The sequence below is a fragment of the Meleagris gallopavo genome, chromosome Z (assembly GCF_905368555.1).
Source record: "Meleagris gallopavo chromosome Z, MGAL_WU_HG_1.1, whole genome shotgun sequence".
Lineage (NCBI taxonomy): Eukaryota > Metazoa > Chordata > Aves > Galliformes > Phasianidae > Meleagris > Meleagris gallopavo.
The window spans coordinates 2,333,100-2,475,877 of NC_139435.1; the positions used below are offsets into that span (position 1 = coordinate 2,333,100).

The 142,778-nt window shown below is 41.7% G+C and overlaps 4 protein-coding genes across 7 annotated transcripts; 1 reads left to right on the forward strand and 3 right to left on the reverse strand.

The window, feature by feature from the left end:
• The first annotated feature begins 774 nt into the window (after window positions 1–774).
• Window positions 775–51,593, forward strand: EPG5 (ectopic P-granules 5 autophagy tethering factor). Of its 3 annotated transcripts, none has more exons than XM_085213205.1 (44): window positions 775–887; window positions 3,901–4,839; window positions 6,591–6,834; window positions 7,699–7,835; window positions 8,425–8,532; window positions 9,185–9,258; window positions 11,252–11,360; window positions 11,842–11,956; window positions 12,503–12,653; window positions 13,453–13,608; window positions 13,970–14,127; window positions 16,972–17,126; window positions 17,655–17,795; window positions 17,987–18,151; window positions 19,006–19,128; window positions 20,710–20,969; window positions 23,472–23,612; window positions 24,735–24,879; window positions 25,735–25,932; window positions 26,436–26,546; window positions 27,159–27,278; window positions 28,052–28,218; window positions 28,385–28,612; window positions 30,559–30,682; window positions 31,413–31,557; window positions 32,434–32,605; window positions 33,583–33,745; window positions 34,352–34,494; window positions 35,102–35,258; window positions 36,215–36,409; window positions 37,348–37,561; window positions 37,990–38,150; window positions 38,264–38,471; window positions 39,376–39,451; window positions 40,280–40,383; window positions 41,266–41,441; window positions 41,814–41,999; window positions 43,396–43,605; window positions 43,762–43,906; window positions 45,867–46,109; window positions 46,374–46,596; window positions 48,002–48,217; window positions 49,105–49,219; window positions 49,689–51,593. In XM_085213205.1, exons 1-44 carry the CDS (start codon window positions 834–836, stop codon window positions 49,869–49,871), a joined length of 7,758 nt encoding a protein of 2,585 aa, XP_085069331.1. In that variant the 5' UTR covers window positions 775–833; the 3' UTR covers window positions 49,872–51,593. The 3 variants fall into 3 exon arrangements, with proteins under 3 accessions (XP_085069331.1, XP_085069332.1, XP_085069333.1); XM_085213206.1 differs by having other exon boundaries at window positions 46,377–46,596; XM_085213207.1 differs by lacking the exon at window positions 49,105–49,219 and having other exon boundaries at window positions 49,689–49,829.
• On the reverse strand, window positions 51,099–60,064 carry SIGLEC15 (sialic acid binding Ig like lectin 15). Its single transcript, XM_019610299.3, has 5 exons — window positions 59,893–60,064; window positions 57,750–58,133; window positions 54,922–55,278; window positions 54,234–54,264; window positions 51,099–53,293 (listed from the first exon to the last, which is right to left on the reverse strand). The coding sequence occupies exons 1-5, from the start codon at window positions 59,942–59,944 to the stop codon at window positions 53,197–53,199; spliced, it is 921 nt and encodes a 306-aa protein (XP_019465844.1). The 5' UTR covers window positions 59,945–60,064; the 3' UTR covers window positions 51,099–53,196.
• A 13,375-nt stretch (window positions 60,065–73,439) lies between these two features.
• On the reverse strand, window positions 73,440–91,549 carry LOC100546531 (urea transporter 2). Of its 2 annotated transcripts, none has more exons than XM_085213560.1 (9): window positions 91,404–91,549; window positions 85,236–85,398; window positions 84,358–84,547; window positions 83,872–84,000; window positions 82,616–82,808; window positions 81,440–81,587; window positions 80,687–80,821; window positions 79,791–79,840; window positions 73,440–73,861 (listed from the first exon to the last, which is right to left on the reverse strand). In XM_085213560.1, the coding sequence occupies exons 1-9, from the start codon at window positions 91,506–91,508 to the stop codon at window positions 73,742–73,744; spliced, it is 1,233 nt and encodes a 410-aa protein (XP_085069686.1). In that variant the 5' UTR covers window positions 91,509–91,549; the 3' UTR covers window positions 73,440–73,741. The 2 variants fall into 2 exon arrangements, with proteins under 2 accessions (XP_085069686.1, XP_085069685.1); XM_085213559.1 differs by lacking the exon at window positions 73,440–73,861 and adding an exon at window positions 74,811–77,888.
• A 12,205-nt stretch (window positions 91,550–103,754) lies between these two features.
• Window positions 103,755–116,112, reverse strand: LOC146542103 (urea transporter 2-like). The gene is made up of 8 exons (XM_085213561.1): window positions 115,947–116,112; window positions 111,933–112,122; window positions 110,896–111,024; window positions 109,050–109,242; window positions 108,070–108,217; window positions 106,604–106,738; window positions 105,702–105,751; window positions 103,755–104,363 (listed from the first exon to the last, which is right to left on the reverse strand). Exons 1-8 carry the CDS (start codon window positions 116,110–116,112, stop codon window positions 104,094–104,096), a joined length of 1,281 nt encoding a protein of 426 aa, XP_085069687.1. The 3' UTR covers window positions 103,755–104,093.
• Window positions 116,113–142,778: the final 26,666 nt, after the last annotated feature.

A 142,778-nucleotide genomic window follows, 5' to 3' on the forward strand; every position in this document is an offset into this window, starting at 1 on the left:
AGAAAAGGAATGGTTTGTCCTGTGGCTTTTTTTTCTTTTTTTCCATAAAAGATCAAGTATACAAAAATGCCTGTTGTAGTTTTAGTTCTTTAAATACATATATATTTAAAATAACAATTCTGAGTTGTTAGTGGATGTGTGGTTTTTTTTTTTTTTTTCCTACAATGTTCTGTTTACTTTCTGTCAGGGCTGAGGCTGCGTTCCTGAGATCAGGCGAGCTGTTGAAAGGCAGCTTTCCCTGGCTTCCTGTTTTTCAGCTGAATTTTTCCTTTTGAGGGTTGGAGAGGATCTGTAATTCATCAGACACGTTTGCACAGATTCTGGACATGACTGTACCACTTGTAAGCAGCAAAGCTTCCTTCATAGCTCCTACGGGTTGCTGCTGCAGCAGGGTTAGCGTGGCAACTATCTATCTACTCCATAACGCATTGCATAAATTCTTTTTGAGGATTTTTCAGCTGACAAAGTATAATAGAGGCTGTTAAGCTGAATATTGTTGTCCAAGAAATTTGGACAGAGCTCTCAGACTCAGGGTTTGGCTATGAGTGGTGCTGTGTGAGGGCTCAGTGATGCATTCCTCCCATCTTGGGACGTTCTATGATTCTATGACAATTAATACTGGGGATCCTTTTTAGGGTGGCCAAGCATCCCGCCAGACCCGCATAGAAAAGCGCCCTGTTGAGCAGACCGCGCGCCTGCCCTCTATCCTTTTTGTCCCTCTGCGCCTACCGTACCCATCCTCGCAGCCGATTGGCCAAGCGCGCCGCCGAGAGGCGGGGCCAAGCAGCTCCTCTTCCGGTTGTACCCACAGCCGGCTGGGTAGTGGTGGGGACATGGCTGAGGCCGTGCGGGGTCCTCGGAGGGGCCGCCCAAAGGGCAAGGCGAAGGTAGGGTCGGTGACGGGGCTGGGGTGCCTTTCTTGGAGGGTTTCTGAGCGTTGGAGTTTCTCTGAGTCGTGGGGAAGTTGAGAGCGAAAAGCGTGATGTAACGCAGAAGGGCGTAAACAAGGTTTTTGCCTCACGCCTTGCCGGGTAGCGGGGGCTGGCGGAGTGCCTGTAGGCCAGCAGAGCTTTGGTGCGGGTTGGCTTTGGAACGCCCGGAGCTGGAGGCAGGAGGCAGCGTGTTCGGCGTCTCTTCAGTGTTTGGTGCTGCAGCTGTGGCTGTGCTTTCGTTCTAACCTGTGCTCCCTGCCCTTGCTTGCTGCAGCTTTGGTTTCTCCTGGAGCTGCCCTCAAGGGTTGAGTCGAAATGGAAATGAATTTCTCCAATCAGCTGTCTTCTGTGTCACAGAGTGTAAATTGAAGCTGTGCTTGGTCAAAACTTTCTGAGACAAATCACAGGTACAGCTGTGATTCCCGAACTCCAGGCAGCTAAGAATTCAAGGAAACGTTTTTCCTTGAATGATATTTCCCCATGCCAGCATGGTCAGCATGTCATAGTTTCTGTTTTGATTCAGCTCCACAATTTGTGTCAGGCAGTCAAGTTGAAAGATTGCTGTCTGGAGGAATCATTCTCCTAGGAAGGGAGTGAATCACAGGTGGTGGACAGCTTGTTAAAAACGTGTGCGGTGATGGCAGTGGCCACTGCCCTTTGCTATTCCTTCCAGGTGTAATTAAGTGCTAAACAATTCCTGGGTGATGTATAGTGAAGTGTTGCATGTGAGAATCCACAGTGCTTCAGCATTGCACGTGACCTATTGCTGATGTCTGTGTTGCTGTTGTTACAGTCAGCATCCTTTTGAGGACTCATCTGGAATGCTGTGCCCTGGTCTGGGATCCCCAGCCCAAGAGGAATGCAGTGATGTTGAAGTGGGGGCATAAGAGATCCATAAGATGCTCAGAGGGCTGGAGCATCTCTGCTATGAAGACAGGCTGTGAGAGCTGGAGGTTTTCACTCTGGAGAAGGGAAGGCTCTAGAGGGACTTCCAGTACTTACAAGAAGCTTATAAACAGGAAGAGACTCACTTTTTACAAGTCTGGTAGTGACAGAACGAATGAAATGATTTTAAATTAAAAGAGGGGAGATTTAGGTTGGATGTTAGTAGGAAATTCTTTACTCAGAGGGTGGTGAGGCCCTGGCACTGCTGCTTAGAGAAGTGTGGCTGCCCAATCCCTAGAGGTGCTCCAGGCCAGGCTGGGTTGGGAACTAGGTTTAAGGTTCCTTTCACTCCAAGCCATTCTGTGATTCTCACAGAATCATAGAACATATGGGGTTGTTTGAAGATGAAGCCTGAGCTGCAAATCACATCAAGGATGGTTTCATTCCTGTTCCTTAGCAATGGTCATAATCTTTTGAAAACTAGATAGCCTTTGAATTTCCTTCCAATTAAAGCCATTCTGTGATATGAGAAGCCAGAATGTGTGCAAGCTGGGAAAAAGGCTGGTTCAGCTGAGCTGCTGTTAGGGAGAGGAATGAAGCCTATGGTGGCCCCAAAGTTGAGCTTGCCCTGCACAGGTAAACAACAATCTGATAAAAAGTCAGTGAGGTGCTAAAAGCAGAGGACTTGTGGCTGACCATGCATCTGTGAGCATCCCAATGAGTAGCACTGAATTATTGCAGAAGTGATTCCTGGAAAATAGTAGGTCTCCTTATGGCATGAGGTGTCATTCACTGAAAATAGTGCACTAAAATGCTAGACAAGGAAGACAGCTAGGCACAGGGCATGTTTGTTGAGCAGGTGCCATTTTTGACTTAAAGTATAAACCTTCAGAAGCAGACTAAAACCTCAGAATGCATGATTTGCTTTTTTGTTGGTGCAGGACCTGATTTATCTCATCCTTTCTCAGATGAAAAACTTGTTAACATGATGACATTTTTTGCTTTGGAATGCAAGAACTGAAAGGCACTTCATAAATTTTACAAGTTTTTTTTTTTTTTTTTTTGGTCTAACAATAGCATTAGAGTGTCAGAAGTATTTTGTGATCAGGAGTGTTTGCAAGTTTAAACGTAATGGAAAGTGCAGTCTGAAAGCAAAGCTACTCTATTTACCATTTTGTGAAGAAGCTGTGAGCATGTGGTTAAAATCAAAGTAGGCTTGAGATTGCACTTTGAAAGGGCCTTGCCTTCTCATAAGGCAAAGTCTTGTCAGCTGCTTAGAGAAAGTTTGTGTGAAGTTGTCACTAAGTTTGCAAAGCTGTCATCTCTTCTTCAATCTTGGGGGGGTATTGAGAGTTTTCCCTGTTTTTAGCTGTGCTCTCTGTGGTGTTATCTGGGTCGCCTACAAGCAGAGTGGGCTTACCCAACTCTTCACAGTTTTACTTCTAAGTGGCTAAGTCCACACAAACCACTTGTAAGTGTACATTTAGCAAAAATCTTTTTTGAGTTACCTTGCTACATTATTTCCCATGCTGTGCTTTGAGAAGGAAACCACTGATACATCAGGCTGGATTCATGGGAATCTAAATCAGATAACTGGTTACAGTTTTAATGTCACTTCTGAGTCGTGACTTGTCTCTGATCTGTGATGCCTGTTTTCAATAGGTATTATTTCAGGGGTTGTATTTGGTGTAATTAGAAGATGCATTCTAGATCTTTCTTTGTTCTGAAATTGCCTTTTGAAAATAATTTTCTGGCCACTAAGTAATTCTATAAAACCTGAGGTGAATTTCTTTTTGTTATGTGGATTATTTATAAATTGGTGGAACACCTTGTTCTGAGATGTCTGTGGCTTTTCACGTAGAAATATTGAAATGTCTTTCAAGAGCTGACCAAAAAAACAGATGCTGATGCACAGTATTTGAAGGTCAATTAAAGACCAAGGATCTGTGTGGTGTTATTATTTTGAAAATTAACCTGTTAAGATGCTTTTAGAGTTGTGGTGTTGACTAATGGTGTATTGGTGGGGTTTGGGACGTGAGGAAGGAGGATTTGCTTGTTAATAATGCTATTAACTTATTTCTAGGAGAAGAAGAAAAGAAGTAATGAGGACTCCCAAATACAAGAGCCTGATGATGTTTTCCTCCCTCCTGTGTCAGAAATGTCTTCTCAGGCCCCTGAAGTGCAAGTGGAGCAACCAGGAGAATTCACAGAAATTAAGCTCAGTGATGAAGCAGAGCATGGAAAAGCTGCGACTGATTTGTGTGACATCTCCCTCAGTAATTTAACTTTAGCAAGCCAAGGATCTCTGACAGCAGCTGCAGAGCCTTCAGCAGGTGGAGAAGAGAGTAAAGCTGGTCCTTCACATGAGGAGTGTGGAGGGAATGTTGAGAAAAGTGAAAAAAGCAAGCTGGACAAACCTCCCAGCTTTGTGGAGGTGGTTGCTAGTGGATCAGAAAACTCTGATGTGTTGGGTGATTCCTTTCATTCCAGTGCAGCTGCTTCTCAGGCAGTAGTGGGCATTGCAAGGGGCAAAGAAACTGGGAATGTACAAGATGCTAAAAGTCCTCTTGTCAGTTTCTCAGAGAAGCCTCCTTTGAGTCCCTTGCAGCCCTGTGAGAAATCCAAAACACGTGTTCATCGTTTGGGGTTGAAATCACTTTATCCAGACTTGTCCACTGAGTTGTCCTATGAGAGACCAACCATAATGGCAGTCAAACCATTGTTGCACAATGAAAGGCTTTATCCAGAGCTGCCAACTGAACCTGAACTCATGCCTTTTACCAGAGAACAGCTGAAAATTTTTGAACCCTGTTCATGGCTTGAGAATGTTGACTCCTATACAGAGGAATTTGAAAGTGTTGCTCATCAGGACAGGCACGAATTTTATGAACTGCTCCTGAACTACATGCGCTGCCGGAAGCAGCTTTTGCTGGCGGAGGTGGAGCTGCAGGCTATGATGACAGACTGCCAAAATATTAAGGGGAGGTTATGGACTTTTAAAGAAGAACAGAAGACTGTGCAGGTGCTGTTATGAAGCTACTTTTGAGGGATAACAATTTGGATGTGATTCTGAACGCTTCTTTTGGTCACTATTCTGAAATTGATGTTTGACTTTGCTTTTTTCTTCCACCAAACCCAGCTTTGAATTTCAGAGTATCACCCTGTTGCAATTTAAGACAGTTTGTTGTTTGATATAAAATCAAGTGTAAGGTGTAGGATCTATTTTATTGATCTCTTTCGGATCCAGGCTTGTGTTTGAGCCTTGTCCGTCAAATTCTGCCTGTAATGTTGGATTAAGTTTGTGCCACAATACTTGCAGAAAATGGAAGATGTATGTAGTAAGATGGGGCTGTCTGTAGAATGTCAGAATGACCATAGTGGTGATGTCCCATCTGTCTTGCTGCCTGTGGTGATAGTTTTCATTGCCATCATTCCTGGCTGTGTCCCACTGTCAGAGGTGCAGATGTTGAGGAGTTGGAGTCATACGGTCTTGCATGTGACCCTGTTACTGGGAGCACAGGGTGTACGAGGTACTTCCACCTTCAGGAACAGCTGCTCCACGTGTGTGTCTGTGGTTACAGTCACTGCTGTGGTGCTCACGTAGTCCTGTAGCATTGCTGCTTACAATCCAGAGGGGATCTGAGGAACTTCAGAGGAACGTTCCCCCCCAGACTCATTCAGTGTAGTTCATTTTTGGAGCTTTATGGTTGTTGTGGGAGTCAGTGAAATAGTTCTGGTGCTCCTGTGCTGTTTCTAGCCAGTACATCATCCAAATGGCTACAAGGTGTTAAATACCTATGTATGTGGTGGTTCTCACTATTCCTGTGAGTACACATCTAAAGCTAGTGCCTCTCTTGTGCAGCTCTTCAGAGTTTAATGCTGAGTGATGTCTGCTGGGCAAACTGGAATCTTCTTTTTACTTGGGATGTAATGGACCTGTATCTCTGAACCTCACTGGACTCTCAGCTTTGTGCTGTTAAGTTCCTACACGGAGGGTGCTTTTGGCTTCACTCTTAATCCTTTTTGTGCATTTTATGGTTGGCTAAGCTTGCTGCCTGCTTTATTCCCTCCTGCTTCACTGTTTATTGCATATCCAGAATAGTTGTTTTCTGAATTCTAATCTAAAATTCTTATTCTTACAGTTTAAAAAATACAAGACTAAACTTCCAAAGTGCATGATCTGAAAGTGTGTTTTCTGGTTGCATAAAAGATTAATAGGGATATTATGTGTCATGGCTTTCTTTAGCTGAGGAATTGGAGATAGGAAGAATAGAAGACTGTTCTTATCTTCTAATTCTAGTTTGGGAAGATGAATGCAGTTCATTTCAGAAACCTTAAACTAATTATGGGGAAATTGCTATAAATACAGGGTTCTGGGAGTTTTTAAAAAAGATTTTACTTGTTCCAGTTTAAAATATCAGATTTAAATACTTATGGGAATCTATAAACTGCTGATCATGATCATGTACAGTCACCAAGAGTAGAAGGATCCAAGTTTGTTCACATCTGTCAGTGATACAGGCAGGTCACTTCATGTCTGTTTCTAAATTTGAGTTGTTGAGGGTTCATAAGAATAATTTTTTATGAAGTCCAGGATATGTGTCTTCATTGCATTCAGTGTAGTTCTGAAAAAAATGTAGAATGTTCCCAAATGTTTGTGTGCCTATAAACTTTGAAATCTGCTGAGGGGAGAGTTATGTCTGGGTCACTTTCTGTAAGCACATTTGACTGAGTGACAGAATCACTTATGTGAAATAACTGCTTTCTTTTCAGGGTGTCTGTGCAGATCAGTGCAAAGTGACAGGTCACCATCGCTACCAGACAGTGGAGATGAATGGAAGCGTGTTGGGAGAACTGAAAAAGCTGTTTGAAGCCAAAGCAGAGCACGTGCATCAGACACTGGCACTGCACTCCTACACGTCAGTGCTGTCTCGGTTACAGGTGGAGTCCTATGTGTACAGGTTGCTCAACAGTTCCTCCCTGCTGAGATCAGTGGCTCTTCAGGAGCAAGAACTAGGTGTGTTCTTAGTCCACTGCCATGCTATTGGGGCTGCCCAGCACCTTGTTCACATGAAGTTTTAGAGTCTTGTTGATGGGATTTGTGTACTGGCGTGTAGCTCCACTGATATAAAAACCTGTTGATTTTTATGGAGGGATCAGTGAAACGCTTTTCTCATGTAAGAACTCTAGTTCTATTACCTTATTGTCCTGGAGAGTGGAAGTTGAGGGCAGGATTCCCTTCTGTCTAGGCTATATACTGCCGTGGATTACTCTAGAGGAACAGCAGGTGGGATGTGACACATGGAGCTCAATCTGTTGTTACCAAAGGTGCCATATAATAATGCAATCCCTTTTCCAAACTGATGATGCACAATTTTAGAAATAACTTCCTGCTTTACTGCTTTTGGAAGGCTGTTTGAAATCTTGCAGCTCTAATACTTGAAAATCATTTTAGTTTTCATCCTATACATATTACTTATTTGGGTTTCTGCCTATATCATACTTGGGCTAAAGTAGGAATCTCTCTGATACTTATCCTTCTTTGACATCTTTGCTTTGTCCTCCACCTCCTGGTTGGTTTATATGCGTAGTAAATGGAGATGCTTATAAAATTTATGTTGAGGGAAGGCTTTTTATGAGAGTAAATGGAGTATTCTTGTAATTAGCCTTCAATGCTAGATTATAAGATTAAAGTTTGCTAAGTAACTGTTCTTTGTCAGTTTTAACAAGCAGGTGTGTTAAAATATTTTGGTGTCTACAGATACAGAGAGAAGGTTTTCTATAAAGCCTCAGAACAACTATGTGCTCTACTATTCTGAAAGCTGTTGGTGAATGCTCCTTACTACTTTTTTTTTTTTTTTCTTTTTTTTTTGATTTACAGTTTCAAAACAGTCTGAAAATCTTTCTTCAGACTTGAGCCACTTGAAAGAGTGTATCAGCGTTCTCTTCAGTTTCACTCGCAGAGTTATTGAAGATCCTCAGTTTAAGAGTGACCTTCTCATGTGGCTGCAGAGACTGGTGAGGGTGTAAGCAGGGATGGAGCTGTTAGATCCAACGCATGGGATGAATTACAGAATTAGTTCTGAAAATGCTATTGTTTTTCCTGCTGACCCATAAGCAACTAATTTTTTGGCCTTGTGCTCTTTTGTGAGCAGAATGTCTTACTGGATTAGAATGAGTTCCCTGGTTTGATGAAGTCAATGAAGGTCAACTGTAGTAACGAGGTCTGGGATATGAGCAGACAACACTGTGCACATTGGATTTAAATTTATTTTTTATAATGCACATGGAGTATTAATGCTTTTACTTATTTTGTAATTTGGATCAGCATTTTTGAGAAACTTCTGTTCTTGCTTATTTTTAAATGAGAAAGTTTTTAATATAGTTATGATTAATTTTCTGCACTGTAAGGAATGATTATCTTATGGCTTATAAGTCAGGCAAACAGGTCTTTAAATACTGTTCTACTGTAAGATGCTCTGGAAACTGAGACTTCTTCGAAAATGTGAGAGGAGAAAGGAAAATGCAGTATTATCCTACTTAGCAAGACTATAAAATGAATTAAACTTGAAATTATTTACAACAGTCCAATATTTTTTTCCTTTAGGTTTCAGTATTGCAACGAATTGGCTGTCCTGGTGACCATCTCTTCCTTTTCAACCACATCTTGCGTTGTCCAGCTGGGATTGGTGAATGGGCTGTTCCATTTGTTCAGGTGTGAATGTTTAGTTCTTTGGTTTTGGAAGGCTGGAATGGATGAGGTGAGATTGGAAGCACCTCTCTGTGTGAGTTACAGGGGTTGAGAAAGAACAGTTTTTACAGCATGTCCATTGAAACTGAAAAGTTTATTAGCTGGGTGATTTTGAAGGCAAGGAAGAGGTTTCACTTCGTATGGTTTAAAGAGGGCACACATGTTCACAGGCATTGGAAAGGGAAAGACATTGGAAATCTAGCCATAAGAAAAGATCCCCATTGTGCTAACAGGGAAAAGGCAAACAATGAAGTAAAAGGGTCATTGGAAGTAGCACTGTAACTTCCCCTTTGCTCAACTCCTAGCTTCCCCTTTGGTGCCAAGATGTATATGGGAGGGGCAGAGAGTTGTTGTTTTGTGGTCCTCTTGGTGTTTTTTGTCCTTATTTAAATTCCTTTCAGTAAGTACTTCACAGTAGTACCCAATACTGTGCCATAGCAGCACTACCTCCTGAATGTTGCAACTGTCTTTTATGGATAGTTTTCGGTCTGAACAAGAAGCTAGTAGAAAATGTGAAATGAATAGGAATTTTGCACTTACAACTGATTTTCCCATTGTTTTACTTGGACTGTAGCTTAGATTTACTTAGGTCTTTTATTTTTATGTTTAATTGCAGATCAAAGTCTTGGATAACCCATCCGGTGTCTTTCATTTCATGCAATCTCTTGCCTTGCTTATGTCTCCTGTTAAGTAAGTATGAAAATAAAATTTTATAAAATTCTGCTGACTTAGGAGTAGAAAACAACCGTGATAGAAAATCTTTTTTTCCACACCCCTGAAAGTGCTCAAATAGATTCACAGCTAAAGATTTTTACTCATTCACCTTGAAATACAGCCATGGCAGTACATTCTCCTTCTGCACGAGATGTGGTTAAGGCTTGCTTTTAACCGTGAAATAACTGTGACTGCTGATTTAGTGGTTATTATTTTCAACTGTGAGTTCTGAAATGGAGTTCTTGCCTTGCATGATGACCTGTTCAGAATACTGTTTCTGCAACGGATGGCCTTGAATAAAGTGGTTACTAAATTGGTGTAAATGTTGGTTGTGTTTCTTAATTTTTTTTCATGCTTTTTTAAATCTGGATGGAATATATGGTGCTTGGAGGGGCTAGCTACTGAAACCAGTCATTAGTGAAATCTCCTATTATGTGCTTTAGATAAAATGTATTACTTACCTTGACTCTCTGACTCAGATCTTAATGTCAAAGGAGCAATCTGCTGGTATTTAGGGTTTTGTGAACTTGATAGTCTGATCCGGAGTTAATAGGGACTTCTGGCTTGTTGTAGAATATAGTTTTAAAATGTTTTGTTTTCCATTTCCAGTTTAGAGCTTTTCTCAGGAAACAAGTGAGTCTTTAGGGCATGTGTGTTGCTGGTGGGTTATTAGCATGTCCTTCAACAAAAACTGATGCAAAACGTCTAGAGTGGGTCTCTTAACTGTTCATACAAGAACATGGAGACTCCACATGGCTTTAATGTTAGAGGTCTGACATTTGTCTGGTACAGCACCTGTGTATCAGGAGCCAGTTGAAATTTTAAACCCAATTTAGAATAGGCTACTAGTGTTGTGAAATTTGCAATTGTGAAACTGGTATGTTTCTATTATCAGTGTAGGTATTCAGAGGGTAATATGGTGCCAGAATTTTGTTGCTGTGTGTTCAGAGTTCTGCCTACGACATTCCTACTTAAAAGGGAGTTAGGTGTTACCATTTTAACTTCTTATATAGCCTTTCTTTATGTTTGTTTAACTTGCTGGTATATATTTGAAGAGCTAAGGATTTATGTGACAAAGAGTCTTAAAACTAGTGTTCCAGACTCACAGAAGTATAACATGGAACTGGAGCTGGCTTGATATGAAGCAATTCTTTCCTGGAAGTTCTTTGGTTGTGGATGCTCAATGTACTAATGTTGGCATGGTGTTAGCTAATGCAGCCTTAAAAGTAGTATAGTGAAGCTGACCTGCACAAGTCTTGTAGGACATCAGATTATTTAACATACTTGTTAATTTCTTGTTGTTTAATTTGATTTGATTTGTCTTCTCGGATGTGGGTTAACCCCAGAAGGCAGCTAAGCCTCACACAGCTACATATTTCCCCTGTTGTTGGAAGGGAAAAAAGTGCAAAATCTTGTGGGTTCAGATAAAGACAAATCAATAGGTGAAGCAGAAATTGTGCAGTGCATGCAAACAAAACTAAATAAGGAATTCATTTCATACTTCCCTGCTGGCAGGTAGGTGTAGAGCCATTTCCAGAAAAGCAGGACTTGTTGTATGTAGTGTTTATTGGGAAGACAAATGCCATCATTCAGAGCATCCTCCCCCCTTTCTCCTTCTTTCCTCCAGCATTTACAGCTGGGTCATGGCACTGTAAGGTGTGGGATATCCTGTTGGTTCATCTTGGTCACCAGTTCTGGCTGCCTCCCCTCACAGCATCTGGAGCACTCCAAATTGGCAGGGTAGCATGGGAAGCAGAAAAAGCACTGTGTGAGCATTGCTCTGCAACTATAACATCAGTGTTTTACCAAGACTGTTATCGTTGTTCAAAGCACAGCACCATAGAGGCTGCTGTGAAGAAAATCAACTCTGTCCCAGTCGAAACCAATACAGTCTTGTAAGGAAAAGATAATGAAATTCAGAGTTTTTAATTTTCTGATTTCCCTAAACTTGATTTTTATTTTAAATTAGAAATCGGGTGGAGTTCATGTGCCATATGAAACCAAATGAAAGGAAAAGCTCCTCTTCCTCTGGGAAAGAATCTGGAAACTGGACACTGGTAGATGAAGGAGGAGAAGAGGTACAGCAGATGACTTTTTTTTTTCCCTTTTGTGCTTTTATGCAGCTTTACTGTATTGATCTTGTGAAATGGTGTAAGAAAGACTGACTGTTGTTTAGTGGCATCATATGAAATTCAGATATTTTTTATTCTCCTTCTACCTCTGTAATGTAAAAATAGATAATCATGGTAGAAAATAGAGTTTCTAGGAATGAATAATAACGATGGAAATAAATTTAAGGGGCTGTTGCATGGAAATAGTCCATTTGAATTCTGCTTCTCTTCATAAACCACATTTCTGAAAAAAGCATTTCTAGTTCTGTTTCCTACTTGATGAATACACAAACACAGCCAGGAATTTTGGAGCTTATATATGTAGGAGGAAGAGTTTAGTTATACTTTGTTTTGCTCCCTCAAGTAAACTGGAATTAGTGCAGATTGTGAAGCCCTTTAGTGTGCTTTTTGATGGAAAGCAAGTTAAACTGACTGAGTTTATCTACAGGATGAGGATCCTGAAACAAGCTGGATTCTGCTTTTGGAAGATGACCTGATAGTTCTGTTGTCCCAGTTTCCATTTCATGAACTGTTTCAGCACTTCCTTGGATTTAAGTCTGCAGGTAAAACAGCTGTTTTTCTTATGGTAATTGTGTTAATGATTATAAAGGCCAGGAATACTGCTGCGTTATGGGAGTCTCTGATTTGAGGTTGTAATGAACACATGCAAGACTAAACAGATAAGGTAGAAATGTATGATATTTATATGGGATAACTTAAAATGTTACAGCAACACTAGCAAGCAAAACACTAGAGTCCCTTAATGTTATCTTCTAACTGTTTATCCTCATAGATGTGCTTTCAGAAATAATTTTTCCTTCTTGCCTGCGAGCTGTATTGTACTGTGACTGTTCTTCAATTATTTCTTCATTCATGTTAAATCTGTGGACTGTTACATAAAGCAACTGGTTGTTAGAGATTTTAAAAGCTGCAGACTATTTGTACTTTCATACTTAGCAGGTATTTGTTGTCTGTTTCATAAAGGAAACATAAACCTTAATCTTAATAAACAGTGGAAATGATTTTTATTGCTTTGAGTGTTTCTGAAGGAAAGAATCCAGAACTTATGCATGTTTTTTGAGACTTAACTTCTTCTATCTTGCTCTCAGGTACTTATTTTCCTGAAAAAACAACTCCTCAAGAGATGATGAAGGTTTTTGCTTTTGCAAACTCCTTGGTGGAGCTTCTGTCTGTGGGATTAGAGACATTTAACAGAGCACGATACCGACAGTTTGTGAAGCGAATTGGTCAGCTGATCAAGTAAGGGAGTATCTCCTCTGTGGTATAGTTGAATCTTTTTCATACATTTAAAATTTAGATTTCCTTAATGAATAAGCTAGCCAGGAGCTGGTTTTGGTTTATTTTTGTTTTGACACTTAGTTGGTTTAGGATTAGCTGGTCTGTTATCTGAAGTCCCTGCGTCCTTTACTTGAAAACTACCTGTGAAGTAAAGAGCTGCAAAGTCTAAATGCTGTAGCTGCAGAAGAGAGCCAGGTGGACTGTGAAACACCAGCAAAGTTTCTTTAATCTTTCTTTCCTACAGATTGTGCTACTGCTTACTTGCAGTTATAATCTAGAATTGTTCTAGGTTTAAGTTGGTGTTTTTTTTTTTTTTAAATTGCACCTTGAAAATATTCTTATTGCTACACTAAGCAAGTGGAATTGGAAACTAAAAGCTGCTCTTTATTTTTAAATGCTTAGCACTCACTTGCCTTCTATGAGTGTGCTTTTAAGGAGATGCATTTAAGTTGCTTAGTGTAATTAATCTTTTATGGTTTTGTTGCGTGCTCTGTCATTTCTTAATGTAGGATTTGTAGACCTTGAAAGATCATATGCAAATTAATGCATATACCAGAATATTATGCATTGTTTGCTTGCAAAACACTCTCTCTAAAATGGGATTGAAAGAACATGTTACTCATATGTCAGTCTCTGGAAAACAGAGGACAGTGTGTTAAATATATCTCTTGTAACTAGACCAGAGACTGGCTACATGTTTGTGTTTTGTATGGTGATGATGTGCTTAATGATATCTCTACAACTTTGTTCTGCTGTGTAGGATGACACTTTGTCATGTGAGTGACCACTGGGCCCAGTACGTTAGTGGCAATAAACTATATGGATCGATAGGGCATCTGTACTCCATGGACAAATTACAGTTGGAGTTTGATGAGCTGTTTTTCAGAGCTGTTCTGCATGTTCTGAAGGCAAAAAGGTAAGCTGTCCAGTATGGCTGATACTGGCTTCATTTTGCAGGTGTGAGATATTTGAAGCTGGGAATTGCAGTAACTTTAGATACTTCATGGTTTAAACAAGACTGTAATATGCAGGATTTTTCAGCACATTGGTAGCATTAAGATGGAAAGAATTACACCTTGAATTCTAGTATCTGGCAGAAGCTCTGGGGGACTTATTCAGTTCAGAAATAGGTTATCTTAAAATTAGAGGTACAAAACACATCTTCACATTCCTAATTCTGTCCTAAATGTATGGCAGGGGTGTGGGCATATATGGCTTTTTTGTGTTGAGGTTTATCAGGATGAAACTCTTTCTGTTTGTCTCTTCATACCTAACAGGCTGGGAGTCTGGCTCTTCATGTCTGAGATGCCTTATGGAACATTATCCAGTAACATGCTCTGGAAGCTCTTCTTTGTCATGCACTGTGCAGAGAGTGAAAACCTGGAAAAGCTCTGCTCTACTTTACAGCCTGCTGACTGCAAACAGAGACTTGAAGGTAGAATTTCTTCACTCAGAGCCAATTCTAACAGATTCAGCTGCAGTTGCATGAGCAACAGGTTTAATTCTTCGCAGGTTCCACTGTTAAATATACCCTCTGCAGCATGACTGGTCCAGTGGCCTGAGAATTGTCTTGGGTAGTTTAACAGGTATTGGTTTTCTCTCTCTCCTAGCTGCATCTGAAAGGTGCAGGAGTGCCATGCAGCAAGTACATCTTCTGTGTTCTCATGTCAAGTTCCATCTTGACCTTCAACAGCATTTGGAGAGTGATTTAGATCCTGAAATACAGCATTTTGTATAAGTTGGGTTTTTAAGAGCTGTTTTTGGTTTGTTAGAATTGGAATCATAGGGATTGGAAGAGACCTCTGGAGACTGAGTCCAGCCCCCTTGCTGAGAGCAGGTTTCCTACAGTAGGTTGAGCAGGAAAGACTTAAGTCTTCAGCTGTTGCTAGCAGTATAAGTATTCCTTCATCTTTTTCTAAACTTGGTAGTTCTGGTTTCAGCAGTTTGTGTTGTTGGATATTTGCTTTTCTTTCACAGGCATAGATACTGTGTACAGGTGCTTTTTTTGTTCTATAAAGTTCTCTCTTTTCCCTTAACTTTGATCTTCTCAGCCATCATGCAGGCTTCAGCTATAGCAGCGTTGTGTAGAAACCAGTTTAAATGCTGCCTTTCCTTTGCTTCTTTCTTCATGAGAAAACATTTCAGGATTGATTAACAGGGAGACAGATAACCAAAGCAGTGACTGCCTACTCCACAACCTCTTTCCTTTGTCAAGAAAGAGCAAGTCTCACTGCCTGTCAGTTTTACTTTTCAGCTAGCTGGTAGTCCAGATACCTTTCACCATATCAGCAAAATCTTGGAGAAAATTGTGGTCTTGAGAAGTTACTAAATGTCTTAACTCTGTTTGCAACGTAGCTATCATTTAGAGCAATTAAAACAAAGTGAAGAGGGATGTCAAGACTGTAGCTGTGTATATTTTATGAAGTACTGATCGATTTTGACTGGCCAGTGCTGATCAGTAACAGTTATTCAGTTTAAGTGACAACAGTTTGTTTTTTTTTCTTTTTGCATCTTAAGCAAAGAGAATGTAATACGATGTGGTGGGTTGCAGCTGCAACAAAAAAAAGCACTGCTTTTTTTAAATTTCTTTTTGTTCAAGCTTCGTATTGCTTCTTGCTAACTTTTGTTTTAAAGTCCCTGCTGTGCTGATGCAGGATGTTTTTATCCTCTTCTTTCTCCTCAGTTGGTTGTGTCAGCACACTGGTATTTTTCATGAATGTCTAGGCAGAGAATACCAGCAGTTTTAGTGAAATCCATCTGATCTTCTCAAATAGCTTATTTTTTCTGACACCAGTATGATACCGACTTATTTCCCTAATTCGTACCATAATGCACCATGGCTTAGACATTCTTTTGGGAGCGTCCCCATTCATTGATACTGGTGGGGATGTCATTGCTCTACTGTGAGGTGATGAGGTGGAGGCTCTTATTTCCTTGTTCCTTGTCTGCTTTCACTGGTTCATTTTTTGCTTTCATGTTCTTTCCCTTTCCCATGTGGCTTATTCTGCTGTGCCTTTTTATACAGTAATGACCAAGTCTTTTCTAGTTCTTAGATAAGGAGATGAGTGGGTGGGACATCAGCTGTGTGTCTATTGTATCTTTCAAGGCTGCAATTTGTATTACTGTATGGAAAAACTCTTCATCAAATTGCACAGTTCTTCAGCACATTGTTCATGTGTTGTGTTGGCTGTAGCAGTTTGATCTCAGGCTGAAGGACAATTGCAAGATTCTTGAAAGGACTTGATACAGAACCTAACTTAAGTGGATCTGCTTAATCACAAGCATGCAAAATGCCTGCCTGTGCCAGCTAAGTGCTAGCATAGGACAGAGTGCTTTTTCAGCATGTCCAGCTGCTGTGGTAAGATCACTGTAAACTGTTTATGGTGGTGTGTTTTGCTTCAGAGGAAAAAGGCCACTATGCAAACTGTATGACAGCTGAAGTGCAGCTTTGATTTTGAGAGAAATAAAATAAAATATACACACATGCACATATATAGTTAAAATCCTGTTCAGATTTCTTTGTATTGTTCTCTTTCTGTTTTCTTCCACTCAGAGGAACAAGCGTGTTTTTTTTTTTTCCTGTTTGCCTGCATCTCACTCTTGAATTTAAAGAACTTCAATTCTTTGCTTTCAGATGTACTTTCCAAACAAGTACATTCAGTAATTTTGTCATATTGAATTTGAGAAGCAGAAATTGATCTTTCTTAGTAACTCATCAGCATATCTGAGGCCCAGTGCTAGATGTTTTTGTTTGTAATCAGCATAGAATGATCTCTCTAGTTTAATTGCTACTTGAGATCCTGGTATGTAGAATTAGCAGAGTCTCTTGACTTGATCTAAATCTCTCTGCTCAGCTTGGGTGGGCTTAGTTTTAGTCTTTTCTTGGATGTGACACTGGTTGAAAACAGAATGTTTCCATGTAATTTAGACTTCATCTGATGGAACTTATTGCTGCAATGTATCATGGAAACTAAAACCATGAGAACATTTTTAAGAAACAAAGACTCAAGCAGTTCTTCCTGTGGGTGAGCTTTTCTTGAAGCAATTTTAGCTTTCACTTTGGATGACTGATATATTTTCTGAATCACCTGGGTTCACTACATATTACTGTGTTCCTTGCACTTTTTTTTAAAGTCAACTGGGACTGGTCATTTTTGAAGAGAGGATCATGACTTGCAGGCTTCCATTAATGATAATTCCTTTGTAACTGATTCTTTCTCTGGGATCAAACTGTAAAAGCATTGATTATGTATGTCCTAAAACACTGTGACTTTTCTAGATCCACAGCACCTTGTAAGTTTTGAAAAGTATCTCCAGTCAATGAACTGCTCAGAAGAAATTTGTCTGCTCACCACATTTGCTCAGATGGCACAAACCAAACGGGCTGATGTTGATGAGGATTTCATTAAAATCATTGTTTTGGAGATATATGAGGTAAGAAATATTACTGGTCCATTTGGCAGAGGATGGAGCTGCTCATGTTCATTGTAACTTGGGAACTATGTCTGTTTAAACATGAAACATTCATGGTTTCTGTATCTTTGCAGTTAAAAAACAACTGATATAATGCTGCCTCTGAGGTTTATAATTTAGTGCTGAATTAAAATATTCTAAATTGTTTTTTCTTTTCTTTTTGGAGCAGATTTTCAAAGACTAAGCCAGAATGAAACACATTTGTGTTTTTTTTTTTTTTAACTTGTAGCTCTAAAATTCCTAGTGTAGCATGTTGTTTTTTTTTTATTTTTGTTGTTTTTATGTGCTTAGTTTTGGTCCATTTCTGTGCTGCTGGCCTCATAATTTCATCAGCTGTTTAAACAATTGTTTTTAATGTCGGCGTTTTTCAACCTTGTTGTCCAGAATCAGGAAGAACAACTTGGTTCTGTGTTTTCACAAAGATGGTATATTGTGGTGTCAGTGAAGGTCAGCCATAGCGAGTAACCTTTTTTCCCCTCATCTTCTCAGGTGTCGTATGTTAGTCTTTCAACAAGGGAGACATTTTCAAAAGTTGGTCGAGAGCTCTTGGGAGCAATTGCCAGTGTTCATACACAGATTATTTCTGTGCTGTTGGATCGAGTTAAAGAGACAATTGAGAGAGTTGGAATGGTAAGTGATAACCTCTGTCATTTAAAGCTGGTGCCCAGATAGAGGTCATACAGCTCAGTATGAATGGGTCATGTTAAAGACCTGTCCAGGGTTTTAATTTTTGTTGTATTACTGTTTAAAGCATAAGAACATAGTACAGGTTATTATTCCATGCTCAATACTGAATTGCCTTTTATTTTCTGTCCTCAAAGGTTTCTTTGTATCTGTTTAAAGAATTGCCTTTGTACCTGTGGAAACCTTCTTCATCTGAAATAGCACTGATTCGAGACTGGTTACTGAATTATAGTCTAACTACTGTGGAGAATAAACTGGCCTGCATTATCTTGGAAGGATTAAACTGGGGATTGGGTGAGCAGGTATGTCTTAAAGCCAGGGTGCTTGAACCTGGGTAGGTTTCCGGAGGAGAAAGTATTACTCAGCCTGGAACTACAACTGAATTTGGAGACAGTTAGTTATATACTGTTGATACTATAGCTGTACATTTGAAGGCATGGGATGGGAAATTCACAGTGATTTTCTAGCCTTCTGCCTGAGGATTTGCTTGTGTTGGATTCCTGTAGACTGTAACTGAAATTGAAAGAGACTGAGGCAAGATTTTTTTTTTGTCTCCAATAAGGGAAATAGCTGACTAAACTGCTGACAGGATACTTCTTGTAAGTCACTTGATAAAGTTATCTGTGACAGCAGAAAATAGAGGGATCCCCTAAGTGGTGTTTATGAGGGTGGTGTGACTGTAGTTTGCAGAATTGTATCCAGATATGTTTTCACAATGTAAGAAAACTCATGATTGAAATAGAGGTTTCAAAGCCTTGACATTTTTTTAAATGATGGGGAAACATTACATAGAAGGTTTGCTCTAGAAGCTTAATCTGTCTAGGATTCAATCCAAGCTGAGTGTACTTTTTTTAAAGAGAAACAGGAATAGAGTTGGGAAAAATCCTGTAGTTTATGTCCAGTCATTCATTTTAGCATTGTAACAATTCTTCCCTTTGCTGTGTTGATAACATGAGTACTTGGAGACAAAAGTTGCTTTACTTTTTCTCCCTATTTTTGACTACAGTTGAAAACAAGTGAATGGGTGGGAAAATTTAACTGGGAAGTCATTGCAATAGCAGTTGTGTCAGATAAGGGAGTGAAGATACTTCAATGAAGTTGCAGAAGCCTTTTAAATGAGGCAGAATTCTGATGTGATTCTGGATTCTGTTTTTAGAAGGATGCTCTTCATCTGGATCCAGCCATCCATTCTGAAGTTGCATTGATGGTCGTTGAAGCATACCTGAAATATCTCTCCCAGAAACCATACGCAGGATTGCTTTCTGAAAGCATAAAGCAGGTATTCCTTCTTCAAATCTACAGGGATAAATATACTGCTAGCGACAGATAAGAAAAACTACACACAAAGACTATTTTGTTTCTTATCCTCCTTTTAAGAGCTACATTATCATGATATTATCATAGCAATATCCCAAATCTGAATATTTTTGCAATCACAATGCTGTCTGAAAATACTGCTATTTTTCTGTGGGACATCTATATGAGAAGATAAGTGTTTTTAATATGTTCCCTTGTAGATTTGCATTGTTGTCTAGCCTGTAGTGACATCGTTACAGTCTGTTCTTCCTAAACGTCATCTGCTCATGCAGAGTTGGGCAGCCTTTGCTTATTGAAAGAGTATTGAATGCAACTGGTAAACATAAGAGGCATCCTTCCAGTGTCTCCAGTTCTTAATTCTACTTTATTTGAAGACTGGAGTGTTAATCTCTTTTAGGAGCTTTTTAATAGTGATCAGTGCTGTGTTCCCTGAACGCCCTACAAACAGTTTTATATTGATTTTTACAGCACACTGATGACTGAGAATGGTATGGCTCCAAGTTACAGAAGGGGAGTGGAAGGTTAGAAAGACCAAAGTTAAAAATACCTTTTTTAGATATTCAATCCAAGATGCTTGCATATGTTTATTCAAAGCTCCTAGCATTGTGTTGTTGCTTTGTCTCAGTATTTCCTATACAGTGTTTTCTCCTTTCCTGCACTCCTGTGCTTTTTTTTTCCCCCCCAAGTCTCTTTTTCCCACACTTTGGCACTTCATTATTTTCTCTGCACTTTTCTGTCTTCTTTCTCTGCTGTACTTAATTGTATTTTGTTGTCTTGTGACATCTAGATGAGTTCTCTGCCCAAACCTGCTACAACCTAGGTTGCTACTTGTATTGTTGGGTCTGTACTAACTGGAGCTTGAGGAACATTTCTGCTTAGGTTTTTCTGTACCCCCACTAAAAATGGAAGAAATGTCTGCACTGGCTCATGAATCTGAAATTTACACTGATCTGTCAGAGCTTGTACACTATTTTTCCTAAAGATCAGATGAAATTTGAAATCTTTTGATCTAAGCAGACTGTTCATGATAGGAGGCACTTTTGTGTTGCACAAAGACTTTGCCTGTCCACATTAAAAACTTCTCTTTAAGAGGAAACTATAAATTTTTAGACTTTGCTGACAGGTGGTAATTTTTATGTTTATTTGTTTATTTTAAAAAATGCCAAACACCTTCAAAGATGTGTGATGCTTGGTGTTTGTTTTCGTTTTTCCTTTTTTGAGTAAAAATATTTAATCCCAGGCTGATATTTAGTAGGGGAAACTTCAGCACAACAATGTGGTTTGATAGCTTTTAACAAAAGAGATGGGTGAAGGGAGAGAGGAGATGGAAATCAAGGTCACAGAAACACAGATTTGAAGTTAAATTAATTGGTGATGGTACAGGGTGAGTCTGAAAAATAATTACAGTTGTACTGGTCCATTGTCATGGTATTTTGATGGGATAAGCTCATCCAAGCTGACTGGAGTCCTCCCAGACTGCTGCCATATGTGATGTAGTATGGATGTGCTTCCTCTCATTGCTGCTACTTCTGCTTTGTTTCAGGTCTCTTACCTAGCTAGCATTGTTCGTTATGGAGAAACACCAGAGAGTTCCTTCAACCAATGGGCATGGGGCTTGATTTTGAGGTTAAAGCTTCACAGAAATGACCGTGGCATACAGTGTGGCTGGCCTGCAGTTCCTGTATCTGACAGCGTGCTTGACATGACAGAATCAATCACACTTCACCCCCTTCTGAAGGCTGTTAAAGCAGGCATCCCTATCGGCTGTTACCTTGCGCTGGCTATGACCACACTAGGTCACAGGTAAGTGTGTTCTCTGGTTTTGCTATAAATGGATGACCCAGTAAAAGAGTACCCTGCTCACTCAGATGGTGAGCTAAGAGCTATTAACATCATATGTAAGTTGGAAGATGATAACAGACTTCTGATGTGAGGGACTGAGCAGTCTTTAAGGACAAACAGTTTTGAACAGTACAACTACCTTTATTTTCCAAAAACTTTTCCAAAAATTGCCTTTTCCAAAACATTATGATCGTATTATCTTTTAACCACACTTAGCTACAGGTCAACTCCTACAACTTTCTAGCTGAGCTGCCATAAGAGTATTCAGAAAATACTAAGGAGGAAACCACTCAAGCTGATAATAATCAATGAGTAAGGGAGAACTTTATAACCTTGATACTGAACTTCCGAGTTGTTTCCAGTACTTTCAGCTGGTTTGTAGGTAAAGCTCTTGGAAATAATTAGGTGTAGTATTTGAATAAGATGCAGAGGCAGGGATAGATTAGATTTGATTAATCAGTCTCTCCCAGGTTTTGAAAATATCTCTTGCTCCTAGTAGAAGTTCTAAATAACTTGTTTCTTTCATATAATATTGCTGTGCTTTTTCAAGACAAGTTGTCTTGTATTTTTTCCTCTAACCACTGTTTGGTGCTATGGCTATGCCATAGATTCATACATGCTTATAGTGCTAGGTTGACTTGGGACCACTCTGAAGGTATTCTGGTTTGAAGATGGATGTTTTTACATGACTGAACACAGAATGAAGAATAAGGAACCTCTTTACTTTTGATATTTTTTTCCAAACACCCTTTATGACCTTGTTAAGAACCATTTCAAATAATCTCCTATCTAAATAAAAGTGCTGGTATTTCTCAGACAAAAGTACAAGGCCCGTAATGTTAGACAGAGGAAATAAAGAGCTTTAATGTATGCTAGTAGCTTAATACTTAATTTAATAGAATCATAGAATATCCTGAATTGGAAAGTTCCCACAGGGATCAGTGAGTCCAGCCTGTGTCCCCACACAGGACCATCCAAAATCCAAGCCTGTTATCCAGATGCTTCTCAAGTTCTGGCAGCTCAAGGCCATGACCACTGCCTGGAATAGTCTGTCTGAGCCATGTCCACCACTCTCTGGTGAGGAACTCTTTCTTATCACCCAGCCTAACCTTGCCCTGATGCAGCCTCATGCTGTCCCTCTTGTCCTGTTGATGTCACTGGAGGGCAGAGCTTAATACTGTCCCTTTGCTCCCCTGCAGGCTGCCCTGAGTCTTCCCCTCAGCCTCCTCAGGGCTGAACAAACAAGGGACCTCAGCTGGTCTTCATACGTCTTGTCTTTATACCCTTCACCATCTGCATAGCTCTGGTTTGGATATTCTCCAGTACTTTTCTGTCCTTCTGACATTGTGATTCCCAAACCAAAGCATCCAGTGCTGCAGCAGCACATAGCATAATAGGATAATCCCTCCCCTCTCCTGGCTGGCAGCCCTGGGCCTGATGCACCTCATGATTGGTTCTTTGGACTGCAATGCACACTGCTGCTCTGATTCAAGTTGTCACCAACCAGGACCCCCACATTCCTTCCTTTAGGGCTGCTCTCCAGCTTCTCATCTGTAAGTCTGTACAAATAGCCAGGATTGCCCCATCCGAGGTGCAGAATCTGGCACTTGCACTTTTTAAACTTGGCATATTTGGTGATCATTCAGCCCTCTAATTCATCAAGATCTTTCTGCAAGGCCTCTCTACCCTCCCAAAATTTAGTTTCATCTGCAAACTTAGTATGCATTTGAGTCCTGTACCCAAGGACTTATTAAAACAGTAAAGATAACTGGCTCCAAAATGGAGCCATGAGGAACCCCACATTTTTGTGGCTACAGGTTAGACATAAGATTAATGTTTACCATCTTGTTTGAGCATGCAGTACTTTTTTCCCCCTATCAAAACCTGATGCAGAGCAGTGTGCCAAGAAGCTCAATAGTCTGTTTTCTGGACAACAGTGGCAGAGTTCATCAGATCTAACTGTAACTGCAACACAAACTGTAAAGTAATGCTTGAGCTACATCCATAGGGAGTGGAGAAAAAAGTCCAGAGGATCATCTATCTGAAGGCAATGTCAAGGCAGATGATATGAAGCTCCTTCTGTAGATATTGCCATTGTCTCAAGAGAGAGATTGGTTGACAAGGTTAGGCAGGAGCCATGAGCTTTAAATTATTGTTTCAAACTTGGTGAAGGTTCCCATCCTCATTGATATATGGGTGTGTGTGTATGTATGTGTGTGTATATATACACTTAAGTGCCCCAGAAGATAGGAAATACTTAAGAAATCTTTCAGCTATTCAATAACTTCTTCAGCTGAAGAAAAAAGTTCTGAATTTAAGCTCTTTGGGATGTCAAAGTTTGTGTAAAGATACGGATGTCTTTATGTCTCATTTCACAAAAAAGACCAACATTCCACGTCTGTTTTTTTTTTTTTCAGTAGTCTACATGCTTTTCCTTTTTTTGTTGTTGTTCTGTTTTTACAGCATTGAGAAGTTCTGTGCTGAAGGGATCCCTCTTTTGGGTGTACTTGTCCAGTCTAGACACTTGAGAACAGTAGTCCATGTACTGGATAAAGTTTTACCCATATTTTACTCTTGCCAATATTATCTCCTGAAGAGTGAACAGTAAGTGTGATATATTCCTAACATGTTTATTGCTTAAGACCAGTGAAAGTTAATCTTAAGTGTATTATTCATTCTGGGTTTTGTGTTTAGTGAGAATGTGACGTGACAGGGAAGAATAACTGGTTTGTTTGCCAAAATACTTTTTGGCTTGTGGTTGAGAAGGCGGTTGTGGAAATGTCTCCTTTGAACATCATGTGCAAATACCACTAAATGTTGCTTTGCCATGGAAGGGGGCTGCGAAGAGCTGTATTGACAAGAGCTCTTGGCTGGAGGTGATTGGGAAAGATAAGCAGTTGATACTAACTGTGTCGTTGCTGGTAAGTTGAGCAACAAATGGGAGTGTTCCCAAGTGCTGGGCCTCAGTTTCTTTGTCCTGGTATATTAGTAATGTGGTCTCTCATGTGCTTTTGGTTTGTACCACGTGGTAGCTTCTCAGACAAATCCCGGGCTGGATTTGTGTGCTGAAGTGGATCAAGAACTATTCCCAAAAGGCAGCCTTGCTGTGACCCACCTCCTTAGGAGGGCAGGAGAATTAACTGCAGATGCAAAGCTTGTTCTGCTGCATGGTTTTAGTACCAGACAGTGGTCTGAAATGTATTTAACTGAATAGATTGAATGAGTCTCTTTCAAAGGGTTAGAGCTCTTCTGTAGAAGTTTCTGTGACTGGAATATCTGCTGCAGCCCATCTGTTGCTTCCAGGAAGCACTGCCTTTTCTAAAAAGCTAAGTGGAAACTACAAGCTACTGCTTGCTGTCTGCACAGCTGTACACTTGCAGTTTCTAGTTTGGCCACATTTCAAGATTTATGCTGTGTCATGTACTGTTCAGTTCTCAGATTCTGGAAGCATCCCACAATTTCAGATACTTTCAGCTCTGGTAAAGCAGCCTGGAGTCTAAAACAGTCTGCTTTGAACTGCTTGTACTATGCAAATGATGTGGTTAAAATGGATCTATTAACTTTGCAGCATGGTTGTAAAGCAAAACCCTAGTATGTGGGTGTCATTAGTGCTGTTGAATTTTTGTGCTCAAGTTTTAAGTTCTCTAGAAACAGTTCTTCTGTTTGTTATGCTGTATGATTTATTTTAGGATTAATTAATGGAACTTAATTTGTTAATATTCCTAGGTTTTTATCTCATGTCCAACTGTTCCTTCAGCTGGACAGTGGAGTCCCTCAAGGCATGACCCAGCAGGTCACACATAAGGTAACGCAGCACTTGACAGGAGTGAGTTACGGAGAAAATGTTAAACTGCTCAATAGCATGATACAGGTAAGAAGATTAAAAAAGAAAAACAACAAAACAGTTGCGGGAGAAATGCTTAAAAACATATATGTGTGCATATACGTGTGTACATTTACATTTTATATAAATACTTACATGTTTAACTAAGTTAATGCTTATAGTTACGAAGGTACTGAATGTGTCAGTTCTGCATCCACAGAATGTTCGTTATCGGGCATGACGTGTTGGCTTTGGTTTCCTGAAATATTTTGGTTCAAGCTTGCCTAAATTTGGCAGTTCACTGAACACGTCAACAATATGTGCCTGAAAAACTACTTGGATAGTAGGAAGATGGATTTCCTACTATCAGAACTTCTTGTGAAAAGAGAAAGTGATACAAATCACTACTGTCTCACTTGAGATAGTTAAAGAGTGAGGCAGATACATAAATGTTTGAAAGCTTTGCTTTTAACCATCAATTTATAACCATAGCATGACAAAACGTTTCTGTGTTCAGAAACAGCAGTCAAGAACCAAAGCCCACTATCATCTGAAAGTAAGGACTAAGAGATACTTGTCAACTCTGGGAGATCCTTTTGCAGGAACAGCAGGCAGCACTTCAGACCCAGGTGCTATTTATGTCTCCAGGTTGTAGGGGATCCTGCTTATTGTGGGCTTTGTTTTTGCTAATCCCATCAGATGCATAGATCTCTGAGATGTAGAATCTCTTCTGGAGGTTGGAGATGACAAAGCTCTATTTTTTGCATAGGTATAGAGAGCATTGCTGTGTGTTAAGGACATGCCCATAGCCTCATGCAAGCTGAACAGTTGTTCAGCAAATCCTTATGCTTCAGTTCAAGCTGAAGGAGGGCTCTTGAATAATTCTACCCTTGAATTTGTCAGACTCACATTTTCCGAAGTGGCCAGCCAAACGGAGTGGGGCCAACTGCAGTACTGGAGTTCTGGGTTCAGGTCCTCATCAGCCAGCAGCTGTGGCACAGGGACCAGGCAACGCTCTACTTACTGGATCACTTATGTAAAGCTGCTTTTCAGTACAGCCAGGAAGACTGCATACAAAAGCTGCTTTACCAGCAGCACAAGGTATATGGGTGTGGTGTGTTCCTGTGGCTGTTGGATAAATCTCATTTTCATACGAATCTGTTTTCCTCAAAGGCAACAAGAACAGTTGCAATAATGAGTGACAATGTGGTTATGCTGTTTGATTTGGCTCTGAATAGGTCAAGATGAGTGGAATAACTGATAATTGATTGATAATAAAAACCTATCTGAAACTCAGATTTCATTCAGAGTTCTACCGTAGTATTTTAGTTTGTATTCTTTTGCATTTTGTATGTTAAGCAGTATCTTTAGGGCAAAGTAGAGCATCCTCTCTTGAAAAAAACAGTGTCACTGTAAAACAATCTTTTCACTGATGAGAAGTAAGGTACAAGCGTGGGATTCAGTAGTAACTGGCTGAGCTGTGGTTGGAAAGTAATTGTTTGAGTCAGAAAGGAACCTCAGGAAAAGCAGCATGATATCTCTGTAGCTTGTAAATCATCTATTAGGCCTCTTAGGGGAAAAAAATGTTTTGTGTTTCCTTGCAGAATGCTTTAGGTTATCATTGTGACAAAGGTCTGCTGTCTTCTCTTGTTAGCTGGATTGTGGCAGGCAATGTGACTCCCTCCTTTGTTGAGGGCAATGCCAACTCATCTCAGGTAAGTGTATGATGGTGTTACATAAACAGCCCTGGGAAAAGCAACACACAGGTGTTTGTTTTTTCCTGCTTTCATGGGTTTTTGTAGACTTCCTCTTGCTCTTTCTTTCTTCCTAGCTCTCCTTCTACAAGTATTCTTGTGATAAAATCCTAATTTAGCTGAACAAAGCATTGCAGATTTCTTATACCAGTGAGAGCAGGGGCATTCTTCCACAGAGGGGTTTTGTTGGATCTGTGTCCAAGAATGCATAAGCAGAATTAATTTGTTAAGACTAATACAAATCTTTAGTTGCTTTTGATATATATTTAGCGGGAGAAAGTGTGTAAAGGCTGACTCTTCTGCTAGATTCATCCTTTTCTGATTAATGTTTTCCCTTCTGCTGAAACATAAAGAAAAACAAAGCAAAGCATAGCAGTACCCCAGCTGGAGATGGAGTGCTCAAAATCAGGCGCTGTCCAAAAAGGATATGTGCCTGTAAATAAGGAGGAAAGAGTTTTTCAGTTTCCTTTTCTTGATGTGATACTACTGCAGATTTTTAATGAGAATCTGGAAAAGAAAGAAAACAGCAAGCAATTTTGTTATCAGTATTTCCATTGTTATTGTGTTGTACAGGTCTGGTTTTCGTGGATGGTGTTAAATATTGAGTCCATATTTGAAGAGGATTCACAGCTTCGCAGAGTTGTGGAGAGGGAGTTAATTATTAATGATTTGTCTCCTGATCAAGCTTTGAAGGTGAGCGAGCTGTTCATTCTCTATTTATAGGGGAACTGCTGTAGTAAAATACTCTTCTCCATTGTGCAGTTTTTATCTCTTTCACTTCTTTTTTTTTTTTTTTTCAGGACAAAAGCATAACTAATACCTTACCTGCTTGGCTTTCCAGGGGAGAAATGTATTTAATGGAAGCTTTGCTTTGTGTTTTGAGTTGAATATTTAAAGACTACCATATAAATCTGTTTTTAATATGTAATTGTTTACAGAAAACTTAATTCAGTAACTAGTGAGTTTACTTGATATCCTGGGTCATCTGAAAGCCTTTCAGGCTGTGGGGCATCGATTCTATATCACTGAGATGGGTGCTCTTATTTTACAGGTGGGAAAATGTCTGTCAGAAAGCTGCTTTAAATCTGAATTTTACAAAAAGTGAATGCCATGTTTCTCCCTGCTGCTGCTTTGTTCTCTAACACCACCAGTCTTATTAAAGCCTAAAACAAGAACGTCTGCCTCTATGAGGGAGACGTGTAATTAGCACCAAAGGCCCTTACATTGGCTTTTCATTACAGTAGTACTCCCACTCATGCTTTTATAATTTTCTCACAAGCATCAGTGGCAGCAGCATTGTTCTCTAAGAGCTGCTACCTGATGTATAGATGTATCATAAATTTACATATGAATGTATTCAGACTTCTCCTTGTAATTGCTGACTTTTCATGCTGTGCTGATCTGCTGTCACAGCCTGCTGCAGGGAACTGCACCAGGGCACTTGTCTGATAACGTTTTCTTTGCAGAAAGCCCAGACCCAGCTGAAGCTGCCTGTTGTACCTTCACTTCAGAGGCTCATGATTTATCGCTGGGCCCATCAAGCCCTTGCTACTCCTGCTGATCACCCTCTCATGCCACTAATCTGGCAGAAATTCTTCCTGCTTTACCTTCACAGACCGGGACCACAGTATGGGTGAGTCTGATCATAAAGGCTGTGGCAAAATAGCGAGCACTAAGATGCTTGCAGTGTAGTAAATGCCTCACTCATCTGAGAGCAGTGGTTACCAGTAACTACTCCAGAGTCAGTTTAGCTGCAGATGTCCTGATTTGGCACTTGACTTTTCTTTATTTATTTTCAGACTACCTGTAGATGGCTGTATTGGAAGACGATTTTTCCAGAGTGCAGCCCACGTTAACTTATTAAATGAAATGAAGCAGCGCTTAACAGAGGTGGCAGACTTCCACCACGCTGCCAGCAAAGCACTGAAAATGGAGAGTCCTGTAAAGAGCAGCGACAGATCACTGGAGAAGGCGAGCTGCTTGCCAGGTTACCTGACTTCACCAGAATTGCATAAGGAGCTTGTCAGGTAAAGAAGGCTTGCTCTGTTCAGTTTCATTCAAGACAGATGCTTGAGCTGCTAGCTGCTGTGCTACTGGAGCAGTGTTAGCAGTGGGAGATATGAAGGGTTGCAGCTCTTGGCTGACCTAGAGTCACTAGAGACCTAAGCACTTGTTACGTACCTAGTTGTGGTCATATCTCTGTTGACACAAGGTGTTTTGTTGAAGGGAGTTGATCTTACTAATTAAAGCACAACATTATTGATAGAGTTGTCACTCTCCTTAAGGGAGAGCTTTGTTGTTTAATTAATGCTATTCCCATTTTGTTAAAATACTTCTTATTTAGGCATATTTGCTACTTTTATGTACATTACTGACTATCAATGTAAGAGCTGCATTGTGTGTATTATACGTTTGACACAGGCTGGGAATTTGATACATCAGGGAATTCACTGGGAATTTCAGCATGTGATTCAGTTAGCACAATTTACCAACCTACTGTGCCAGAGCTGAGCTGCAATTGTGTTACGTGCTAGCCTGAAAGTGGTACATCTGCCTACTCAAAACCTTAGTGAAAGCATCTCCTCACTTTTGAGTAGTTAAGGAGATATTCAGTTACTGCTGAATACAACTACAACTCAGCTGATGAACACTTGTCTCTGTAAGGAATCTCTGTAAGGAATGGCAAATTGGCTGTTTCTAGGAGCCATGTATCTCAATGAAACCATAAGTAAGTACAGAAGTGCATGTTTCTGTTGCAGAGGCTTGTGATTTGAGAAGTGTACCTTAAGAAATATTTGCAGTGTTACAGTGTCTGGATTTTCCTAGAATTTACAGTTGGAAAAGATAACTGGGAAGGAGTCCCTTGATGAGGGGGGTTGGGCATACAGCATCTGAGCTGCTGATAAGTGTCTCCCCCCAGCAATCAATATGTACTGTACAAACAAATAAGGGAGCTTATAAATCCTTCTCAGTCATAGGTGAAAAATAATCTAGAGATGTTCACTGACTATAACTTGATTAATATTTTGTCAGCCTTTTGTTTCAAAGGATTTCCCCACTCCATCATAAATCTTGGCTGTTCTACAGGCAAATTAATCTTATGCTCAGAAAGTTTAATGGCCATCTAGACAAAAGAGAAAATATGGGCTGAATTAATCAGGCCTGACTTTTGAACTTACATTTTCTCATCAGTGACATTGATGCAGAAAACAGGAATTTGTTTGTGATATTTAATACTGGTACAAAGATGTGGTGATGGTCTAGTTCTCCCCTGTATTCAATCAGGAAAACTTAGGTGGTATGATTTGAAATATAGGTAGCACTCATCATAGTGAAGGATGAGATATGTATATTTTTTGAAGTACGGAGTTAGGAGAGAAAGAGAGGATAATGTTGGTGTGAATCTGAATCTGAAAAGAAAATAATAGGACAACGCAGGTATGAGCTTTCAGAGCAGGCTTCTTAGGTACATAGATATCTTCCTTGGTCTTTTGCATGGGCTTATTGATGTAATTCTCTAACTTATGACCCAGGGTTAGAATTTTTTCTTATGTACTGTTTAGTGTAAATGTCTTCCTGTTCTAAATTTGTACAGTTGCTCTTGGTTATTGCACTTCTTGAGTGGTGAGTGTGGAACAGGCTTCCAGGGCTGCTGGAGCTGAAGGAGCATTTGGACACTGCTCTGAAATGTTAGGCATTTGGGCTGTCCTGTGTGGAGTCCAGTGCTGGACCCGTGATGTTTGTGGGTCCCTTCCAACTCAGGATGCTCCATGGTTCTAGTTTCTTTGCACTGCTGCTCTTTGAGCTCAGAGTTAGAAAACTAATGAGAAAGCCTCTGAGAAGTCTAAATTTTGATCCGTATCAACTCTTATCACAGTTTGTTGCCTTAACTTTAAGCCTCCAGAATGAGACTACTGTGTAATATATGCTGTATATATTGATTTATTTTTTCATTTTTTGTTTTTCTTCTCAGGCTTTGCAATGTTTTTATTTTGTGGTTAGAAGAAGAGAGCTTTCAGAAAGGAGACACATACATTCCTTCTTTACCAAAGCAGTATGATGCACACAGACTTGCTAAAATCATGCAGAATCAACAGGTGATGTACTAATGACATTGGCAAGATGGGATCCAAAATTTGCTTCATTTGCTAACGTGGGTCCTCTAAAGAAGTGAGAGACTTAGTGTCACTGATCTTCAGTACTCCTCTATCATGTATGATAGCTTTAGGAAAAGGGTCAGAATGGTAAAAATCCCGTGCTCTCTTAAGCTGCCTTTCTTTATACTTAAGACAGCCTCATGTATAGATTTTTAGCCTGTCTTAGTGAGAATACAGTCCTTATTTTTTTTTTTTACTGTTCTACAGTTCTTTCTATGTTGTAACTTTAGAGAAATATCTGATCTGGATCTTTAAATTGGAAGTACAAATCTGCTTATATTTGTAATCCGTAAAATACCAGGTTCAGATTTAAGCTAGTGAGCAGAAATACATGCTATTAAACCTGAGTAATTATTAACCTGAGGAATTACTAGAATTTAAATGCCTGTGAGAGGAAGATTTTGGACAAGCATTTCTTTGTGCATGCCTTATTCTCATTCCTCTCGTGTTTGTCAGATTTCTTCTCTATTTTTCAGTGTTTTGTATGCATACATACAAAATTGTTAAATTTTTTTCTTCACTTCAGATACTTTTTTAATATAATTTTACTATAACTCAAAATTGCAGTCCAGTTTCATCTGTTTCAGCATCCTAGCTAATGCAATAGGTACATAACTTAGAATAATTACCAGAATTATGGTGATTTAAATTAACTATTCTGTCCCTCTAGGATCTGTGGATGGAGTATGTCAATATTGAACTGATACACCACGAGTTTCAGGAAGCTATAAACCTTTGGACACAGACTCAACTTGAATCACACACACCAGCTGCTATTCCTGCAGGGCAAACAGATTTCACCAACCCTTTGTCAGGTAAGAGATGAGAATGTTGTTGGTGAAACTGGGATAGGAAGGGTTACTATTATGCGTTAACTCACCCAAAAAAGCATCTTCCAGACAGGCTGGATCTTCAGAAAGTGTAGGTAAAAGGCAGCTGCAAGCAAAGACAAAAACCACTATGACTAATCCCGGAAAGTTTGTTTCTGGTATTTTTGTTAGCTGCATGTTTCCTTGCTGTTTGCTTGGAATATTAATGCAGCAAAAGCCTTGTTTTAGACCAAAAAGGGATAATGATCACTGTGCGTGTATTAAGGATGTGGTGAGATAGGATTTTTGGGGTGCTGATTAAAAAGGGGAGGGAGAGAGTAGGAGTCTGGAATGTCTTTATAGGTGAGTTGGCATTATTTGGGTGAACTGGGTGGGAATCAGCAGAAGAAGAGAACTGAACTGGAAAGAGAGTGTGCTGTGGGAAGGAATTGGAGCTGACAAAACTAGAGACAGGGGTGAATTGTAGGTAAAGGAAAGTAAATTTGGCTTGGAAAGAATAATGAGCCTCTGCCAGAGGAGGAGAATAAATGGAGGTGGTAAGAGGAAAACTGAACAAGTGTAAGTAGGAGTGGCTAGAGGTAAACAAGGAAAGCTGTGGCTCCTTGAATCCTCACAATGTTTGGGGCAGGTAATGGAAATCAGTTTTCTGAAATAAAAATGGTTAACAGGTAGAGGAAGATTAAAGGGGTGGAGTACTGAGAGTGGTGCTGAAAGTGTTTCATGTTATAAAAAAAAAAAAAAGACAAGAACACAACCAAACAAAAAATAAAAGATACAAAAAAACCTCAGAATGAGATAATAATTTTGCAATTTATTCTAAAGTTTTCTTATTGACCAAGTGATTTCTGATTTCTCTTCTAGCCAAAGAGAGGATAATGAATAATTTGAAGAAGTTTGATTTGCCCAAGCCTCCTCTTTCACTCCAGCCTATGAAAGCCCCTGTGCCAGTTATTTCCTCTGCCAGTCTGATAAATCAGAAAGAAGCAATTCATCTCACGCACACCGACCTTAAAGTCTTGCAGGGACATGCCAAGTAAGACTTTGGTGTTTTCCTTCTGCCTCCCAACTGTCCAACAGTATCTTCAGGTCTCTTTTACAGCAGTCTAACTGGTGGAGTTAGCACAAGCCTGATGGTATTTGGCTTCTACCTGTTTGCCCAGGTTATTTTTTTTTGCTGCTGCATCATTCTTTGTTCTACTCCTTTAACTGACTGCTCAGGTTTTATCTAATGACTGAGATTACATCAACTGGCATCTGACAGCCACATATTCTTTTCTCATTCATTATACTTCTTAATTAAATCTTCCCTTTGGCCTAGGCTTACTGAAAATTAGTTAACCATTTTGCACTAGTTTAGTGGTGATAATCTGAGGCATAGGGATGCTAGAGAAAGAGACTTCATTTCTGAGAGCTCCTAGGTCTGTGGATGAAAGAGAGGAAACTTTATTAATATTCCTACTAAGAGAATTCAGGTGAAGTATTTTTCAAGTTTCAGACACAGCTGATGGCTCATAGCCATTCCCACACAATGTCATCATTTAATAATATTATTTAGAATAAATTAAAAAAATCCTCATTAAGCCTAAGGAAGAATGTACCTCAATGATACCAGCAGCAATGTCATGTGGGTTCTTTTCTGTTGACTGAATCATTCCACAGTCCAGTTTTTTTTTTCTTTTTTGCCTGGCAGAAAATTTCTTCTCCTGCAGTGGATGATCTATTTAATTTTCCATCTGGTCATTGAGAATAATTAAAATAAATTTTCTATTCAGGCTTAAGTAGTTTTGCTCTTCTTTTGAAGCATTTTTTGTTAGAACTTTGAAGTTCTATCACTACAGAATTATTAACACAGTTTCCTAAGTTTTTGTTTTCTATTATATAAATATATATATTTCTGTTAGGAGTTTTTGTATAGCCCATTAAATTGAAGCCTCAGCTCTTCCTTTTAAATTCCTAGCATTGCTATTCTTGCTAAAGATTTCAGTAACCTCATTAATAAATACTTTTCAGAACTGCAGCTCTTTGGGAATCCCAACATGTTGCTCTGAACAGTGAAATACTGGACACCCTACCTAAGCTGTATGTCAATCGGGAGGAGCAGATCACCCTCCACCTGGAGTGCCGGGGAGCTTCAAGTAAAGGCTGCCAGGGAGCAGCTCTTGTCACAATCCAGGTTAGAGATAGGGCATCCTTTCTGTTTTGGGACTGGTGGACGTGGGTGATGGAAGTGAAATGGTTGAACGGTTACAAGAATGGACTTATTTGGTGAGGTGCTGCCATAAGCCTGTTAAAATAAGTAAATATTAAGAAAAGTCAAACAACTGAAGCTTGAAATACCTCATATGTAATTCTCTGAAGGAGATGTGGATCAACAGAAGAACAAATTACTCTGTAAAGTTTTGGATTAGTCACAGTGTCTGTGCTAAATTGCTTCCCGATGTGTGAATGTAGGAATGTACTCACAGATAAGAATGAAGGTATCAAAATGTTCACAGATTAATTCCTATATTGCTTGCTAAGCGAATGTATTGATGTTGCCTAAGTTTCCTTTCCTGTGGATTAAGTCTTTTGTCAAAGACATGGATTATATTAATGTGTCATCATGAAATGAGAATGTGACTAAGGTGTAGAATGCAGTAAATCTTATCAAAACTCCCAGGGGAAAAACTTCTATAGTCAGAGTTCTCTTACAAGGCTCTGCTTCATTTTTAGTTGCAAACATAAAAGAATTTTTGGAAAAGATACTATTCTGAAGTGTATGTCTCTTTCTGTCACTTAGTTTGAGGGGAAGCATAAAAACGAAGCAGTGAGCCAGCAGCTTCATGCTCTGCGTAAAGAAGTGAGACAGCTGCAAGCAGAAGCCACAAAGCCACCTTCTCTGGGTGTTGTGGAAGCAGCAGTGCACGTGGAAAACTTTATAACGTAAGTTGTTCAGGCAGAGTTTTACGTAGCAATGCTTTTTATAATGTATATCAGTGTAGATCAGCAGCAGAGCTGGAACCCTGAGACCTGCATGTTTACGATAGACCTCTAAAGGAATAAGCCTATGTGTTATCAGAGGAGATAACTGCTCATCATTCAAGCATAACATGGCACAATATGTTTCCTACTTCAACTTATTATTCTCTGCATTAGAATATCCTTTTTAACCATGCAAGAGCAGGAGGAGTGATGGCAGTGATGCTATGTTAAGCTTTAAAATATGGCAAAGTTTATTATTCTGAGAGTGAAAGGCACTGGTTATGGTTGCCCAGAGGAGCGAAGTTTCCCTCCTGAAGATCTTCAGAAGCCACCTGTTCATTGGCTTGGATTCTCTGCTCAGCATGACCCTGTTGGGGCAGTGGGACCAGGGGGACACAGAAGTCCCTGCACAACCCAACCATTCAGTGATCCTGTGAAACCACGCTTGATTATCATGTAAACATTTATCTTAGTGCGATGTGTTGACACAAGAAACCTTTCTTTAGTAACATAGATTACTTTCCATATGCAAATTGAATCTGCTCTTTTTTTTTTTTTTTTTTAACAGGACCTTAATAAATATCTACAAAGTGCAGCCTATGCCTGCAATTAAGAAAGTTGGAATTAGTTTGTTTTTTATCGTAGTGGAGTACGTGTGTGATGAAACTCAACGCAATCCTCCTACAAGGCAGTTCTTCACTTCCTGCATCGAGATCCTAGGCCAGGTGAGTATATTCTCTAGTATTGTATGCTTAATATTTACCCTGTTGCCTGCTGATATCGAGTATCTAAAACCTTCAGAAGCCTGAACATTAAATTCTAAGCTTCTATCCCATTCCTCACTCAGCAAGTTGTGTAATGTACATAGTATATTGGACAGTTTAGGCCTGCATGCGTGCAAAACAAAAACCTCTGAGATACTTGCTCAGCACTGAAAGATGCTCCCTATTAATTACATGCTACATTAATTAAATGCTGAAGCAAGCTGGATTTTCATAGGGATGCTTAAAGTTTGATACAGTACATAAAGGAGTGATTTGGCATGTGTTTCTCTGTTATGGATCATTTTCTAGCTGACACAGATCTGTGTTTAGTTGGTTTGACTTCTAAAGCCTTGCAGAGTTCTTTGTGCACTGAGTTGGCAAAAAGTTTGCTGCTTCTTGGTGGTCATGTTTGCGATGAGATTGCATTACTTAGATGCTCAGTGAAAAAGCATTCTCCTCTGCTGTGTGTCCAGATATTTATTTTGATCTCTTAGATACAGTGTTTTTCCTGTGTCCAACTGTACATTAGGAGTTGGGTTACTGAACAGCTTTCTATAGCCATAGTTCTATGTAAATCTTTACTAATGTCAAATAGGGCTGCTGAAATCTGGATTCACTTTCTATAATTAATTTATCAGAAAAATTAGATTTCTGAATATCTTTATGCAGTGTTTGTGGTCACAAGTGCTATTCTTCAATGTGCTAGGGAAGCAATGTTTATTTTACAATTACCTTTGGTGGAACAGCAGTATTTACTTGAAGTTGCTCTCAAACAGTCAGCCTTTACTTTTTAGAATATATGTTTTTTAAATAGTAAGTTATTATTATCTAAACAAAAAGTTGTAAGGCGCGCTTTTGTTTTTTTTTTTTTTTCCCCAGTAGATTCATAACGGACCATTTTTCTCATTATTCCTTAGGTGTTCATCAGTGGGACCAAGTCAGAGTGCAAACGCCTCCTCCAGACAATCCTGCACAACCGAAGGCTCTGTACGCTTCTTTCTCCGTACTTCACTCCTGTTGCTTCTCCTGATGAGTTTGTGGCTTTATATGAAAAAGTTGTGACCTTCCTGAGTGAGGACAACAGTGATGTTGTCTTCATGCTGTTGACAAAGGTAAAATACCTGTATGAATATTGAATCTGTTTTTTATGGGTTGCTGATGTGAGTCTTCTTAAAGCTATGGAAGAGAAGTAGAAACCTGGTGCTTCAAAATATCTTTGACGGCTTTTATGTGTTGCTCATACTAAATGCTGTTTGTTATATTTAAGCTAAAGAGAGGCTGGAAGCAAATCCAGATAGGAATGTTGAACTAGCCTTTCCTAGCCCAGATAATATCAGCGTGTGCTTCCTATGGCTTCCTCTTTGGTACACTCTTATTGTTGAGGTAAATCAAAGCAGGCACTGCATGGTATCTTCTGTTTGATATCTCTGAGGAGGTGTTCATCCAAATTGCCAGTGAATCCCATCTGTCTTTAAAACAAAACAAAACCGAAAAAAAAAACCCCAAAAAAACCAACCAAAAAAGCAGACAAACAGAAATCTTTCTTCTCATTAGATTCTACAGAGAAGGAGCTCTACAGCTGTGACTGTCAGCTGGGTCTGGTTTGGGCACGACTGAGCTTTCCTTGTTGGCATAAAGCACCACTGTCTCTGCTGAGCCAGTTGAAAACAGATTGCCTGGAGGCTACAAAAGCTTTGAATTTCTGTATTAAAACTTAGGGACTTCAAGGTCTAGCCCAGCATAATGCATTTAAGTGTTTGTTTGATAGCATTACTGAAGCGTGGAAGCTCAAGTGCATTTCTATAAATTGGAGAATTCCCTGATAAAAGTCTCTATAAATTCAGGGACATCTCTAATATGCTGAATCACAACCTTTATAGAGAGTTACCTTAGTTTTAGGAAGGGGGTTAGTAAAATGAAAATTTCTTAGGTTTTCCATAAGAACATAAAACCTGGGGAGGCTTTTCACCCTGATGGTTTCTCCCTTTTCCTGAAGGTGCTGTGGCCATGAAAGCTTCTACTTACAAATGCTTCCTGTCCTTTGTTCTAGTTTGACCTTATGCAGTGGTTAAATGTCACTAAGCCGCCTCTATCTGAACGTACCAGGCTTCTGGAATCTATTCACTTGGCTCTTAATGCATGTGGCCTTGAACCTGAAGAAGATATTTTGATGCCGTTTAATATCTTCTGCAATCATTGGACCAACCTTCTCCAATATCAGTTCCCTGATCACTATAGTGATTTTCTAAGACTGTTTGTGCAAAGTGAGTATCTGAATTGATAGTGTGCTAAGCTTTTTGTACCCTTCTGGGTTATTTACAAAGAGAGAAGAGGAGAATAACAAGAGTAGTGTGATATGCCCAGCCAATCCTCAGGGCTGGCCCTCCTGGCCAACTCCCCACTGTTTTCCTTTTTTTGTCACATGTCACATGCAGTGTAGAAGACCCCTTTGTCCAGTTTAGGTCAGTGTGTCCTGGTTCTGCCTCCTCCCAGCTTCTTGTGCCCTCCAGCCCCACAGCTGGCAGGAACTGAGATGGTCTTGGCTGCATGCAGCACTGCCCAGTGACAGCTAAAACATCCATGTGCTTTGGTTTTCTCCTAACGCCAAAACATAGCACTGTACAGGACACTATGAAGGGGGAAAAAAGCATGTGTCCCATCTGAAACCAGAATGCTTTCTGTTTTCTCCCAGGCTCTTCAGAGCAGCTTCTAAGCCCCGACTGTTGGAAGGCAGCACTTAAAGCTTTGGGATGTGGTTCACCAATGACTGAACAGGGGAGCTTCAAGAAAAGTGATTGCACTGAAAGTCCTGTATTGCAAGATGCTGGAGAAATCCTCCTGTCTGCAGAACAGGTGAGTAGCTCTCTGGTTGATTTACTGTGTTCTGCAGCTGAACAAGTGTCCCAACAGTGACAATACTACTGTGCAGTCTGTCTTCAGCTGATTAGTGTTTTTCCTTTTTACAGGTTAGAGAGACAATAGAATGGCTTTCTACCTCTTTCTGCAAGCTTCGTCTGGCTTCAGTGGACTTCAGGACCTTTGGTCTCTTTTCGAAATGGAGTCCTTATGTGCCTGAAGTAAACACATTTTTGGAGTATCTTATTAAACGGCTTATTGAAACTGAAGTCGTCAGTTTAGCCCAAGAGCCAGTTGGCAGCAACAGAGTTTTAGCAGGTAATGTGTCTTAAGAGCACATCACAGAATCACAGAAAGGCCAGGGTTGGAAGAGACCTCAAGGGTCATGAATCTCCAACCCCCCTGCCACATGCAGGACCACCAACCTCCACATTTAATACCAGCCCAGGCTGCCCAGGGCCCCATCCAACCTGGCCCTGAACACCTCCAGGGATGGATGGGTTATCCACAGCCTCTCTGGGCAGCTGTTCCAGAACCTCACCACTCTCTCTGTAAAGAACTTAAATGCTACTTACTCTCTGTAGAGAACTTCACATGACTTGAAGCTGAGTGCTTGTTCTTGATTTCTTCTGTTAAAGGCCATTTAATTTTCTCTTTATTTGTGTAACGATGACAGCCTTGAAATACAAACAAGCTCTGCAGAGAGCCAATTGGGACTTCCTTTGTTCTTATATTCCTGCTTGCTGGAGGATCCTTCTTTAAATTTCCTGATCCAGAGTTTGCTTTCAGATTATTTTATGAACTGATCCCTCTTTAAAGAAGAATACGATCTTTTGCTCTGAGCACAGGTTTGGAAACAGGGGAGAACTCGGTGTCATCACGGTATCATGGTATATGGTTTTTAATTTGGAGAAAATTGTCTCTGCATCTTCTATTTGAGTATGTGGATAAACATTTTGTGAGTTATTACGCCTGCAATCTGAAAGATATTCTAAAGTAAATAATAATAATAATAAGATCTAAACAGTACAAAATGCTTATGATTGTTGTTAAAACAGTCGTAGTATTGATTAAAGTTACAGGCCTTGGGCATCCAATTTTTGATTATAGAGAACTGATACAATGTTGTAATAAGGAGAGAACATTTTCTCCAGGTTTGGAGAAGTAATTTGTTCATGACTGCTGATTTGAGACATAATCTTCTTCACTTTGTTTTTTCTAGCATTGCAGTCCTTGTATTCAGTTATTGCTGGACTCTTTAAGCCATGGATACTCGTCTTAGACAAGGAAGATGCAAGGTATGAATTTGCATTAGCAAAAATTTATTTAATTTTTAATAGGAAGAGCATTAGTTCTGTAAGAGTGGCTTTTATTATTGTGATTTTTTAAATTGTGTTATGACTTCCTGCTTAAATAGCTGTTGTATGTGTCATATTGTTAATGGTTATGCAAGTATTTAATGAATTGCATAAGGAAATTGTACAGTACTTACACTACAGTGCTTTAGGTACAAGAAATAGGAACAGAGATGAGAAAAATAGGGATAGAATGCAGCTAGTTCTGAAAACACATTCGAATTTCATTTTTTAATTCGTTTGTTTAATAACAAAAAAAAAAACAAAAAAAGAAAAGCCTAACAAATGCAACCCCATGTGCCAGTGCTGTATTAAGGAACCCTAGGTGAGATCAGTACTATGATGATCTGCTAACTTGTTATACCTTTGTTTTCACACGGAATTATTTTTAGTGGTAGGCACCTAAAGTTGACTTTATTCTAGAGCCAAAGGCTTTTTGAGCTTTGAGCATGTCTCCTGTATTTCACCTGAACGTCGACTGTTGGTGGTATGCACTATCATCTGGAAGTTCCTACAGTTTGCTTTTTAATTACTGTAGGAAATATCAAACAAGTAATTTCCACTTATTTGATGGTGTCACGTACCTTCAGTGCAGCATTAATGTATGCAAGGAAGGAAAGAACAGTCCTGAAGTATTGAGTTTTGAATGAAAGAGCTGCTGATACCTGTACTATACTAAATGTCTATGCTGTACAATATGTTTACACACCTGTATGATTTCTAGTAACTAACTCAGCACTGATGTTTTTGTTGCTTTATTTCTGCTTTCAGTAACCAGCCCTGCTACCCTTGGTTGGAGAGTGACACTCCTGCAGCATCCAGCATGGTGTGTTTGTTTGCAGATTGCATCAAGCTTTTGCACGAGAGCTTTAAAGGTATGTGAAGGTCCATGTTGTTTTAAGGTAGGGGCATGTCTCATCAATTGAGACATGGATGTGAGGGGATTTTGTTTGTCAGGAGCTTTTGGCCATGATGATCACTGCTGCCAGTAGCATGTTTCTATTTTTCGTCCTTAAAAGGCAGCTTTTTGATTTGGGGAGGGCAAAGGATATGATTAACTTTGTCATCCAGTAGATATGTATTTATATGAAGGAAAGTGAAACAAAATGAGCTATAATGATAAGAACATGACTCCATTCCAGGTCTGAATTTTCCATACAACATAAAAAGCAGAAGTGTGTCGTGATAACAAGTGATGTGTCTCAGGAGCTGGCCTTGGGGATAATTTAATCTCCAGATCTGATCATTTTGAACTGGTATTTGTATTTGTGCATTGTTTCTAATGCAAAACAAGGCATAGGAATGAAATAAATGAGCTTCACAAATACCTTTTAATTGCTTTTAATGATGAGCTGGATTCAAACCTAGCTTGTAGAAATAAATATGTAAAAATAACATAACATTTTGTAGGACTTCAGATTCGTGAGATTACAAAGAAATGAAATAATGCAACTAACACAGAGAACACCAGCATCATAAAAACAGGGAACTTTCATTGCTGTCCAGCATTTGCTCAAAAGAACATAACATAAAGTCACAAGCTGCCTAACTTTAAGGAAAAAAAAACAGTGAGGGAAAAAAAAAAGGAAAACAAAAGTGCAACTCTTAAAGCTTAATTTTTTTTTTTAATGCATATGCTTTGGTGAATCTTGCATTTATGGTTTTTTATCCTCAAAATCCTCAAAATTCATCCTCTGTATTCATGCTTCCCTCAGTTTTTATCCTGCTGCTAATTCAATTATTTCCTTTGGATTTAGATAAGCTGCTGCCAAGCCATCATGGTGCTCTCTGGTTGCACCTGATGCATTACTGTGGATGTTGCACAGCCCCCAAAATGCCAGAGTTTATTCTCTATACTTTCCATGCTGAATTCAGGAGGCTTCCTTGGAAGGAAATGCATCCAGACCAGATGCTTATGGAAGAGTTCTTTAAAGTGAGTAGGTAGCATCAGTTGAAATAAGGCCATAATTACTGTTGCCTTTGGAAATAACTGCAGAGCTGGAGAATGTCCTGTAAGAAGGAAGCTTTTAAACTTTGTTTATTTATGAGTTACTCCAAAAGTAAATCATAGCTACTCGTTCTATGTTTCACAGATGCTTATGAAGGAGTGCTATCAAATCTTATATGAAGTTGTGGGGAGCTATACAGGTGGCATTCTTTGTAATCTACCACTGCTTTAATTGATATATTTAATACATATTTAGTTAGAGTTTATGAATTTTACTATTGCCGTGTTCTTATGAATGCACTTTTATCCTACATGGTTTTGTATGCCTTTTTTTTTGTTTTCCTTTCTCATTTACAGGTTGAAAGAGGCAGCCCCAAGAGTTGTTTCTTATTCTTGGGCTATGTTTTATGTGAAATAAACTGGGTCAGCGTCCTTTCTGATGCCTGGAATCCAAACCCTCATCCTCAGACTCACAACATGATTGTCTGTTTGCTGTATATGATGGTCCTCTTGGCAAAGGAGGAACAGCTTATAGGCAAAGAGGTACGTTTTGAAAAGGTTTGTTCCTGTCTGTCCTTTGGTGACAAGGAAGCAGGCTGTGACTTCTTCCTCACTTGCAGAATTATAAACTCTGTAGTGTTTCATAAAATGCCATAAGCAGTATGCTTGTTATAGCACTAGCAAAATCCTTCTGTGAGACGTTCTGTGTGAGCTGTGTGAAAAAGGAAGTAACTGCTGTTTGTTTTGAGAAGCTTCTGTAGGAGCTGTGATCCAGTAGTGGTGTAAGGAATAAACAAATAAACACAGACTGTTTTCTCTGGTTACAGAATGACTGTTTGAGTTTTGGAATGAACAAATACTTATGGTGGTGTCTTTTAAAAATCAGCAGCAACAATGAAAAACCCTAAACTAAATCAAACCAAAACAAAAAACCCTGTTGTTAAGTAAAACTGCTGTGCAGTTGTCTCTTGCCGTAGTTAAGCTTGGAATGCTGCATTGTTCTTCTTGTCTCTTAAGTTAATCCTTAATTCAAATGTCTTTTATCTTTCTCTTTTTCCTATTTTGGTGTATGCACATGGGAAGCAGAGGTAGCAGTAGCAAGGATATGTGCATATGCACACATGTAATACACTGCATATATGGGCAATATTATTTTTATATAATATATATAAAAGTGAAGCTTTTTATGAAAGTGAGTGAAAATGGGTGTCTGAAACATAGTAGACTGGTGCTAGCAGTCTGCTGGAGTAAGGGCAGGAAGGGCTTTGACTGTGTGGCATTCATGCTTGTAACACCTGCAGTAACACCTCACATTGCAATTTTCAGTGCAATGTCTCATGCTGACCTTACCAGTTTTTGTAAAAAACAAACAGATAGCTGTTTGTTTAACTGAGGGCCTAAAGCTGATTCCACTGATACAGACTTTCAGCTTTAATCACTCAAGACTGTAAGCCAAAAAAATGTGATATGATGGCATTGCAACTATCATGAAGATCAGATGCATCTTTAAGAACCTTGTCACTGCCTGCTTCTGGTGAAGTATTGAGCAGAGATCACTTTCTCTTTGGAATCTCGGTTTTCTTTTTCTTTTACTCTGAAAGGGTATTTCACCAGTGCTTTAATCATTTATGATTTCATTCCAGTATTTGAGTTATCAGAATAAGAAGAAAGAACTGGTATTGAGATGAACTTTCCAAACCCTGCTTTTGCTAAGCACCGTGTGTAGATAAGTCATGCATGATACAGTTTGATTCAGTGCAGGCTTTCTGGGAGACTCTTCCAGAAGGGTTGGTAAATCTTCAGGGGGTCCCATTTCATACTTGCTGGTCTTTTCCCACTTGTGTGGTATTTTCCTGTTGCCATTTGGAGGCATTGCATGCTGTTATGTGAAGATATCACCAGCAGTTGATAAAGAAACTTATGTCTTTTAAATCTTTAGGAATCGCCACTCATAAATCTTCTTGGACAGACCAGCTCCCTTCCTTGGCAGCTTGTGGGCATTTCGTCTTATCAAAGCATCATCAGCTATTGTAACAGTCACTACCCTCCCTCTGTTATCCTTGCTAAGGATGCTGCATCTGAACTGATAGTGAAGCTCCTGAAAATCTCAGCAGGCTTTGGCACATCTTCAGATAGTCATGTCCACCTTGTAAGTGGTATAGGTTTTGTGTTGTCTCTAAGCTGTTCTTCTCATTTGCAGTGCTCTCCTTTTATGTATTATATACAGAGTGTGGAATGAATTTCAGATGTGATTGTTGGTTTTGTTTTTTTTTTTTTCCTAATTATTTTAATTTTTAATTAACAGGATGCAACACTGAAGTGCCAAGCGTACATCCGCCAGGTGGTTCAATTCCTCAGCACCTTGGAACAAAGTGGAAAGATTACTCTTGCAGCTTTAGAGCAAGAAATGTCCAAATTGCTAGATGATGTAGTCATCTTTAATCCTCCAGGTTTGTATTGAAGCAGTGCAAATTACTTTAAAACTGTCAAGATCCTTCATTCTACCGCATTGGTCTCTCAGGGTGATGTACGTGTGAGATAGATGAGCACAAAACAGAAGTAGGATCATTTTCTCAATGAACTGTCAAGAGTGGCAGCACTAACAGAAGAAGTAAGAGTTTTAAGTAAAACTGACTAATATACAGGAGCTTGAGGGTTGCATTGTCTTTGCTGTCTCGTTTCTGAATTTCTTTATTTGATGCTGCCATCTGTTTTTAAAAATTATAGATGGCACTTAGAAATGCACTCCCTGAGTCCTGAGGGATGGGGTTTTAAGAACAGATTCTAAAACCCTGCATGATCAGGATGACTTGCAGTGTAGAGTTGGTGTTGCAGTTACATAGGTATATGCTGATGGCTTGATGTGTCTGTATCCATAGTATTTATATTGATCTCAGTTTTTAGTGCTAGTGCCACTTTGATCTTTCTTGGTCAAAATGAGATCACATCAGCTCAGTCTCACTGTGTTACACCAAAATACTTGTCAGGAATCATATCTTTTGCTGTCTATGACCTACACTGTAGGTCCACTGTAATAGTGGAAACTATTAGAAGATTTGTGACACTGGTAGCCATTTCTCAGTGTTCCTGTTATAAACAGGGAAGCTCTCCAGGTCAGCCCCATTGTCAGAGAACTGTTGTGACATGGCTGTAAAACTGTGACTATAGGAAAGTCAGGTAACCTGCTGACATTATTGTTTTCAGTCTGTGATAAGAGACATTTACCTTACTGAAGAGTTTTGCAGTGATAGGTGTCTTGAGGTCTTTTTTTCCTTCAAATTTTTCATATTAGGTTAATGCAGACAGAATGACTTTATTTCAAGTGAATCTCTGGAGGCCTGCAGTGCCTCCTCAAAACAGGGCTAGCCAATCAGATCCAGCCCTCCAGGCCTTTGTCCTTCCAGCTTCTGACTATCTGCAGATCTGGAGATCTCAGTCTTTTAGGGCAGTGCTTTTTCAGTGATAAATCCCTGTTTGTGCATAGGTCGAGACGAAACTTTTCCTTGCTAAAACACCTGACTCTGATTGAGAATGCTTTTATAACAGTGGTGGCTTTTTCATAAAATACAGCTTATTCTACTGTTAGACTTTTTAAGCAACGAGAGCAGGAAAGCTTTGTAGTTGGAAGGTAGTGTTACAAGCGGCCCATGATAACATGTTCAGGCAATGATGAGAGGTGGTTTCAGAAAAATTTTCTGAAGTTGAATGCAGTGATTAACAGGAAATCTAGAATCTTGGAAAATGCACTGAGGGCCTGCAATATTACAGGACTCATCATATTTTGAACAGAATAATCTAAAATCACAGTTATTTCATTCTGATCTGTGCTGTAAAGTGTGTTTTAATACGCAGATTTCTCTTGGAGATGATAAACATGCTTCACCATTCACTTTATTTTCACTGTAGGCATGATAAAAGGCTAAATGAACGATTTGCTCTGATGTACTCTTGTATCTAGACTTATCAACTGTTTCAGTTTTAATAAATTAGGAACTGCCTTATCAAGGGAAGAGACTGCAAGGAATTACAGAATCACAGAATCATAGAATAACCAGGGTTGGAAGGGACCTCAAGGATCATCAAGCTCCAACCCTTCTGCCATATACAGGGCCACCAACCTCCACATTCAATACTAGACTAGGCTGCCCAGGGCCCCATCCAACCTGGCCTTGAACACCTGCAGGGATGGGGCATCCACAACCTTTCTGGGCAGCTGTTCCAGCACCTCACCACTCTCTTGGTAATAAGTGTCTTTTTGTGGCTTCGTAGATACAAACAAGGAAATGAGGAGTTTAATGATCAAAAGTCTTTTCCCAGTATCTACGTAGAGTATTCAGTGATGATGCTAAGTTCAGGTCGTTTAGTTCCTAGTGTTTGTTTACTGCAATAATTCTTGAATTTGACTTCCAGATATGGATCTGCAGACACGTCACCTGGCCCTCAGCAGTCTCTTTACGGAAACGCTGATGATGTTGAACAATTCCAGCGTTACAACAGCTGAGTCACTACGGGGGAGCTTACGAAAGTGGATTGACAGTAAAGTGCACGGATTGCTAGCAATGCCCCTTCTGACAGCAGCATGTCAGAGCCTGGCCTCCGTGCGACACATGGCAGAGACAACCGAAGCCTGTATCACCTCTTACTTCAATAAAGGCAGGAGCGTCTACTGTTCTGCTGCTTAAGTCAAAAATGTCGATTGGTCTTTGGGTGCTCATTAAACATGAGTCACTTAGAATCCTAGTAGCTTAATGCTGCTTCCTCCTGGAACTGCATTTTCAACTGGTTTTCATCATTACGGCTCTGTTCTTTCTATTTATGACATTTTTAATATTCTGTAATTTAAAGGAACGCAGTGAGGTGGCTTCAGTTTTCAGATTTTACCAACTGCTGCTTACTTATATGTTTCTGTCTTCTTAGTAGATCTTCCTCACCATCAGGAGTTGGGCTGGGGCCCTGTACTTGCCTCCCTCCAAGTTCCTGAGCTAACCATGGGAGAATTCCTGCAGGAATGTTTGTCTTTAGGAAGCTACTTGACTCTCTACGTGTACCTGCTGCAGTGCCTGAATACTGACCAAACTCTTACCAATGAAATGAAAATCCTGATCACCATCAGCAAGTGGCTGGAGCAAGTGTATCCAAGGTATGGAGCTCAGGGCTTCTGTCTGTACTCTTTCAAATATGGCTGTGATTGTATAGTCAATAAAATCAATCAGGCTGCTACCTGAAATGGCCAGTCCTTCCATACCTGCTGTTAGTCTGCTCATCCCCTGGTGCCAACACTAGTACTATCTGGTTCTTCTGGTGGAACAGAAGAAGGAATTTTACACAAACATTTCTTGTTTCGTTTTGCTTGGCTTCCATTTGGAGAGGCTTGATTTTGCTGGCAGCCTGCATTTGTGCTTAATTCAGATTATTTCAAGCAAATTCTTAATCACTGTGAGTTCCACTTTCCTGGATGTCCACTAGGTGGGATGAATTATATGTTAAATATTCAGTTGAACACTCAAAGCTAGATGTTCAAAGCTGCTTGGTGTGGACCAAATATGAACCCTGTGAAATTACTATTGCTGTAAAACAACTTAACAGATAATTGGGTTCAGGTGAGAAAGAATAGACAGCTCGTAGTAGCTTTGAGTTTAAAGCAGTGGTACTTTGTATTTAAAGCATGCAACAACTGTCTTTACTATTGTTGCTGAAATTAACATAATTTAGCAAACATAATAATATTTTTTTTTAATATTAATGTTGATAATATTTATGTTGCCATGAAAGAGCGTTGTAGGAAAATGCACATTCCTCTGTTTCTTGAAATTAAAAGAATACTTTGGCTCTTGTAGGCACCACGTAGTTGCACTACTTTTATTGCCAAAGTGGAAAGAAGATAGCAAAGCCACTTTACATTGGAAATTAAAACTTGTTCTTAACATCAAAGCTGAGGGTATCTGGGATGGGAAGTGACTGGGTGGAGTCATTTGATGATATTCTGATGCAGAAAACTCGTGCCTGTACTATATGTGGAAAATCTGAGCTTGTTAATTTAAACTGCAGTTTCAGTCTGTGTGGGGAAGGATTAAAAATACCACAGGGGAAACTTGACTTTGTGCTTTGCTCATCTAAAGCCTTCAGTATTTCCTTTCTGAGAAGAATCTTAAATTGTTGTGTAAGCAACAGCTATTATTTCCTGAGGTAAGGAAAGAAGGACTAGAAGCTTCCCTACAAATTTTTAGACAGATTTAAATCCATTTCTGGCTGCAATATCATTATTCTGAGATTCAAAGCCTAAAAAGAAGCCTTGTTCATTGTTCTCTTACAAGCAATGAAAAACCTGCTAGCTGATATTGGCATCGAGTTTGTAGCAATAGCAGTTGTATCAGTGTAACTGGGATAATATAGCTATACTTGCTTAATGTATTAAGATTACCAGGCCTTAGTTTACCATCTGAATTCTCCATGGTCCTAATGGGGAGAGACACAAACTTCTTAACCAGTGTTCTTGCCCTTTTTAAAACCTATGTTTTGTTTTATTTTTGAAATCTTGCTTACAGCTCAGCAAAGGAAGAGGCGAAGCTGTTCCTTTGGTGGCATAAAGCTATGCAATTATCCTTAATTCAGATGGAGCAAGATGATGCCATTGTGATGGAATCTGTCGTTCGGACGCTGCTGTCCATCCAGGGCAGGCAGAGTCAGCTGGCTGAGGAGAGACTCACTTCTGGAATACTTGGAGCTATTGGGTTGGGCAGGAGGTCTCCTTTGTCACCCAGGTAGGAATTGAAGCTGCAGTGAATTAAATAATGCGTTATGATTTGTTATATATTAAAACAAACAAAAAACCCCATGAAAAGAAGCTGCAGCTTAGATCCAGATAGCACAGGGCAATCTCAAAAGATGTTCTGAATCCCAGTTGCCCCCCATATCTCTGAAGTTTAGACAGGAAAACTGTAATGAGTGTTGAATATGGCTAAGAAATGCGTATGAACTTCTTGTTCAAGTCTGTAATGCAAATATAAAGAAAGTGCAGCTGTGATTCTGGCTTAATGTTCGTTTCTAGTGAAGTTATGGTTGAATCACAGGAATTTTGTATGACCACATGCACGTTGCCTTTTCTGCCTCGGCTTTGAGCTGCTGCAAAATATTAAGAGAAAATCAAACATCTCCTTAGTTATTACTCAGTTTGTTTTCTAAAAAGCATACTGAGTTTGATTGTTATATATTAAAAAAAAGGCCAGTAAGAAATACATGAACACCAATTCAGCGCAGTACTTCAATAAATGTAAAGTTTTAAGAACTTCTGAAATATATCCCTGGGCTGAAATCTTAACCCTGTTCAACTCATCTTTTAGTTTGGATGATGAGGATGTCTCAAAGTCCACAAAATGAGAGAGTAAGTCAGATGTGACCTCAAGGCTGCAGCTCAGCTTGGGTCAGATGTTACCTTTCGTATGTATGGTAGGTTGTATGTATGATGCACTTGTAATGTATATGTTACAATGATGTTTTTTCCTTAATGCATTGCAAATGATCTTCTGAAGCTGTTAGATATGTTCCTCATGCGAGAGATCTCTCATGGGATAGAACTTGTAGTTTATCTGCTGCTGAGAATTTCACAACTGACACCACTTTCTCTCTCTGCCCTCTTTCCTTCTGCAAGGTTTCGGCTAGTGGCCCGCAGTTTGTCTGCCTTCCTCCTCGTGCAGATTCCTGCAGAGGGTCAGGTCCGCCTGAAAGCAGGCTCAGAACCAAAGCTGGCACAGAAGGCCCAGCAGGTAGTGTGTGCCAGTCTTTGGCTTCTTGAATTGTACTCTTCCTATGCTATAGAGATGAGTCAAGTTGGAAATTGTAGTGTTATTAATGGGAGCAAAATGATACCTTGATAAAAGTCAGCTGTTCCTTTCAGGCTATTCTTAATGAAATCTTTAAGTCTGTTACGTTTTGTGTTTTGGTGTGGTTTCTCTGAAAAACGTGTCTTGAGTTTGTGAAGTAAACATTGGAGCAATCATTGCAAGCCTTGGTAGAGCACTTGTTGTGCTTGTGTTGGGATGGCAACAACTTGAAAGAGGAGGTGGATTGAAGTAATACATGTGACTATGTTTAATGAATGTTTTGTTCAAAATATAGCAGGCTCTTTAGTAGATAATGATCTTCCAGTGGAATCTTTCTTATGATGTCTAATGAACTGGTTTGTTGCAGGCCAAAGAGCAGACAGCTAACGTAATTTTTTCCTTGTGTCTATAGGCACTGAGTGCTCTTGAATCAATGGCATCAAACAAACAATATATGGATTTTCAAGAGCAGATCTCCCAGGCTTCTCTGTTCATCAAGCATCCAGAACATTGTCTTCGAGATGGCAATAATCTTTTGGCTTTCCTTGTAAACACTCTGTACCCAGAAGTGCATTATTTGGACTGCATACGGTAGCAGCACTGAGCTCACAAAATGATCATGCAGTGTTGATAATTCTGGTTTACATTTAAAGTTGTTCTTGCACAAGTAATTTTTACTTTAAGAGTTCCATTTGAAGTAAGTCAGAAGCGTGAGTGGGAGCTGCACACTGGCAAATTTTATCCTCTTTGAGGTATCTTTTTTTTTTTTTTTTTTTCCCTTAAAGCTCTTAGGATATTTGGGCCTGTGGAATTGTTCAGTTTTTATCAACTGGAAACAGTTGAATATGTTCCTGTGCAAGGTGCACATCTAAGGGGATACATGTACAAATCATTAGGCAGCAAAGCCCATTCTTGTTTCTTGTAGCTTCTTACTTTTTTTTGTGTGCCTTTTTCCTGTGTGTCATGGTTTGAGCCAGTGCAAAGTGAATGAGGGGCTGTGTATTAAACAGTTTTTGACTCTCTTAGTAGGATACCTCTAAAGCTTATGTGAGCGTATGTGTGTGCAGGGAGATTTGTCCCTGCATTCCAACAGGTGGTATTTTAAATTTTGACTCTTTTGATATTCTGCAGAACTCTGTAGTTTAAAGGCATGCCTACAATCTTCTCCCATGTCTGTAAATACAAACTGAAAATTGAACTAAAGAACTTTGCTTTTTCCTATTTCCTAAATATTACTGAGTCTGCCTTCGTACTGGTTGGTTAAACAAAAGTGATTTATGGCCACATTGTTCCTATGTCAGGCGATGTCTACAGACTGATTTTTCTGCTTCCTCAGTGTCCAGGAGGGAAGTAGTTATGTTCTTGCTGGATAATAATCCTTAATTCTGAAAATCTGGTTGTTCAGGAATAGAGGTTTAGTAAGTGGACACCACTGAAGTTCATTCTTCTTAGCTGGGCATGACATGGCAGAACTTTAGATGACACTGTGAAAAGCTGTTTAGCTTGTATTAAATCACTTTGTTAAAATTGTACTATGAGCCTGTAAATCTATTGTTTCAGCTGAATGATCACTGGTTTTGTTGCTTTGTCTGATGTTGCACCTTCTGTTCATTGGAAGCAGAAAGTGAATTTCCCTGCTTGCTTGTGTAACGTTGGCCTTTCCATGGCTGATCTACTTGAGGTTGCCCTACATTCTCAATCTGTGCACCTGTACGAAGGAAGGAACAGTGAAAGCTTCTCTTTCTGCATTAATTGTGCCTTTGTGTTTAGAACATGTAACCGTGTTTAAGCATATGTTAAGGTCACATGGGGATAATAGATGTTCAATAATGGATTATTTTGCAGTGTTGCTCTTAACTGTGATTTTGGTGCTGGAGAGCAAACCACCTTTTTCTTCTCAACAAATTTGGCTAACTGTGCCAGCTGTGTCATCAGATCACCCACATCTGTGTGTGGTTTTAGCTCACAGATCGAGCAAAGAACTGTATGTATATATATGTACATCTCTCTGTATGCTAACCAGGTAAGGGTGAAGCATGATTTCTGACAGACTCCTTTGGGAAAGTGATGCCTGGAAGAATATGTTCTTCTGCTTTTTCAACCCCTGCAGAGAGTTAAAAGCACTGGTTTATTAGATTCAATGTTATTGATCAATTGCATAAAAAAAATGTGAAGAATTGAGAGATATATGTATTTGACATGCACTTTTGAAAGAAGGTATTGTTTCAGCTGTTGAGTTTTTACAAGTGTGTTTATAACATGCTATGTCTGCAAAAAAAAAAAAAAAAAGTGCAAAATAAAAGAGAAAAATGGGTAATTTGTGACAAATGCTGTGGTATTTTCAACTTACTGGAAGAGACAGTACCTGGTAATACATGCTTGTTCTCAGAGATTAAAGTATGATGGGGGAATGCCATGCAGGTGCTTAGTTGATGGAGGCTTGGAGATTCTTGTCTTTGATGTCATGAGTTTAACACGCCTGTGACACAGCTGTCTGGTTTAGTGGCCAGACCCCATGAGAAAGCTTATCTATATAATGACAGAAATAATGCTTCTCCATTTTAGCAAGAGTTCACAGAGCCCTGTGATGGCTGTAGGTTCATACACAGGTTCTGTTCTTTCAACACTCACTGCTGACCCAGATCATGCGATCCAGCTTTTGTTCCAAATGAGGATAAAGCAGGTGGTGCAGAGGGAAGTAGACAAAAGCCGTATCTTCAGTGCCTGCTCGTGAGTTTCCTCATATAAATACATGAGTTTTCCTCATATAAGTGACCGCAGCTGTTGTGATATACATTTGCTGGCAGTAGGCAATGTGTGAGATGCAGGTAACATACAACAGGGCACACTTCCTGCATAGCAGGTTGTTATGGAGCATGACGTTGGTTGCTCCTATTTGCAAGTAGGACCACAGGCTTGGTGGCAGTTGAAGCAGAAGGCTTGTGCTCCTGGCTTGGGATGCTCCTTACCAGAAGTGGAGTTGTTAGAAGAGCTTTGGAGCTGCTGCACTGGGGTGGTCACAGGAAGCATTGAATCTAATGGTAAAAACCTAAGCTCATGTCACTCCTTTTTCTCTCCTTCTTTTTTTTCTTTTGTTTTTTCCTCCTATATTTCAGTCTACTGCTCTTTGCAGCCCTCTCCTGGAACTTTGTCTACCAGACCAAACATGACTTGTGCTGTTCTGTCCCATAAGCTCAGTCTGTTGTCTTTTTGGAGTACATTCACACTGGATATGTCTGGAAACGGTCAATTTCTTTGAATAAATAGTGTGAAGTCACTAAGAGGTGGTCAGGATCTTTTCACGTAACACGGAGATGGAAACTGTTTAGAAGTAATTTTTTCTTTTTTAATGAAATGAAAGTTGTTTTCTTTGTTTGTCTTCCCTGCCTGTGGGAAAGAGGTTAATGGACAGGACAACATGGGTGCCTTGATTTCCAGTTCCCTTCAAAATGTCTCTTTCTGTAACTTCTTTAATATAAGACAGATACAGTGTGGAACTCTATCCCAAAATACCCATATTGAGAAGCCATTTTTCACCAGGAAAAACTGCAACACAAGATGGAACCAACTGCAACTCATGAATGTGTCTGTTAGAGAACTTTGTGACGCAGGTTAGAAACATGCAGGTTGATTAGAACTGGCATCTCACATAGATTTTCTGCTTTTCCAGCTCCACCACTCTTCATTTTCTTTCTCTCTTTTTTTTTTTCTTCAATCTGTCTTTGCTTTAAAGTCTTGTGTTAATTTTAAGCCTCAACAGAGATAGAAAACATGCGCCTACAAGGCTCGCTTGACCCGTTCATCAGTCAACAACAGTCTTATGTTCAGTGGCAAAAGGCACCCTAAGATGATCCAGCTTTGTATAGAGCAGACAAGGGTTCAGACCATGCAAGTGGGTGCGGGTGGGACAGCCCAGATCTTCAGCTGCATCTTACTGCAGGCTGTTCTGTTGGCAGGCTGTGGCTGCCGTCGCATCTGCGGTCAAAGTTCTCGTAGGTGGAGTCCTGTGGCTGTGGCCTGGTGGTGGAAAAAGGGAAGTTTTCAAAGGGAAGCTAAACAAATTTGTGTTTACAAATACAGTCGGCTGTGCAGTATTGTGTAAATACTAAATCAGCAACACTGTGCTTCTGCTAATAATTATTACAAATTTAACTCTAGGATTAAATTCCCTATTGCCTATTGCCTAATTCTGCACACATCTTGCTGAGATGAATGCATTTCTAGGGTAAGGTGACGGAAACATATCTAGGGCTGGAAGGGAGCAAATCCATGGATATAGTGGCCTCATATACAGTTTCTGTCTGCTTAACCTAAGGGTTGTCTTACATTTTTACCCATCTGTCACCAGTTTGGCCCCCACAGATGTCAGGAGTCTCCTTGCTTTGGGTATTGGGAGATGCTGGTGGTGCTGTGGAAAGATGGTTCAGATTCGAGCTAGGCAAGGGTTTGGATCCTGCCATATCACAGCTGGCTCTGACATGGACTATTTGGTATCTCCATACCTTCTTCCATGCTTGGCAGAACACATCAGCTCTGGGCAGCCTGGTCTGGTGATCGGCAGCCCTGCACATAGCAGGGGGGTTGAAACGATGATCACTGTGGTTCTTTTCAACCTAGGCCATTCTATGATTCTATGATACGCTCTCCTTCTGCCCCATCAGAAACTGGAATTCTTATGCTAGTTTAATGTGATATCCTAACGCTTCTGGTCATCTCCTGCTTCTGCTGCATCCATGTCTCTCCGAGTTCCTTGTCCTTGAGGTCTGTTCTCAGTTGCCCCCCCAAGCTTTGGTTCTTTACACCAGCTTGCATGATTATCAGCCCAACCCTGTCCTCATCCCAGGAGCCTGCTATGAGGCCAGAAGTTGTAGCCAAGACAGAGGACAAATTGTACTCCTCTCCTTGTCATCTCTACCCTCTTGTTGAATAGCATGAGTAGAAGGTGGGGTACTCTTACCGGGCCAGGATGGATGGAGCAGTGGAAGGACCTGTTAAATGAGAGCAGATATACAAGTTAGCAAGATGATCTGGGGAGCCAGGACTGAGTGAGAGCCATAGGCAACATGCACTAGAGGATAACTGGTGAATGGTTCACTGTTGCCAGGATAGGAATCAACTTTGTGGCCTGAGTCGTGGAGTCCTATGCACAGCAGGGATGCTGGCCTGAACAGGTGTAAAATGGGATTACATTGCTGACTGGGAAGCATGCAGGTGGAGTTACTCTGGGGAGCAAGGAGGATGCTGACTCCAGGAGATCTAGCTGCTGTGTGGGGTGCAGTGGAAGTAAATCCTGCCCATGGGCTGGGGAAGTAGTAGTAATTAGTCTGTTTAATAAAAATCTGATTGTGTAGGCAGCAGGTTCCCTACTAATTGCACACCTGTTGATTTATTAACCTTTTTCGCGGGGCACAGGGAAACTCCTGCTTGCTCTGTTTAAAGATCCCATCCTGAATGATACTTGGCACCTGCAGACTGTGACCAGCCAGCCAGGAGGTCCCTCTTATTTGTTCGTAATGTTCTATTATGCATGTCATTTTCAAGGGTGGAAATGAAGATAATATCAAAGCGACTTCCCCCTCCCTTGTCTGATTTTATCTGCTGCATTACATTGGGGGTTACCAGTTGTTGCAAATAGAGAAACGTACCTCTGGGGAACAGGGTCAAGCCCAGTATCACCAGCAAAACAAGGACCTTAATTCCCAGTGGCACAAAAATTAGGATCAGGAAAAAGGAGCTGTCGGATGCCTTGAATTTATAGAAGTAGACTGTCCCCTCCGCTCTCCCGTGGCTGTTGACAGCCGTGCAGGTGTATTTGCCATCGTGTGTGAGGTACTGGAGCTCCTTGGTGACGCGGTGGTTCGTGTTAGTGACCGAGGTGAGGTTGCTGGAGTGGGGACTGGTCCATGTCAGGGCAGGTGCTGGTTCACCCTCGGCGGTGCAGCGGGCTTTGAAGGTGTGATCCCCATTGGAACTGACCGTGATATTAATGATCCTGGGGGAAGCTGTGGAAATGGCAGGAAAAGATGGGAGATACATCAGGTTTCAGTGATGGGTTTGATGCACAGTGTAACAAGATAACATCGCCATCAAACTTCCTCTTCCTTACTTTTTCCTTGGACCCTGCCTCCAGAACACACAAGAAAGAATCTGCTCATGTGAGCCCTTTCCTTGATGTTTCAGGCTTGTCAGAGACCTCTCTGAATGGTGGTAACATCCATCTAGGGGATGCACAAAATTTAGAGGTGCTGTTGAACTTGCAGACTTTGGACTTGTTCTCTAAGCAGGGCAGACATGAAAAATCTTGTCTTACCTAGTGGTTTTCTTCTGAGTCTGTGAACTATTTCATACACTTAGTTCTCAGTGGCATTGTTAAGACTGAGAGAAACAAAATGAGCATCCTCACATGGAAAAAGCAGGTGCTCAGAGTTGATTTCTTTCATTTGTCGGGCAAGACAGCATGGGTCATTGTAATGCAAGAAGACCGATCTGTATCATAGTCAGAGAATGGTTAGAGTTGGAAGGCACCCTTAAAAACCATCAGGTCCCACTCCCTGCACAGGGACACCCACAGCTCCAGCAGTGCTCAGAGCCCATCCAGCCTGACCTTGGGGTCACCAGGGGTGGGGTGCCACCATCTCTTTGGGCAGCCTATGCCAGGCCCTCACTATGAGAACACGCTGTGTTGTGTATCTGTGTGTTTTGATGTATAAGCTGACCCCTAAAGCATTATTTAATTCCTGTCCTGTGTACTGCGGTGATCTGCTCCCAAAGCAGAGAGAGCAGTGGGGAAACTGGGCCTATGCAGCACCTGCGCTCTGCTTCTCTCATCATCAGCACAACTTGTGGTCGCCCTCCCAGGCCAGGCTCTCTGTGGGATATTTCAGATCTGCTCCACAGAGGCAGAGCCCTGACTGCTCAGCACTTCTCTGCAGTACACGAACTCCTCCTCAGGCCTCGCCTGGCTGCCTGCAGCGCACAGCGTCTGTGAGGCAGTTTCACTTCACAGACAAAACCATCCAACATGCAGTGTCTGTGCGCTGTTGGTTAAGGTATGAACCCGCTCCTGAGGCCACATTGGTGTCCTTGCTCTTGCTAAATCAGTGAGGACACCCTCTGAGAGGGGGCGAGCACTCTCCTTCATTATGAGCACAGCACGGGGGAAACCCTGAGATGGAGTGCACAGGCAGAGTGCTGGCAACGCACCTCTAATTGCTTATCTCTGTCCCTTCTCCAGGCTGAACAAGCCCAGCTCCCTCATCCTGTGTTTGCAGGAGAGGTGCTCCAGCTCTCTGAGCATCTTCATGGCCTTCTCTGGACCCGCAGACCTGGACACAGTGCTCCAGATGGGCCTCATCGGGGCAGAACAGGGGGGGACATTGTCCTTCCCTGTCTTCCCTGCCCAATGAAGCTGTGGAAGATGTGGAGCACAAGTCTTGTAAGGAATGGCTGAGAGAACTGAGATAGTTCAGTCTAGAGAAGAGGAGGCCCAGGGGAGACCTGATTACTCTCTGTAGCTCCCTGAAAAGAGGTTATGGAAATGTGGGAGTTGGCCTCTTCAATCATATAACAGCAGTAGGACAAGAGGTAATTTCCCCAGTTTGTGCCAGGTGGGATATTGGGAAAAACTTCTTCAAAGAATGGACAGGCATTGGAATGGGCTGCCCATTGGATGGAGTCCCTGCACCTTGAAATGTTCTAGGAATGTTTATACATGTGGTACTTAGGGACATGGTTTAGTGGGGCAGTTTTAGTGGTAGGTAGATGGTTGGGTGAGGCGATCTTGGAGGTCTTTTCCAGCCTTCATGGTTCTGTGATTCTATGATTCAGGATTCAAATGTCATTTCCATGCAGATGTCCACCCTTAAGAAGGGCTTCTTACCTTATGCTGTCACAAGGATGCTGTGCAATGCCTGTTCACTGATTTCTCATCCCAAGGCTGCATGGATCTCTCCAGAGGGACAGAATCATATGCACTGAGCTAAGTGTGACCGGGCTGAGATGCTGGTGCCATCAAGGCCTCCTTGTGCTAACATCTCCTAACGCCTGCTCAGCAGATGCATTCTCCAGCTTAAATCCTGATGAAGATGCCATCTGTAGCCTCACTCCAGGAGCTGCAGACCTCAGCTTCCCTCTCTGCAGCCTGCACTGATCCCATGCTGCAGGGACAATAGGCAAGACTTGCCAGGCTCTCACCTGGACAGCCACAACCCAGCTATTTCTTTATCTCCTGCAGTGTTTAGCTCCTGTTCCCTTCTTTGCAGTGTGCACATCACTTCAGACTGGAAGCCTGCAGTGAGTATTCGCTGCCCATATGTTACATGTCCTCCTCAGGGCTGACTAGACCTGTAAAAGCCAAAGTTTTGGAAGAGCAAATATCTCAGATAACCTTCTGTTACCATCTCATCACATCTCACAGCTCTCCAGTTTCCCTCTGGGGTGGCTTTACCTCCCTGGGCACTTGATGCTGTCTTACCAATCAAATGCAGCTTTATCCCATTCCTGCTTTCATACTTGTCGTGGATGTCCCCAGAGAACTCCACACGGCAGAAGTACCTCTCACTGTCACTCCAGGTCAGATTGTCGATCCTGATGGAAAGGTCTTTGTGCCGGGGGTTGCCGAAGAGTTTGTATTTGTTTTTATAGCTGACAGCGGTCTTGCAGAGCTCACTGGCACTCTGGCTGGTGCACTTAAACACTACAGTGCCATTGTATGGCTCCTTGATCCTCCAAATGGCAGTGAGGGTACGGTCAAAGGTTTTGTAAGGGTGTGTGAAGGTGCAAGGCAGAATAACCATCTTTCCAAGTTCACCAGTGACGTCAGACGGGACGTGAATGGACCAGCTATTGCACTGCACGCCTAGAAGCAACAACACATAATCAGGACTGATTTGCATAGGGTATTTAAGAGGGGAATTGATCATCCTTCCTGTACCTTCTCTCTCATTCATCAGAAAATGGATGCTCTTTGTTCCACCAAGGATGGTTCCCTGTTGCAGGCTGGTAGCAACCTGCAACAGTGCTGAGGAGGCTGCCTCGCTCATGTTGAAAGCAATTTAATTTTTAAGCAAGCCTTGCCATGTCAGCAATAGCTGACTTGTAGATGTCCACTGTGAAGTTGTATAACATGAGTGTTTGCAACTGGAAGATGTTTGTGTGCTTGCAGACACACACTTCCTAATATATGTGTGTGTACATACATATATATATATAACATACTCAGAGATCTGGTGGCTTCAAGCACAAATCCAGTCAAATGCAAGTGCTCTGTGTTTGAGTGCATGCACACAGGAGGATGCATAGCAAGCAGTTCCACGTTAACAGAGCAGGTTGACAACATGTGTACTCCAGCTGCCTGCATCTTCCCAGACAGGCCTTGTCCTGGCCTCACAGGAGGGGAAGTTCTGGGTTTTCCAGCCAGGATGTCACGAACGGTTGGAATTTGACCACTGTAAATCCTTGTCGTGGTAAATGGCCACAGTAAATCCAAGCCATTGCCACCAGACCCAGTTTCGTCAGTTCCATCTGGTGATGAAAACAATCTTCACCTGAATGAATGTACTCCAGCCTTGAAATATATCAGGAAAACTGAGTATCTCATCCATTTCCCTTCTCCAGTACTCAATAACATCAACAAATAGCACTTGTAGGCAGCTCTTGCTATATAGATACCTATATCTATCAACTGTTTTTCTGTTTGCAACAGCTGCAGCACCAGAGTGTGGTTTCAGGAATGTCTGTGGCTACATTCCTGTCTTATATAACTTACTTGGTGGCTTTGTTAAATCAGGAGGTTTATCTTCCACAACTGAGAATAATTGGAGAAAAATGTAAATAATTTGCCTAGTGTAAACAGATTTTGATATTTAAACAGCTGACTTTGCTGTGATCTATGGGCATTCATCTGTCAGGTTGATCAAGTAAAGGCTAAGCTAAGATTGGTGCTTGTGTTTATGTCTGCTGTCCATAATATTTGACAAATATCCCAGTGGCTGTGCAGGCAATATTAACATTCTTGTGTGTTGCACAGTGGATAAAGGCTGATGTAGGACTCGTTCTCCTCCATTAAGTTATTTAGCCGGAATTTGTGCCAAGCCAATATTTTAATTACTGAGGTCTCAAGTTGTGGTGCCTTTTGTCACTCACTGTAATGATGTGATTACCTTTTGCAGCCTGGATTATCTACAGTATAAGGCTATATGGCCGTAGGAACTCCAGGAAGCTCATGGGCTCTAAGCACAGTGCCCCACTGGTAAAAACAAAGAACTCTAATTATATCTACTAGTTGTCAGTGGAAAAGATTTGAGTTCATGATAACCAGATCAAGAGCTGGAGCCCACCACAGCCATTAAACTTTATCAAACAGTTTGAAGGTATATTTAACCAAATCCTTTTGCCTTTAATAGAACATAAGTATATACTTGAAGTTAACCAAAGTGCACAGTGGAGTTGGAGCAAATTGCATGAATTGCATATCAACTCTGAGGAACGTGAAACAGTATGAAACAGGGCTTCTGAATGATGAGAAAGATGAACTTCCTGCACGAGTTATAAAAGCAGAGGAAAAAGGAAAAAAAAAAGCCCTGATCAGACGGAACTGTAGCAAGCTCAGAACTCACCCTTCTTGAAGATGGAAAGGACGAACAGAAGAAACAAACTGTACTCTCTCATGCTGGTTGAGGTTCTCCACTGGGGTGTATCGGCAAACCAGAACTGTCTCTGCTACATCTGCACTGCTGATCTTGTCATCACAAAAGGCTTTTCCAGAGATGGAAGAAGCTGTGGTTTTCCTCTCCTTGGAGGGAATGAGTTGTCCAGCTGAACTGGTTCTGGTTATATTAATAGTTTTGTGGTCAGTCATGTGAAAAATACAACAGAGGGAATCAGCGTGTTGCCATTTTCCAGCTGAAGGAAAGGGTCTTAAAGATGGGGCTGCAAGCACCCACTCCATGAGGGTTATGGGATAGAAGGGATGTTTGGGGCTTTCAGGTGCTCACTGGTCTGCCCCAGAAGACAGCAATCTGCCTCAGAAGATAGCAAGCATGACCCACCTGCACTTTGTTTGAGGCAGTGGAACCTGCAAGCCAGTGGTGCTTTACCACTTGCACATGCTGTTTGTCATCATCCTTAGGTGTAAATCCCCCTGAGCAGGCACAGGGGCTGGGCTGTGTGGCCTGGCTATTGAGGTACCCTCTGTCCATGTTTCTGTGACTTCGATGAGTCTCTCATTGCCACTATTCTGTGTTGGAGATGACCTAAGGTCCCTATCTGGAGTGCTGCATCCAGGCCTAGAGGCCCCAGCACAAGGTGGATGTTGGAGGGGTCTGGAGGAGGCCACGAAGATGTTCAAGGGGCTGGAGAACCTCTGCGAGGAAGGCTGAGGGAACTGGGGCACGAACAGGGCCCTGGGCACTGTCATCTACTGGGAGGCACCCAGCCCATGGCAGCATAGGGCTGGGTGGTCTTTAAGGTCTCTTCCAACCCAATCATTCTAAACCAGGATGCTGCTGCTGAAACAGAATTTGTGGAACAGGATTAGAAGGATATCCTTCATAGGGCAGACCAAAAGTCCACTGTGCCTGATAGTGTCAGCCTGAGAGGGAGCAGGAGCAGGGAGTTATAGAAAAGCTATCAAAACAAGTAAGAATGCTATACCAGCACTTCTATGATTCTGAAGTCCCAGCCATTCTCCCTTCCCATACAGTGATCCTGCGATGCTAAATTTAACCCGGGAGCACATACTCCCCATCAGGTCTTAACCTGAGATTTGCTGCCTTCCGTTCCCGCATAGGAAGGGCTGATGTCTGACTGCCTCTTATCTCGGTAGCTGGGCCACTGTAGGGCCCTTCTTCCCTCATCTACCCAGCGCAGCACCGGCTGGGCAGCTCCTGCCGCAGGCAGCAGTGGGTTCACGGCCGCTGGAGGGCTCCCGGAGCTCAGGGAAGAGGATGCTGCTGGGCTCCCAGGGACTGCGCTTCCTCCCCTTCGGTACTAAACACCCGAACTCTTACACCGCTTTACACCCTCCCCGTGTTCCCATCTTAAACCTTTGTGCAAATATTTCCAGAGCTGGGACGCGGAAATGTGGCAATGTGTTAAAATTAACACAGAATCGTAGAACGGTTAAGGTTGGAGGAGACTTTAAAGGGAATTGAGCTCTGATCCCTGCCATGGGCTGGTTGCCCCTCACTCAACCAGAACGTCCAGCCTGGACGTGGATGCCAACAGAGATGGGGCAAATTCACTTTTCCAGGCCCTTACCCTCTGGGTAAACATTTCTTCCTAACGTCTGACCCAAATCTCCCCTCTTCAGGTTTAAAGCTGGTCCTCCTCCTGCTTGTAAACTCCCTTAGTTGCTCTCCAAATGCCTGCAAAGGAGAAGGGCTTTCTATTTTCCTAGAGTTGTTGGAGGAGGCTCTGAGTACCTCACTGTAATTGGCTGCAGCGTGGACCTTTCGCTGCCCTGCAGGGAAACCTGAGGGCATGAGACAGAAACAGTAAATGAGGAACCTGCACCCCGACATCAAAAGTTCCTTGCCTTTTCTGCCTTCTGCATTTTTCTTCGTGTGCTATTTGATTTTATCTTTTTGTGAGGTGAGCTTTTTGGTGCTGTCTCACAAGTCCTTGGCACAGAGGATCTCAGTGGATTGATGTAAAAGAGTAAGGGGGAAGTCCGTGCTCAAAACGTACTTTTCAGTGTAAGGAGTAGTTGCAGCTGACTCCTTTCCCTCCTCGATGTTATACTCTAGCATCTCTGGTAAATCAATGCATTCCTCGGCACCCTGCATGCTGTTAGAGTTGCATCTTGCCTAGGTTAAGTGGCTTGCTGAACCTTTGTTTTTAAAAAGAGACAGCAGGAATACCTTCATCTTCTCTCTCACTCTTTTCAGCAGACAAATTTCATTGAGTTCTGCCATACACATAGTCTTTGCTTATTAAAAACTCTGGCAATGCAATGTGTGCAAGCAAGAAACCATCTCTGCTATCCAACCTCTTATTTCCACTAAGCCAATGCTTGTGCTTGTAGCTGTTTATAAATATCTGAAGAGAGATGGGAGACAAATGGTGGAAGCTAGCCTCTTCTTGATGGTGTGTAGCAACAGGACAAGGAGCAATGGCCTAAAACTTGAACATAGGAATTTTCATAATAACACACAGAAAACTTATTTATGATAAGGGTTTTGGAGCACTGGCACAGGCAGCCCAGAGAGGTTGTGGAATCTCCTTCTATGGAGATATTCAAGACCAGTCTGGATGCTGACCTGTGCAATCTATTGTAGGGCACCTGCTTTAGCAGAGTGTTGGACTCAATGATCTCTTGAAGTCTCTTCCAACCCTTTTGATTCTGTGATTCTGTGCAGATTTGGTGAACAGGTAAGCAGGGGAAGGCTCTTTGTTACAAAACCTATTCTGCAAACAGTAGGTTTTCCTCTCAGGCTGTGATTTAGACTTTCTGGTAGGCACTGGATCAGAGCAAAGTAAAATGGACATCATTTTCTTGTTCTTTACTCCTGTAAAATGCTTGTTGGACCAGATTCATGGAGAGCCAGAGAGTTTGACTCAATTTTCTCCTTGTGTAGTATCAGTGGGATTGTTTACCAAGTTTCAGGAAAATTCACTGTGAGTGATTCTACTTACAAATCCATCTTTCAGAGCAGTATTTTGCCATGGCATACACAAAGCCATCTTGATTTTCAAGGATGGTTGAGGTTGGGTATGAGGAAATGATCCTAGTCTTCTTCTGTTGATGCTGTATGATTCATCTGTTATCTGCGGATTTTTCTTCCAGTTTTGTGCTTAAGTAACATCTAAGAAAGTTGCTTCTGGTCTAGCATCAAAACCAGTGTGCCTTCCATATTCATAGAATCATTGAATCATTAGGTTGGAAAAGGCCTCCAAGGTCCCCAAACCCAACCCCAACCCATCCCTACTATGCCCACTGTCCATGTCCCCAAGTGCCATATCTCCAGAGTTCTTGAACCTCCCCAGGGATGGAGACTCTACCACATCTCTGGGCAGCCTCTGCCAGTGCCCTGCCACACTTTTTGAGAAGTTCTTCCTAATATACAATATACATTTGGTCCCAGAGACTGTGGATAGTCCTCACACCACTCAAGGACCAAATTGGAGCCATTTCTTCCCCCCCTCCGTCCCTTTGAATCTTAATTCCAGTTCCAATGTTTTCTACTTTGACTACTCCAGCAGCATCTACGAGTCCTGCCCCTAATCCTTCAAGTGTGTCAGTCTGCACACATTCTTATGATTTGTCAGATCTGGCACCCTTCCCTGAAGGGATTGGGCCTATGAAGTAGCTAGGAGGTGAGACTGGGAACCCAGAGGAATTTTCCTTCCTTCTAGTTTCTACTGTCAGGGACACGTAAAAGGTAGGTCATGCTGAGCTTCTCAGAGCTGCTATGGGCTCTGCCATGCATCCCTTTGGTCCTCAAACTAACAGCAAAGTACCTAGAGTGCAAGGAAAGTGCAAGGGGAGGGAGGTATGAAGGGCATCAAGCCAGGAGCTGTTCCTGTAGGCGACACTGATCCTGAATCTTGGCACCAAGTGAACAAGTAGAACACGGTCATCACTACGTCAAGCTTCCACTGATCCAATTTGAAAGTCTTGCAGGTTCACTCACTTGCCTGTGGTATTTGCTTAGCCTATTTCAAATGCTCCTGACCTGAGAAATTCTCCTGCTTGCCATATCGTCACTGCTATGTTTTGGGCTGTTCCACTGCCAAAGCTGTGGCAGTGAATTGATGAGCAGTTATGGGCTGCTGGTGAGCCCCTGTCACCTCTGCTAAATGTCAGCTACAGAAAGTCAGGTGTGTACTAGGATACTTCTCACCTAACAGGTAATTGCTGTAGGAAAAACAGCTTCTATCTGAATATGGACAGAACGTCACGGATGGAAGAAGAAATAGCATCTCACCGTTAGTGTGTCTGTTGATTTCTACAAGTTCACATATTGAGATGGAGAACATCTCATTTCTCAGACCAATGTGTTTCTTTCCCCTTTCAAAGCTCCATGCTCTGAGCGGCAAGAACTGGGCTTGGAATGCACGTATTCAGGCAGGAACATGGTTTATTCAACCTCGCCCATACCAATAGGACAAAAATTATATAAAAGAATGAGCCTGAGGCTATGAGAGCACAGACACTCACCTTCTCTGAGCAGCACTAGAGCTCAGAATAATACAAGCTTTTATTACAGACTTGCAGATGTTAAAGTGGGATTGCCTCATCTCAGCATAGGCCATCACCGTATTACCTGCATTGTTTTCACCAATTTCTTCCTGAACTTTATTCCAAAACCTGAACCTGACATAGCATCAAGTTACCATGAATGGTAGGGAGGAGTGAGGGAGGGCAAGTGCCCACGAGCCCTCCAAGGGAAAACCTGGAAAGAAAGGTGAGGTGTGGACGTCAGTTCAAGCTGTTGAGGTAATAAATGAGGCATTCTGATGAGCTGCACCCAAAAGCAATGTTCTTTGACAGCCTTGACCTGGTTGTCCCAGGGTTGCCTTCTGGACTGGACAGGCAGAAGAAGTGGGCCCATGTGAACCTAATGAGGTTCAATAAGGCCAAGTCCAAGGAGTTGCACTTGCGCCGGGGCAATCCCAGGTGTTTATGGGGAAGATCTCCTTGAGAGCAGCCCTGTGGAGAAGGACCTGGGGGTCTTGGTGGATGAGAAACTGGACATGAGCCAGCAGTGTGTGCTTGCAGCCCGGAAGGCCAACTGTGTTCTGGGCTGCATTAAAAAAGGGGTGGCCAGCAGGGAGAGGGAGGTGATTGTCCCCCTCTACTCAGCTCTTCTGCAGCACCGTGTCCAGCCTGGGGCCCCCAGCACAGGAAGGACGTGGAGCTCTTGGAGAGGGTCCAGAGGAGGGCACTGAGATGATCAGAGGGCTGGAGCAGCTCTCCTGTGAGGAAAGGTTGAGGGAATTGGGCTTGTTCAGCTTGGAGAAGGGAAGGCTCTGGGGAGACCTCATTGTGGCCTTCCAGTACTTGAAGGGAACGTATAAACAGGAGGGGGAATGGCTGTTTATGAGGGTAGATAGTGATAGGACAAGGGGGAATGGTGTTAAACTGAGACAGGGGAGGTTTAGTTTAGATATTCGGAGGAAGTTTTTCACACAGAGAGTGGTGACACACTGGAACAGGTTGCCCAAGGAGGTTGTGGATGCTCCATCCCTGGAGGCATTCAAGGCTCTGGGCAGCCTGGTCTGCTGGTTGGTGACCCTGCACATAGCAGGGGCTTGGAACTGGATGAGCATTTTGGTCCTTTTCAATTCAGGCTATTCTATGATTCTATAATTCACTGCAGTTAAATCTGAAGGCGAGTGACAGGCAAGAGGCACATGACCAACCAAGACCAGCTCCTTCCTAGCTGATACTGGAATAAAGTGAGATGAAGGTAGCACCTTCACTTGTCCTTATGGTACAACCTGTTCCAGAAGAAAAAATCATTTTTACTATATATATCAGATGTTTCCTAGATGGCAAGATGAAGATGGGGTTGCGTTGCTGCTTTATTTGGAGTTATTGTTCTACAGTGCAGTTTGCTGAGAGGTTCTGATATTTTAACTGGTGTAGACAACATAGTTAAATAGAACATTGTAGTAAAATGTTACTGCCTGTGTGTTTATTCTTTGCCTTCACCTCAGGAAACATTTCTGGTAGCAAATAGAACATATAGCAGCAACAAATGGCAGTTTTCAGCATTTCTCCAGCATGCTTCCTGCCTTCAGACAATGACTCTTACTAATATCTATATTGGTAGGTGTCCAAGGCTGGTGGTTTCTCTTTCTGTGCTGTTCATAGTGGGATCTGCCAGGTGGGAAGGTCCCAGCAATGGAGTGCCAATAAGAGGCATGTGAGCTGTAGCGTGTATAAGAATTTGCTCTTGCTTCTTTTGATCTTGATACCAGAGAAGTGTTCCCAAAGGCCAGTGCTAACACTTTCAGGACAATGTAACCTTTAGTTAATTGCTCAATTGCCATAACCTTGCATGGTGCTTTAGACACCAAATGAGATAAGGTCCCTGCCCAGGGGAGCTTGCACTCATTTAGCATGATGCATTACAGCTCTGACTCCTGGAATGAAGATCAGAAGCTGATAACAGGGAGAAGTGCTTTGAAGAATTCATTGTTCTCATCAGTTCTCACCACAGTGGGGTTGGAGCAAACAATGGATCAATTTGCATTGCTTCATACACCCTACAAGCCAACGACATACAAGTGGCTGTTGACTCACCAGTAGGACCTTGCTGGAAGTTTGGTGTTCCTGTCAAGGCAAGATTAGAAAGCAAGGTTGCACCAGAAGAGGCAACACAGAACACAGTGGAGAGGTTGAGACACCACAGTTGGAAACAGAGATGAAAAAGAGAGGCATCTTGGGGCTGGTCCCAAGTCATCAGGTGGACCTTTTGATTAAGGCAATTCTCTCTTCTCCAATCCTGAACCCTCTTTCTGTTGCTTGATTTTAGGCCATGGTCCTTCCTTGCCTTAAAGTGATTGACTTAAAGCACAATAGGATGGAGTAAGGGCATAAGGGAATGAAATTTTGTCATGCTATAAATAAATAGAATGCTGGTATTTGGAAGCTGGAAACTGGGTATAGCTGGTGGGGAGGAGAAACTGCTGGTTAGGAGTAGTTCTGATGAATGGAAAGAGGAGTTATGGCATGTGAGGTAGGCGGGTTTAGCACAGATTTCATATGACATCCACAGAGACCTTTCTAAGTCAACTGGAGAGGCTCCACAGTCCCCAAAGACTGAAGGTAAACTCCTTAGATTTCCACAATCTACTGGAGCAGGTATGAGCTTACCAGTGTATGTTTGAAGATTACTGTGTCTCTTCCTAGCATGTCTTTAAGTGAAAAATACGTGGCCCTGTGATTCCTCATATTGTACTTTCCAACATTAAGAAGGGAAAGGAAGTTGTTCATTTTGTTAGGGATCTGGGTGATTAACACTGTCCACAGATGTGCTCTGAAGGAATAAACTGTATGTGGCCGTCATGCAGAGGTGCTTTGATCTAGCCCATGTTGGTGTAACAGTCACCTTCTTCAGGCAAAAAGCATTACCTACTCTGTAACAGATAACTGTACTGTGGAAAGGTTAGCCCGTGGCTTAGTATGGAGGGGAAGAACAGTCGCATGCCTTCTCTGAGGTGCCATTATTCATTTCCCTGTCGGGCTTCATTATGTTGAATAACGAGGTCTTTAGCCCTATTTCTGTTTGAGCGTGTAAGTGATTCTCAGTTACCATTTGAATGCTTTTGGATGTTTTCCCAGAAGAATTTACATCCTGGAAGGCTTTGTGACATGCGTGAAAGCACCTGTCTTCTCCAGCATTGGTGTAGTTACTTCCCACATCACCAGGAGACATTTGGCAAAGTGTTTTAGAAGAGCACGTGTCTGGAGGCAGAGCATTTTGGGTGGATTTTGTCCATTGCTTGCTTCATGTAAAAGCATGGGTTACAAATAGCCATCATTCTTTGAAAGGACAATGGGACAAATGAGCTTGCAGAACTTGCCAGTGTGATTATCCATTACAGGCAAATGGCTCCCTCTGACCTCCTTAGCTTTATTACGCAAATCTCCAACACACGAGTTAGCGGCCTCCTCTGGGAGCAGGAAGTTGTAAGGACAATGTGCCTCCTGCATGACATTCTTGCTGACATTCCTCTTCTGATACTGTAGACTTCAAACCCCCTTGGCGTGCTATGTGCTTCTAGCTTGAAGGACAGATTGGATTTGCATGATTGGTCGATGTGAGTCCTGTGAATTCCTGCTTGTTTGCAGAACTGCCACCCTGGGAGGCAGCAGTGCTTACAGCTGCAATTTTCAGCTGTGCTGGATGGGAGGTGATAGGTGGCATGACTTGCTGTGAAGGATCAGTTCACGTGATCCTAGCAGAGTTTGGGCTGGAGCTATGAAGACTGCAAAACTTCTCTAGCAGCTGCTGCTCTTGATCCCTTCTTGGACATGACAAAAGTTTGCTGAAGATGAGGCCATTTCAGCTTCCAGGAGGCATCAACCAAGGAAAAGGCTTTTCTTTTTGAATTTTCATATATTAAAATAAATTTAAAAGCTTACTGTAATCAGTGGAGATGGTCTGAATGTCTCAGGCTAACTCATTTCTCAAGCACACTGATGAGCTTATTTCCATGTGTCCCTGTCCCACCTTGCATCTCACTCCATATGCAAACATCTCAGGGTTAAGAAGAGTTTCCCTTTTTTGCTCCGTTCCTGTTATTCTGCTCTTAACCCTCTACACAAATTCCAGCTTCTGTTGTTTGGTATGTTGATGAGCATTTGATCTTCTGAAGCTAATTAAGTTCTTCTTTCTTTGCATTGTATCAGCTTTCATATTTGGCTTAATTAAAAAAAATATGTATATGTATATATGGCAAACTCATCCAAAAACTGTATCATTCTTGTTTGGCTAAATGCAATCCCTAAACTTTAATGTAGAATTCCCACACTGAATTGGATGGACCAGGCTGCTGCAGTGCTGCATGGATGCTCTCTTTCATAAATCCAATTTTGTCTTTTCCAATGAAACTAATGTACTCAAACAGTATCTTCCATGTCACGTGAATGAAGAGTCATCAAACAATATGTAACCTGTCTGCATGAGTATCTCTGTAATAGTTCTCTTGCCGTCCTGGCCCTCTGGTACCTGGAAGGAGCGAGTGTCTGGTCATACATCTTTCACCATTCAGAAATGAAAAGTTGTTCCTTTGGGTGTTTTGGGAGAGAAATGAATGGTATGTATATCTACCAAGCTGCAGAATGCAGCAAGGGTTGAGTGAGTGCCAGAATGAGTCCTGCTCGTGGACAGACAGGTGGACACTGCTAAGCAGGAGCACTGTACCCTGGGCTGCATCCAAAATAGCTTGAACAGCAGGCCCAACCATGGTGTGGTACAAGATGCACTCTTGCAGAAGCAGTTTCTTTCTTGTTTTGATGAGGAGCAATAATGAAGAGTTGAAGAATGAAGGGGTAAAAGATTTAGAAATGTAGAGAAGAGATCATCCAGAAGCTGATTGGAAAAAAATATGATGTGTTCAGAGGGAAGAAAAGCCAAAAGAAGTAAAACAGGGAAGGAAAACGAAAAAGGCTGTCTCTGTTTGGAAGACCAAGGTTAAAGCAGCTGTCCTCTGCAATAGGGGGAAGCAAGAGAAGAAAGTGAAACTGAATGTAAAAATGTGTGAAAACAGCAGAAGTTATGAGGAGATGGAGCTCATAGAAATGATGAATCAAAGGGAAGATGGTGTAGAACTGGGAGTGTTCAATGAAAATTGCATAGCAACTCCAGGTATAGAAAACTTCCATATTTTCTTGCCCTGCAGATGACAGAAGCTCCCAAGAAAATCTTGAAAATGTGATTACTCAAAACTCAAATGTTCAGGCTTACACTTAACAGGTATTATTTTTAATGCATACGTACTGCTCATACCAAGTAGCTTTACTACTGTATTTATACATCACTTTTTCCTTGTTTGTAAATAACCTTATTCCTCTTTGAATCCAGCTACCAGTGGCTTGCCAATACAAACCCATCCATCATACCTTTGTGTGGGCAGTAAGTTTTAGTGTCTAAAGCAGTGTTTTAGAGGTGGAGAAAATAGTAAGAAAAATATGCTTCTCTTTCCAAACTTTTGCAAAACTAACATCTGGTTGCAAGAAGATTCATGTCAGGAGAGCCAGATGTCACACAGGTTAGCTATATTTATCATCACTAAGAAAAGCTCATCAACATGTTTTATCCTTACTAAAAGATATTCTGCATTGGAACTTTTTAGGGACGTGGATAGCAGGCATTGTGGTGTTGGGTTGACTGTTGGACTTGGTAATCTTAGTGGTGTTTCCCAAGCTTAATGACTCTATGATTCTAGGACAGGTAATAAGATGATCGCATTTTCATAGAGTAGCAATGAAGAGGTCTTAGATGCCCCTTGAAAGTCCCGTTTGTGTTTTAATGTCTGTCTGCAAAGAAATCAGCACTGTATTTGTTCCCCTATGTACAATCGAACCCCAACATATTTTATGAGTATGCAATTCAATTTTTTTAAAAAGAGTAATAGAGAAGGATGCCTTTTTGCACTGCATTTTATCTAATTCTAATCTTGAATTTAGACTTTATCTGCAATTGGGCAATTCAGAGCCATGAGTTACCTCCTGAGAACTCAGACCATCCATGGATGTGCACATAAAACCCAGATCTGTCCCAGGAATTTGGTTGCCACTACTGGGCAATGGGTTGTCCTCACCCTCTTTTCTAGTCAACAGAGTTGTAAGCTGTCCCAAATTAGCTAGCTATTTCAGCACTGAAACCGTTATTGCCCTGCCTTGAGTCTCTGTCTTGCCATGAATTGTATGAAGTGTCTGTGGCTACCAGACTCCAAATTCTGGCCTTTCACTGACTGTCCCTGAACTCAAGTGGGATGTACCTTGTCCTTAGTGGGACAGCATTTAGAGAGAATAGAACATCAGGAGATGAGCATCACCTGAGCAAAGAGAAATCTAGAAGTGAGAACAGGCAAGGCAAGTTGAAAAGGAGGTTGGTATGTCTTCCACTGAGAACAGAATGTCCAGTAACTGTGTGGTCAGATATGTTGGATTTTTTTTGCAAGATATTCAAGTCATGCTCCCACCTTGATTTTTTTTTCAGGAATAAGTCCTACACCTTTGTGTGTGGATGTATGTAGATACAGTAATAGGCTGTTAAATTTGTAGCTCACAGGTGTTCTGGACCATCCTCTTAGCTTTCTGAAACCTAGGGATATGTTTGCCCTTCTCTGCTCCTTTTTCTGAATGTGTAATCATCTTGCTCTACACATTTGGCTGCAGTGTGTAGCACATTCAATAGACATCACAATGTCTGCAATACCAATGCAGAACATCACTAACAGGGTAGAAAGTCCCATGCTGTGCAGGGGAGTGAATTCCAGGATGGGTTGCAGTGACAGTGCAGGAGGGGAACAGGGAGGTTGTTTTTATTCTCATCAGTCTGCAATTTCCCTTTCTATTTCCTAGGAGCTGTATCCATTTTTGTTATATCTCTAAATATCCTGCTCTGTTTGTGTTTTATAAGCAGCTAATATGGAAATGGGAGTTAGTGTGAGACTATTAGAATGGCCACTTTAACAGGGAAGAAAGAACAAAGATTAAGAGGAGAGATTCCCATTTTTCTTCATTTAATTTATTTTAGAATGAAAAGCAACCCATTGTTAGGAGACCATCAAAAGCTTTCCTATAGATCTGAAGTCTGTGCTATTGTGCTGTCTCATGTGTTGCTGTGTCTATGCATACTTAGTGCAGTGTGAAGCAATGAACGCTGCCTTCACCAATCACAAGTGCTTAGTGCAGCAATATGGTCTGGAGTGGCTGTTTCTTCATAGAGTATCATGTGCTCTCCCACCAAAACTATATCCTATACAGTGTTTTATAGCTCCTTTGTGTGTGGCTGAAGCACTGGGACAATTTGCAACAGCTGCTGGAAAATTCCACTTGAAAAAATTCCTTCCTTTCCACTCCAGAGCACGATGCCAGGGGCACACTTTTCCTGGTATTATTTTTTTAATTATACTAACGAACAAATCTGGTCCTTAACCTCCCACTGATCTCAGACTTATCCGATTAAACTGATGAGCAATCCAAGAATGGTTAATCTAAAGTGTGAGCGTGGAGTGCTGTACTTTGACAGTGTTCCCACCCAGGTTTCCCATCTATTTCCAATCTATATATTACGGTGGTAAGCACGAGAAAGGAAAGCAGAGGTATTTATAGAATGCGTTCATATTTAAAGTCCTAGGTTTGCAATCACATGCACATGTGGTTTTATTTTACTCAAAAAATATAATCTCATTAACCTCACCGGGCCTGAAAGGGGGAAATATTTCTCCTATGCTACAAGTGCAACTGAGCTGTTTTCCTACATAGTGCTTTTGTTTGATTGCAGGGCTGATTTCGTTGCTCACTTGTATGCCTTGGAATGTGTGGTGAGAAATTCTGATGAGTGATACCAATCTCTCTGTGCTTTGAGCCAACCTTCAAGCTGCCCTGCTCCTTGCTGCACTTTGAAATGCCACTATTGTGTGCAGGATTTCATCCAGCCTCAGACTGGATCTCCTTGCCCCAATAGCTGAGGCTCTTGCTGTAGAAAATAAAGCAACATGAGCACCTCTGTCACATGTTTGCTCTTTCAGCTTTCTCTACTGAGTGAAAAGCATGCAGTGTTCTCACTGGCATCCTGCTTTGGTGATGCCTATGGGTGATGTTCACAAGCAGCAGCCGAAAGAGTTGCTCATATCCCTTTGTATTTCTGCTCCTCTTTCTACCCCCAGCTCAGTACTTCTGGAAAAGGGCAGGGATTCAAATGAAAACTGCAAATTTGTTTTACTTTGTGTTGGAATGCTACAGGAAGTTGGTCAGGAGGCTGAACCCCAGATAGACAATTTAACCTTCAGAGCTCATTTGCAAGAGAAACAAATATCTGGACACACTGGCTGGTCTGGAACTTGCTAGGAGCTGAGAGAGATCCATGCTACCAGCTGAGACGTGTTTGAGGATATTTAGGGTGTGCTGATGTGAAAGATTGGGGCTGTGCCAAGGTAATTGCTTTTTTGCCTGATTCTTTTTCATTTATCAGTGTTTTTCAACATCTGTATCATTAACACAAAAAATGAGATCCAGTGCACCCTCAGCAAGTCTGCTGATGACATCAAGATGAGTGGTGCAGGTGGCATAACAGAAAGAATGGATGGCATCCAGAGGGACTTGGAAAGTCTGGAGAAGTGGGTCCTGATGAGGCTCAACAAGGCCAAGAGAAAGGTGTTGCATTTGTTTGGGGCAATCCCATATATGTGTACAGACTGGGAGAAGAGCTCACTGAGAGCAGCCCAGTAGAGAAAGGCCTGGGGGTCCTTGTGGACAAAAAGCTCGACATGAGCCATCAGTGGGCACTTACAGCCCAAAAGGCCAACAGCATCCTGGGCTGCATCAGCTGATGGGTAGGGGAAGGCCCTGGTACTGCTGCTTGGAGCTGTGGGTGCCCATCCCTGGAGGTCCAAGGCTGTGGATGGGGACCTGGGCAGCGTGAGCCGGTGGATGGCAGCCAGCCCATGGCAGGGAGTTGAGACAGGATGGGCTTTAAGATCCCTTCCAAATCAAGCTATTCTCTGATTTTATTATTTTATTACTTCTTCTTAAGCAATTTTCCTTTGTAAGCATGTAGATCCATCTGCTGCTCCTAGAATAAGCAGAGTGAAGGTCTTGAAGACATCAGAGTCCTTTCATTTTGAGAGTTATCCCCCTCTAATTCAAAACCCCCACTAACGTGAACTGGTAACAAAAAGGGTCCTTCCCAGTTGAAGGCATTATTTCCATAACAAGACAAGGAGAAAGCAGCAGAGAGATGTTCATTTGTGTCTTACAATTCATAGCAGACATTGCGATAGTTACACTCTGAGAGGGGGGAAATATCTAAGGATGCCCTTCTTCCTTGTGGCTGGCATTGTTCTTAGCAGGTGAGTTCTTCCTAGTTGTGGCCGAACTCCGTATGAATTATATCCTCCACGCTAAATGTCAAGATTCAAAAGATTAGGTAATTATCAGTACAATCACTCTTTATACTGCTTATACTTCCTGTACAGCATGGCAGAAACCGAAACTAAGCAAAACCCACAGCAATCCCAAAGGTTTCAGGTTGCCCAGAGGAGCTGTTGGGTGCACCATCCCTGGAGGTTCCCAAGGTCAGGTTGGAGGGGGCCCTGGGCAGTTTGATCAGGTGCAGGGCCACCAGCCCACTGTACGGAGTGGGGCAGGAGGGCTGCAATATCCCTTCCAACCTAAACCGTTCTGTGATACCGTGGTTCTATGATTTGATAAAGGGAACTGCATTGTTGCACGACACCAGATTTAGACACTTAAAATGCTGGTTTTGGTCCTGACTCTGCAATCCATTCTTGGGTTTGATCTTAAGATCACCTGGACTGAATTATTCCTCCTCCCACTTTGGCGTATTCAAGGCTGTAACCTCTTCACTACTACATTTGGGAGCTCCACTGACAAGAAGCTGCTGCCCAGCATCCTATGACTGCTCGTCTGAAATTTTAATTCACCATTTCCCTCCCCAGACCTTTGATAGCAAACCATGTGCAAGACTGCTGAGTAGGATTGAGTGCCTGTAGCCAGACCAGTAGGCAGCTGAACCCCAGCAGAGAATTCTGGGGGGCAGGAGACATAGTAATGCCAAAAGGTAGAGACTGGGATGACTGTTTGATGTGGGACTGCAAGGACTGAGGAGATTTATGACCAATAGACACAGAAGTGATGAGAGTGGTGTAGGAAATGACAGTGAGGCTGTTAATTTGAGTGAGACTTTGGGGTGAAGTCTGTTTCCCAAGGAGGTGTCTTATTTTGAACTGGCTTATTTTTATAAATGTTTAATGCAATATGATTTCTTTGCTGGCACTGGGAGGGAAGTAATTGAGGAAAAGCACCAAAATTCCAGCCTAGCATACATGCTTCTTAGGATTCAGATATCTCCTTTATTGTGCATGTCAAAAACAAGAATGCAAATAGTGAACTTGAAAAATTTGTGAACTTTGAATAGCATCTATTTGATGTAGAGAAAAAAAAACAAAAACAACAGCAAACAGAACTGTTCCGATAATGACATAAATTAGATTTTTTTGGCAAGGACTGCTGTAAATGATAATGGCAGAAGCATGATATGCATATTCCGACTGTTACACATGACATATTACCAAATAACTTACTTTGCACGGGGTAATGGGGAGACTGAATTCTCTGGGTAGGGCAGAATGAAGAATTAATGCTGACTGATGTGCAAAGTCTTTCTAATGGCTGAGACGTGGCCTTCATCTTTCGTTGTTTTTCTGTTCTGTGCATATGGTTTCTTTACAGTACTGCTGAAATGGCTCTGTTGCTCAGCAACAGCAAGCTGAAATAGCACCAGTCAGAGAAAATCTGCTGATTTACACTGGTCATAAAGCGTGTCTTCTTACCAGAGTGCAGATTTTGACAGAAGAGTGAAAGCCAGCCCTTGCCTTTGACCTCTTGTATTCATGGTACCAGCTGGGGAGATGTCAGTCTAGACAAGGAAAGCTAGACTTTACCCTGAGTGTTCGACAGATGGAGTGCTGCATCCTCTGGGCAGAGCAGGACCTACTCTGACACCACTCTGGAGAGTCAGTGGCTTCTTTAGGATTGAGTTCTGACCTTCTGGGCTCAAGGAGGTTTTCAGCCCTGGCTGTAGGTCTGCAGGCACAACACTGTGCCTTTGGGCTGGTCTTAGACAGGAGCAGGCTTGGCTCTTGTGCATACTGAATGTTACTATTGCAGCCAAATGCCATAAGTGTAATGAACAGAAGTTAGAAGTTTCCTAAATATCTACACCCCTGCCCTGATTACATAATTTTACTTCTCTACTTTTCTTAGCTATTTATGTAATTTAAGAGAGAGCCTCACTTTGGAAACACAGAATCATAGGGTCTGGAAGGGACCTCTGGAGATCACTGAGTCCAACTCCTGTCACTAATGCAGGTTTCCTGGAATAGATTTCACAGGGAAGTATCCAGGTGGGGTTTTGAGTATCTCCAGGGAAGGAGATAGAAGCTCTATGGAAGACATTAGAGACAATAAATACAGATAAACTTATACCAAACTCAAATAATTGAGTGTTTGTTTTTAAAAAAATAATTCCATGTGGTATTATGTGGTTATTTACCAGTTAAAATACAGTAAATAACACATTTTACAAGCGGTCTCTGGAATGTCAAACATACAGAAAAACTGTCAAATACACGAAAATGCAAAGGTTCATCAGAAAATGCTGCCAAAAATTAATCCCAAATACTTTTCTCTTGGATCTTTTTGGTGCTCAAAAAAAGGCGTTTTTTTTTCCAACCTCAAAAGTCAGCAGTAATGTGAATTGTAAGCTACTTTTTTTTTAATCTCTGCCTCAAGAGGAACAGGAGTGACATTATGATCAGTGGTTGACAACCCTGCCTTTGGCAGGGGAGTTGGATCCAGGTGAACTTTAAGGTCCCTTCCAACCCAAACCATTCTGTGATTCTATGATTGAAGTGTGTAGGCTAATGCCAACTGAATGACCTAAGCATGGTGGAAAATATTTGTGGTGAAAATGTCAGAATCTGGCCTGTATTCTCTAATTGGTATCTTTGCTGCCAATTATTGCCACAGGTCTATGTTCGAAACTAGCTGTGCATCTCTTGGAGGTCTGATTAATCAATCTCATTATGAATGATCCGGTGTGCTGGTAGAAGTTACCATGTTGGGTAACACCTACTGCCTTTTATAAAGGCCTTCCATCAAGATAAGGTAAAACTGAATGCTCTTATTCCCCCAACTGCCTCGCATGACATCATTACTTGCAGTTGATTACATCAATTCAGAGGCTGAGAAAATCAGGTCAAGTTAGTTCTGCTTGTGGTTGGGCTGAACAGAGCCATTTCATTTTTCATAGAGAAGGGGTAACAGTGGCTTTGCTGTTGTCCCCTCCTTTGTTAACCCATGACCAAATTTGAGAATTAAGTGAAATACTGATATAAACATAAAATCATTACACTTATCGTTATAGAAAAATGTTCTTTTTACTGGCATCTACATTCTTGGCCTTCAATTTTCTGTGCAACAGGGTAGGACTGAAACATTTTTTTTCATGAACTGCTGTAATCTAGTACAAACTAGAACATCTCAAATCTGAGGCTTATAGGCAATCTCTACTTTCCCATTATTTTCACTTTCACCACAAGACTTGCAAGTATTAGCAACGCTGCTTGCAATTCTTCTGTGCCCATCATGTGTGTGATGATTATTAATTCACACCTTTCTCCACTGGCTTGAAGATTCTCCAGGAAGATTTCTTCATCACCTAATTCCTACTTAACAAATGGTACTCTTTTTTCCAGTTCTCTGCCTCTATGAAGCTTTCTAAGGTGAATCCTATTGCTGTAAGCTGGTGTTAGCCTTTAAATAGTACTCCTAATAAAGAACTGAGATATGCTCTGCTCTTTATTACTTTACATGATTGCAGTGACTCAGATTTCACAAATAGAATTTTCTTTGCCACCTCTAAGTCATTTCCCCACTGTTTAAAACTCAAATGTCTTTTCAGGCATACGTGCTTTTGAGTTGTGACAGGTTGGTCTTGGGAAAGATCCTTCCAGCACAGCACTTTTCTATCTAATTAGGATAGAACAAAAAACTGTGATGGAAAAAGTCTCTCTGTTCAAAGATGATGGGGTTTTCGGGGTTTTTGGTCTTTTTACTTTACAGCACATAAATATTTATTTGTTTGTTTGTTTGTTTGTTTGTTTCTTTTTAGGTGGGAACCTTTTGCTCCTGCCTTACAATCTGTGAAGGATCTCTCCTATTAGGTCTTTATACATCACAGCAAGACATGTGATGTTTCTTCATCCTCAGATAATATGCTCGATTGGCTTCTGGATAGGTGACTTTGGAGAGTGGAAGCTTATAGATGGCTGAGTGGTTTGTGGTCATTAACAGAAAGGTCAGCGCGGATAAGCAGAAAGACCAGGTTCCTGGTGGCACCCCGAACTGTACAGAAAAACACAAAACACATTTTACTGTCTGTTTGTCTTTCATTTGGCCTCTCTGTCAGGAATAAGTTGGAATAAGTTTTTTCAAGGAAATCTTGGCTTTGCTTTGTTTGGAAGATTTCTGTGGCGATGTAGACTTTCTGAATGAGATTTTGATGTTGTTCACTGGCCTTTAGCATCTATTAGCTTTGGTGAGAAGGATGATTTCTCTGTGCACCTGCAGAGACTATGGATGGACCTAAGATAGGACCTAAGACTTTGGCTTCATCAGGGGAAAGTCATGCTTGACCAATCCGTGGCCTTCTATGATGGAATTTGGCATTGGTGGACAAGGGAAAGGCGACCGATGTCATTTACCTGGACTTGAGCAAGGCCTTTGACATGGTCCCCCACCACATCCTTATCTCCAAATTGGAGGGATGTGGATTTGATGGGTGGCCCACTCGATGGATAAGAAACTGGTTGAAAGGCCGCAGACAGAGGGTGGTCATCAATGGCTCTGTGTCCAGGTGGAGGCCGGTAACAAGCGGCGTCCCTCAGGGGTCTGTCTTGGGACCGGTGCTCTTTGACGTCTTTATCAATGACATCGATGGCAGAATTGAGTGCACCCTCAGCAAGTTTGCTGATGGCACCAAGCTGAGGGGTGCGGTTGATACGGTGGAAGGAAGGGATGCCATTCAGAGGGACCTCAACAGACTTGAGAGGTGGGCCCGGGTGAACCTGATGAGGTTCAACACAGCAAAGTGCAAGGTTTTGCACTTGGGCCAGAGGAATCCCAGGCATCCATACAGACTGGAAGGAGCGGTCCTTCAGAGCAGCCCTGAAGAGAAGGACCTGGGGGTCTTGATAGATGAAAAGCTTAATATGAGCCAGCTGTGTGCTCCTGCAGCTCGGAAAGCAAATGGGATCCTGGGCTCCATCAGCAGAGGGGTGGCCAGCAGGGACAGGGAGGTGATTGTCCCTCTCTGCTCTGCTCTTGTGAGGCCCCATCTGCAGTGCTGTGTCCAGGTCTGGAGCCCCCAGTGCAAGAAAGACAGAGAGCTGTTGGAGAGGGTCCAGAGGAGAGCCACAAAGATGATCAGGGGACTGGAGCACCTCCCCTACAAAGACAGGCTGAGGGAGCTGGGCTTGTTCAGCCTGGAGAAAAGAAGGCTGCGGGGTGACTTCATTGCAGCCTTTCAGTACCTAAAGGGAGCCTACACACAGGAGGGGAGTCAACTCTTTGAAAGGGTAGATAACAGCAGGACAAGGGGAAATGATTTTAAGTTGAAGGAGGGAAGATTTAGGTTGGATGTCAGGAGGAAGTTCTGTACAGAGAGAGAGTGGTAAGGTGCTGGAACAGCTGCCCAGAGAGGCTGTGGATGCTCCAAACCTGGAGGTGTTCAAGACCAGGTTGGATGGGGCCCTGGGCAGCCTGGGCTGGTATTAAATGTGATGGTTGGTGGCTCTGCCTATGGCAAGGGGATTGGAGCTTCATGATCCTTGAGGTCCCTTCCAACCTGGGCCATTCTGTGATTCTGTGATTCTATGAAGATAGGAATGGACACAGAAATGTTCATTTACCTTAACCCTGTGCTGTTGTACTGACTGACTTTTTGTACTTGGCCAAAGGAACTAGACTGAATTTAAAGTTTTTTTACACATGTGGACAAATCTTTTCTCAACTACTTCAGGCAGAAAGTATGGCCTGTGGAAGATCACACAAGCTTCTAGGAAGAAAAATCGTAAATTTAAGTGGGAACACCATCCCCTGGGCAGCCCGTGATTCCTCATTCAGATCTGTTCTGCCTTCAGTTAAATTGCTTTTTGAATCTTCATGTTTCACCTCAGAAGTCAGGAAAATATAGTATGTGTTCAAACCTGTTTTTGGAAACGAGACCTTAGCTAATAAACTACTTACCACAGACAACATATTCGTCACCGTCGCTCCCAGATAGGCACTGAAGAGTGCTGTGAAAAAGAAAGATAATTTCAGATGAGTTTGGTTGCTCATAGCATGGAGGAGACCAGCAGGAAGAAACATCTCCCACGCTGCCTTGGGTAGCTCAACCATTGCTTATGAAAATGCCTGGGAAGACCTCTCTTAAAAATCTTTCCTTTGCAGGATGCCCTCCAACCTCCTGTGGAAAGGGCAAAACAAAGAAGATGTGGAGTGATAAAAAGTGTGAATATGGAAATAGAATCTTCTGAAACATGCACTGACATGGAAATAGGTTGATGGATGGAGTTAAATGGGAAAATAACCCTTCCATTTCTCCTGCCTCCAGGGCTAGAAGGTGGGTCAATGAGATACAAAGCTAAATCTTTTTTATATGCACACTGAATGAGCAATAGTTTAACTCCCAGCTCACTGTGATATTGAAATTTCATACTGAATTGCCTTATAAATAATTCTTCAATCATTTTGTGTTGCTTAGCTCATGCCTCTGGTATCCATTTCAGTAGATTGGGAAAATTATGCTGCCTAATTCCAGATGCAGACTGATCTTGAGCTCCAGTTTTCTTAGTGTACACAATTAGTCTCGAAATGAAGCATCTGATTTCAAAGATGTTAGTTAATCTACTGATTGCTTCTTTTGTTTTGAACACAGCTTTTAGCTGCAAGTCAACACACTGTTTTTATCTTGTCAGGGTGCGTTTGAGCAACAGCTCTAACATCCACCTCCACCGTGTGTCTGTCTAGCCCATGTCTGCTCAAAAGTGGCTATCTGGCTTCAGCCCACCTCCTGTACCAGTGCATCTTGTCTTGTTTCAAAAGGAAGTTATGTTAGTAATGAAAATCCATAGGAAACATACCACAGGTAATTGCCAGCAAATGTGTCTGCCAGGTGAATGCGTAGAACATGCCTCCAATGGCAATGCATGAGAGGGAGCTGTTGTAGCTCCATAAACCAGAGTAGATGGTGCTAAAAGGTGTTGCTAAGCTCAGTGCTGAAAAAAAAAGAAAAAAAAAAAGAAAAAAAAGTCAAAAATATATCATTCCTTAGCCAAAAAACTGAGAAGTAGCCCAAACTCTGTTTTTGGGGGGCTCAAGCCTGCATGTCTATGCTGAATTCCTGTTTGTTGCCATGTTGTGACAGTCCAAGACTAAAGACTCTTCAGACTAATGTAATCGCTGTGGATTTTCCCTGGTGCTGCTGAGCTGAATTTGGCCTTAGAGTTGCAGCAGAAGATATATTAGTCAGCGAGCGTACATTTAAACTCTGAATGAGTCCCTAAGGCCTGCACAGTCAGACTTGTGGCAATGACTTTTATTAAGCTGCTCCTAAAAACATCAGGATATATCCAGAAATGAAGTATTTCAGGATAGAAAGCCATTTCAGCCAAAAGAGCATTACTTTCTTCTGAAGATTTCTACCGTCGTAAAATGGGGTAAGAGAATGTGGAAGTCAATCAAAAGAATTCTTAAAACAGAAGAGCTCGTTTTTTTTTCAAGCAATCTTTCTCCAGTGGAAAACACATTTGCAACTATAAACGTTCCAGCCACTCTGCTTCCTCTTTTATTCTCTGTGCTTCTGTATATACCTGTGGATCAAATAAAGTCCTTACCTGCCAACATCCCCACTGCTGATCCGATTGCTGCATGCAGACAGATGAGTGGAGATGAGATAAATAAAGCAAGCAGGAAAATTCCCCCAGTCCAGGGATTATCACAGCCATAAACCTGGCCCACCCCAATTGGAATGGATTGCAGCAGCTGTGTGAATGAAAAAGAAAAAGAAAGACATTTTTTTTAATCCCCTTTGTTGCTTTGTTTTCCAAAAACAAACAAACAAACAACAACAAAAAAACAACAACCAACATCAAAACCAAGCCCAATCTAGTTTTAGATGGTCGCTTTCAAACTAGTTTGGCTGAGTGGTAGAAATTCTATTTGTTTCAGGAGGTCTTGTGAAAATAATGGCTTGGATGGGAAGAAAAGGATGGACCATTCCCAAAGGAGTGGATGTGCCCCTGCTTTGGACAGGAGTGAAGAACCCAGATTGGTTGCAGATATAGAGATGGTTTAGAGAAAATTTCCTTCAAAGTGCTCTGTTCCATCAACGTGGAATGGTTCATTTATAGTACCCATAAAATTATGTGTCATGGTAAAGGTTCTTTTGGAAATGCAACCTGTGTGGTTTGCTATTTAGTGCCAATTAACTTCCTTAATCACTCCCTGGGAACCCTTTAAAATAGTCCACTGAGCCTTAGGGGAAAGTGCTTACTCTTCTGTCTGCTGTTTACTGTGCTATGCAGCAGAATAAAATGCTTCTTTGGAAAGGTCCCACTTGATTATTAACTAAAAAAAGTTTGTAACAATTTTAGTAACATATGCTTTATCATTTCTTCTCAGAAAGACTGCTTTCTGATGCATTTTTAAAAGTACTCTGAGTGGAAAACTAAAAATGTCTTATGAGTTAATTGAGCCTTAGTATAACCCTTGCTATGAAGTGGTCATCAGTATATGCATAGTAATGGATCAATAAGTTGCAGACAGTCTCTGAAGATTATAGTCTAAATATTTAGATTCAACTGTAAACAAATGATACTACATCCCCAAAAATTCTCTTCTCGTTTTCAGGATATTAGAAATATCAGTTCCTGGAGTAAGCCCTTACGTATTGGATAAGAGCTATTTTGTAAGTGCAGTTTTGCGTTGCCAGGCCATATTACAGTGATGCAAAGGGGGATAATATGGTTCCATAATGCTTTTAATGGAGAAAGCTGTTTAGGGCATTCTACCATTGACATGTCAGCGTCTGTCCAGGTGATGTTTGGTGTTGTTGTTGCAGGCTGAATGACGGTTGTAGGGAAGAAGAGGTTATGGGGTCCTGATGCAGCCAGATAGAGGGTCAAGGCCAAGTTGAAAGGCAAGGTGAAAACAGGCAGATCCCACTTAGAGAAGACTGAACCTAAAGCGCTGGTGAAAACAGGGCTGAAAGAAGAACAAAATGGTCTCACTAGGAGATCAGCAAATTCTCTGCCCTCCACAGGTCACTTAGCAATGTACAGATTCCTGCTGTGCTCTGCAATATGATACGTGGTGAATTTGGTGAACCTGAGGGAACTAGGGTCCTCTGGTCCTCCACTGGTGTGTGGAGTTATTCCCCAGCTCAGTAGCTGTGTTTAATTTTTTATTTAATTTTTATTGTCTTAAATACCTGATATGGATTCTGTAGAGGGTACTAATGCCAAATCTAACTGACCTGGAAAGAAGGCTGTGTGCCTTTGTTCAACCTTATGGATTGGGTCCATCAGGAGGCAGATATCAGAGGCATACTTGTTAAGGTGAGTATAACACTACATAAACTTCTGGCAGATGGATGATATGTGGGATCTAGGAATCCAATGTGGGATGTCTGGGAACCAAAGACCAGCTTTCAATATTTTCAATATCCAAACACCTGGCAGACTATGGTGCCACAAACACCTGGCAGACTATGGTGCCATATATATCAGTAAAGTATTATTAGCTGTTTGTTTTCATAAGCATCAAATATCATGTCTTGAGACCACTGAGCAGCCTTTGTGCCTGGTGAGGTAAATTTTCATGGCACTTTTATACGGTGTGTAAAATATAAATAGATGAAATACTTATGGTTGATGATGGCAGGGAATCATAGAATCATAGAATCATAGAATCATAGAATCATAGAATCATAGAATGGCCTGGGTTGAAAGGGACCACAACGATCATCCAGTTTCACCTGAGACAAGAATGAACTGATGCATCACAGCAAGTGGCTAACATTTAGGGCACTGAATTACGTAGGACCTGCCATCAATTTTCCTTTTACTTGTTTGATTTATTTATGATTATGGGAGTACTGTATTTGTTTGAAAGTATAAATCATAATCCAAGATTTAGAAGCACGTACATGCCAGTCATGTTTCTTTTTCCTTGTAGACTGCATAGCACATAAAAACACAATGGCTCAACCATTCCTTCAGTTAGGAAACTCTGGGGTTGGAGTAAGAAGCAGAGATGTCACACTTACCATGTCACTGACACCAGTGCTACCGGCAGTAGAAGCCACCAATGGTAGTCTCCCTTAGCAGAGAAGACTGCTATGAGCAATCCCACCAAGACCCCATTATAGCCATACAAGCCTACTGCTATGGCTGATCTGAAGAGAAAAAAACAAACAAACAAACAACAAACAACTGTCCTGAAATCTTTTCCCTGCAGGTGCTTCACCTGCATTATCCCTTCCTATCCCATATAACCAAGAATCTGTGATGCTGACCTGCCAAGGCTTGTGTACTGACCTTCAGTTTCACACTGAGCACACACTTGAGTCCTTTAAGCACCCCCTACTCTTTCCATAGTTCTATTCAGTGTCCTCACAGCTGTAGCTGGTGTCGTTGAGATCAGTCTAGCCCTAGCAGTTTTAACTAAGGATAAGTGCTCTTTTCATCCACGATTCTTACTTAACACATATGTGAAAGTCTAATGCAGTTTAACACATATGTGATAGTCTTACCTGTCCTGACCCAGAATAAGTGCTGTTAAGGTTGAGACAACTGTTCCTAAGCAGCCTGTGAGTGTCCACCATGGGTTCTGCACCAGGAAACCAGCGACTACGATCAAACCACTGAGGGGATTATTGACAAACATCACCTGGGATATCCCACGCAGCACCCAGTCAACAAACTGGATCATGATGGGCTTATCTGGAAGAGATCAAATTAAGCGCACAGATGAGGCTGATTTGGGATAGGTTATTTATTTTTAAACTCATAAACAGTTTTGGCAGAGTGACTTTGACAGCATGACCGAAGCAATGAATCAACAAGACTCTAAAAGCTGACTGAGAATTAGTATGGTCTGTACTGAAGTCTTGCATCTGTAAAGCTGAGACGAACAGTGTGGTTGCCAGAGTCCTGTGCTGAAGAGTTCCCCGGACCAGCTTCATATACACTAGCTAATTTATGATGTCTGTGCCTCAGATGGCAAACTGTATGTGTAGCCAATTGCTGATTTATTATGGAGACCAAAGACACTCACCTATGTGTAATTTGGCTTCACAGACAGAAATGGATCAGCTGGTAGGGGAGGGAATGTTCTGAAGAACGGCAGGGCACAGAATAACCATCCTAGGCTGTGTTCTGTGGGACTACATTCATTTTGTCCATGGCATGCCAGGAGGTAAATGTCACCTCAGCCATCCTCAAGATTTAAGCAGCATGTGGCTCTCTGCACAAAGCTGCATTTTTCCCACAGAACAGAAATAATTCAGGACAGATATCATTTCTGTTCTGCTCCAACTTGAATCCTGTTACTGAGAAGTTAGTTATTACTCTTTTAATATAATTCTTCTTTGGAATGCCTCAATTAGTTATGGTGAAATAATAGCTTTACCTTTCAGCCAGGCACCAAATTCCTTCATGTCTCCTGTGATGTACCCAACAGCTCTGCAGACTCTCTTTCCACCTTTACTTATCTGACTTTGCTTTCTTGGCTTTCTTTCTCCCTTGGTTTCTATCTTGACATCAACACTGTTTTCCATGGTGAGGATTTGAGCCTTTGGTAGAATTCAAGGAAAAACAAACAACATGCAATTCATTGCAATGACTCTTACTGGTGTCTGCTTATTGTTTTCTCTACATGTTATTGCTCAAATAGAATCATAGAATGGCTTGGGCTGGAAGGAACCTCAAGGATCATGAAGCTCCAACCCCCCTGCCAGAGGCAGGGCCACCAACCTCCACATTTAATACCAGACCAGGCTGCCCAGGGCCCCATCCAACCTGGCCTTGAACACCTCCAGGGATGCGGCATCCACAGCCTCTCTGGTCAGCTGTTCCAGCACCTCACCACTCTCCTGGTAAAGAATTTTTTTTTTTCTGGAGCTGAAAGAGGAAAATCCTTGGTCTGACTACCTGATTCCCAGGTTTCCTTGAGCACATTCTCTCTTCATGCTCTCTTGGGGCTTTCCAGGCATTCATACCGCCATGTATTTGAACGCCCAAAGGAACCACTGGCCATTATGTCAGTGTTATTTCACCTGATCTTAACACTCTGATCAACTGTATCACATTTTTTTTTCAGAAATCAAGCAATTCTAATTGAAAGGGTGACTTCAAGCAGAGCAGGGTGGCATTAACAGACACTGGCTTCACACAAGTTGAAGTTCACCTCAAAACCCAACTTGTTAAGAGTTTCTATCACACTTAAGAAACTGCTTCAATTATTCAATTTCCCCTGTTACTCAATCAGTTTGAGTCTATGCATCAGCCATCACTAACAGGTATCTAACATTAGGTTTATGGGTTTCTATGTAGTCTTCTATTGTGGTCAGGTCAGATGTTCTCATCAGTATGGGCTTAGTTTGAAGGATCTTACATAAACAAGCAGTTTTCTGCTCCACTGAAATTAAATTGTAGCTGTTGTGTCTTCTGAACCGAGCACTGGTTTACAACGTTAAAGGCCATATTGAGAGTGCTTGCTCTTCATTTTGCCTTATCTTGGTGCTGCCCTCTCTCTGCCTCCTACCCAGTCAATGTTAGGTGTCCTGCACTGCCACTGTTCTTCAGCATAACATGAGACAGGTGACCATAATCTGTATTAAGAAAACATCTGGGAGTAACAAAATGCCTCTTATTAAATGTTGTATACACTATATCAAGTCCTAAATAATAAAGGGAGGACTTTATGCCAAAGAGGGGTGTTTAGGCCTGCAGGCATTGCTTGGAGCATGCTCAGGAGGGGGCAGATATGGGGTGCCATGTGGGAGACATGCCCTTTGGAATGGGAGATGTTGCAATATGCTTTGACACTTCACGCAGCTCTAGACAACTTCATTCAGGCACATGGCTCAGAAGCTTGCATCTAACTGTAAAAACTGCTTTTAAAAAAAATCTCATAACTAATTTGTTACTTGTTTTAAGGGCCAGTTCTCAACATGAACTCAGCAAGTTAAAAGCATCCAAACCTTGCCCTGGAGTGTGCTCAGTTATTTGAGGAGGAGTAGAACTAATTGTTGGTTGTCGTCTAGACAAAGAAGACAAAGATCATGGAATCATAGAATCACAGAATCATAGAATGGCCTGGGTTGAAAAGGACCAATCCCCTGCTTTGTGCAGTTGCCAACCACCAGTCTGTCCAAAGCCACATCCAGCCTGGCCTTGAATGCCTCCAGGGATGGGGCATCCACAGCCTCCTTGGGCAACCTGTTCCAGTGCCTCACCACCCTCCGTGTGATGAGATGAGATACACTGTTGAATAAATACAGAAACAGAGCTGTGTTGGTTCTCCTCGGTGAGTGCAAGAAGTAAAGAACTTTGGCTGTGAGTTAGTAGTTTAAGTAAGATGATACATGCACTTAAGTATTGCAGTTAGTGCTCAACTCACTTGCATCTTCAATAAAAGCCTTCTTGGCAGCTGGAGAAGAGAATCTGTATTTCAGAAATAGGGGTGAAAAACAAGTTAAAGCAGCCTCCTTTCTGGGCATTATGCTTGCAGATGGGTGGTGGATGTAGATCCTGGCCAGTTCCTTATTACTGCAGTATTACACATAACAGTGAACATTTTATTTCTTTGGGAAGTTCCCAACTAATTTAAGGATAAGACCAACATGAAACTAGCCGAAGGCAGGACCAGGATGTAGAAGAATGTGGAATCTGCCTTTGGGTAGGACACAAGGGCAAGGAGCTTAGCTTGAGGAGGGAAAAATGAAAAAGATGAGAGCACTGCTAGGGACAATGTCTCAGTGCTGGAGGGCTTTTTCCTGGCTCAGTTATAATTCATTACCTTGATTCATTAACCTTCGCTTTTACCATATTTTATTCTGAAATAATGGAATAAGTGAATTGGATGCACTTTCACTTAAATCAAAATTTCCAGCCAAGATAAATGCTCTTCATTTGGTGAAAGTGCATTTACATTTTCAATTTAAAGAGTCTTTCTCTCTAGGTAACTTAGGCTGTCTCTGACACTAATTCGTAAAACCACATGCTATTATACTTTCAAAGAGATGCTCTGTGTCCATGTTTCCCTGCACCCTGAGTGAAGATATTTTTGCTGCGCAGAAATATGGAGATGCTCTCACATGTGGGATGTAATGTGCACAAGAAGTGCTGGAGCCACTCTCAAGTCCACTTGAACAGTGGAATTCTGTAGTGAGTGCCTGAATGGAGCTTCATTCCTTTCTCATTGTTACCCTGCAATATGTAATAACTGCATACGCCAAACCCATGTGAGATGCCAAGCCTTTTATTGTAGATTGGATATTAGAAGATTTACAGTAAGGGTGGAGAAGCAGTGGCACAGATTGTCCGTAGGTGTGGTGGATGCCCCTGATCCTGGAGACGTTCAAGGTCAGGCTGAGCACCTGATGGAGCTGTGGGCTCTCTGTAGCAGGGAGTTAGACTAGATGGCCTTTAAGGATCCCTTCCAACTCAAATTATACGTTTGGTAGTGATTGTGTCTCCAAGCCTAATCTTGGAGAAATACCCAATACCCAATACCCAAGTTGCACCAGGGTAAGTCTAGGTTGGATATCAGGAAAAACTTCTTTACAGAAAGGGTTGTTAAGCACTGGAATGGGCTCCCCAGGGAGGTGGTTCAGTCACCATGCCTGGATGTGTTTAAAAACTGTTAAATGTGGTGTTCAGGGACATAATTTAGCAGAGGGTTGTTTGAGTTAGGGTAGTATGGTTGAATTGTGGTTGGACTTGATGATCTTTAAGGTCTTTTCTAACCTGAGCAATTCTATAAATTCATTTGCTCCGGATTTTAATGGGCAGAAATTAAGTCAGCTCAATAAACTGGCATGGCAAAAACGCCAGATGAGCCACTTCCATTATTCTGGTCTGAATTTCATCTCTGATGAAGGCTGTGTCAAAGCCTTGCATATCTGTTCTTCCAGAATATTTTAAATCAGAATGCTTTGGATGTGATCATAGGCATCACCTGGTCAAATTAATGTTATTTTTTCCCTGCCTGTCAAGTACGTGTCTCCTAGGGGTGAGCTACTGGAGAGACATCACATAGACATCAGTCCAACTTTTCTATTACACAATACACGCTGCAGTGGAAGGATGTAATTATGAAACACCGGAGCACTTGCAGAGCAGCCCGGTGGTTAAGCCAGACACACACTTTGGGTCTTTGTGACACAATAGAGGTCCAGACCCTGAACCACACCCCAGATGCTGCATGGTGCTTGCCTCCTGTGTAATGGTTCAGCTGCCACTGAGTGTGGTGACAGGTATTTCTGTCCCGTGGAAACTCCTTTCTACCCAGAAACCCACAGTATGGAGGACGTAGCTACTCAGTCATCTTGAGAAAGTATGAAGTACCAGTGAGCCGCTTGGAAAATGGCAGCAGCAGAGGTAGAAGAGAACCTGTGGGTCTCTTCTAACAGCTTGTGAAATTATGTGAAGCGGTGGCTGCGCTGCTTGCTCATCCGAAAGCTCTGTGAGCACATTACCCTGCCATACGGAGTAGGTAATGGCAACTCTTTAAGAAAGGATAGAGGACAAATGGCATCTCATCCCAGAGTAATGGAGATGTTCAGGGAATTTTAGGACAGAGATGTCTGAATTTTAATTTAAGGTGAAAAGTGTCCCCGCTGATGGGGATTGCAAGAAGGCTGCTCTACAGCAGGCCTTCTGAACTGCCATTCAAGTGGAGTTAATGTGTCACTTTCAGTCAAAGCACTCTTTTTCCTAGTGCACAAAGAAGGAAAATGGCAATAATTCTGAAAGGGCTATTCTATAGGTACAGAGTACTTGATTTGCCAAGGGGGGAGGATTTTTTGTTGTTGTTGTTATTCCTTTTTTTTAATTTCTTCAATCCATTTGTCTGTGGTGTGTAAAACACAGTGTTGGTGTGCAACAGCAAGTACTGATTTGTGGTCTGCTGTCAGCACAGAGTAACAATCAAAAGCTTTTTTTCCCCATAGTGTATTGTGCCAGGAGAGAGCTGTCTTTGGGGCACCGCTGCTTTCCTGCAATGATTACAGATTTTTGCTGCCTCCCCTTGCCTGGAGGTGCTGCCGGGTACAGATCTCACTGATGTCCTCACTGAGGATGTATATGTAAGCAAGAGTGAGAGTTCTGCAGCTATAAGTATCCAAATACTTTTGCATCAGCTGTTAAAGAAGCTGCTAAGAGCAGAAAAGTAAGATGTTTCTCTTGCACGAAAGTGAAATCATCACAGAGGCAGGAAGCCAACATATTGGGTTTCTTTGTCATCTTTTTGGAGTTAATAGATGTCCTGCAGCAAAACCCTGATGTTACACAACCTCATGTCTCCCTAAATCAATTTCTCTTCCACTTATGTACATTTCGACCACGCCATGCTGTACCTATGGCATCTCAGCAATGCCTCATTAAAGCTGCAGCATAGCAGACTCCATGCTGCTTGCACTCCTACAACATCTGGCCTGCAAGAAGGTATTTATTCACTTGCTGAAATTAAGGCAAGCCCTGGCATACAGTCATTATGTACATACATAGTAATAGCAGTGCTGTGCTTGCAGCTGGGAAAAGGGCTTTTATACAGCTAATTGTTCAGTACTCATAGGTGATAGTTATTCCCATCTTGGTGTCTGTGTTGCTAGGTGTTGGGTTTTATCTCTGAAAACGCAGCAAAGTTACCTAGGATTTCCTATTCTTTCTCAAATTTTCCCTTTCCCTGATAGAATTTCTCTACAAAATCAAGGGGATTGAAAGTACTGCTGGAATTTGTTTGTCCAAGGAATTGCTGCCACACAATTACAGCCATTGTATCTTGCATTCTCCACATTTTTGCTGTGAAGTGTGCGGGCAGCCAGCTCAGTGTGTGCAGCAAGTTTTTAGAGGAATTCCTGCATCCAAGCACAATAGGAGGAAAGGGCCAGATCCTCAGCAACCCAGATTCTTACATAAAGTCTGTAACATTAACAGGGTTTTAGTAAAGCTGGTAAGTGTTGTGATATATATATGTGAACACACGCATGCATGAGCATACACCCCAAAACAGAGAGATTATAATGCACTTGGCCCTGACTGAAAAAAAAAATTAGCTCAGGTTTTTCTACAGAACATAGATTGCAAAACATTAGTTCAAAAGGAAGCTCATCCCTCAGATTCAAATACTCATTAAGCCCATTCCCAATTCAATTTTCAGAGATCTGTCTCTGGGACAGAGAAATCCAGAGATGCTATCACATTGACCACGTACTATTACTATCTGGGCATTTTTCATTTTGTAGGAGAGAAAGGCAGTGAAAGGAGGTGTTAAAAGAGTCCTAGCTTTTTTTTTTTTTTTGCTTTTTTTTTTCTCTTCCTCAATGTTCAGCCAACTGTGCTAAGAAGTCCTAATAAATCCTCAGCCTGCTAGAAAATTGTCAATAATTGAAATTCCTGTGACATTCCCTAATCTCTGTGTCTCTCTTGAGTCTCAGCTGCTCTCACTGAGGACTTTTAAAAGCTCTTTGTTTCATGTTTTGGGGAGGAAGACCTGGATAAGTTGGTCACTAAGCCATTAACAGGGAGCATCTTTTTGGCTGTGCATTAAAAGGAAGGAACAACATGCTCTTACCTTTTGGATGACCTCGGGGACAGCTGTCTCTTTGCTGGCTATTAAGGAAAGCAGGGCTAAGAGTGGAGAAAAGAAAATGCCCCACCAGTTTATATAGGCTAGCATGGCTCCTGTTCTGATATTACTAATTAGTTGTTCTCTCCTCCCACTTTGTGAGCTCCAAACAAATGTCAAGAAGGTTCCTTCTTGAATTCCCCACCTTTCCTCTTGCTCTGTCCTTGGTCTCTTGCCAAAAGCCTCTCCAAATGTCCTCTTCCCTGCTGCTTTTTTTGTTGTTTTTGAACTAAGTCTCCTTTAACTCTGTCCTTTCTCCTCCAAAATTAAGAGGGACTCCAAACTTCCAAGCAGACTCTAAGTATACCTATACTGGACCTCTCCAATGTTAATCTCTGTTCCCAGGACGTCTCAGCATCCTTCCATCTTTCCCTCCTTCCTAAAATGTTGGTTCTACGGTGGTGAGGAAACTCGATTGCAGACGTGTTGATGTTCCTGCTGTGAAGGTTTTAGAGCTACCACAATAACATGCAGCCTGTTGGATTCAGCTGTTTCTGGGCAGTTTTTGGAGCCACTATTCTGTTAACATACTGGAATGGAAGACTTGGTTCCGCTGTTCTGCTGTTTAATTTTTTTTTTTTTTTTTTACCAGTTATTTGAGGAACCTTTTTTTTTTTTTTCCCCTTCTGCATTTTTAACATTGCCTCCCTAGCCTGCTGGAGGAATCCGGACTATCAGAAGTGTGGCATATTTGAGAGTTTTATAAGACTGTGAAATATCTGTGAAAGGCAGAGATGAAGCTGGAGAGGGGAGTTTTGAAAGAGTGAATAATAAGAGAAACAGCAGCAAAAAATCTTGTGAACTTAAGGAACCTGTCAGGCTAATTTAAACTGCAGCTACATTTACTTTAGGACTCTAAAAGAGTGATGGCTTAGAGAAGCAACCTTGCAACTTCATCTGACTGCCAGAGTAATGAGTTGTTGAATAAGAACCCTTCTAGCTTTATGACTTTGCTCCCAGCTCAGTGGAAATAGAGCGTATGTTCCACGAATGAAGTGATGTTGTTTGCATTGTGTAATTCCCAGGATGCATCTCTTTTGATGGAGATGTTTTTAACAGGAGACTGGATTCTCTTTTTCCCCTAGTGAGCAGGGTTTCTGACGATGGCTGTTGGTTTAATGCTGCTGCATGAGCAAGTGTTTCTCTGATCTGACAGGCACCAGTCAGATGCTGCCAGTCACTGACTTCATATCCAGCAGAAAAAGTAGCACGAGGAAAGGAGGGGTTGCAGAGGAAGATGCTCTGCTCCACTTCAGTACATTTATTCGTTTCTCCTTGGGCTGCCTTTGCTTTCTGTCTTGTAAGATGCAACTCCAAAGAAGAGAAATGCAATGGATAACTCGCATGGGACATCCCCATATGAGGTATGGTGGGCTTGAATTTTAGACTTCACGTTTTTCATGTCCTCCAAGAGACAAGATTCAGGCTGCTGTGTCCAATTCTGGAGCTTCAAAGAAGTTGATGTGGGATGCAGGTGTGGGATGGATATCTTGGAGTAAAGCTTTTTTTAATCAGTGAGTTGGTTAATAAATAACAAGATCACATTTTTGCTGATATCTGTGTAGGAATGAAGTCCCTGGCACAGCCTGCTTGGTTAACTGCAGGCAGAAGAGCCATGAGATTCATGACTTGTGATAGGGTCATTGGACTGTAGACACAACCAGCTATGGGGAAGGCTTAACTGCTGCAGCGTCTGCGTTAGGAAATCTATGTTTCCATCCATTATCTTCTGAAAAGGACTGGGCTCATTACTAGCAGGCTGAGTGCAGGAGTCACTTGCAGGAAGGCCTGCCTGCAACTCTGTGCCCAGGCACTGCCTAAGGGTGGGACTGGTGCAGAAGAATGGGAATGTTGGAAAACGTTGTACCTGTGCCAAGTTAGGTGCCAACCTGCCAACCTAAATACTTGATGAAGTATGTCTGCTCCGATCTTTTGGGATTTGGGCTTCAAGGGAAGACTGGAAGAGGCCATTCCTTGAAAAGGCTCTGAGAAGTCCTCCTGGACTGAGATCAGTGGTTGACATTGTCAGAAGAGGGTTTGGTGGCTGGATCCCAATCAGGCTTAGTACTTGAGCTGTTTGGAGAAGTGCCTGAATGATCAGGCGGGAGCTGAACTAGCTGGGTACAGTGTTTGAACTTGTCAGCTCTGCCAGGAAACACTCTTATGGCCCTAACCCAGCTTCACACGCTCTGTTTCCATGCCTCTCTCAAGGCTCTGTTCCCTTCAAGAAGGAAAACCACTTAGCAGATTGCCATTATGCTGATCTGATGCTGATTTTGGCTGTGTTCCTCGGCTCAAGTTGCACTGCATGGATCAGTTCTGCACAGGGAGATGCAGCAGCTCTTGGACTCAACAGGTATTCTAAAGTGACATAAATCCACATACGCAGCTCTGCAGATTGCTAAAACTCAGATCATGTCCTGACTCTGCTAGGCTGGGCTGTTTGTGAAGTGTAGATGGTATTTGCATGCTTGTTATCTCTCACTGGTGCGCAGGTCAGTCATGGGACACCATTAAAAAGAGTCTGACTCTGCCTTTTTTATTCTCTCATCAGATATTTGCACACAGTGATAAATATTCCCCCAAACATTCTCTTCTCCGGGAGAAACAGTCTCAGCTCTCTCAGTCCCATCTACTTTCCAGCTGGGTGCCCTGTGGACCCATTTCTCCAGCCTGCTGAGTTTCATCTGGATGGCAGCATGACCCTCTCTCTGGTGTATCTGCCATTCCTTTGAATTTTATATCTTCCATAGATTTGCTGAAGTTGCAAACTATCCTGAATCCCAGATCATTAAGATAATAAACAATTTTTCATGCAAAGGGTGGTTGCCCAAGGTGGTTGTGCATGCCCCATCCTTGAAGGCATTCAAGGCCAGGCTGGATGTGGCTCTGGGCAGCCTGGTCTGGTGGCTGGCAACCCTGCACATAGCAGGGGGGTTGAAATTAGATGAGCATTGTGGTTCTTTTCAACCCAAGTCTATGATTCTATGAATTTTTGCCTCTGGGTAACAACACTACTGACTGGCCTCTATCTGATTTTGTTCTTCTGAGTACAATACTTTGGGTTCAAGCATGCAGGCAGTTTTCAGCCCACCTCACTGCTCACTCATCTAACCAGCACTTCATTAACTTTTCTATGGAGATGTTACAGGAGACAGCCCCCAGAACAGTGCTCCAGTGACTTAGGTCCGTAGGATAACACAGGTTATAAGTCATCTCTGCAGCTCACCTGGTCTAGCCTCCTGCTGTAGTACTTACTGAACTAATCACTCAGATTGCTCCAGTCTCTTTTTTTTTTTTCTATAGATAGGTAATGCTCAGCTCGGATGCTGGCTGGGGAGGCAGACATCATAGCCAGTAAAGGCTGAGATATCCTGGAGGCCAGGTATCTGGAGAAACAACACCAGCAAGCCTGTTCCCATTAGTGTTTGTGGCCACATTACTTTTATCATCTCGTTTTTATGAGTAAAAACAGAGTGGAAATTTTTGTTTCAGCAGAGAGCGTGCAAGGAGTCTGTCATAATCTTGCACTTGTTTGCTGAGCAAAATAGTTTTGGGTTGACATAGAATGGACCAAAAGCCATGCTAATGTAGGCAGTTTCTGACCCTTCAATTTGGCCTGTAAAAATTCTCTAGAGAAAGCTGTTATTTGACATTCCTCAGCATGATGGCTGCTCAGTACTTTCTCTAGCAAATTGCTATCAGGAATACAGGCAATGAGAGCCATCCAGCACTGTTGTTCATCTCCCTCTTGTGGTATGGCTCTGATATAGCTGCATATGTAGCTATAAAAATCAGCAGATATTCTATCAAGTTCCAGAAGCCCTGTGAATACCAGTTCCCTATGGTGGCTTAGCCACAACTCCCCAGGCTCTGGGGACTCTGGACACTATTGATGATGGATGCTCCAAATATCAAGTAGTTCTCATGGCACACATATTCTGTATACTTGCTCTGGAGGCCCTCTTAGAGGTTCATACTTTTCTCGCAGGCCGATGTGCTGAGTGTTGGGTTAGCAAGAAATCTGTGACTTATATTTGCAGATTTTTCGAAGTGTGTATTTAAAATATTGCTAACAGGAGTGAAGAATGGCTTTGAGAGTGCCAGCAGCCCAAGGCCCCACCTGACAATAATTGTGCTTTTGGTTCACTGTCTAGGTAGCAATGATGAGCTGCCACCTGACACAATTCTATTTACTAGCACAGAGGTGGCCGTGGCATTGAGCACGGGAGATGTCTTTGAAGGATACCCCAAAAATTGAGTGATGTATCTCAGGAAGCCTGGTGAAATACAAGTCAAAGAAGAGCTAAATTTATTTATCTGGTTGGGTCCCATCCTTTGGATTTGTTTTACATTTTCCTAGCAGTGCCACCCCTTTTCTTATGAGCAGTGGGCACTTCTGGGCACAGGCCTGGAAGCCTGTGTGCTTGTCTGGAAGACACTGATCTCTGGTATAGCTGTTTTTACCTTCAGAGACCTTCATATCCTCTCCTCTTTCTGTGCATCTGTCCTGGAGGAGGAAAAATCAGTTCTGCTGCCACTTGGTGTGATCCTGTTTGTTCTTTGCTCTAGGATCCAGGAGCTGGTGGTGAGCAAAGCTCTCTGTCTCATGCCATGGGTCTGAATCTTGAGGCTTCTTGGTTCCAGTGTCACTTGTTCCTTTGTAGACTGCATCAGCCAGATTGAAACCTCTTGAAATGCTAGAGAGTTTGCAAGCCAAGGCTAAGTGTATCGTTGTGTTCCAGGACTGGAGAGGAAACTGAAACTCAAACAATTCTTAATTTCAGCTTCATAGAATCGTAGAATGTCTTGGGCTGGAAGGGACCTCAAGGATCATGAAGCTCCAACCCCCCTGCCACAGGCAGGGCTGCCAACCATCACATTTAATACCAGCCCAGGCTGCCCAGGGCCCCATCCAACCTGGTCTTGATCACCTCCAGGTCTGGAGCATCCACAGCCTCTCTGGGCAGCTGTTCCAGCACCTCACCACTCTCTCTGTAAAGAACTTCCCCCTGACATCCAACCTCAATCTTCCCTCCTTCAAATCCCTGCCCTGTGTTTCTGGCTCTAAGAAATAGCCCAGATCCAAAGGGGTTCATTTTCCAGATCTGTCTCAAGACAGTCTGAGCTTCATGAGAATGTTAAAACTGGCCACACTTTCCTCATTTTTATGATGCAAGACAAAGTGTTTTTCTGCTGCTTCATCCAATTTTGCAGTTTTAGGCAGTTCACTCAACACCCCTGCATCTGATCTCAGCTTACTACAGTTTGACTTCCTCTATCCTTTGTCCCTCATAACAGGGATTTCAAACCCTCCCTGCTTTCAAGGAAATAATCCAATCTCAGAATGTACATTATAGGACAGGCAGCTGTTGGGCTTTAGCAAAGAGCGGAACACTGACATAGTTCCAGAAAGAAACTCTTTTAATATATAAATCCCAGTGGCTACTATTTTCTTGCTAAGCAGGCTGTAATAGAAGTGGAAGGTGCTGTGCATGGCATGAGTTGCGGGTCTAATCAATTAAACAAAGAGGGCCAGTAGCTTCTGGAATTGGATCATCAGACAGTGGGAAGATGTAAAAAGTTAATAATCAGTGTAATGTTTAGTGGTGTAGCTGCACTGGCTGTAAATGCTTGAGGGATTTTGTAGGCAGAACTCCAGAGCAGCATTTTCATATATGCACATCAGCACACAGATATCCATTTGCTGCAAAGATTCACGTTTTATAGTAGATAGTAGGGAAAAAAAAAAAAAAAGTTATGGCTGCTGGCTAATTCAATTTCTGGGAATGAAAAATACCCTGAACAGGACTTAATTTACTCAAGTGAAATAAAGTCACTCAGCTACAGTAAGAAAGCTGGTTGATAGCTTGTCATCATCTTTGCTTTTCTGTTTTTCTCTGCAGCCAGGAAGTATCTGCCTGGCTTCTGGCTGAGTAGTTTTGCAGAGGTTTGTGGATGGCAAAAAAAGGAGCTGTCAGTGCTGAGTTAAATGAGATAAGAGCAGAGAAGCAAAACATAGCACAGGCAAGGGTGCCCTGAAATGAAGGAAAATGAGGGAAAGAATGTGCATAGCGATAGTTGTGCAACGCAAAGATCTTTTCATCTGTCTTGGCCTTGTGCATAATTTGCTCTGTGGCTGCAGAGATGTGCTAGGCAGCCTGTGCATTATGTCTGGGCCTTCTGATGGTTGAGGACCTGAGTGTTTCTGGAAGTGCTCTCACCTGTCTGTGTGCTTCACTCCTTCTGTTCTGAATAAAGTTATGTATTTTGGGAGCATGGATTTAGCTCTACCTCAACATTTTGTTCTCCCTGGAGAAGGATGTGAGAATGCAGATCCATGGCAGCTTAAGCTGTTAAATGCTCTGAGCTGCATCTGGATACGCCCAAATACAAACTCTGTTCTTGTTCCCAGGCAGAGTGTGGTAAAAGAAACCTTTGCTTTCCACAGATCTGTCCCCGGTCTTCTCATCTTGCCACTGGGACGTGTGAATTCCTGCTGTTGCAACAGCTGCAGGAGTTTGTAAGGGACCCTCTGAGAACTGAAAAATCATCTGCAACCAAGCGTTTGTTCCCTTTTTGAACTCTGCAACTTCCAAATTAAAACGTGCACTTCTGCATAAAGAGAAGTGAGGGGAGAGGATTTGGCAAACCAATCTCACTCTAAGGGTGGTGGCACTTCTGCTACCTCGCAAATGTGATCTGTTAACAAAAAAAAAACAACAACCCACAGCTCAACAAAAAAGACTAGCCTCCTGTGCTGGGGGATACAATACAGCATTGCAGACTGGGGAAATCTGGTATTGACAAAGCACAGAGCAACTTCCCAGCAGCTGGAAAATTTAGGAGCTTATCATACTTGGACATGCAGTAAAGTTCTGGTTTTTATTCAGGTCTTGGTGATGTCCTGTACTGCTTTAATGCTCCTTTGAAACATGAAGCCTTTCTCAGTATTTGCTGGTGGCTGCCAGGATACTGGTGAGGAGGTTCACCTACCCTCCCTGTCTGACCACTTGGTACTCCTGCTTGCACTGAGACACCAGTCTGTAATTGTGGCTGTTGGTAGAAGAGGTGCTGGCATTGCTGAGGGGCTTTCTAACACTGTCTGAAAGAATTACAGTATTTATTTTAAGCTTGCAGCAGTACTGAAGGGAGTTGGGAGGGTAGTGCCTTGGGCTCTACTGCAGAGCAGCTCTGGCAGTATGGCAAGAAAACCTGCTCTGGGAGAGCAGGCTAAGCCACCTTGTTCTGTCTGGCCTTCCCTTCCCATACAACCCTGCAGGCACTTCTCCCCTAATGTTTGAAAGCACAAGCATAGGTTTTCCAGCTTCACAACTTCAGGTACTCTTCCTGGGCAGAGAGCTGTCACCATCCTTTGTAATGATGTCCCTCTGTACTGCTGCTTCAATCCACACCAGACCCCACTTGAGGGGTTGCTGGATGTCCAGCTTTAACTCAGCATGAGAATAAATTCTAGCAGGTGTCAGCCTGTGGGACACCTCCCAAGCTACTTATTCTCTGCCTGTTTCCTTTAGAATTTCATCATACTTCCTGGTGTTTTCTCAGACCTATCATGGTTGTCCTTGAGGGAGCTGCATGAGACCTCCTGTCTGCCTCCTCTTCTTTGGGCCAAACGGACCTCACACATCTCTCCACAGATCCTTTGCCATCTTTGTAAGCCCACTCTAAATGCTCTCTAATTGCTTCATGTCCTTCATGTATGTGGTGATGTTCTGACAAGGGTTCAATTGGGTATGAGTCTCAGAGAGAGAGCAGAGAGTTGCTGGTTCGTGGAAACGTGTCTGTGCAATATCTGGGGGAAAAAGCAATGGCTGTTTCTTGCTGAGAATGTCCCATGGACAACACAGTCCTGAGCAGACTCTTGATGAGACAGATAGAAGACCAGGAACCATAACTCTCTTTCCTTAGATGAGCAAGGGAGATCCAGCCACTCCAGCACATAATTCCATCCGGTGCCTCTATTCTTGATTCACCATCCAAAATGTGCAGACCTCAGTATTTCTGTGGCTGAACTCAAACCCATGGCCACGTTCTGCACTGCAGGCCCAAAGCAAACACAGGTCAATGAAACACTGTTAAAATATTATAAACTGTTTTTGAGTTATAAAGCCCTGACGTGCCAGCAGTGATCGCTCACTCCATCTGTCAACTTAAATGAAGATACTAGCGCTGTGCAGCGAGTGGATATTGCTTCATGGCTGGCCAGACTTTGTCTGGAATACCTGGTTTTAACTTTGGGCTGAGATTCAACAAGATGCAAGAGGTAGTCATTTATAAAATCCATTTTTCTTTATGCATTGGCTGGGTGGATTTGAGCATGCTCTGTGCCTAAGTGTCTAGAGAAGTGTGTGGCCTCAGACCAAGACCCGACTGATCTCAAAGGTATCCACAGGTAATGATTTCTGTTAGTAAAGTTTCTATCTCACGTCCCAGCGAGGCCTTCAGTGGTTTCACGTGGCTCATGTCACGGTTTCCACTACTGACTGCTGTCAAAACCTCTGCTCCTAGAGAATTTCCTTCCACAAAGGGGTCTCAGAGAGGTCTTTGATAGCCTTTGGCTAGAAATCTCTTCTTCCTGTCAGCTCTTCTCAAACCACCAGTGCCCCTGACTTGTCAAATTCTTCCTGAGGCTAGTTAACAAATTCAATCCTAACAAACCTCTGAGACTTAGCTTCAGCTGAACTTATTGATGAAAGTAGAAAGGAAATGAATATTTCCAATCTAAGCCCCTGCAAACAACAAATGGCTTAAAAAAATCCCAAAACACAGCCACCCTGTTTTAGGTGCTCACGTTTAACTTGAATCTTGCTTCAAGTTAAAAAAGAAAATGAGTACAAGGCCAAAAATAAGTGGCTTTTGTTTTGCTTTTGCTTCAATTTAGCAACGTAAGTTTGCTGGAGGAGGGCTAAAGGGATAGGGCTTGTCTGCTTCACCTGTGATTGCAGGTCTACTGGATACCTGATTTCCTGGGTCTTGCATCGTGGCCCATGTTTAATAAATCTCCTTGGAAAAGGGCCACCAGATGAAGAGACCTGGTGGGCAATGAGATGCTCAGTATGGCTCTGGCCTATGCTATAGCTAATATCCATTGGGAAGGCAAATTCCACACCTTCATGTTTCCCTAGATCATTCTTCAACACCCAGATGAGGACATCTGAAGCATGGACCTCATGTGCTTGTGCCTATGTGAGGAGAGCCATCTCAAAGAATAAAGATATATTTCTTCTTTTTATTGAGGGTTTAGAAGCAAATAGATGACCTTTGAAGAAACAATGAAAGCATTTTTTCTTGGAGTCATGTGGAATATGTAGTGGTACTTATCCAGTTATAACAAAATAGATGGCTCCTCTGCTCATGGGGGAGACATCTTAACATTCATTCATGTTGCATTGTCTGTTCCCATTTGCACTCTTTTGTTTCTGAAGGCAAACTTTCAGGGGGTTGTTCTGTAGATAACTACTGCTAGGCTGAGTGTTTATTTGCACAGGAATATTTATTTCATTTACTGCAGAGGTAAGCTGATTGCAATGACTTCTCTGACTATAGAAAAAGTTTAGTTTTTTTGGCTATTGTTTTTTTTATAGGCACATTTAATTCATATTAGATTGCTGGCACTTTTGGGAACGACTGAAATTTAGAGTTGTGGCCGCTGAGAGCTTCAGTCAGTGATTTGATTGTCTACTGCTCCCAATTAGAAGACATTTGATATTTATCTTGCCTGTTTTCAAGAGTTGTTAGTATTGGCTATAGTTACTCAAATCTTTTGGTTAGCTAGGGACAGAACAACCCTGTTTACTCTCTATTTCTTATGGATATCTTCAACCCTAGAAATTGCTTTGCTAACTGATTTCAGGATGGATTTGCTTGTGGCTGAGAAGTTAATGTTTGTAATGGCTCTTTCATGACAAATTCTTTCCAGTAGCCATATTGTACTTGGACTCGACTCTTTTTTTTTAAGAAAATAAATAAAATGCTTGACATAATTAACCACAGTTGAGGTTTTTCTGAAACATTATTTCAGCTGAATTTATTGCAGAATTTTTCTAACTGCTGCTTCTTTTCAACTCTTCCTCTGAAGCTAGATTGTCTATGAGGTAAATTAAACTGTAGAGCAGATGAAGAGACCCTCTGACTTTGTTTTTCTACGGAATTTGAAACCTTGTGGCCATACAAGGCTGTTTTTTTTCTTTTTTTTTTTTTTTCTTTTCTGTTTTAATAGTACTGGTATTCTTTGTATGGCACAAAGGATGGACTGCCAACCTGTTCTCCTCTGGTTCTCTGCTTTCTTCACTGCCTACTGATACTTTTCTGATGATTTCTTTGTTCCCTATTGCTTTTTTTCCCCTCAGTTACCATACACGAATAAGCAGCTGCATGGGCAGCCTGCAAAAGTCTTTTAACCATATCTGAGATTGTAGAACCATCTGCAGCAGCCCTCTGTGATATTTTGAAGGCTTTATTTCTTGTGTCCAATGCCTGGATAATGTTTCTGCAAACAAACTTCCTCCTAAGTCAGTGGTTCCCCTGCACCTGCGTGAAGAGAAGTAACCTATGCCTTCATCTTGCCTGAGTTGAGCATCTTCAGAAAACTCCTGGGATTTCCATGGGAGCCTTTGGTTGCTGTAATGAATTTACTTTTCTGCCTACTGTAGTTGAACATTGGTCAGATCTTCCTTTTGCTGGTAGAGGTAGGCAAGATATCAAGCTACGATCGGTGCCACCCACCTAAACAAGGCAAAAGTCTCATGACTAATGTATTGAGTAGGCTGCTCAGATTCTTGCTCTTTTATTAATCTCTAAGAAAACTTACGGTATGCAGGAATTCTCACTCATTCCCTTAGTGCTTTCCTGAAGGACCTCTATGGCCAGATTCAGAGGTTATCCCGAGGTTAAAATGGGACAGAGATGTAACCTAGGTATTCAAGTCTGAAGGGTGGAACAGACTGAAAAATTCACTGGAACTCTACATAGTCAATGTCAGGGTTATCTTGTCTGCTAAAATTTGGTCTTATCTGCATGTCTGGGGCTTTCCTCCCAGGTAGAATGTCATATCTGTTGAAATCCAAACAGAATAATAAGAAGAAACTAAATTCCCTTTTAAGTATGTTCAGATTTTCTAATTGCACCATATTTTTGTCTCCCATTCAATCCTGGATAGTTCTCCTAAGGATTGCATAGAGTTCAGCCTCTGGTGCTGCAAATCTGGTGTTTATAAAGACAGAAATTCCCTTGGGTAGGACTGGGGAACATCTTTTTTAAGAAAAGTTCGAAAACAGCACTACAGCTTGCTTCCATCTCTTTGCTCAGACAGGCTCAAATGAACAAGCAAAACAACCCCACATCAAGATGCAAAAAGGATAGCGTCTAATCTAAACACTGACTAATATTTCTTTGAATTTTTGACCTTAAATCTTCAAGATCCTTTGTGCCTATGATTTTTAAACTGATCACAGGAAATGACTTTAGAATGTGGAAGCCTTTCTGCTAGGCTTGCTTTGTAGTGGCTTTTGGAAAGGCTCCCAGGGAAATCTCTCTTGTGGGCAATTGGACCTTCTCTGTTAAAAACACTTGGAGGAAACTTAAAATAGCAGTGTTTCGCTTGTACCTTATGCCTGTTAGAAACCACCACACTGGGTGACACAGCAACAAAGCCACCCTCTATTTCCCATGATGATGCTGATGGTGTTTCATGAGATTTCTCTTGGACAGCTCCTGAAAACACAGGAGCAGAACCCAGTCCAGCCCCCAGCAGACAAGGACAGTATTTGACTTGTTTATTGCTTGTGGCTTAATGCAAAGGAAGAGTTTCCCTAGGAAAGGGAGAGAAAGAACTGCAGTAATTGCTACCAACAGTAAATGTTTATGTCATTCTTTATGTAAAATGTTTTTGTTTCCCACTGGATGCATGCCGCGATTCAAACCTGCAATCCTGCAGTCAGCAGGATATAGATCTTCTATTTCTAAGACAGAAGATGATGCAAGGAAAAGAAAAATATTTTGATCGTGTCTAGCTAGTCACTTCTGCGGTATGATTAAAGCACGTATATTCATACTTTCATTGTCTTGACACTTAATGGGAAATCAGGAGATGACACAAAAAAATAGTATGCATTCTGTAAAAATATTTACCTGTGTGTGCTGTAGCTGTTAAGACACAAAAAGAAGTCAAGACATTGATGGGACACAGGAAAGGAAGAGATCAGTCTGTTTATTCTACTTTCAAATATATATGTTCTTAATTTAAAGTGCAGCACTTGATGTATTTCTTACATTATTTATTATTTTTAGATACCAGCTTCCTCTTGGCATATTTATTTTGTTAAATTACACATCTAAAATTAAATACAGCTCCTTGTCAGCATTTATGTTCTTCTGCCTATTCCTATAATTATTGTTGATAAGAGGTGGCTTTCAAGTTAACAACATGTGGATTGATAAGACAGCCATTATTATGTTACCTGAGTGCTTTTTGGAAAGCGTGGCTCAAGGGCAAATTGTATTTCATCCAGAAAAAGTGCAGTGCTGAATCCCTGGCTTACAGGGGATGCTGCTGAAGGTGATATTTGCTGCATCCAACCAACTGCTCAGAAACTGCTAACTCCTGGGCATTTGAAATCAGTGATTGCGACTGTTTTTGGGGGTGCACAAGGGAGTGCCTCCTGTGCTTATTTTTGAGTCGCCAGAAGGTTTCTGCTCCTTTCGCTTCTGCTCTTCTCTTCTGCTCTCTGATGCTCTTCTCTTCATTCTCAGATAGTAGATCCTGTTGGCTTCCGGATAGGTGACTTTGCAGAGGGGGATTTTGTAGATGGCTGGGTTGTCTGAGGTTAACAGCAAAAAAAGAAGCGCCGAGAAGCAAAAAGGCCAGGTACAGAGTGGTAGTCCAAGCTGGGAGGGGAAGGTGGAGAGATAGGTGTGTTTTGGAACCTCTTTTGCATATTCCCTTTGCTTACTTCCCCCCACTGCTAAACTATGGCATTTGAGAAGCCCCCTTATCCCTATAGACTTTTGTCCATTTAGATATAGAGGAGAACGCACAGGGGCAGGTATGGAGAAGTCTACGTGTGTGCTGGGTTCCTGGATGTCTGGGAAGCTTCACTGCTGCTCAATGTAGAGGAATGCAGTGGTATGTAAAATATACAGAGCTATGTAAGGCATCCCACACTGTAGACCCATGTCCTTTTGGAGGTGCAGCTGTTGGCAAGCATGACGCTCAACAGCAACACTGAAGCACCTAAATGAAGCTTCAGAGCTGTGCTGGCTGCAACAAAAACCCAGACACCCAGTTCACATGTAGACATTTCAACTGTCTAAGAAATGAAAAAAGAAAATCCTACCCTCATGGTCCTGTAGAACTTGTTCTGAAAATACTGTTCACACACCTTCAGTCCTCAGTGCCCGTGAATTACTGGCATTGCATCTACCAGATGGTCCTGCTCTGAGACCCAAACTCCTAACATTCCCTGCAGTCTGCCAAAACCAAGATTGCAGGGAGAAAAACTAGTTGTCCTCTTCCCTGATTCATATCCAAAACAAAAGGTGTGCTTAAAGAAGCCTTTTGCATGGACCTACATGGTATTAAGAGAATGCCAGATGAGTATATTTAATGCATTTAAGCTGTTATTTCTACTTTTTTTTTTTTTTTTAATCATTGTAAGTTACTAAATCAATTTTATTAAAATGCGGTTTTGCTTTATTCTCTCAGATCTTGAAGAAACAAAGCCTGGCAGTTCTAGCTTCATTTCTTTCTTGAATTGCCCAGATACAATGATTCTGTATTTAAGAGAGTAATGGCTTTTTTTTTTTTTTTTTAATCTTAAATAATTATAGTTCTCATTTCCAGACTCATTTCCAAACTTGAGTCAAAAATTTGAGGGCAGAGTGGGAAAAGCGAGGAAAATTTTAGACCACTGGGATTCATTTAAAAATGTTGGCTGCAGCTTAATATTGAACCTCAAATCATAAGCACGTGCACATTTATGTGCAAATTCCCATTCTGGATTATATGCTCCAGAGGTTTTTGAAGTCATATTGTCAACTGTAGAGTTTGCAGGTGCATGGCTCAGCTGATGCACCATCTATAAGAGATGCTGCTGGCTGCAGCACTGTCGTTTCAACACTGTGAGAAGATGGAGAATTTTGGAGCATTTCCTCAGCATTGTATCATGAGAAAATCAGAACATAGCTAAAAGAAACAAACAAAGCTCACAAAATATCTAAACTTACCACAGATAGTGCATTTGTAAGAGCTGCTCCAGAGTAGGCACAAAACAATGCTGACAAAAGAAGACCAAAGACAGCTCAGGATGGGGAAAGAATAGCTCAGCTTTCCAAGGAAATTAACAGAAATAATAAACATATCCAAATGCACAGTAAATATTTTCATCTTTTATGAGTATTAATGTTAGAATTCAACAGTTGGTTAATATGCTCCAGTGTTGTGTCTGGCCTTGTGGTCTACAATTGATCTTATCTGCTCTGTAATGGTGGACGGTGAAAGGAAATGATTTTGCCAAGAGCTGGTGATGGTGATATTTCCTTATCCATTGACACAACTTGACCTGTGTGTTATGGGGATCCCTGAGCAACTGAGAAAGGATGTTCAAATCAAACATGGCAAATGGCTGGAGGCTGGCTTAACCTTCATTAGGAATTTCTACATGGTACACTGTTCTTACACTTCCCGTATTATCTGGTTTTGGCTTTTGCTGGAGGTGAGTGTCTTTGGCTAAATGGATTTTAAACTGAACTTGTACAACAGCTCTCGTCTTGTGAGGCAAATCCTCTGAGGATAATTACAATTTTGGAATGGCTTCCATGAATCTCCTGAGCTGACAATTTGTTAAACTTCTGTTCATAGCATAGCTTGTGCTCCTTACAAATACTCCTTCCACTGTTTCTAGATGTTTCTCTGCTACCAGAAGACTTGTTATCTAGAAGCCTTTACTTCTTACTTTGTGGTTTGCACCTCCAAGCTCAAATCTGATCCATGACAGAAGTAACTCTTGCAGAGTACCTAGTTTTGCAGGAAATCAGAATTCCAGAGTTGATTCAGAGTTGTCCTGTACCGCTCATATACTGCGTGGATACAAAAATTTTTGGCTTCCCTTATCGTATAAGATACATACCACAAGCAAGGGCCAGCAAATGAGTCTGCCAGGTCAGGGCATAGAACATGCCTCCAATTGCAATGCATGCGAGAGCACAATTGTAATTGTGTAAGCCAAGGTAGATGCTGTCAAATGGTGTTGCAATACTCAGTGCTACAAGACAAAAAAAAAAACAGGGGACAGAGGTCAGCTGTGGGAAGTATCTGCAGGAAGTAAATCTTGTTGGAAATTCTGTCTCTTCGTATGATATCCAGCCAAATTTACAGTGTTCACACTTGCACAACGTTCATCTGCAGAAAAAGGGTGAGCTCCAAAAGAGTTCATTATTTTGGAGCTGTGATAGAGCAGCAGGGATGGAATTTGGTTCAGTGTCAAATGCTCTTCAGGTAAAATTTCCTACTTATGCCCCATATTTGCTCAAGTGAGTCCCTATGATATCTGGATGGGAGATTCAGCCAGAGTATGTGAAGGCTTTCTCACTTGGGTTTCTTCCTTGCAGAAAGCTGTGCTCATGTGTGTCGTTTAAATCTCACATGTTCCCGGATCTTGAATATTAGAGGCACAGATAGGAATAACAGAATTTTCCAGTTCTTCCTCATGGCCTTTGCTAATGTGCTAAATGTGTTCTGGTCCCTCCATCACTGCTATGGAAATATTCCAGTGGGATGGGAGCTGAGGTTTTGCAAGAAACCTGACATCATAGGTAGGTACTTCTGCAGGACTTCTCATATGTATTGGGACTATCACTAAAAATAGTATCATCTTATGTATTGCACAGGCCACTTTATTCTTAGGAGCAATCTTTTCCTGCTGTAATGTCCTTAGCTGTCTCCTGTCCATCATCACCTTGCTTATATTTCCACATACTTTCTCTAGATCTTTCTCTTCTAGCTAGATTAAATGTCAGACCTGTGTGAAACTTGTTGAATATTCTTAACCATATAAATTATGGATAATTTTCTTTAAAAACACAAATTCAGGGCAGGTCACATCTTGTGAAAAGCACTTCATAGCGCAAATCAGAACATAATGTTGGACATCTGAATCTTTTTCAAGGTGTTGATTCAGACAATGCTAATTCTACCATATGTTTTATTAAAGTTGCTCACATAAGTGGCACTGGTGTTGTTTGCATTCGGGGGTCACATTCATCTCTGTTAAACCAGGATTGTTTCTCTGGTTAGTGGAGTGAGGCTGTTCTGGGTTCTGTTCATCTGGTGGCAGTGGGGTTAAGCAAGACGGAACAAACTACCTACCAGAGTTACAAATTTAGTTACAAATTTAGAGCTTACAGAAAACCTGCTTCTGTTCTTCCCTTCACCATGCTGAGTGACCTTCATTAAGACCTTTAAAATTCAGAGACATCTTCAAAAACAGGAGCGCATTCCCTCAGCCCACGCAACTGTAAACCCTGGACAAAATCTCATATTGGCTTGGATCAATGTATTTTCTTAATTGAGATGATGTTGGTGAATATTTCTTACCTGCAAACATCCCAACTGTAGATCCAATTGCAGCATGTAAGCAAATAAGTGGGGAAGAGATGAGTAAAGCAGCAAGGAAGATGCCTCCAGTCCAGGGGTTTTCACAGCCGTACACTTGACCAACACCAACTGGGATGGACTGCAAGAGCTGCAATGGCCAGTAGACAGGGGACATGTTATTGTAGCTCTGAGTGGAGGACACAGAAGTTATTTTGTCCAAGGTATTGATTAGAAAGGAAAGATGGCAACCTGGCTCTGAGCAGGGCTGTTGAGTGAATATAGGTGCTTGTGTCCTTCAATCCAGAGTTAGTTTCTTGTTTGGTCTGAATTTCAACAGTCCAAGATGGGGCTTTTATTTGTTTTGGGATAATATGATCAGCATGTGTTTGTTGTGGTTTTGTTGTAAATGACTTTAGTGAAGGAGAAAAACTGTAACTCTCCTAAGCAGTAATCCCGTGTTGGGGCTGATTTGAGTTTTTTACATTAGATGAAGCATATCTGTTCCTCTTAACGTTTCTTTGGGAGTGTGGATGTAACAAGACAGTTTCCAGTGCTGGAGCTGGCCAGAGAAGAATGGTGTAAATTAATTTCTGCCCCTGTGAGATCATGACATTTCTTCCCTCTTTTCATATTTTCATTGATAGTCCTGCTGACATCCCCTTGATCACATTTGGACACTGACTGTGCATATTTGGATATACTTGTGTGATAATAGTGAGTGTGGTGTGTTTGGGGGCAATCTAACTTCGGGTGGAGTGAGAGGTTTAGGATCTCTGAGATCTGATCAGTTTCTCTGCTGGATTAGCCAGGACTGTCCCTGGAGTCTATATGGCACTCTCTTATATGAAATGAACTAAGCCATTTATTTCTGCAAATGGATGCTGCTCAGAATGGACATATGAGAAATTGCTACCCAGAGCTAAATATCTTCATGCTCAAATTTTAATGAAGCATCATAAACTTGTTGGGGTGAAGCTTACCAGAGGCACGTTGATTGCAGACCAGGTGATATTGGGCACCGATGCTACAGGCTTGATGAGGGTCGTAGGAAAAAAAGGGTTGTAGTGTCCTGTGGCTGCCAAGTACAAAGTCACCGCAATATTGAAGGGCAGAGTGAACACAGGAAGGTCCCATTTACTGAAAATAGATCCCAAAGCACTGGACAGGACTGGACTAAGGATGAAAGGAAAAGAGAAACAAGTATAGCTTGTTCATCATCCATAGTGAAGCATCCTACCATTTTGGTCATAAGCTCTGGAAAGTGCAAGCCAGTGCTATTCCTTTGGAAAAAACTAGGCAGTGAATTCCTTCACATAATATGTTGCATCTGTCCAATAGTTAGAGAATGCTGTTCGTCCTTTTACAGCAACTATCTCACTCATTTCTGGATATAAGCATGTAGTTGAGGAGCCTTCTCACCACGTAAGTTACTTTTTGGTCTTTTTTGGTTAAATGGGGCCCAGGAAATATGTGAATGAGAGTGAAGGTCATACTTGATGAAAATTGGCTGTATTTTGATGGTTTTATCTGAGCTCTGATGATGCAACTGGGCTGAGCCACCCTTACAGTTAGCTTCAGAGTTGCAGTAGGCATTGTGCAGCTTACAGAAATACAACTTAAAGACCTGAATCCTTCAAGAAGCTGGATTCGAGTCCCAGAAGAACATCAGGCTGGTTCTAATCTAAAGCAAAACAAAATAAAACAGCAAAACAAACTGGAAAACAAAAGAAACCAATTATTTGGCATTTCAAAAGCAACTTCTTGTGTCCTGTTGTGAAGATATTATCAATGGAAAAAAATGCTTTGTTCTCCTTTTGTATTCTCAGATAAAGCCTATTCTTTTATGATGAATTTGGTTTCCAGAGCAGTTTAAAGGCTTCCTTGCTCATTGCTGTAGAAAAAACCCACCACTTCAGTGAAAACAGCGTCCCAGTTTCTGTGTTGAAATACAAAGCTGCTGCCAGCTATACATCTTGTCAGGAAAAAAAAGAAACAATTAAAGAAATTCTGACTTCTAAAGCTGAGATTCAAGCTACTGGTTGAAAAAGAGAATATCTGAAAAGTCTAATTTTAAAACCTTTCAGCTCTACCCTCGAGCCCTGCGAACTAGAAAAACAGGGAAATGTTTGAATAAAAAGCCTCAGGGAGTTCTGGCAGATAAGACAGACTAAACATTCTTGCAACATGTTCTGGATTTTGAAAGAGTGTCTCAAAATGACCTTCGCCGACAAAGACTAGTGAAATAAAATATTGAAAAATCTGATTTCAAAAGCAGTGAAATGCAGTCATTATTTGTATCTTGTCACTGACAGTGATTAAAATATGGCTTTTGAATTAATTTCTGTTGAGGCTGTTAAATAGATTCTGCAGTGCTGTTAAGGTCTGTATTTAGAAATGGTAAATATAGTTGTCTAGCTTTTGGAACTAGTTGTAGGAAATAATTTCATTTGTGACTGGTCGCACATCTGTGTTGGGAAGGTGGAATTCAGCCTGAAGAAGGAGCTTCAGGTCAATTCAGCACCTGGATAAGGGAGCATCCTAGAAGTGCTGGGCACAGTGACATCCATCCCAGCGTGATCTGCTGATGAGGTCCATAAATGTGCAGTCAAGTAGAGTTGCTTTGTCCTTCAGGTACGATGGACTTTGTTGGTTCACTTGACTTCCTGCCAGTGTGTTTCATTCAATAAAGAGCTTTCTCCAATGCTACCTTGTCTGGAGCTACTGATGTAGGGGACTGTGCAGATGGGACTTGTAATGTGTACAAGATTGATATAACAGAATTCCTCATTCTTTGAGAATTGTCTCTAAGAGAGACATGACACTTACCAGGCCATGGATATAACTGTCACAGGTGTAAGAAGCCACCAGTAGTAATCTCCCTTATCTGAGTAGACAGCCATGAGCAGTCCCACCAGGATCCCATTATAGCCGTGCAGCCCTGATGCAATGGCTGATCTGTGATACAAAGAAATGTTTGCAAAGCAGCAAGCTGTGCAGAAGGTGATCTGCCACAGAGACTTGCTGAAATGCAACTTAAAAATATCCTGCTCCTAGTGAAGGAAGTGTAGGGGGAGGATGGAAAAAGCAGTGAGGTAGTTGCCAGGTTTCATTGCAGAGCTCTGTGGAAGGCAGGACTTTTGAAACTATTAGAATCATAGAATCATAGAATGGCCTGGGTTGAAAAGGACCACAGTGCTCATCCAGTTCCAACCCCCTGCTATGTGCAGGGTTGCCAACCACCAGACCAGGCTGCACAGAGCCACATCCAGCCTGGCCTTGAATGCCTTCAGGGATGGGGCATCCACAACCTCCTTGGGCAACCTGTTCCAGTGTGTCACCACTCTCTGTGTGAAAAACTTCCTCCTAATATCCAACCTAAACCTCCCCTGTCTCAGTTTAAATCCATTCCCCCTTGTCCTATCTCTATCCATCCTCGTAAACAGCCGTTCCCCCTCCTGTTTATATGCTCCCTTCAAGTACTGGAAGGCCATAATGAGGTCTCCGTGGAGCCTTCTCCAAGCTAAACAATCCCAGTTCCCTCAACCTTTACTCATAGGAGAGGTGTTCAGTCCTCTGTTAAGGAATGGTGATCCAGAAAGCTCTGTGTGACCCAAATTGTATGGGTGTGGTGATGGCAAAACATAATGGCTATCAGGGAGAGAACAGGACTCGTGGTGTTAGGTGACGTAACTCACAGTGGTGGCCAACTATCCACCTCCTGAACCACAGCTCTGTCCTCACCTACCTTCTTCCAAGCCAAGCGGGGAAAGTGGGTCTGCTGGCTCTAATACTGTTGAAAACAGGACTACAACCTATCAGCATGCTCCTGATATCATAATGATCATCTCAGAGATCCCACATACCTCTCCTGACTGAGAGCCAGAGCAGTTAGCGTTGATGTGGCAGTTCCAACGCAGCCTGTCAGCATCCACCAGGGTTTCTGGATGAAAAGCCCCACTAAAATGATGAGCCCGCTGAGAGGGTTGTTGACAAACATTACTTGAGAGGTGCCTCGCAAGATCCAGTCCACCAGCTGAACGATGAGGGGTTTATCTGAAGGAGATAAAATAAAAATGTTGGTGATAAGGCACCATTTCATTGGGTCTCCTTCAAAGCACACTCAGCTTGACAGTTGTTTTCTTGCCACAGAACAGAGGTGATGTATCAACAGGACTATAAAAACAGGCTCTGATTTATTGCTGTCTGAGCGTATTTTTGCATCTGGCACTTGAAATAACAGGGACTGGGCACTGCTATAGAGTCTGTGGAGGGATTCATTAAAAATGGTTTATTTATGATGGTTAAAAAAACAGTCTTTGCAGAAGATTGTGCTATAAATTTAACAAGGAGATAGACCCGTTTCTGTGTATAATTCAGATGCAGAGAGGGACAGAGGCAAAGACTGAAACTAGTTTGTGTTTGGATAGGAAAATATAAAAGAAACACTTCTGCTGTTTTATGGAGAAAGCTGGTGACCCAGAACATGGAAAAGTCAGGTGGTAAAATTCTCTTGGCAGGGTGGCAGGGTGTGATGCAGGTCCCCATAGCAGAGGTGGTTCAGTGCTCAGATATATGAAGTAGCAGGAATTTGCATGCTTGCTTGCATCCTGGTGTAATGTTCAGACTCAGTGACATGGCGGACAGTCCTGTGTAATATCTTTATTGATGGTCTGAATGAGGGGATTGATTGCACTCTCAGTAAGTTTGCAGATGACACCATGTTGGGAGGAAGTGCTGATCTGTCTGAGGGTAGGAAGGCTCTTTGGAGAAAATGGAATAGGCTGCATTGATGAGCTGAGACCAATTGTATGAACTTCAACAATATAAAGCACCTGGCCATGTACTTCAGTTAGAACAAGCCCATGTAACACTATGGGCTTGGGGCAGAGTGTCTGGAAAGCTGTGTAGCCGAATATGATCTGTAGATGTTCGTCGACAGATGTCTTAATATGAGCCAGCACTGTGCCCAGGTGGCCAAGAAGGTAAATGGTATCCTGGCTTGTAATAATAGCATTAGGGAAGTGATTGTCTATCTGTACTTGGCACTAGAGGGGCTGTACTTCAGCTGGTATGTTCATTTCTGGGCTCCTCACTACTGAGACGCTGAGATGATGGAGTACGTTCAAGGAAGGTCAATGAAGCTGGAGAAATGTCTGGAACACAAGTCTTACAGAGAGTGTCTGAGAGAGCTGGGTTTGTTTAATCTGGAGAAGAGAAGGCTCGAGGAAGACCTTATCACTCTCATATCCATTTTGCCATCCACCAGTACCCACAAGTTCTTTTTAGCATGGCTGACCCCAATCCTCCAGCTTGTACTGATAGTGGAGGTTGCCGCAGCCCTGGTGCAAGAACTTCTGCTTGTCTTTGCTGAACATCATGAGGTTCTCCTGTGTTCACCCTCTACTTGAGCCTGTCTAGGTCTCTGGATGGCATCCAGTCCCTCAGGCATGTCCACTGCACCACACAGCTCGGTGTCACCTGAAAACTTACATTCACTCCCACCGTCAATGTCATTGATAAAGATATTAAAGAGCACTGGGCCCAATCCTGACCGCTGGGGAACACCAGTCATCGTCTGGCATTGAACCATTGACCACTACTCTCTGGGTAATCCATCCATCAAACCCACATCTTTCCAATTTGGAGAAAATGTTATAGGGGAACATGTCAAAAGCCTTGCTGAAGTCCAGACAGATGACATCAGTGGCTCTTCCCTTGTCCACTGATGCAATTATGCCACCGCAGAAGGCCACTACGTTGCTCAGGCAGATCTTGCCCTTGGTGAAGCCATTTTGGTTATCCTGTATCACTTGCTTCCTTTCCATGTGCCTTAGCATAGCTTCCAGGAGGATTTTCTCTATGATTTTCCCAGGCACAGAAGTGAAGCTGATGGGTCAGTAGGTCCCTGGGTTCTCTTTTCTACCTTTCTTAAAAAAGGGTGCAGTATTACTTTTTTTTTTTTTTTTTTTTTTTTTTTTTTTTGGGACTTTACTGGACTGCCATGAATTTTCAAATGTCATTGAGAGTGACTTGGTGTCTGCACTGGCCAGTTCCCTCAGAACTCTGGGATACATCTTGTTGGGACCCATAGAGTTATAGTCAGGTTCCTCAAGTGGTTGTGAGCGTGAGATTTTCTTACAGTAGGAGGGACATTGCTCCCCCAGTTCCCACCTTCTAACCCACCCAGTTGAGGGCTATGAGGTTGTCTACGGGCACCTCTGTACAGGAGTCCATGTACAGAAGAGGGTTTTACAGCACTGCAGTAACTGTGTTCCTGACCCTTGTGCAAATTGACTTGAGGGCAAAGTGGAAATGGCACTGTAATGCTGTGTGTTGTTAAACACAGTGTAAGAATATGAAAAAGAAACTCTGCCTGCGCCTTTCATCTTCTTAAACATTTGAAATTAATTCAGTTACTCAGTTTACACTGTTAATTAGACACAGAGTGAAGTGCCAGGCTGCTTCTTGAATCTGGGCAATGTCTCATTCGTAACAGCTTCCTACCACCCTCTTCTTTTCCACTTCCCTTCTCTGTTTATTTACAGTTGAGTCTTAAGTTCTGCTTTGTGATAGAGATAGCTCAAAAAGAGGAACTCTCAAGGGACAGACTCCACTCTACATCTATCCAGCATCCCTGGGAGAGACCTCCCAAAAGGTTGCAGTGTCTCTTAAGGTGTGACTGCACATGCATCCCTTTAGCAGTATGTCGCTGGTGATCCAGGAGGTTACAACCAGAAGGGAGTGTCTTCTTTAGAGAAAATTGGACTAATTAGAGATAATTTTTACTAATGCTTGGTATTGAGCTATGAAGAATGTCAGCAATGCTTTTGGGTTTAGGCACTAGTTTTAACTATATTCAAATATTATGAACATGCAGGGGCAGGAAGATTTTCAGGACACCAAGTAATAAAAGCTGTCTACCAAGCTAGAGGTAGCAAGGTGTTAACAAAAAGCAAGATTTTTTGCTAAGGAACCAATCTGGGGTTCCTTCCATGGGGAACAGGTTGCCCAGTGAGGTTGCCCTGGTGGAGTCACTATCCTCAGGTTTTCAAGAAGGGTGAATGCTGCACTGAATGAAATGGTCTGGAGTGTTCATAGGCATGGGTTGATGGTTGGACTCGATGATCTCAGTGATCTTTTCAACCTCAGTGATTCTATGATTCTACGAAACTGCCATTCCCCTGAGCTCCCTGAATGGAGGTAACTCAGCTCACCTCTTCTTACATCTCTTCCTTTGTTGGAGCTGTGCTGCTAATGAACCTTGCCCTGACAGAGGAGCCACAGTCTTGCATGGCCTCTCAAAGCTCAAATCCCTAGTAATTCTGGGTAACACAGACCATCTGCTGATGTATTGTTCCTGCCTGGACAGTAAACCTTTGAGATCAGTACTCGCTTTGTACTTTATAGGAACATAACACTCATAGTGCTTATTACTCCCCAAAGGCTGGTAAATACAAAGCCTTTGCCTGTACAGAAGTCAAGTCCCCATTGCCAGCCCACACATGGACAGGGAGATGGCTACTGATCCAAAGCACTTACAAACAAGTCCAAATCCTCAGCTCTGACGTGTGATTCTGGGCATTGCTATGAGGAACATGATGCTAATAACATAACTGATTGAGTGAAAAAGACATCTTTTGCCTGTGCTGAATTATATGTGCAGCCACGGTAATGGCAGTGAAGATTCTTTCTCAAGAACAACACAATTTGGGCTAAAGCACCAGAAGTTCACAGTGAGTTCAGGCCATGCTTTCTCTGCTATGTCTTAGAAGGTGAAGTGGCCCCTTGTCTTGTAGCCCAGCACTGGATGTACAGTTGGTGATGTTTATGTTCCCAGCGTGCTCTTCCAGAGAGCCCCAGCATATCCCTGTGCTTACTTTTCATCCACTCTCCATATTCTTTCATTTCTCCTGTGAGATACTTGAAAACTTGGTGGATTTGTTTTCCACTTCTCCCCAGCACGTCCTGGCTTCTTGGCTGCTTCTCTGCATATAGGTTCCTCTCAGACGGACTTTCAGCCACAACAATTTCTCCGAGATCCATCTTTTTTGAGTAGTGAGAAGAGGAAACTGTAAATCACAAAATCCATGTGTTAGTAAACCTCTCGTTTTGTGCTCTAGCAAACTTCTGCTATAGTTTAGAGACCCACAGTGACATCATTTTTTAAAGAAGGGAGGTTTCGTGGAGAAGACACCTGCCTGAGCCACTGCTGAGAACAATAGCAAGAGCTTCCATGAGAGCAATGTAATCTTCCATCTAGAACTTGCTATAGTTGTCTTCTTTTGGGGATGATGACCATAAAATGATCTAATACTGATATGGAGCTGTGGCACTGGGCAAACTGGGCAAACTGGACATGGTTTGTGTGCCTTGAAGAATCCTGGCCAGGGCTCCTCATTCCACATCTGCTTTTGATAGGCCACCGAAAGCAAACTGAGGTAGCATCAAAGCCTTGCTGAGAAATTGGCATCCAGATGTGGCTCTGAGCAAAGATGGCTCTTTAATAAGCAGATCAATATCCAGGCAGGATTATTTGTTTATAAAACTCCAAAGTACTACAGCTGATCATTAAGAAGATCATTAAGACATAAACCCTTCAGAGAAAATACACTGCATTGCAACCCAGGGAGTTACACTGTAGATGACATCTGCAAGGATGCTGACCAGTTTGCTCTGATCATTTTGGAGCAATGTGTCTGGGTCTGTAGTTGCTGACCAAGAGCAGATGATATTGCCAAGAGCTTGCTCCATGTTTTGTGGAATATGGACCCCACCTTCTGGTGGAAGCCTGGGTTTTGGGAGGTGGCTGTCAACGTACAGCCTGCAGCAGAAGAGCAGAATGAGAAGGGATGCCTAGCTGGGAGCATGGCTGTTGTGCCTGACAGGTTGATGGCAAAAGTATCCACGGTTCTGGATGCTCTCAGAAGAGGATCCTTGACTACAAGAAGATGTTTTCCGTTCACCCCATGGAGTACAAATTTACATGCAGCTCTGGAAATGCATCCTGCAGTGCTTGCTGCCTTGTGCTTTGGCTCTCTCTGCTGGCAGCACAGCTCTTTGCAGTGGCCTTTGAACACTCAGCCTTGGGCTGTAGATTCAACATGTACATGTAAAAAACCAGCACTGTTTGCTTGATCCTATGGGTAAGGAGGATTGTAAGAAGCATATGGAGCAACTTTTAGGATCTCCAAGCCACAAGATGCATCAGTAAAGCAAGGTTAGTGGCCATAACCAGCAACAAATAACAATCTCCCTGTATTCTCCTGTAACAATCAGGGAGAATAAATACTGAGAAGTTGTGTCTGCCTTCTCAGCACCTGAGTATCTCATGTTCTATTTGAACATCACCACGAGAAAAAACAGTTGGCTTTTACAAAGGGGAAACATCACTGCAGAACATATAAAGTCCAGATTTACAAGACTGCATTGCTCAATTCCCACTGAAATTGAGATGTGGGACCTAGATGTTTTTTAAAATTCTTTCCCCCTCTCACATAATTTAACTATTAGGGGTTAAGTGCAAAGCAGTCATGTGAGAGCCTTTTGCCATCAGTGCAGAGGAAAGCTAGTACCTCAGGAGAGTGATTCATGTCACTTTTCTCATATGCCTATATTAGATGTGAATAAGGGGGTGCCTCTCTCTGGCAGGAGATTGCCAGAGGGAGACTGGCTGCTGAGCTTTGAGGGCTATTTTTAGGTGAGAGAAATTCCAGCCATGGAGATTTTTGCAAGGTCAACCATCATGTTTATGGAAGAGGGATCTGGAGTCCCAGGATAGTGCTTTAAATCACCAGGCCATCTGTAACATGCCTGCAATCTGCATTCAAAGCTCAGGAGCTAGGAAACAGTTCTGGTCATGTGATTCTCATTTCTCTATATATCAGAGGGGAATTAAATCTCTGTTTGCAAGGTAGCGTGCTCATCCACCTCATAGGGGAAGGCAGCCTGGGAGGAGATGGCTGAAATTCCCGAATTTTTGGGAAAAGGAACAGTGCTAAAAAGATAGGAGGATACTGAAATCATCCACACTGCCACAGTAGTGAGCTGTAGGGCTTTGCAGCAGTGCAGCCCAAAGGGATGGAGAAGGTCCTGGAGGGCTGTGATGGGCACAGTGATCCCTGCAGCAGCCTTACCTTGCAAAAACATACTTTGCATTGAGCGCCTGTCAAGTAGCAGGCATGTGCTTGGTGCTACAGGCTCCAGGAATAATAGAGAAATCGTGTGAACAGTTAGCTAATTAGGGCTAACGAGAGCCTGAATCACTTATGGCACACCTACTGCTGATGGGGAATTCCTTGAGAAAAGGGCCTTTTGTCAGCAAACACTGATTCATCACTGTCCTTAAAAGACATCCCTCTTCTCAGGAGCATCTGTCAGGCTGTAAGGCTGTGCCTAGCAGTTGTGATTCATCTCTGGACCTACCTGTGCCTATTCATTCCCAAAAAGACTGCTGTTCTACCATGCTTTTGTAGTGCAGGACAATGATAGCATAGAGCTTTGCATTTTTAAGCTTCCTAGAGTGTTTTTTTCTACTGGAGAAAATATTCATGGTGTTGCACCCTCACAAAGCCAGCAGATATTTAGTGGCCCCACGAGCAAGTAGTAATACAAGGTGGCTGTGAGCAATGGAAGGGTGGATGATCCAGGGGGGTGATTAACCTGTAGCATTTGAAATCTCTGTTCTGATCGAGAAGGTGTAGCTGGAGATGCAGCTGCACATCGCGTGCTCATTTCTGGTTATTGTAGGGAGATGAGCATTATGCTAAGGCAGCTGAGACCAAACCTGGGCTACTGGTCTTTTCTTCTTCACTATATGGTGAGCGCATGCTATAACCTCTCTCCTTGGAATGAAAATCCTGGCTCTAAACAAGTACTGGGTTTGTGTTTCACCGTCAGGATGCGAATCTTTCCTATCACCTGACTCCAGTGTGTGCAAAATGAAAGGAAATCAGCAGGGGAGCTGGGAGGGCTGAGTGCATGGAGGTGACTAAAGAGGTGTTGACTTCAAGGGACATGGCCTCACAAGGGTTTTTGAAAAGAAGCAGTTTGTAAAGGCGTGTTGCTCTCAGCAGAAGCCATAAAGAAATGGAAAGGAAATAGACTGTACAGCTAGAGGGCAAAACTTTGAGATGGTGACAGAATGCTTGGCTGACTTGTAATGACTTTACCAAGCAAAGCTCTACCAGGGATCAGTCTGTGACACTGAAAATAAATGGAGAAAGCAGGGCATTTCAGAGCAGCCACGAGGTTGAATGTAACACGCTTGCAGAGAGCAGGTACAGAATGCTGTGTCGGGTTTATGTGGCAAGGTTTTGGTAGCAGGTGTGTTGCAAAGCTGGCCTCTGTAAGCAGAGCACAAAAGCTGCCTTTTCTCAGCTTAGAGGAGGGAGAGTGAGAGCAGTGTGGTGGAGTTTAGCTGCCCATCAGGGTGAAATTACCAGCAAGTCAGACCAGGTAGGTAAGACAGACACAGAAATCCTATTTTCTTATCCAAGACACCTAAATAAAACAAATCAGCAGCAATAGTAATAATAATAACAAAAACAAACAGATCAACCCAAAATAGTTGGGTAATTTTTTTTCCTATCACAGGCATTAAATAAAACTATGTTCCATAGCAGTTCTGTCATATCCAAACAAACACAACCACCACGAAAAAATTAGCAATCAGGATAGTTTTATGGGGTAAAATGACTCTTACAATCTGTGGTTAGATGCTTTTATCTGAGGATGTGGTCTTGTAGACCTTCTGTATCTTTCTTTCCTGGTCTGTATGGTAGAAAATACGATACTTCTCTCCAAGGCAATCCTTTACTGCTTCCTCTTTTCCCTCTTTTGCTGTGGTATCTCCTAATCTGCCAAACAAAAAGACAAAGTTTAGTTCATGGATTGTCCTAGCATACTGGGTAGGTAGTGCCCATGGCACCATTTGTGCACGGCTTGTACGTATACACACGTGTGTATGTGTAACTATGGAGGATGGTCTGCCTTCCAGATCTCCAAAATGATGCCAGTAGAGTGGAACTCCTCCTGACTTTCTTTAATCACTTAAAACCTTACTGTTTTTGCTTTCTCTACAGTCAATATGGAGAGGTGAATTCCCTTTCAGAGACACCTATCTCATCCCTTCAGTGGTGCAGCAAGATTAAGGTGGGGCTTGTGTTGCTAACCACGGAGATTTCCAGCATAAATCTCTATCTCAGCAGCTCAATCGGTCTCCCATTAGCTAGTTAATATATGGATCTAGAGCATGATTCACCCTCTCCTATCCTGTACTGGTGAATCACATTGTAAACTCTGTAGCATTTGGGAAAGACAGACAGCTCAGATGCAAACAGCTGCACTGCATATATGGAGGGAGAGGGATGATGAATCTCAGCAAAATGACTATACCAATGTCACTTGGGAAATTTGAGGTATCAAACAAGGACATGTTAATATTTGAATCCAGTGTCTAGTGTATAAAGAATTTTCAAAACACAGCTTTTTTTTTTTTTTTTTTTTCCTTCATAATAAAAGTAGTCAGACCAGGTAGATATTTTAAGACAGAAAAATGTTGTTTTCTTGCATATGGTTTCAGTTATAAAACCAGAGGGGAAAACAAATAGAGAAAATATGAAATATAAACACCATCGCTTCTAAACAGAATGTTTTTCAAAGGTTTCCATGAGGTGTTGGCTGCTCTGCAAAGCAGACTGTAAAACAACTTTACAAGCCACATTTATTCTAAGAGCTCCACTTATTGAAGTACAATTCAAACTCTTGTTCTGCGGGCCAAGTCCCATAAATTAAACACTTGTCCAATAACACATACCTCTCCACTTGGATCCTCTGTTTCTTTTTGGCTTTGTGGGTCTGTGTCTCTCCCTCCCTCTCTTTGAAAAATCCTTTGCGAGTGGGAACAAAAAAGGGTCTGCTTGCTTTAGGAATGAATTTAAGAAACAGGCGAGGAAAATAAGCACAAAGAGAGGAAAAACAAGCAAGTCAACTTTCAAATTTAGCTGATCGAGGCTTTTGGTCCATTATTTTGCATTGTGATGACACTGATTTAAAGGTAGAGTGAAAACTGCAGTGTGAAGCTGCACAGTGTTAAATGTCTAAGTGATGAGGCCACAGTGCACAAGGAGTTGGGTTTGGAGGGACCGGCAGAGGGACCTGGAACTGGATGGCAGGTTGGATCTGTGCCCTGCCTTCAAAGGAAACTCAATTTTGCTGTGATCAGCCTTCTTTCAAAGGATGATGGCCTTAGAGATGTGATCCTAAGCAGGGCCAGATTTTTCTTAGAAGGGAAGGGACAGCCCCATTGAGCTTTAGCTGGAAAACAGGATGGGCTGAGATGTTTTCCATCCTGCCTGATCTCGAGTAGGAATGGGTCCATGCTCAGGAAAAGTCGTGCTGCTGGGCTCACTACAGCTTCCCATTCCCATCTTTTTGCCTTCTACTCTCTGTCATCACTCGAAATCTTGCAGATATTTTTTGTATGTCTTTCTAAGTCCTATTTTATTTTTCACCCAAGAAGCTAAAGATCTCATCTCATCTCCCTTTGTAGCATTTCTACTTTAGCACATCTGTCTATCTGGTGTCTTGACAGTCATTCCTGCCTTTTGTATCCTTATTTTACTAACTTTCTCTTTGATGTGGCCCACTGTATTTCTCCTTCTCATTAACTAAAAGCTGAATGCTTGGCTCTCAGAAACAGTCATTGCTCTGTCTCACCAGTGGGGAAATGTAAATTTCTGCACCCACCTGACCTATAAAGCTTACTCAGTTTTGCCATAAATATTTTTAAAGGATAATAGAAATACAGACTGATTGAGGTTGGAAGAGATCTTTGGAGGACATCTGATGAAAGTCCATTGCTCAAGCAGGGTCACCTAGTAGTCCCAGGTTATGAATAGACAAAACTTAAGTGTCCCAAGAGGAAATACTTTTTTCTGGCTGGGATACTACAGCCGATGAAAATGAAAGAAAGGGTGATGAAGGAAATGTGTTTTAAGGATATTTCAGTGTGGAAGAAACAGATTTAGCTTTGCCACTGCGCCAGGTTGTTTTAGGAAGTCTTTCTGTGCTGCAGTGAAGCTGGAGCAATTTTGTGCTCTGTCCTGACGGCTGAGCTATGAGGACATTGCTGTATATAATTGATGGTGGTTAAGAGTGAGGATGACTTCTTAAGCTGTCACAGAATCATAGAATCACAGAATGGCTTGGGCTGGAAGGGGCCTCAAGGATCGTCAATCTCCAACTCCCCTGCTGCCACATGCAAGGCTGCCAACCTCCATCTCTAATACCAGGCCAGGTTACCCATGGCCCCAATCTGGCCTTGAACACCTCCAGGGATGGAAGGGGCATCCACAGCCTCTCTGGGCAGCTGTTCCAGCACCTCACCACTCTCTCTGTAAAGAACTTCCCCCTGACATCCAACCTCAATCTTCCCTCCCTCAACTTCAAACCATTTCCCCTTGTCCTGCAGTTATCTCCCCTTGTAAAGAGTTGACTCCCCTCCTGTTCATAGGCTCCTTTTAGGTATAGAAAGGCTACAGTGAGGTCACCCTGCAGCTTTCTCTTCTCCAGGCTGATCTGCAGCAGCAGGACTGCCTGAGGTACAGATGGCTTTTGTGATATCTCTGTGGCTACTTAGGTGGCAGTGTATGGTGAACCCTGGAACATCAATGGCATGCTGGAGTTGGAGGATCTAGGTCTTCACCACTGACCTATGGGGTCAAAGTGATCTTTGTCCTGCCTGAAATTCAAAGTACTCATGTAGAAGATATCTTTAAGAGGCTGTACATAAACTGACCAGGGGTGGCTAGTCACTACACCTGTAAACATTTCTGCTGGCATCAGATCACCTGCACGAGTCAGTAGGAATGGCAAAAGAACTCCGTGAAATGTGCTGCTGGTTTTTTGGCGAGCATGAAAGGATCAGACCTCTCTCCAGCAAAACTTTGCCTGTAAACGTTTTAACTGCAGAAACAATTGCATGGTTGCTGATATTGCCAGGTCAGTCCAGCTGAACACTGGACTGTCTTTAACAATGTGTGGTAAACCACAGTTTGTAACGTGCTCGCAATGAATAAAAGTGCCAGAACATGGCCAACATTTGGTTAAAACTTGAAACAAAACACACAGCATTTTAACAGGGCAACTGTAAAGACATTTCTCCATATACTTCACATCTCTCGGTGTTTAATAGAAAGTTAGCAGGGATTTTCTTTTTTAGATAGCAAAAATTTATTGTGTGTTTCCCGGGTAACTACAACACTGCAAACCTTCCCTGAAAACTCCCCTGGGATTCCTGCAATGTTAGTGAGCATAATGAATGGTAAATGCAAAGCAAACCCATTGAATCGCTTTATTTTAAATTCTGGCAGAGACATAATTTCCCACAGTTCATAAACATTTACAAAAAAGGAGTTTACATGTAGAAAAACAGTTGTTTTTATCACTCAGATCAAAGAATACATTTATCGGGATGTATGGGTGCACTTTCAGCCAGCTTTTGAGGAGCTCAGGTGACAGTCTTTAAGAAGCTTCATAGTCTAATACTGAACCTTTGAAGTCTGCAGCTTTGCTCACCCGAAAATACAGACATCAATTCTGCTCTCTGTTTTGCATGAGTCTGAAGTTTACACTTCAAAGATTATAGATGACAGACCAAATTTCCCAGGTTGCTCACAGCACTGGAACTTATCAAATAGAATAAAATGGAAAAATAAGGTGCATTACAGGATAGAAGGCTTTGTACCCAAACCCACGCAGTCATCTTGCTGCTTTGGAGCCAGTTGGATGGCACTTGAGCCCTGGGAATGTGGACTTACACCTTTTGAAAGTTCAGCAGAGGAATTCCCTTAGTGTTAGTGATATTGCATCAGGCCCTAAAATGGAGGAAGCAGAAGAGCAAGGGCTGCAGATAACAGCAGTGCAGCTGCCAAGGCTCCTGGCAGACTGTGGCACCACTCCATGGTCTGCCTTACATTGCAGCAACTCAGGTCCAGAGTTTACTGGATGGAGTCTGGTTTTCATCTTATTCCTCGGTAGTTAATAGAATAACACTAATATAAGTGAGAGAAGGGTCATATCCATCAACCCCAGTGGAGCTGCTCTGCATTTGTGTTGTTGTATACTGAGAGCAGATGGAGGCAAGTTCGGTTTACGTGCTGCTGGATCAGTGCATGTCTGCACCTCCTTATGTTGTGACTGAATCTATACTCTGCATCTTTGTTATGAGGCATATCCACTTGGAGTCTCAATGTTTCAAGAAAGGCTGGCATTTTGGGAAGGGCTGAAGAATTTAAAAACGGGGTGTTCAAACTCTTCCTTTTTTAAAGTCCCTAACAAGAAGAATATAAGTTATGATTATTTCTTTCAAAATATTTTGTTTTGCTGTAATCTTCTAAAAAAGTGTGATGCATCTGTAGCATGTTTTGCTGTAATCTTCTAAAAAAGTGTGATGCATCTGTAGCATCACGTTACAAATAAAATTAACTGTGGTTTCAAAATGGGGAAATGGTGCACTGGAGGCTGAATAGCATTAGAGATTTTCAGGAGAAAATTTCTGTCTCCTGAGATTTCCATATTTCTGTGGAATTCTTTGCTTTGTGGCTACATTCCCCCCCCACACACCCCACCCCTCTTTGGTTCTTTGTTACTCTGCTGTGAGAACTGCAATTTCATATAATTGAGACATCAAATACCTCCCACCATCAGAAGATGTCTCTGGCATATTATGGTTGCCAAGTGCATGGTATTTGTGCTGAAGCAGGATGCTCCATTCACACACAGAGGATCTTGTAAGGCTGAAAGCACGTGAAACCTGATGAAACGATGTTTCTAATTAGAGGTGAGTATTATCTTCAGAAATGCAAGAAGTTTTAAATTAAATTTGAGGGCTGAGAGGGTTAGATGACAAATGCACAAATTAGTTTAATCTTAATTCTTCTTTGGGTGGAGCACGTGATCCAGGAACTCTGCCACAGCAAAGCTTTTAAATGGGGGATTTGTGGAAGAGGTAAAGGAAATTTTTCCCCTCCTTGCAGAAATGCCAGGAAAATTGTTCTTTGGGTGTTATTAACAGTGTCTTGGCTGTGGTGGGAGCTGGGGCCCATAGGAGTGACTCCTACTGGGAGTGGGATTAGTACCCGTGAGACAGGGGAAGAATTGAACTAAGATTTGTGCAGGGATATATTTTAGCTGAAACACTGATGCCTGTGAGGAAAGGGATGGGACAGAAAGAAGAGCATTTAGCCAAGCCTCCTCCTGTGTTTCATTTATAGATGTGAGCACTGCAAAGAGCCCTGTCAAGGTTTGGAGATATGTGTGGGTTGTGTGTCCAAAGAAGAAAGGCTGGAGAGCCAGGATTAGGATTAGGTTGATGTGTGACTCATCCAGAAGAAAGATGTATGACTATCCAGATTACTGATAGGAGTTGGGGTGTGTGAATAGGGAAGCAGAGACATAGCCATGGCCAGATTCATACACAGTTATTCGTTTGGAAATAGGTGGAAATGCAGCATTGGTGCTTGCGTGAGATGTGTTCCCAGCTTCACCCTGTGAGTGTGAATAACGCCCACTTCTCTCTCACTGTGGGTGGGTGCAACATTTTGGGGCTCATCCTTGGGGTAGGCAGTGTGCATTACCTGAGGCTGCTGCTGTAGAAGAGCTTTGGAAGAACACAGATGCAGATATTGGGAGTTTAGGAACTAAATTTATTTGCTGAAGTCTTATTTTTTTTTTCCAAATTAAAATACAATTTGAAATTTTAGAAATTGCTCAGTGCAGATTTCTTCAGAATTTGTACCTTTTTAAAACTGAAATGTTGTGTTCTCATTTTTGTGTGCTTGTAAGAAAACAAGTGGGGTCACAGTTGTGAAAAAATTTACCGTAGAATGGGAAGTAGAGTTGAATTTTGTTATCTCCGTTGATTTGGTTGCCTAATTCTGATTTTGTTCTTCATATATATTCCTAGTAGAGGCTGGTCTTAGATAAAAGATGATAATCTTTATGAAACTGGTGTTACACAGCTACAGTTATTTTCAAATTTGCTTCTTCTGAGATGGAGAATATTGGTATCACTTTATTTTATATTAAGCTCTATGTGATATTAAGCTCAGTTTTTCTGTGGTGCTTTTTTGTCTTTTTCCTTCTGTGTCTTATTGTTCAAGTTACTTTTATAGGACTTGAAAGAAACGCTGCAGATCCAAGCTTATAGCTGAACTTTGGCATGACTGTGAAGGAAAATATAAAGTTTGCATCAGCTTGTTTTATTCGCAGTGAATTTTCACATGGCGGAATATGCCTTTTCTATAGCCAAGGTTAGATGTAGTGCTAGGTTCTATTGTAATGCTTGATATGCACATTTTGTTTCAATGAAGACTTCCAGTTGTCTGGAGGAAATGTCTAACTAGTGTCAGTTTATATAATTGCCATATTGTTGGGCTTGTGTGGCCTTGAGTGCCTTGTTGACAGCCAGTGCTTAGGTAATATAGGGTTTGTGAGACTAAAGGATACATAATGAGTCTTATAATATAAATTTGCCAGTTGTACTGAGGCCAGCACAAAGGTTGGGATTAGTTTGGAGGGTCATGAAAAGTTGAATTGGAAAGCCAAGGGTTTGGCTGCAGTTTGCCAGCTGCAAAAAGAAAAGCCGAGAGCTGCTTCCCCTTGGTTTGAATCCCTTAGTCTGAATGCTTCATCCGGAGCCAAAGTCAGGGTTAGATTTGGGGTCAAGATGTACCAAGGGTCCTTGTTATGCACCAAAATACCTTTCCAAAAAGCTGCTCTGGGACTTCCTGTATTTCTAGGAAGAGCTGAAGTGCTATGGTTGACACCATCAGTGAAAGAAACACGCTATAAATAATGTTGGACTTGACATCAGCTTTGTCATCTCTGAGCCGATTATGTTTTCCACATCTATGGTATAAGCAAAACCTCATGATAGATCCTCATATCCCACCTTGAGTAAATATTGCTTTCTAGGCTGGGCAGTGTGAGTTTCATCCTCTGCTGTGTCCCTGGCAAAGCCACATAATCCACTCATCCATTTTTACCATCAGAATTCCTACCTCACAAGCCATCAGAGGGATTATAGTGAAGAATTTAGAGCATCTTGTCTGCAATGCTCATGAAAGAGCAACGTATCACTTTGTTTTGTGCTACGAGAAGAGGGGAAAAGGTAGGATTTCCTTCTCTGTCCCTTTCTTGTGATATAGAAGAGAAAAAGATGCACTTTATTGCTAAAAAAGCAGTTTCAGGTCACTCAATTTCTAGCATTAACAGCTGTATTTAGCAGAGTAATTTGTCTGAAGAAAGCAAAAAAGATCAAATGCAGGGAGGAGAAATCAAACTGTTATGGTTTGGTTGTTTTTTAAAGCCTAGTTTAGCTAAATTCAGTGATAATTTTTCAAAGGAGAAATATACTGCAATAAAACATTTATTGTGGTTTTGTGCTTGTTTTCATCCCTTTGAGAGAAACGAAACAATTTCTGACTCATCTAATGCTATTTTTTACTCATATTTTTTTTCAATTCAAGCATTAAAACATAAAATCAATTATTCACACAGTTCTCATTATAGATTATGCTAGAGGTAGAAGTTGTAAGATAGCTTTTTGGATGGCGTGACTGAATACCATTTAAGAAGGCTTGGTTTAAATGGACGTTGGCAAGATTCTTAGTAAGTATGTGAATGATTAAAGAAAACCAGACATTTGCAAGTTAGAAGAAGAAGAATCTCTGTGTGAAAAGACCTAAAAGACACATGTGAGAACTCATCTGCATGGCTTGTGCTCAGACATTTGGTAGAGAATTATTGAGACCTGAGGCACAAAAAAAAAGATGTTTGGGCAGCAGAAGCCAACTTGGAGGCTGTAGAGCAATTTGTTTCTGTTTTCTTGTGTCAGTTTGAAAAGTCAAGTCAGCTTTACAGCTCTGAAATAAACACAGTTGGGAGTTTATGTGAGTTCAGGATGGCGTAATTTGTATGTTTTGGACATGCTCGGGTAAGGAGAAAAAACATTTGCAGCCAATTTGCCAACATGTTCCTCATCTGACATATCGACAAGTTGGTTGAGGTAATGGGGGAGATAAGTGTTTTAAGTTGTAAATACTTAAGAAGCTGAGAATCTGGGAAAGGGAATTAGTTTAAAAGTACAGCAGTCATTTACAGCCAGATACAAGGGATGGTTGGAGGGGACTTGTAAATATGCCAGTGCCCACCGTACTGTTATGAGATAGATGTCCTGCTTGAAACTTGGGGCAAGAGATGTTTGACCTCTGACGAACTGACCTGCACAAGGAAGAGGGCAGGCAGGGGCCAGAAATGCTCATGCTCTGGACTATATACAGCTGCCCAGATGTTCATCCAACCTAGCAGCTGCCTCTCCCGGCTCTCCTGTCCTGGGGCACTGGCAATTGCAGCAGCTGATTGAGCTGCTCCTGGCTGCCTGGGATGAGGTCTGCTTGGAAAATAGTTCTCACTCTGTTGTTATCCAGTGAAAGATGGAAGAATTGCTTGTTTGTTAAGTGAGCTGAGACGTAGGAAAAATTGGTGTTGTTGACACTAGTGTTACCATGCTTGCATTTAATTCATGGCTTCGTGAGCACTCAAGAACCCTGGGGTTGGGTAAAACTTAGGGTCTGTCCAAAGCTCCTAAATTTGCTTGTGATTCAAAGATGCTGTGTCCTTGTCCAAACTCCAGTGAAGTCAGAGGAAGTAAGGGTTGCTCTGATGTCCTCTGACACTCACCTACTGGAACAGGCCATGTGCTGAACTGGAGCTTTTGGATTTTTATCAGTTTTAAAAACAAATTGATATGAATCACAATAATGGTGGGTTTGTACACCTTGCCTTTGGCAATTAATGATATCACGTATAGAATTGCAGCCTTTATATGCCTGTAGATTTCTCATCTGTGACACAGAAATTAGAAACTGAAGAGCAACAAAACTTTCAGGGATTTATTGACACAGAGTGTTAATTTTTTTCCCGGTTTTGGATGTCTTATCTCTGGGTTTTTTGATCATGCTTATTCTTCCTATGCCTTAGGCATCTTCTGGCTCTAGAAACAGTCCTGTCCTAGCCTTGGAAAAGCCTGATGAGGTGCTTTGTTTTCTGTTTTACAGGAGGGGAACCTGAGAGTAGGACCATTTAAGGTTGGCATGCTTACCTGTGATTATGGAAATATTTGTGATTGAGCATCTTAACAGTCAGTATGATTTTATGATGTTTTTATGTGTGGTTTAAAGTCTATCAAGGTCAGCAGAAGGCAGGGAGGCTTAGCAACAGGGAAAATCAAGCCATACACATTTGGGTAGATTTCAGCCTACTGCAAGGCTGCTCCTGTATTTACAGAATATTTCTGAAACACAGAAAAAGTAGCTGATGAAATGCACGTAGGCAAGCTTGATAAGTATCCCATAAAGCCTCGCTTTAGAAGTTTAAGTGGGATTAAAGCATCCGAGCAGTCTCATGTAAAGAATGAAATTGCGGGAATTTCAGTGTTGCTATTGGTAAAATGGATTTCAGATCTTTATTATGCAATCAAAATACTTGAATCACCATTTGAACTAAATGAAAGTTTACTGTGTGTGCACATAATTGTTTTTCCTGCTACCTATTGCTTGATTGGGGTTGGGTAAGGTTAGCAAAAGAATTAATTTAATTTTCTTCGAAAGTTATGCATTATGAAGTAAGAGGTATAAAAGTTACATTACACATGGCAAATGTCTCGAGGGTTTCGTTTATAGACTTGTTTATATATTCATTTTAATGTTTATTACTTTCTCAGTGTCATTTCCACTTTTGCATCTCGATACTCATTACACTTTTATTATCTCTTTTATAAAATCAATGGCCGCAAACCAGAGAATTTTGTTGTTGGAAGAAATAGGTGGAAATATATCTGTCCATAAATTATCATGGCTGTGAAAGGGACTTTTCTGAAGTCACTAAGCTTCAACTGAGCTTCAACTGAGGACAACTGGAAGCTGACCTTTCATTTTTATGGACCATGCCATACAGCACATCCATCTGACTTTGCACATTTGAAATTATCCAAGAAATAGTTGAGCTGCATTGAAAAATGCGTTAGTTAAATTAGTGCTCATGAAAGATGACAGAACAGCCTCAGAAACTGAATCCTCACAAGCTAGATACAAAGCCTACTGAAGTCAGTTAAAAGTCTCTTGGCTCCAATGTGTTCTTGTTGAGGGCCTTTGTCACCACAGTGCTTATGGCATTCTTAGGTGCTGTGCAGATTTCAGCCAATGGTTGTCTACTGTGGAACTGGACTGATGCATGTGAGACCTGTGGTTGGAAAGGGCTGTCATGGAACAAAAAAGATCTGAATTCACAAACCATCAAGCCAAAGTGATGGGAGGAAAAAATGGAAACACTCAGCAACCAGATGGCCATTGTGAAAATGGAAACACTGATTTAGCTCAAGTGTCCTAATGCTGTCGCATATGTCAGCATTATGGAATTTTGTGCCTGATCAAACAGCTATGGATATTTACTATTACTCCTATTACGAAAATAATCACTGGCTGTAGAGAAAGACATAATGAAGACAGAAGTATGTGTAATTACTCTGTGAACTGGTAGCTATTGTACTCTCCATCAATCATAGAGTGATAGAATCATAGGATGATATAATTACAGAATGGCTTGAGTTAGAAGCTTCTGAAAAGCTGGTCCAGTCCCAGATCCCCTCCTGTATACAGGGCTGCCAACCATTAAATCAGACACTAGATCAGGTTGCCTAGTCTTTCTCCACAAGGCTGTTCAATTACCTGGGATTTCTGCAACCCCAGTGCAACACCTTGCAGTTGGCCTTGTTGAATCTTGTTAGGTTCATGTGGGATCAGTTTTCAAACCTATCCAGGTCCCTCTGAATGGTATTTCTTCTTCTAATGTCTCAGCTCAGCTTGGTGTCATCCGCAAACTTGCTGAGGGTGTTCTCAATCCCACCGTCTATGTGACTGATAAAGATGTTAAAGAGCAACTGTCCCAAAACAGACCTCTGGGAAACAGCACTAGTCATTGGTCTCTGTCTGGACATAGAGCCACTGACCACAACTCTTTATCTGTGACCATCCAACCAATTTTTTATCTACCAAATACATTACACTTCAAATCCGTATGTCATCAATTTAGATACAGGGATGTGATGTGGGACCGTGTCAAAGGCCTCGCCAAATGTCTAGCTAGATGGCATCAATTGCCCTTCCTTTGTCCTCTGATGCTGTCATTCCATCACAGAAGACTACTGAGTAGGTCAGGAACGATCTGCCCATGGCAAAGTTGTGCTGGCTGTCTTAGCTGACTTGACTTTCTAGTTTCATCAGTGCTGGTATTGACTGAGGTTGTGGTTTGCTTTAAGTCTGTTACTTTGATTTATTTCTAGAGGCTGCTATATACTCCAGGAAGTATGAGATTTTTCACCAGAAAGGAGTCATATTTCTGGTGCGTTTAAGATGCGTTCAGGCTGCAGTTCTCCTTCAATTATACCTTCAGGGAAACACAATGTTTCTGCCTCTCTCCTCTGTCCTCATCTTGGTTCAGAAGTGGGCTCACTCTCTTGGAAATGTGGGCTTCTCTTATCTGTAAAGAGAATCTCCAAGGTAAACTGAGGTTTGTACCTCCTAAGCTAATGAAATGGAGCCCCACAGTTCACTCTGGTATTTCAGAAGTACCATTAATCCATCAGTTAGTCATCAAAATCAGTCTTACAGTTGCCACCAGGCAACCCATCCTAGGACTTCATACACCGACTCATCTTTGGGGAACTGAGAACCAGACAGGTATCTTCCCCCAGCATTTCCATGTAGAGGCTCTTCTAGAGCTTTGTCAGACTTGCTGTCAATCATTCCTTTCTATTTTCTCTTCTTCCATCTACCTGCCAGTCTTCTCCAGGCCTACTAGGAAAATGACTTGGTGGTAAGGAAACAAATTACCTGATTAGAAGTGAGTTGCACAAAAGTAGCCCAGTGAGCAGTGAAATGTAGAATTTGGTAATGATCAGGCTTCTGATATATTGAGATCTTGTGTACTCATCTGACCAGTATTGCCTTGTATTGTGCTCATGGATTCCCATCTGTTTGTCTATATCAATTTTTCTTTTGTTTCACGTTTTAATCCAAACATTATTTAGAGAAGAGCCATCTTTTTGGGTATGTGTAACATCTTTCCTAGTGGATAAAGGCTTCCATTAAGAACACAATATGAACAACAATAAGTATAAAAATAGGCAGGATAACCAAGCTTGTCATAGAACATCTAATACAAATCCTGTATCTAAAAATAGAATTCCACAAGCAAGAGAAACATTAAAATTCATTTAAAGGTTTTTTTTTTTTTTTTTCCCCCCATTGGAATTTGCAAGAGGACAGGGAAGATATATTTCAACAGATTTGTATTTCCACTTTTCTAAATTGGATTTTTAGGAATTGTTGAACTGTGTTCATCTCTGCTACTCCACAGTGAAGAGATGCCTATTAAGTAGAATGCTAGTAATGATGTGGTCATTTTGAATTGTCTCATTGGAGTTTTGCCTGAGGAAACAGAGAAGGCTTTGAGACCTAGCTTCTTGTGTGGTGGACAAAACATTTCATTACGTTTAAGCAATGAGAGCACAATGCTCCTTTTTAGAAGATGTTATTGTTGTTGGAGAGGGAGAAGGAAGATTGATATCCAGAACACTGTTTGAGGTAATGAATAGCTGTAGTAATGTGAATTTATGAAGCCTTTGGCTGTTGCTCCAATCCTAATGATGAGTATTTCACCAGGTAGTATTACTTGTGCAGTGGTAGCATTTACTACTGATCACGGAGTTAGATGCTCTGGAAAAGGCTGCACAAACGGTCATTTTTGCTCCAAAAAATTTACAGTTCAAATCCAGTAAGGCTGGAGACTATATGTGGCAATGTACAGCTAGATAGGAGACTTATAAGGCAAGTGGTCTGCAGACAGCCCAGTGTCCAAGTTAAATACATTAGGGGTTCAAGTGAGAAAAGTGGTTTATGAACCTTGTTTTGAAGTTATTAACCTTGGTTATTAACTTTGAGCTCTGTTTTGACTGTGGCAGTGCTTTGCTTCTGTATTTTTGCTTTTGCGGTAGTCTGAAATTTTTAAAAAGAGCATTATAGGGAAAACTATAAAGACCTGTTAAATCTACAAGATTTTCTACTTGTTTGAAAATACCGGTCAAGTGAAGAATAGTCTCTTTTCAGGAATAAAAGCTCTGGAGGTGTGAGGAACTAAGAGAAACATGGTCATCTGTTGGTCTTGACGGGACCTGACAGAGAGAATGAGACTACAAAAGGACGTATCTCTCCAATCACTTCAATGGTGGGAAGAAGGACAAAAAGATCATAAATGGCAGAGGTAAATAGGATCCTGGTTTGACAAAAAGACGTCAATCCAAATTTCAGGAGGCTTTGGAAGAACAGGGCACAGAAAAGCAGGGATCAAAGGGAGCCCCTCATAAGATGTGTCCACTGGTGTGTCCCTGTTACCCAGAAAGGGCTGGTATAGGAGTGAGGAGGCTGGGATGAAGACAAGAATCTCCCAGATTTTCTTTTCTCTCAGCCTGCTTACTGCATATCCAGCACAATATTCTCAGACTGTTTTTTCTTCTTCTTTGAACAGCCTTCCCTGCTAAAATGCAGAGAACAGTAAATACATGACTCCCATAGCTTTGGGGCACATATTAAGATTTGTGTATTGAATTAGTAGAGCTTAATACGTCCCCCATTAGCTTGTTGCACCATGGAGAATACAGGTACTTTTCTGCATAAAATTTTCACACAGCACAGCAGGAGTTGCACTTTAAGCCTAAATGACATGCACTCAGTTATCTAATTTTTGCACGTTAATCCTCTCAAGATGTCTGTTAACATAAACCTCATTAATTAATGTTCCTTGCATCTGCAAATGGATGATTCAGTGTTTTAAAGGAAATTGGAAGACCACAGAGTATTGTATTATGGATCATTATACCAATATCATTTGAAGGCATGTAAAATAGCTTAGCTTACTCCTTGACTCCAGTGGCACTTAGTGCAGGGATATGCCATCCTCCAATCAAAAAAAAAAAAAAAAACCATCCCACATCTTATCTCTGCTGTTTGTGTGCTTATATTCTTAAACAATCACAGCAACAGTAAGACTTGGGCAATTTTCTTCATTTGAAAATGTTTTGTAAAGGAGCAAATCACCCAGAATAAACATCTAAAAAGGCGTAAAAGTCTGAATGAGATGCACTAGGCTTCCTTTTTGCTCACTAGAGATAAGCAGGTAGCTCCAGAGAGTAATTCACCTCATCAAACCTAAGAGAATTCATGTCTAATTCTTACAAAAATATCAGTGTTGCTACAAGTTCAAGCTTAGAATTTTATTTATAAAAAAAGTGAGTACCTAAGGGACTTGTGGAATTTCTTTGCCTTTCTTATTTTGAATGGGAAACAGCAAACAGCCTATTGTCTCTGTTTTGGCATATCTGAGGCCAGAAAATGTGTCAAACATGCACTGTGGTCCTGAAATATAAGACTTTATTTCCAGACCAGAGGGTTCTGTGATTTTTAAATAAATGAACAAACTTCTGGATATTTCTTTTGCAAAGAACTTCCAATTCTGAATTGCTGTACTACTTGTAATAGTATCTTTCATCAAAAGGAGTGAATCTATTTAATAAGCTACAAACCCATGCTGATGCAAACCTTAGACAGCAGAAAGGGGAAAGATTGTTCCAAAATTATGATGATATCGTGCCATCAACGCTGTGCATTTCTACACAAAATCCTAATTGTTACAAGGATGAGATGGAGCAGAACTGATAGAGACCAGGAAGAGAGAAGAAGGCACATTATCACTGATTTTGCTCAAAAAGGTTGGAAATAAGTCTTCTGTGGACAATCATAATCATTACCAGTGCTGTCGTAAACACTGGGGCTTATTTATTGTGGGTGATGTCTTTTTTTTAACAGAAGGACGGGCTAGCTTTTGGAGCAAACTACCAGGAAAAGTAGTGGATTCCACTTCTCTTGGAAGTCTTCATCTCAACACTGGAAGTCAACACTACTACACTCAATATAACAGCTACAGGACGAAATTTACAGTCTGTATAACGTGGGTTGAACGCTGAAACGTTCCTTCTGGTCTGAATCTTTATGAATTTCAGTGTTTCTAAAGTACCTACAGATCCTTGAATAAAAGGCACAATTGGAAGTACAACGTATTTTACGGGAGAGCCCCATTTGCTTCATGCAGAGGTAGAGAAAACCTCACGCAGTCGTGTAGTGAACTCAGATACACACAAGTTTTATTGAACCTGTTACAGCTTTCAGCCAAGTGGGTGCCTAGACAATCTGGCAAGGCCAGATTGGTTTTACTAAAATACATTCATCTCGCACCTTGACAGGCACGCAAGGGGTTGCAATTGCCTGTGTCTCAAGGACAATTTTAACAGCAAGGCCATTCACCTCAGGGGACCACTCTTACTTTTTATTTAAAAAAAGGAGAAAAGAAACCCAAGCTTAAACGTATGATGGCTTTATTATGTGAAATCCAATAGGAAATGAAGTAAGAATATCAGCCTGCTTTCATTTGGGTAGTTTCCTAGCAAGGGATTTTATTTTCACTTGTAAGAAGGCAGCTGTGTCGGAGGTCAGCTTCCCTTCACCTAAACATTGGGACCTCTTCAGCTCTTTAATTGTGTGAAGGCTGTTGGGTGAGCTGGGTGGTAGAAAAGTTAGAGCAAGCTTGATAGGAAATGTCTCCCAAGGTTGGGTTTAGTTTCTGCTTTTTGGAGAGGAACATTCAGCTGTAGAAGTGGAGGGAAAAGACCCCTGTAAAAGACTGCTGCAACTCCTGCTGCTCATGTGCAGATGGTTAAGAGTGTGTTTGTGCACACTCGCTGTATAAGCAAGCCAGCTAAATTCCATCTTCATGGACAGTTCAATGGAAAGTTAGCTTGAAAATGCAGTATATCAAATTTCATGAATTTAATAGGGTTTTCATGATTTTACAAAGTGCTTCAACCAGACACTCACGGCTGGAGGCTGCACAGCAGGAGACCTAAAACACTGCATCTGTGTTTTTCAACTCTTGCCAGAATCCATTGAATTTGATCCGGAATGACTATGCATCTTTGGAATGTACATTCACTTTTCTCTTGCCTTATCCAAATAAAAAAGGGAGGGGAGAAAAAAGAGTCCTAGGAGAATTCCATATGGAAACACTAAACTAGCATTATAAAGGATTTCCTATAAACAAAATTACGGCCACAAATTTTGGACTTGGACCACATTTGAAATAAAGGACCCTTTGTCTCCCACTTTTTAATATATTATTTTATCTATGTTAACACACACATTTTTATTTTTTATAGATATAAACACAAGCACACATATACACTCATGTGAAAATGAACATATATATTAGTTTGAGGTCCGTTTGCAGTCTTTCTCCTTTATTTTTTTTTTTTTTTCAGACTGCAGAACTCCTAACAAGAGCAAACTTTAATCGTTCTGTGCACTAAATCCCCTGAAAATAAATATCCAGGGCAACTTCAAAAGCCCTTAATTAGAAGCACATGTGTGGTGTTACAAATTTCTGGCTGAGGCGGCTGAGTTGTAATTTAATGTTATGATCTGCCATAAATATTATCCATAATGAGCAGACTTCGTGTTACACTTCTGTACGTCAGATAACGGCAATATTTTTTTGTCTGCTTTTGTTCAATCACTAAACCTTAAGTGAAGTTTAAAATTAGAAAGGAAGAAAGAAAGGAAGAAAGAAAGGGCCATTTTTCCTCACCGGGAAGTCGAACATTTTTGTCCTAGCTGCAAAGAGAGATATTGATTCTATTCTGTTTTCTTTGCTATGGTTTAAATCTGTGGTAAACAGATAATAATAACTTGGAGATGTCAGAGGAAGGGGAATAATAGAGACCAGAGGTTAGTGAGGTTCTGAACATCTTTCTGATAATAGCTTCCTGGAATGAATGCTGTATTTCCTCCCCAGAAACATCTCGCAGCTTCTTTCAATGTGAAAATCCAGACAGGTTCTGTCCCTGTGCTGTACCTGACTAAGGGGCAGTTGTGTATCACGCTGCAGCTCTTGAGCATTTTGTATGCTAATTTCAAGCAATGTTTGTGATTTGGTTTTGCAACCTTGGCATGGCCTATGTATGAGTATATATGTGTGTGGAAGGAGAGGCTAACGAATCAGCGGGTGAATTTTTTTTTTTTGTGCAAATATACAGCTGTAACGATTATGCACTGGTTTCCTAAATCTGTGTGAAGCGATGCAGAAATAGTGTGGGGCCATGGATCAAGTCCACAGCCTCATGACTCATGCATAAAGAGGCAGTTTGGTTTTGGACTGCAACCAAGAGCACAGGCTGCATGGTTATTCTCCATGCAGAGCGCTCCAGGAGCCTACCGTACCTATTTAAAATGACAAGCCTTATCTGATGTTCATGACTTAAGGTATCTGAGCTGTGCCTTGGCAGGCTTTCCAGGCAGCCACATCTTTTAACAGTGTGCAGGAGAGCTGCTGTCTCCTATGCTTGCTCTCCTAGACAGACAAGGTTTCGTGTCCTCAGCCTACGCTCCCTCCAGGAGTCTGAGCATCTCCTGCATTTTCTCCTACTGTAACAGGCCTTTAGGTTGGAATCACTTTTATGCTAGATCCAAAAAAACTACTGCAAGAATGAGCAAAAATCTCCATCAAAGAGCTCAGGGTGTGGATGGGTCTCCATTATTGACTGTAGCAGCTCAACATAAACCACGGCTCCTGTGGCTGCATGCTGACAGAGCTATTCAAAACAGGGAAGCGGTGAGCAAGGACATCATGGTTTCAAGCTGCAGGCACTTAAGTCCAGTTATAAGGCAAATCGATAGATCGAACAGCACTCTCAGTGACATGATGGGGAGAGGTCTGCTGGCAGCAAGGCTTGGGTCCCTGTGTGTTTGGCTTCTGCCAGATTCTCTGAGCGCCTGCCTGGCAGTAGGAGGAGCTGCAAATCCAGCTCTCCAAGGTTTCTTCTGCCAGACTCTCTTTCTCAGCTCTGCCCTTCATTCCTGGGATGCCTATATGTGATTTTTTTTTTTTCCCTATGCAGTTGTAAAGCCTTGAGTTGGATCACATCTGATCAGATTTAGCTCACATCAGATACGGAAAACTATGGGTCAGGTTTGCTCTCTCTGCTAAACCCTTTCAGTGCAGTCAAATAACAGAGAGATGAATTCAGCCACCTCCTTTTCCTCTTTAGGTGCTGCAGAGCAGAAGTAAGGCATGAGGCTGTAAACTTTCCCAGTGACAGGTTATCTCTGGAAATGCTGCCAAGTTAAACTTGAGCTATGCAGGAGAGAAGATAAAAAATATAAGGATGCCTATCAGTTCGCACAATGGATATGCTGTTCATTTTCAGACTGTGTTGGATGTATCTGATCAAACCTTTTATGATGTCCTGAAAATAAAATACCTCTACATACCTCCACCCCATCTATCTTCTTGTTTCTATAACCAGAAATGCCAAGACATGGAAAGGCTGTTCTCATGCTATTTCTCACAGAAATGATGGAAATACCCATTTCTCTGGCTGTCAGCATCAGTCTGCAGGCTGGGAGGTTTCAGATAAAGCCTGGAGACCTGCAGAGCTGCTGGTGCAGCTCTGAATGTAATCAGCACTGAGAGTCATCTCCAATAAACACTTATAGTAGCAATACCCAGTAGTTTGGACTGTGTACCAAACCAACCTTACAGTTTTAGAATTTAAAAGTATATTGCTGGAGAACAGTTTCTAAGTCCTTCTTTTATGAAGTTATTAAATGCTACACCGGTACATGGCAATGAGGGGTGAAGATATTATTTAAGAATGTGAATCATTTCAATGTTTCAGAAAAAAAATTTCTGGTCTCCCAACACCATTTATGGCTGACTGCTGAGCCTTAGGTGAATTCCTGGACAGACATGATGCAACTCCTATAGAATCTCTGACTTGTATTTATTTGCTATCAATTGTTTGAATGATTGCAGCTCCAGGTAGGATGGTGGTTATCTTCCTGGAGGGAAACTTAGGAAAACTGTGTGTGAGAGACAGGTTAATAGAAACACAAAGTGAGAAAGTGAGTTTTCAGCTGAGGTCAAATGCTGGTAGTGAGTTTGAGTCAAAAGAGAGCTCAGATTTCGTGTGTCCTGGCACAATTCCCCCTGCTCTGCATGAGGCTGCTCTTCTGCACATTCTGTGTCCTGTACCAGCTCTTCCTTAGCCAGAAATTCTGACTCCAAGAAGAGCCAGCCAAAGGTGTAAGGTCTCTGGGACGTAAAGCTGTGCTCTTGGAGACATACTCTTCCCAGAAAATCAACTGAAGAATTGGAAAGTACACAGGACCTTGTGGCAGGTTGTCAGATATCAGACAGCTGATTCCTATCTGTCTGGTTCTTTTCTTATCCAGGTATCTTCTCCAGTTTTCAAGGGTGACAAAAAAGAGATTATTCAGGAATAACTTCACGGTTTGCTCTTTCACATCTGATTATTCCCTATTGGCCTAACAAAGCCTTTTCTTAATGAAGGAAGGAAAAAAATTCTGAAACAATAGGGAAGAGAAACAGATTGGCTGCCTGTTCTTTCATCTTCATTACTTCACTTCTCTGTAGTTTATCCTTTCTGCCACCACTGTCCTGGTAGACTTTGGGTCAGATTTACAACAAGGCCATTTTAGCTACAGTAAGATGGTGGGTCTTCCTTTGGGTTGGGTTATATTCAATTTGGCTAAAGGACATTTGCTGGTGCTGCCACAGTCCAAAGATTTTCTACTTATATTTCGTAATGTGTGGCTCATCATGACCAGCTGGCCCAGAACTACATAGATCAGTCATGTTCTTCAACCTGCTACAGCACTGTCAGGGGAATGGGCCACCAGTGCATGAAGGAAGCTGAGCAATGCGCTCAGCGCAGACAGGAGAGCATCTCTGCCTGCCCCAGAATACTCCATTTTTTAGGACGCCAATAGGTGGAGCTGAAAGAACAACACAGAGCATGCAAGGGAACCTATATATTTCTTTGCTTTTCTGTGCGTCAGAAAGGGATTGTGCTTGTGAAAAGAAAGATGTGTAATTTCATAGAGCATAAATGACACAAGATTGCTTCAGAGAAAGGTGGAGGAGCGTTAGGAAAGTAGTGAGATGCATAGTTTTCATCTAGGGCAAAATACGTTTGCTCAGTCTACAGAACTCTCCACAGCATGTTCTTATGATTCAACTCCTACACGCATTATATAAAAACATTAATAAAAAGATCTTAATTATCTTAGTAAATTACCTATAGAATGATTTTTAGCGTACTTCTTTGCATATCTAACTTAGACTAGGCAAACATGCAAGAGCTTTGTGCATCAGAGGTATCTGCCATGATACCTCTTTATGATCTAGATGTTATAGGATATCCTGAGTACAAAGGGGCCTGTAAGGATCATTGAGTCCAAGTCCTTGTTTAAGGCAGGTCGTTCAGGTGCATTTAAAAACCCTCCAGCTAAATAAATCACTTCGTGAAAAGAATCCTTAGTATTCCACGTAAATAAGGATTCTCATGTCATGGTTTGCTTAGTCTGCTAATCAAAACATGTAGCTCTGAGCATTTGGCATTTAGTGCAGCTTATGAAAATCAAGCATCATTATTGCTGTCTGATACATTATCACCAGCAGCCATATAATGGGCAAAATGTTTCCGGGTTGGAACAAGTGCAATTTATGATTCTAAATTATTATGTATAAAGAAGGAAAAGTGCAGCTGGATATTCATTAGATGCATTCAATATAAAGTATTGAATACGGTAAAGAATATGTTTTAATTAATAAGCCAATTGCACATGGCATGGAATCTGTAAAGAGAGCCCGCAGAGCTCTGCAAGTTCTCTTCTACTCACTGGAATCTGAGGTGGCAAAGCTATTCTCTCCCTAGAAGGAATCAGTCTACACTGACATACAAACCAGAATTCACCTACTTTGGTTGTCTTTCCTTTGTTGCCAGAGGTATCTGATTCTGTCCTCCAGACTCACCAGAGATACAAAACTCAGCTGATGTTTTTATGTGACTTGGTGTACGGCCAACCAAGTTGCAAATCATTACTGGCTGCTATTTTTTTTTTTTTTTTTCAGGAGGAAGACAGCTAACATGTTCCTAAAATCTAGACCTTTGCTGAAATTATTTTTAGAAATGGCAATTAAGAATCATTAAAAAGACGTTAAAAACACTGTAAACATTACCTCTGTGCTGCAGTATTTGAAAGAGTGAATAGGAAAAAACAGGACAACTTCAATATCTGTGGAGAAACCCAAATCCCAACATAACCTTCCATATAAATACCCCATCACTGATATTTCCCCTAAAAGTTGTAAATGTACTGAAGATACTCACAAAGGATTTTATTTATTTATTTATTTATTTATTTATTTATTTATTTATTTATTTATTTATTTATGGTGAGGGGTTTTTAAAAGCACCCCAAATGGAAATGTGGCAGCATGAACAATTATTACATTTACTATTGGGACTGGAACTTTCATTCTGACTCAAAATGCTTTTTGAAGGAATTTTTTGGCACCTGGAGTTTGTTATAAGCCAGAAAGTGAATCACTTTGGAAAGTCTGAAATTTCCAAAGCTGCCATTAAGCAAGGGCAAACAATGTGTATTTCCACATTATAATAAATTTTTACGTGATATTTAGCTCATAGCTGCTCACTCAAAATCAGTCAATTCTTGTAGTTTTCACTGAGTTGAATATTCTTGACTTTTCTGATGCTTTGTTATTTGAAAGAAAAGGTGAGGTCTGGGCTACAGTGTTAGACTATTTACATTCATAATAAGACATAGGGTCCCTGATCAAAACTGCACATCATTAGGCATAGCCTTTCCCTTCAAAATCTACAAGACAGACATGAAATGTATTGCTGCTTAACAGAATCAGAGAATCATAATTATAGAGGTTGAAAGGGACCTCTGGAGATCATGGAATCTAACCCCCTTGCTAAAGCAGCTTCCCTACAGTAGGTTGTACATGTAGGCATCCAGGAGGATCTTGGATATCTCCAGAGAAGGAGACTCCACAGCCTCTCTGAGCAACCTTTTCCAGTGCTCTGTTACAGTAAAGAAGTAAAGATGTAAAGAAAGTAAAGAAGTTTTTCCTCATGTTCACATGGAACTTCCTGCATTCCAGTTTGTGCCTGCTGCCCCTTGTATTTTCTCTGGGGACAAAAAAAGAGTCTGAACCTCTTCACTTGACTCTTACCTTTTAGATATTTATAAGCATTGATAAGATCCTCTCTCAGTCTTTTCCTCTTCGGGCTGAACAACTCCAGAACTCTCAGCCTGTCCTCATAAGAGAGATGCCCCTAATCATTGACCTCAACAGGATAAAGTAGAGGAATAGGATAACCTCCCTTGACCAGCTCTTTTCAGTGCACCCTGGGATACCATTGGCCTTCTTGATCACAAAGGCACACTGCTGACTCATGACCAACTCGTTGTCCACCAGGACACCAAGGTCCTTCTCTGCCAAGCTCCTTTCCAACCAGTCCTCCCCTAACCTGTACTGCTGCATGTGATTATTCCTCCACAGATGTAGGACCATGCGCTTGCTGTTGTTGAACCTCACAAGGGTTTCTCTCCACCCAACTCTCCAGCCTGTCCAGGTCTCACTGAATGGCT

Coding starts and splice junctions, on each gene's coding strand:
- LOC146542103 (XM_085213561.1), bottom strand. CDS start 116,112: ATGGATCTCGGAGAAATTGTTGTGGCTGAAAGTCCGTCTGAGAGGAAC. Junction 112,123..115,946: donor ATATGGAGAGTGGATGAAAA/GTAAGCACAGGG, acceptor TATCTCCTTCAG/ATAAACCCCTCATCGTTCAG. Junction 108,218..109,049: donor CTGCAATCAACGTGCCTCTG/GTAAGCTTCACC, acceptor TGGCCATTGCAG/CTCTTGCAGTCCATCCCAGT.
- EPG5 (XM_085213205.1), top strand. CDS start 834: ATGGCTGAGGCCGTGCGGGGTCCTCGGAGGGGCCGCCCAAAGGGCAAG. Junction 4,840..6,590: donor AAGAACAGAAGACTGTGCAG/GTGCTGTTATGA, acceptor CTTTCTTTTCAG/GGTGTCTGTGCAGATCAGTG. Junction 9,259..11,251: donor TTGCTTATGTCTCCTGTTAA/GTAAGTATGAAA, acceptor ATTTTAAATTAG/AAATCGGGTGGAGTTCATGT.
- LOC100546531 (XM_085213559.1), bottom strand. CDS start 91,508: ATGCTAGCCTATATAAACTGGTGGGGCATTTTCTTTTCTCCACTCTTA. Junction 80,822..81,439: donor AGCAGTGGGGATGTTGGCAG/GTAAGGACTTTA, acceptor TTTTTTTTTCAG/CACTGAGCTTAGCAACACCT. Junction 79,841..80,686: donor TTTGCTGGCAATTACCTGTG/GTATGTTTCCTA, acceptor TCTTTTTCACAG/CACTCTTCAGTGCCTATCTG.
- SIGLEC15 (XM_019610299.3), bottom strand. CDS start 59,944: ATGAGAGAGTACAGTTTGTTTCTTCTGTTCGTCCTTTCCATCTTCAAG. Junction 58,134..59,892: donor CCTTTCCATCTTCAAGAAGG/GTGAGTTCTGAG, acceptor TGTTGCTTCTAG/GCGTGCAGTGCAATAGCTGG. Junction 53,294..54,233: donor GCTCCATCCATCCTGGCCCG/GTAAGAGTACCC, acceptor TTCCACCACCAG/GCCACAGCCACAGGACTCCA.